The sequence below is a fragment of the Heptranchias perlo genome, chromosome 20 (assembly GCF_035084215.1).
Source record: "Heptranchias perlo isolate sHepPer1 chromosome 20, sHepPer1.hap1, whole genome shotgun sequence".
Lineage (NCBI taxonomy): Eukaryota > Metazoa > Chordata > Chondrichthyes > Hexanchiformes > Hexanchidae > Heptranchias > Heptranchias perlo.
Window position 1 is genome coordinate 21,240,387 of NC_090344.1, and position 136,785 is coordinate 21,377,171.

The following is a 136,785-nucleotide window of genomic DNA, read 5'->3' on the forward strand; positions in this document are numbered from 1 at the left end:
CTACTGCCGACTGATACCACACAAACATTTCTGTCCCCGATATTTCTCAGCAGAAGCGCTGTCTGACCCCCGTGTGATACAGAGAATTGAAATAAAATATTTTAAATAGTTTGTTCAACATTAGAGTGTTGGTCAAGGTCTATAATTATTGTTTAATTAATTATTAACTGGAGATGGAACCAATACCTTTTCAATTAATATTAATTATTAGTGTAATTATTGTAAAGTACACTCTCCAGAAAATAATAACAAAGTTTCTAACTCTCTGGGAAATTTGCGGTCTGAGTATTTTTGTTTAGTTAGCGATTATCTTCAAAATTCGAACCTTTTTATATCGAAGTTTACAACATGGAAACAGGCCCTTCGGCCCAACATGTCCATGTCGCTCAGTTTATACCACGAAGCTAGTCCCAGTTGTCTGCACTTGGCCCATATCCCTCTATACCCATCTTACCCATGTAACTGTCCAAATGCTTTTTAAAAGACAAAATTGTACCCGCCTCTACTACTGCCTCTGGCAGCTCGTTCCAGACACTCACCACCCTTTGAGTGAAAAAATTGCCCCTCTGGACCCTTTTGTATCTTTCCCCTCTCACCTTAAATCTATGCCCCCTCGTTATAGACTCCCCTACCTTTGGGAAAAGATTTTGACGATCTAACTTATCGATGCCCCTCATTATTTTATAGACTTCTATAAGATCACCCCTAAACCTCCTACTCTCCAGGGAAAAAATTCTCAGTCTATCCAACCTCTCCCTATAAGTCAAACCATCAAGCCCCGGTAGAATCCTAGTAAATCTTTTCTGCACTCTTTCTAGTTTAATAATATCCTTTCTATAATAAGGTGACCAGAACTTTGCACAGTATTCCAAGTGTGGCCTTAATAATGTCTTGTACAACTTGAACAAGACATCCCAACACCTGTATTCAATGTTCTGACCAATGAAACCAAGCAAGCTGAATGCCTTCTTCACCACCCTATCCACCTGTGACTCCACTTTCAAGGAGTTATGAACCTGTACTCCTAGATCTCTTTGTTCTATAACTCTCCCCAACGCCCTACCATTAACGGAGTAGGTCCTGGCCCGATTTGATCGACCAAAATGCATCACCTCACATTTATCTAAATAAAACTCCATCTGCCATTCATCGGCCCACTGGCCCAATTTATCAAGATCCCGTGGCAATCGTAGATAACCTTCTTCACTGTCCACAATGCCACCAATCTTGGTGTCATCTGCAAACATACTAACCATGCCTCCTAAATTCTCATCCAAATCATTAATATAAATAACAAATAACAGCGGACCCAGCACCAATCCCTGAGGCACACCGCTGGTCACAGGCCTCCAGTTTGAAAAACAACCCTCTACAACCACCCTCTGTCTTCTGTCGTCAATCCAAATTTGTATCCAATTGGCTACATCACCTTGGATCCCGTGAGATCTAAACTTATGTAACAACCTACCATGTGGTACCTTGTCAAAGGCTTTGCTGAAGTCCATGTAGACCACGTCTACTGCACAGCCCTCATCTATCTTCTTGGTTACCCCTTCAAAAAACTCAATCAAATTTGTGAGACATGATTTTCCTCTCACAAAACCGTGCTGACTGTTCCTAATCAGTCCCTGCCTCTCCAAATGCCCGTAGATCCTGTCTCTCAGAATACCCTCTAACAACTTACCCACTACAGATGTCAGGCGCAACGGTCTGTAGTTCCCAGGCTTTTCCTTGCCGCCGTTCTTAAACAAAGGCACAACATTTGCTGCCCTCCAATCTTCAGGCACCTCACCTGTAGCTGTCGATGATTCAAATATCTCTGCTAGGGGACCGGCAATTTCCTCCCTGACCTCCCATAACGTCCTGGGATACATTTCATCAGGTCCCGGAGATTTATCTACCTTGATGCGCGTTAAGACTTCCAGCAATTCCCTCTCTGTAATATGTACACTCCTCAAGACATCACTATTTATTTCCCCAAGTTCCCTAACATCCATGCCTTTCTCAACCTTAAATACCGATGCGAAATATTCATTTAGGATCTCACCCATCTCTTGTGGTTCCGCACATAGATGACCTTGTTGATCCTTAAGAGGCCCTACTCTCTCCCTAGTTTCTCTTTTGTCCTTTATGTATTTGTAGAAGCTCTTTGGATTCACCTTTGCCTTATCTGCCAAAGCAATCTCATGTCCCCTTTTTGCCCTCCTGATTTCTCTCTTAACTCTACTCCGGCAATCTCTATACTCTTCAAGGGATCCACTTGATCCCAGCTGCCTTTGCATGTCATATGCCTCCTTCTTCTTTCTGACTAGAGCCTCAATCTCCCGAGTCATCCAAGGTTCCTTACTTCTACCAGCCTTGCCCTTCACTTTATAAGGAATGTGCTTCCCCTGAACCCTGGTTAACACACTTTTGAAGGCCTCCCACTTACCAGACGTCCCTTTGCCTGCCAACAGACTCTCCCAATCAACTTCTGAAAGTTCCTGTCTAATACCATCAAAATTGGCCTTTCTCCAATTTAGAATTTTAACTTTTGGGCCAGACCTATCATTCTCCATAGCTATCTTAAAACTAATGGAATTATGATCACTGGTCCCAAAGTGATCCCTCACTAACACTTCATTCTTTCTATTTGTGAATTTGGATGGACAGTGTTTGTAATTAATGTTTCTTGATCTCTTTCCACATGCCCCATACTTTTTATTCAGTGCCCTGTAGAGTTTAATGAGACATCAGGACTTGTATCTCAATCACCTCCCACATGCTCGATATTTTTTTCAAGTTTGTCGGTCGTTGATTTAGTTCAGTTTCTCCCTGTTTCCAGCCTGTGTTTGATTATATTCATTCATCTCTATCAATAAGAAATGCTGGTTCACAGACAGGGAAACGTCCTCCCACTGTTATCATATATATTGTGCGTTTAATTTAAGTATTAGGGTAAATCTAATTTGATTTTATAAAACTGATTGAATACGAAAATACTGTTTCTGCAGCTAATTTGAAGAGCGTTGAATGTAAAGCATAAAACAGAGAAAAAGCATGAAATGTACATTAATCCTTGAATCATTTTCACAAATCTCATGCTCATGAAAGCCACTTTAGAAAAAGATTGCATATTTTATTCAAAATTGTCTTTGAATGCGGTCGTGTGATGTGTAAATTAATAAGTATAAATTAATTAGTACAATTTTTGTTCACTGCACATTTTTGGTCTGTTTTTTTCTTCCATCTGCTTCAAATAGACAACAAACCTCCATTTCTGTCGGTGTCAGTGAACATGTTGAGCATATTTTAGATCTGATTAACACCCAGATTAAATTACAGGAGGATATTTGTGTCCAACTTAGATTGAAAACTGACATTGCATAAAAATACCGCGGCAGTTTGTTTTATTTTGTCCCCTGCGGCTCTTGTACAGACAGAGCAGACTGGAGTTGAAATTCTAATCGGACTATTTAAACTGAGCCTGTTAGAAGTAGAGCGCGTTCACTGTTAGAATAGAGAGTATCGGAGTCTGGGGTGTAAGTTAACTCACTGAGTGTAGAACACCAGTCAAAGCTGCACCTACTGCCGACTGATCCCACACAGACATTTCTGTCCCCGATATTTATCAGCAGAAGCGCTGTCTGACCCCCGTGTGACACAGAGAATTGAAACAAACACATTTTAAACATTTTGTTCAACGTTGGAGTGTTGGACAAGGACTATAAATATTTTATAATTAAATATTAATTGGAAGTGGAGCCAACTTTTTTTCAATTAATAATTATTAGTATCATTATTATTAAGTACACTCTCCAAATTAGTAAAAGTTCTAAATCTCCGGGAGCTTTCCTGTATGAGTATTATTCTTTAGTTAATTATAATATTCAAAATTATGACATTTTAAAATTAACTTTCCATTTTATATATTTATATGGACAGTGTGATGTAGCAATTAATGTCTCCCAAGCTCCTTCCAAATGCCCCATATTTTTATACAGTATCATGTCGTGTTTAATGAGATATCGGGGCCTGATTCTCAATCTCCTTCCACATGTTCGATACTCTGGTTCCTTCGTGTAACAAATACTAAACCCATTTGTGTATTTACCTTCGACAGATAGCAACCCAGAGCATTTTTCCCCGGTCTTGTAAATATTCGCTGCATATTTGGTTATATTCTAATCGTGGTATCGTTTATTCAGGGATTAGTTAAGGTTTATAGTATTATTGTGTTGGAAATTATTGTTTGCGCTGTTGACCACAGAGTCTGGATTGTTTGGTGTGATTTCCCTCTGTCCGATGTTTGAATCGAGTTTTTAAACTGTTCTACTCAGACTGAGGCATCTCAAACAAACGCCTTAACAGTTACCTCGCTAATAGCGGATATCTGTCGGCGATAATCTCACATTTCAAGTAAAGTTAAATGTTTCAGTGATAATTATACCACTGATAATTGGTGGATCGCGACGTGTTAACGGTCAAGTTCCATTACTGGAACCAGCTGCAATTAATGTTTTAAATTAATTTGCTTCGTAAATCCAACAGGAACTCCTTTAATTGTGAAAGTTGTCAAATTGAACCTGAAATATTTTAGTATTTAATTATTGATAGATTATTAAGTATGTCAATAATCTTGTCATGGGAGGAATATTTTTATAAACACTCTGCATTTGCTGTATTTTATAATCCATAAATCACCCCTGTAGTTTACTTCAATGAACTGAAAAAGAGCGCGGCTTTGCATCCAATTCAGGAAGTTAAAACCAGAATATCTCCAACTACTGCCCTTTTAGTTCATGTCCTTCCAGTTTCCTTATAATTATATTAATAATTGTATTTTACTGTTTGTTGTGAGACAAGGGCAAACTAACTGAAATATAATGTTTACAATTAAATAAACAATTTCGCACCGAACATCAGGAGGACATTAGTGGGTTTCTCGTGCGACCGTTGAAATTTGAGGCGTTTAGGAACCGGGAGCCAATGTAGGTCAGTGAGGGCAGGGGTGAAGGGTGAGCGGGACTTGGTGCGAGATAGGATACCAGCAGCAGAGTTTCGGATCAGCTGAAGTTCACAGAGAGTGGAGAATGTCAGGCCGATCAGCAGAGCGTTGGGATAGTCGATATACTCTCTGTGTCGATCAATGATTTGGACATGGGTTTGCAGAGAATTAGATTCAACATCTGATTAAAAAAGCAAATGAGAGCGCATAGGAAACTGTGAGGAAGGATACAGGAGATATTGGAGGAATCAGCAGGTTAAGAGAGTTGTGGAGATGAATGGGAAATAGTACCGTCTGAGAAAAGGAAAAGACTGAACATTTATCCGATGTATCTTAGATCATAGAATCACAGTAGGTCCCGCACAGGAGGATGCCATTTGGCCCATCGACCAATGGACGCACTTGGGAGTCTCGGTCTTCCTCCAATTCTCGTTCTCTTGCGCATCCCATGATTTAAATCGCTCCACCTTTGGCGACCGTGCCTTCAGTTACCTAGACCTTAACGTCTGGAATTCCCTCCCTAAACCTCTCCACCTCTCTCTCCTCCTTTGAGGCGCTCCGTAAAACCTACCTCTTTGACCAAGCTTTTGGTCACCTGTCCTTATATCTCCTTGTGTGGCTCGATGTGAAACTTTTTTCGATTGTACTCCCGTGAAGCATTTTGGGACGTTTTAACGTGTTAAAGGCGCTATACACATGCAAGTTGTTGTTGTAGATTGCTTTTATTGATTCTTGGGGTGTGGGCATCACTGCCCGGGAGGGATTTATTGTCCATCTGTCCTGAGAAGGTGGTGACGGGCGTTCTTCTTGTACCCTCCAGTTCCTGTGGTGATGGTGTTCTGGGGTCATTTATTGCCCATTCCGAGCTGCCCTGTGAAGGTGGTGGTGGGAATTCTTCTTGAACCACTGCAATACAAGAAGTATTCAGATGGTGATAGTTTTTAAGAGAATAAATAGCAACAACAAATACTTGCATTTATTTTGCGCCTTTTGCAGTAAAACGTCCCAATGTGCTTCACAGGAGCGTTATCAAACAAAATTTCACATCGAGCCACATAAGGACTGAGTTGGACAGGTGACCAAAAGCTTGGTCAAAGAGGCAAGTTTTAAGGAGCACCTTAAAGGAGGAGAGGGAGTTAGAGAGGTGAAGAGGTTTACGGAGGGAATTCCAGAGCTTAATGTCCAGGTAACTGAAGGTACGGCTGCCATTGGCGGACCGATTAAAATCGGGGGTTGCGCCAGAGGCAAGAATTGGAGGAGCACAGAGATCTCGGAGGGTTGTGGGACTGGAGAAGGTTACAGAGATAGCGAGGGGCGAAGCCATGGAGGAATTTTAAAACAAGGATGAGAATTTTAAATTTGAGGAATTCCCGGATCAGGAGCTAATGTAGGTCGGCGAACACAGGAGTGATGGAAGAACGGGGCTTGGTGCGAGTTAGGATACAGGCAGCAGAAGTTTGGATGAGCTCAAGTTTATGGAGGGTGGAAGATGGGAGGCCGGCCAGGAGAGCATTGGAATAATCCAGTCTGAAGGTAACAACGGCATGGATGAGGGTTTTATCAGTGGATCAGCTGAGGAAGATGTGGGAATACCGAAAGATTATTTTCACTGGTCTGTCAATGGGTAACAATAAAATGGGAATTTGCGGGGCACTGACTATTATCAGGGGACAGTTGGTAAGGACTGCTGAGGCACTACTGGAGTGGTTATATGTGTTTGTGTTGATGTGTGTGTTTGTGTTTGTGTACGTTCATGTGTTTGTATTAATTTTCTGGATAAATAGTTGGCACGTTACAAATGATAGAATGTTGTAGAGACTGTATTTGCGGTTTTTTAAGAAATGAAGAACAGATGAAATCTCAGACCCCGGTATCATTTCTTACACAAAGTGAGGGAAATATTTACTCACAGCTTGTTGTATTTGTAACTTTTCTTTCTGATATTTTCATTCATTTTAAACCCGAGCGAACTATAATTCTCAATGTCTCATTTCAGGCAGACCTGGGAACAGTCAGGCTGACCGGTCAGGTAATCGCCCTTTATTTCAGATTCTCTGTTGAGGCAAATGGAATAGATGTATTTTAAGGGGAAATGCGATAAGCAGATGAGGGAGGAAGGAATAGAAGGATATGCTGAGAGGGTGAGATGAAGGAGGGAGGGAGGAGCTTCGTGTGGAACATAAACACCGGCATAGGCCCGTTGGGCCGAATGGCCTGTGTGTCTGTGCTGGAGTTTCGATGTCACCTTGCCCATGGAGATCACATGACCACCCAGCCGCGCCTCTTTCTCCATTGGCACCGGGGGGCAAAATGTCTTCCAATCCTTACTGGAGCTGGGCTCTCATTATACTTGGCCAATCAGTTCTGAGCATGAAGGACAGCTGACCATTGAAGCCACGCCCTTCTGTTGATCGATTCAGACTGAAATGCATTCTGAGCCGATCGCCCATCCGCGCCGTGGGAGCTGCTCTGGGGCGAGGAATCTCCCTGTGACTGGGGTTTAATAAACTGTGACCGCTTGATGCTTACAGAATTTGGGACTGGTAAATGGGGAGAGTCGGAGCACTGGGAGAGTGGGAGTTTAATACACTGTAACCGCTTGATGTTATTTCTGATATTTTACAGACTGTGAGACTGGTGAATAGGGACAGTCCGTGCACTGGGAGACTGGGGGTTTAATACACTGCAACCGCTTGATGTTATTTCTGATATTTTACAGACTGTGAGACTGGTGAATGGGGACAGTCCGTGCACTGGGAGACTGGGGGTTTAATACACAGCAACCGCTTGATGTTATTTCTGATATTTTACAGAGACTGTGAGACTGAGACTGGTGAATGGGGGCAGTCCGTGCGCTGGGAGAGTGGAGATTCACTACAAAGGACAGTGGGGGACTGTGTGGGACTCTTACTGGGACCTGCTGGATGCCGCTTGTGGTAGAGGTCGCGGGTTCAGGAGGTGCTGTCGATCACATTGCTGTGGGTCTGGAATCACATATAGACCAGGCCGGGTAAGGACGGCAGTTTTCCTTCCCTAAAGGACATTAGTGAACCAGATTGTTTTTTAACACGCATCTGGTAGGTTCATAGCCCCCATTACTGATACTACTTTTTTAATGCTGGATTTTATTTAATTAATGGAATTTAAATTCCCCACCGGCCGTGGCAGGATTTGAACTCATAATTCACGGATTATTAGTCTGGGCTTCTGGATTGCTAGTGCCAGGAACATAACCATTATTTTACCATACCCGGATAGTTGAAGTCCCCAGTTATCGCTACTCTATGGCTTTTGCAGCTTTCTGCCATTTCCCTACAAATTTGCTCCTCTATATCCTTCCCACTTGTTGGTGGCCTGTAGAATACACCCAGTAGTGTAATGGCACCTCTTTTATTTCTTAACTCTAAACAAATAAATTCGGTCTTTGACCCCTACATGACATCCTCTTTCTCTGGTACTGCAATATTCTCCTCTTATTTCCTTTTTCCATTCCGTTCTGAACTTTCGATATTCGGCCTGGTTGTCCAAAAGTCTTCTATAATGTGATACTTCCTATCCACCATATCTAGTCCCTTTATAATTTTGTGCACCACAATTAAATCACTCCTCAGCCTCCTCTGTTCCAATGAAAACAAACCCAGCCTGCCCAATCTTTCCTCATAGTTAAAATTCTCCAGTGCTGGGAGCGTCATCGTAATCCTCCCTGTACCCTCTCTAATGCAATTAGATCTTTCCTGTAATTTGGCGACCAGAACTGTACGCAGTACTCAAGCTGTGGCCTAACTAGTGTTTTATACAGTTCTTGCATAACCTCCCGACTCTTATATTCTATCCCTGGCTAAAAAAAGGAATATGTGAGTGAAGGAGGGAGGGACAGAGAGTGAGAAATTGTGTACGTGTCCATTTCCTTCTCTGTTTCCTTTCATATCTTTCTTAAAATTTTAAATACAGGGATCAGGATAAGTTCCATATTATTTTAGGGAATTTTTTTTCTTATTCGTTCATGGGATATGGGCGTCGCTGGCGAGGCTGGCATGTATTGCCCATCCCTAATTGCCCTTGAGAAGGTGGTGGTGAGCTGCCTTCTTGAACCGCTGCAGTCCGTGTGGTGACGGTTCTCTCACAGTGCTGTTAGGAAGGGAGTTCCAGGTTTTTGACCCAGCGACGATGAAGGAACGGCGATATATTTCCAAGTCGGTATGGTGTATGACTTGGAGTGGAACGCGCAGGTGGTGTTGTTGCCATGTGCCTGCTGCCCTTGTCCTTCTAGGTGGTAGAGGTCGCGGGTTCAGGAGGTGCTGTCGAAGAAGCCTTGGCGAGTTGCTGCAGTGCATCCCGTAGATGGTACACACTGCAGCCACAGTGCGCCGGTGGTGAAGGGAGCGAATGTTTAGCGTGGTGGATGGGGTGCCAATCAAGCGGGCTGCTTTGTCCTGGATAGTGTCGAGCTTCTTGAGTGTTGTTGGAGCTGCACTCATCCAAGCAAGTGGAGAGTATTCCATCACACTCCTGACTTGTGCCTTGTAGATGGTGGAAAGGCTTTGGGGAGTGAGGAGGTGAGTCACTCGCCGCAGAATACCCGGCCTCTGATCTGCCCCTGTAGCCACAGTATTTATATAGCTGGTCCAGTTAAGTTTCTGGTCAATGTTGACCCTCAGGATGTTGATGGTGGGGGATTCAGCGATGGTAATGCCGTTGAATGTCAAGGGGAGGTGGTTAGACTCTCTCTTGTTGGAGATGGTCATTACCTGGCACTTGTCCGGCACGAATGTTACTTGCCATTTATGAGCCCAAGCTTGGATGTTGTCCAGGTCTTGCTGCATGCGGACTCGGATTGCTTCATTACTTGAGGGGTTGCGAATGGAACTGAACACTGTGCAATTATCAACGAACATCCCCATTTCTGACCTTATGATGGAGGGAAGGTCACTGATGTAGCAGCTGAAGATGGTTGGGCCTCGGACACTGCCCTGAGGAACTCCTGCAGCAATGTCCTCGGGCTGAGATGATTGGCCTCCAACAACCACGGCCATCTTCCTTTGCGCTTGGTATGACTCCAGCCACTGGAGAGTTTCCCCCCTGATTCCCATTGACTTTAATTTTACGAGGGCTCCTTGATGCCACACTCGGTCAAATGCTGCCTTGATATCAAGGACAGTCACTCTCACCTCACCTCCGGAATTCAGCTCCTTTGTCCATGTTTGGACCAAGGCTGTCATGAGGTCTGGAGCCGAGTGGTCCTGGAGGAACCCAAACTGAGCATCGGTGAGCAGGTTATTGGTGCGTAATTGCCGCTTGATAGCACAAATATAAACCTAATTGTAAAAAGGTCGAATTGAAGCTGATAAATGCGGATTTCCCACCAGTAAATTCCCGAGCAGACGCGCGAGGTGCTGTTCTGGTTGATAAATCGGAAGAGAGGCTGGCAGTTGGAGCGAACCTCAACCACCACGGACCCCCCATATCCTGTCGATGGGGTTTTTGACCCACGAGGATCTCCTCCGATCTGCTCCATGTACCGGGTGTCCCAGGATCAGGAGTGTTGGGCTGAATTGGAGCCAAGAATGTAGGAGCAGTCCCTTAAAATAACAGAATTGGGGCTGCAAACCTCTCACACTTCAGATATCTGTGATACACGGGTTCCTCCTGGCCGCAGAACTGACCGACGGGACGGTATCAGTGAACTGCCTCCAAACAGACAATGGTCCAAGCAGCGCTCTCTACCTCATTCCTCACTGGGGTAGGGAAGGGTCCCAGGATACAGTACCGGCATAAGCAGATAGGAGGCGCATGTTATGCAGCACTCGGTCGCATTGGGTCTGAGAGGCAATATACGAGCAGCAGAAGAGGGAGATATTTGGGCTGTGGAGGCACTTTTTGTGAGATTGCCGGGTCAAAGTGCCTGTGCACGGTCAGGGTGGGGAATCGTGGGTAAAGGAAGATGTTAGGCATTTGAGGTGAACTTTGTGGTGGAACTCTCTCCCCTTTGAGTCACGAGGCCAAGTGTTCAAGCCGCACTCCAAGGACCGAAGACACAATCCTGGCTGGAACTCTCGTGGCGCGTTCTTCGGGGTGTCGTTTCTTCGGAAGCAAAGTTGTACCGAGCCCAGTGGCACTGTTGCAAGAAGAGTAAGTCAGTTGTCGTTAGCAATGCTGCCATGTGATGCGGTAGCCAAGGGGTAAACCTTCTAAACCGAAAAGCTCGGGTTTGACCCCGTTATGGAACGACTTTACGAGCGCAAATCTTAAATGAAATGATTTTCCCCAAGCAACTTGAGAGCGCGTGTCCTTGTCTCTGGACGTTTCAGCTGCAATATCAAAATTCCCGTACAAACTTAGAATATTTAACAATTCTGCAGGCCGTTTTCCCCGGGGTAGCAATTCCTTCATTTTGTGGTTTTGAAACAAGACAGAGGCACAAATCTATTCAGAACTGTTTAGAAGAATGAGAGGTGATCTCATTGAAACGTATAAAATTCTTAGAGAGCTTAACAGGGTTAATGCTGAGAGGTTGCTTCCCTCTGGCTGAAGAGTCTAGAACCAGTGGTCATAGTCTCAGGATAGGAGATCGGCTATTTAGGACCGAAATGAGGAGGAATTTCTTCACTCAGAGGGTTGTGAATCTTTGGAATTCTTTACTCCAGAGGACTGTGGATGCTGAGTCGTTGAGTATATTCAAAACTGAGATCGATAGATTTTTGGACACTAACGAATGAAGGGATATGGGGATCGGGCAGGAGAGTGGACTTGAGGTTGAAGATCAGCCATGAACTTATTGAATGGCGGAGCAGGCTCGAGGGGCCGTATGGTCTACTCCTGCTCCTTTTTCTTGTGTTCTTATGCTCTTATGACATTCTGATTCGCAAATGTGCTGGTATTGGAGAGATAGAGACAGTGTGTGTCTTAAGTTCACTCGGAGACCACGTGTCTTTTGATCCTCAACCTATAGTCTCATCTCCTGCATCGGCGTCACGTAAAGAGGGGTCAAAGGACCCAGACTTTACAACACACAAAAGAAACTGAGACAGATGGATACAGAGGCAGGCAGAGATAGTGGCAGATACAATGACAGAGGCAGAGTACGTTCAAATCAGCGATTGATTTACCTAAATATTGATAATTTGCAAACCCTTGGCATTGCCAGTTCAATGACATCACTCCATCCTTTTATATATCTCCGTCAATTGACGTTCTCCATCCGTTGCTGTTTCTGAAACTGGTGTTTGCAATCCCTGATTTTCCTAATCCATATATCTGTCCCAGTTAATTGATTTTCCCAATCCATTGATATATCCCAGTCCACTGAGTTTCCCAAACCATTGATATATCCCAGTCCACTGAGTTTCCAAATCCTATAATATGAACTGGTCCATTAGCTTTCCCAAACTACTGCCATGTCCTAATCCACTGACTCTCCCAATGCATTGAACTTTCCAAAGGACTTTGATAAGATACCTCGTAGTAGACTCGTGACTCACGTCATATGGAGTCACAAGGCAAGTAATAGCATGGATAGCAAACTGGCTACAAAACAGAGAGCAGAGTAGGGGTTAAAGGTTGTTACTCAAACTGGCGGAAGATGGAAAATGATGTTCCACAAGGATCCGTACTTGGACCACTGCTGTTCACCATTTACACAAATTATTTGGGCTCGACAATCAGAAGTACAATATCAAAAGTTGTGGCTGACACCAAATTGCAGGATAATTAATACTAAGGAAGACTGCCACAAAACACAAGAAGACTTTAACAAACTTGCAGAATGGTAATGAAAATGGACAATGAATTTCAACATAAATAAGTGCGAGGTGTTGTATTTTGGTCGGAGGAATAAGGAGGCCACCTCCTCCTAAATAGAAATTACGTTAAACGTGTATAGAACATTGGTCAGACCACACTTAGAATACTGCGCACAGTTCTGATCTCCATATTACAAAAAGTATGTAGAGACAATGGATAAGGTGCAAAAAAGATTTAGGTGGATGATACCAGAAATCAGCGGATATAACTATCAGGAAAGACTGAACAGGCTGAGGCGCTTTACTCTGGAAAAGAGAAGGCGGAGGGGTGACCTAATAGAGGTCTTTAAAATCATGAAGGGGTTCGATCGGGTATACAAAGAGCAAATCTTTCCGATTGGGGGGCATCCAAAACTAGGGGCCATAAATATAAGATAGTCACTAATAAATACAACATGGAATTCAGGAGGAACTTCTTCAGAAGTCTGAATATGGAACGTTCCACCACATGGCGTAGTTCAGGCGAATAGCATAGATACATTTGAGGAGAAGCTGGAAAGTAAGGTCAATTCAGATATTAACATTGAAGAATGATGGACAGCTGGTGTGTGACATCTGGAGAATCATGTCCAGTGTCACGAAGGGTGCATGGAAGCAGCGCAGTAGCCAAGCAGGGAAGCCGAAGTTTTATGAAACAAAGAGCGCGGGTTCAACTCCTCGTAGTCCCTCTGTTAGCCTTGAATATTTAAGGCGATGATCACGCTTCACCCCCTCTGAGGCCAATGTATCCTTTCTGAGTGCAATGCCCAAAACCAAATGAAGTACTCCTGATGGGGTCTGACCCAGGCTTTGTATAACTGAAGCATAACTGCTTCCCATTGTATTCCAGACCGCTTGAGATAAAGGCCAACTTTCCATTAGCTTATTTGAATAGGCCACAAGCAAGTTACTCAACAAACATTAAATCGAATGGGATCCTGCAGCATTGCATTTATTTTTATTGACTTGTAGTGAAGTAGAGTGGGTTAGTGAGTGAGATTTCCATGTTGAGATTTCACCAACAGGACAAGTCTGTTTTTTATTATATACAGGTCTAAGATAGTGACTGAAAGTTTATGAATTAAAATGTTATCCAAAACACTGAAACTATTGAATTGTAGCTGGCCTTAGCACCAGCAGTTTAATTCCGCTTTTCGTGTTAACATTCCTCTGACCAACATACAGAGACCCCACGAACAGCCAGGACCTGAGTGTGTGCGAGACAGTACGGTTACTGCAACAGAAAATGTAAAAAATGACAAGCTGTTTCATCTTATCTAGAACAGTGGAACCAGGGGACACGGTCTGGGCTTGAAGGGGTTAAATTCAAAACTAATCTGCAGAAATACTATTTCAGTGAACGAGTGATCGATCTATGGAACAGGCTCCTTTCCCAATCAGTACAATTAAAATTAGAGGATATGGGAATTTAGAAAGGCACAGTAACTGCTTAATTAGAAATCGAGGACGGAGTAAATTAGGAGAACATGAGCTGCTTAATTAGAAATAAAATAAAGGTGAATTCAGGCGGTTAGGGTAACGTTAAGTATGAATGGAAAAGGGGCAATTTAGGGGAACACAGTAACTGATTAATTATAAATAACATTCATGGGAATTTAGAGGAATAGAATAACTGTTAAATTAGTAATGGACAGCAATGGAAATTAGGGGACTACAGTGACCATTTAATTCGATGTGGAGATGCCGGTGATGGACTGGGGTGGACAAATGTAAGGAATTTTACAACACCAGGTTTTTGTCCAACAATTGAAGAAGGGGATAATCTCCGAAAGCTTGTGATTTTAAAATAAAATTGTTGAACTATAACCTGGTGTTGTAAGATTCCTTACATTTAATTAGAAATAGAGGACTGTGGAATTTCAGTGATTAGCAACTGTTTAATTAGAATTGGAGGAAAGAGGAATTTAGGGGAAGACAGTAACTGTTCAATTAGAAACAGAGCAAAGTGGAATATAGGAGGAAATGAGTAACTGTTTAATTAAAGGTTGAGAACTGGGAAAATTAGGTGAATGCAGTAAATATTTAATTAACGATTGAGAATACAGCAACTCTTCCATTAGCAATGGGGGCCAGCGGAACACAACCACCACTTAGATAGAAATAGGCGACACGGGAAAACTGAAGCTTTTGAATTAGATATAAAGGATACAAGAATGTCGGTGATACACAGTCTCTGTTCAATTAGAAATAGGGGAACTCAAGGGAAAAGAAGTTTCTAAGTAAACAACAGTTCGTGATTCATTGCCATAAGGTTGTGATTCTCCGCTCCCCGCCCCGGCGAATCGCAGCCATGTGGGATTGAATTTGACACTGTAATGCAATGGTTTACTTGATCATGACTTTGCTTTCTATTTAACCTGTTGATTTTGGATGATGTGGTTGATTACACATCGGCCTCTCCCGATTGTAGCTGGGTGCAGATACATCGCTGACCGATTAAGTTAAAACACCTGCCTGCTGCTGGACTCGTGCCTTAAATACAGTTGGTCGTCTGAATGCAGTTAAATGGGAATGTGCGTATTATACGAAACTGCCCATAACCCACCATCATTTCCCCAGAAGTTCGATGCCAGCCGGATAGGCACAGCCTGTGATCCACGGAGACCTGCACCCATTTGGAGTTTGATTTTTTAGAGAACGTCATGATTAAGTGGAACGTTAAAGACGGGCAAAGGGGCCACTTAATCACAATTAATACATGAAGGCCATTCACAATTAAAGTACGAAGGGTATTGTTAGCGAAAGGTTTTCAATAAGGTTCTTGAACATTGAAGTGAGTTGTCATAAGTTTATTAAGCAGTCAATACATACAATAGTACTTAAACATAAACTGAAAAGGTTGTACTTACAACCACACCTGATGAAATGTATCCCAGGACGTTATGGGAGGTTAGGGAGGAAATTGCGGGTCCCCTAGCAGAGATATTTGAATCATCCACCGCTACAGGTGAGGTGCCTGAAGATTGGAGGGTAGCAAATGTTGTGCCTTTGTTTAAGAAGGGCGGCAGGGAAAAGCCTGGCAACTACAGACCAGTGAGCCTGACATCTGTAGTGGGTAAGTTGTTAGAGGGTATTCTGAGGGACAGAATCTACAGGCATTTGGAGAGGCAGGGACTAATTAGGAACAGTCAGCATGGTTTTGTGAGAGGAAAATCATGTCTCACGAATTTGATTGAGTTTTTTGAAGGGGTAACCAAGAAGATAGATGAGGGCTGTGCAGTAGACGTGGTCTACATGGACTTCAGCAAAGCATTTGACAAGGTACCGCATGGTAGGTTGTTACATAAGGTTAAATCTCATGGGATCCAAGGTGAGGTAGCCAATTGGATACAAAATTGGCTTGACGACAGAAGACAGAGGGTGGTTGTCGAGGGTTGTTTTTCAAACTGGATGCCTGTGTCCAGCGGTGTGCCTCAGGGATCGGTGCTGGGTCCGCTGTTATTTGTTATTTATATTAATGATTTGGATGAGAATTTAGGAGGCATGGTTAGTAAGTTTGCAGATGACACCAAGATTGGTGGCATTGTGGACAGTGAAGAAGGTTATCTAGGATTGCAACGGGATCTTATTAAATTGGGCCAGTGGGCCGATGAATGGCAGATGGAGTTTAATTTAGATAAATGTGAGGTGATGCATTTTGGTAGATCGAATCGGGCCAGGACCTACTCCGTTAATGGTAGGGCGTTGGGGAGAGTTATAGAACAAAGAGATCTAGGAGTACAGATTCATAGCTCCTTGAAAGTGGAGTCACAGGTGGATAGGGTGGTGAAGAAGGCATTCAGCATGCTTGGTTTCATTGGTCAGAACATTGAATGCAGGAGTTGGGATGTCTTGTTGAAGTTGTACAGGGCATTGGTGAGGCCACACTTGGAGTACTGTGTACAGTTCTGGTCACCCTATTATAGAAAGGATATTATTAAACTAGAAAGAGTGCAGAAAAGATTTACTAGGATGCTACCGGGACTTGATGGTTTGACTTACAGGGAGAGGTTAGACAGACTGGGACTTTATTCCCTGGAGAGTAGGAGGTTAAGGGGTGATCTTATAGAAGTCGATAAAATAATGAGGGGCATAGATAAGGTCGATAGTCAAAATCTTTTCCCAAAGGTAGGGGAGTCTATAACGAGGGGGCACAGATTTAAGGTGAGAGGGGAGAGATACAAAAGGATCCAGAGGGGCAATTTTTTCACTCAAAGGGTGGTGAGTGTCTGGAACGAGCTGCCAGAGGCAGTAGGAGAGGCGGGTACAATTTTGTCTTTTAAAAAGCATTTGGACAGTTACATGGGGAAGATGGGTATCGAGGGATATGTGCCAAGTGCAGGCAATTGGGACTAGCTTAGTGGTATAAACTGGGCGACATGGACATGTTGGGCCGAAGGGCCTGTTTCCATGTTGTAACTTCTATGATTCTATGATTCTATGATGGTCAGTTGGGTAATGAACCGTTTAACAGTTCTGAGCTCAGTATCTTAGCACTTTACGAATCAGAATACTTATTTCAAATAGACAGTTTTTATTCATTTTTCTCACTTTCTGTCCCTGGAAATAAACACAATTATAGATCACATAATTATATGGAAGTTAAAATAAAACTCCACATAAGGAGAATGGAATTGAATTATCCTTTATCAATATGATAGGTTTCTTTACAAACCGAGCTCTTTTTCTATTGGGATATGACGGTTAATTCCCTTGCTTCGTTATTTAAACGAAAGTTTCACCCTTGATCCATACACTTGCAATTCTACCTCGAACAATAAGTCCATTCTTGTTTCTGTATCACTCGTAACAATTAAATTGGTTATATAAGCTCAAATGTTTTCCTTTGAAGAACTACCTGTTTTCCCACACTGTTAACAAATCATTAAAGTTCTCTGAAATGTTTGAATCAGCATATAATGGTCCGTCTTTAATTAAGTTTCTTATTACTTCATCCTGAAACTGATCATTGATGAAAGGTCAGCCCTTGCCCAACAGCCCAGTGGAACTTCAAATTGACGTATACTTCCCTGTTAAATAGGAAAAGGCTAAATGTTATCATTACTACAATATAAGGAGAAACCAATGCAGTATCATATCATCACTCTTCAGGACAGTATGATTTACCATTTCCTTACAGTGCCCGCTTTGTTGGCGTTTGAATATTTAAGGCCAACACTGAACAATGTCTCATCAGCATTATATATCTGTCTCGGTCTATTCTAATGTAGAGATCTCTACCCATTGGTTTTACATACTGTCCAGTGCCAGATTAACCATTTCAGGTAGTGGTGTTGTCAGCGTGACTGACTTTGTCTTGGACCGGTTGTTCAGTGCAGCTTAATCGCAGAATTATATAGAATTATATAGAATATACAGCACAGAAACAGGCCATTCGACCCAAATGGCACATGCCGCTCTTTATGTTTCGCAAGACCCTCCATTCACCCTCTTCATCTACCACTATCAGCATTACTTTCTATTCTTTCTCCCTCACGTGTTTAACTAGCGTCGCCTGAAATGCATCCATGCATATCGCATGCTGGTTGCTTCAAGGGCAAAACGTCACTTCTGCAAACTCAGCGATATCCCAAGATCATGCAGCACGAGACATTCGATGCAAGCCATTTGAGATCCCTCTCAAATGATCGTGAGCTCGGGAGGTGTGTGATTACAATCTACCCCTGCACGGTCCCATGTTTCGGGTAGTGGCCAAGCATCAAATACATTCTTCCCATTGCTCAGTATAAGCAAAGGACTCAAACATCTACAAGAGAAAGATATCAATTAACTATCTTAACTACACTTTCCTGACTTTCACTAGATTGTGTACTGATACCAGATTGATATCTTTTAGTTAGTCGTGTCCGGGTGATTTAGGAAAACAAGGGACGGGACAGGATAGATAGAAGCAGACTGCTTCATTTATTTGATGGATCAAGAAATAACGGCCATTGATTATAGAATAAATGTAAGAGGTTTAGAATGGAGAGTAGGAGAAACATCTTTACATGGAGAGTTGTGAACATATAGAGGCAGAAATCATGTCAATATTCAAGATGAAATTGTACAGGTGTGTGAATAAAAATAGTTTGAAGGGATTTTGAGACTGCTCGGGTTAAGTGATTGGAGCTATTTTCTCGGGTGGAGGGAAAACGCCGAATGGTCTGTTATAACATACCGACATTTTGATGATCACTTGATATTTTAATAAATATTTGATAACAGGGATACCTAACATCACATCGACGGTCAAGTTCCTACCGTCTCCATCATTAGTCACTTATCAGGAGACAGAGCCTCGTTCTATTAGGCCAAGAGACAATGGGGAGTGGTGTCTGATGGGGAGACCAGCGCCTGCAACATTCACACCAAGGTTACAGAATAATTACAAATAACCATGATTGTAACACACTTCATTGTTTTTACACTAAAGAAAACTTTATCCATTAATTCAACTAGCGCGTCTCATTCCAGTAACTATGGTGTAAAACAGTTAACGCTGAAGCCACATGTTCTACTCCACTGCTGAATCTCAATCATGACTGTTCGCTTTGAATTTTGAGCGGGAAGTGCGCTGTTTTAGCAGGAAACGATTCTGTTCACCTGGGAAAGCAACAGACATCAAACACAGGGCAAGCAATGGAAGAAATATTTTCTGATCCCTGTTGATTTCCATAATAACAAACCATTTTCGTCGTAACAGAAAGACGGCCATTTTAAAATGGAACACGGACTGTAATTGAGCTCTGGTTAGGACAGGAAGCTTTGGTTTGATTTTTCATTTCTTTAAAGAAATCAGAATAAATGTGCAAGGAGATTTCACCACCTTCTTCAGCTCGTTCCTGAATTTCGTTTGGGTAACTGCATAAATACACGTGTTTGTACAGGAACTCAAATACATAAGCATATTTCCAACTTCATAGGCGATAAATGCAGGAGCTGTATAATTGGGTCGGTAATACACGGTCAGACTGCTAGCTAAAGAATTCACGGCAGCTGGCAGCCACAAGGTTATAAAACAGCCCGATACAGTGAACAGTAAAATAATAGATTTCCTTCGGTTCGCTATCTCTGGATCGATCTGATTCTCACTACTGTGACTCCGGAGACCCCTGCGGGCTCTGCTGGCCATTAAAATGCGTCTGATCGTCAAACAATTAAACAGTAATATTAAAACAAAAGGAATCCATGTAATTAAAATACTTTCTAACCATGTGTACAGTATACCTGCAGGCGATGAATAAAAGGCCAATCTGGGGCGGAAACCCCACTGAACATTGTTAATTATTTGTTTATGTTCAAATGCAAACCAATAGGGGATGTTTTCCAAATAGATCAGCACAGAGACCGTCATTATAACCGCGGCCGCAGTTCTCGATGTGCAATATCTTGTTTTAAACTTCTGACAACATATCGATACAAATCGGTCAAATGTGAAGGAGACTGTAAACCACACCGACATATCTAGGTTGGTACAATTAATGTACATCATGAACTTACAAACGGCAGTGTAGGACAAGAATGAAAGTGGAAAGAGTTTACTGAAAATTTCATACTCCATTACATTGAAGATGATGACAAGCAGATCTGCTGTCGCCATGGCCACCATATAGATAGAGATACATTTGGAAAGGCCGCAATTTCCTCTGAAGAGAATCACAATTGTCACCAAGTTCGCTGTAAGAAAGAGGGACAAGAGGTAAGTAACAGGCATACTCAGATAAATCTCACAGCATATTGTGGGGACATGTTCAATTGTTTTCCGACTTAGGGTTCTTATTTAATATAGGCAAGCGATGACGACGCTTCATTTAAAAGAAACCAAACATTAAACACTCACTATAGAGGGACTGAAAATCCGCCGTCCTTCCTGCTTACTTCAGTCAGACGGGTCAAGGCAGCGGGGGTAGGGTCGCTCGGAATCAGTCTTGGGAATGATAACGGAGAGCGACCCCATGACTACCGACACCCCAGGTACTTATGAGTCAACGGGGGATTTTGACTTTGGGCGATAATGTGAAACAGGCGACATCGGACCATCCGTCCGTCATACATCTGTCCCGAATTTCATTTCCAACTCTATCGCCACTAACACTAGATTGAGGTTCCACTCACACTATTACTGTGCGGTCCAGGCTAAGCTGGAGCACCTCGCAGGGACGGTACAGATGCAGATAAAAGCGCCTAAAAGGGAAACATTGAATGGTTCTATAAACGGATTTCCTTACATACGTCCAAACATATATTTCAATGCAGTGTTGAGCGCTAAAACCATCCGGCCATGAGGTTTGTACCCATGTGATGCACCGACTAAATTTTATACTTTACTGCTGCGGCCCCATGTGACAATTGATCGAAATTTATATTTCGTTCCTTCAGTTTCTTTGGCGAGCGGGGTCTCGGGAGCTGCATCAGATGTCAGCAGTACTAAAGTTAATTTCACAACAATTACTGGAAAGATATGAATTCAAATAAAATATTCAGCTGAGACAGAAGCTTCAATTTAGGTGGAAACTCTGGGCTTTTTCTATTTATAATCGCCCCGAGGGAGCTGCTCGGTAAGAAAGAGGCAATTGGTAGAAACGCGAAAGTTATTTGCAGCTGAGGGGAGGGGAGCACTTCGCTGAACGGCAATTGATTCTCAAATTATCGTTCAAAGCCTTCTGTTGGGTGGAGGTGGCTGCAGACCGAGGAATTATCAACTGAAAGTAGACAGCGAACATCGGTACAATTAAAAGGATTACCAGGGACACTGGGCAATACATCCTTTAGTGATCTATGTACTATTAATTGGGTTGGGGAATTAGTCTCGCCCTCCCTCAGTATAGGGAGGAAAGTTGATCGCCCGGTGCCCACGATCTACCGATCAGAGCAGCGCCTCACCGGCGGCTCAGACTGCTAGGATTCCCGCTGATATTAACCCAATTATCCCGCTGGATAAGTTACTCGGTAATGAGGACATTCTCGGAATCTGTTACATAATCATTAACAATGAGATCGTGAACAGCTATTAAATAACAGGATTAACTGACTTACCAGGAAAACCAAATGATGCGAGGACAGGGTAGTAAATGTCCTTTATCTGTTGAATTGTTGGCCGTTCCATTTGTTAGAAGAATGTGTGAATTCTGTCCGGCCTCAGGGTTCCGACTGGAGAACATCTGAGATCCGTAAATACTCCCCCTTCATAAAACAATCGGTGCCCCGCTGAGAAAATAATTGGTGTTAGTTACAGTCGCTTAACAAACAAGGAGATTTTCCGCTTGAGTGCGCCCGGGACGTCAATGGGGAAATTCTACAGCTCAGTCCATGAAACTCCGTCCATTAACATCAATGAACGGAAAGTAATCCCCGAGTGAATGTGCTCTGTGCACGCCCCGTGAATTGTGAAGGGAACATCCCTCCTGGACACCGCGTTATGTTATTGATGGCTCATATTAATTCAGTAAAATCTTCACCCATCTATTACATAATTGAAATGTGTTTTGTATTGAGATGATCACTGATGATGACTCGGCTCTAACAATAGGTGACCTTACTACAACATTACAATTGGCAATTATAATCAAACATTACAGGTGGTGACCCTACACTAACATTATTGGTGGTGACCTTACTCTAACATTATTGGTGGTGACCCTACTCTAACATTATTGGTGGTGACCCTACACTAACATTATTGGTGGTGACCTTACTCTAACATTATTGGTGGTGACCCTACTCTAACATTACTGGTGATGAAAAAACTCTGACATTACTGGTAGTGACTCCGATCTAACATTACGGGTGATGATCCTAATCGAACATTACAGGTGGTGACCCTACTCTAACATTAATGATAGTGACCCTGCTCGAACCTTAATGGTGGTGACTCTACTGTTTCGTTACAGGAGGTGAATCTGCTCTAACATTACTGGTGGTGACCTTACTCTAACATTACTGGGGGTGACACTGATCGAACATTACTGGTGGTGAAACTGATCTAATCTTCCGTGTGTTGACTCTACATTATTGGTGGTGAATCCACGCTAACATTACTCGTGGTGCTCCTATTATAACATTAATGGTGCTGACCCTACACTAATATTACTGGTGTTGACCGTACTCTATCATTACTGGCGCTGACCCTACTCTAATATTACTGGTGGTGACCCTACTCTAACATTACTGGCGTTGACCGTACTCTAATATTACTGGTGTTGACCGTACTCAAACATTATTGGCGATGACCGTACTCTAATACTACTGGTGTTGACCGTACTCTAACATTATTGCGATGACCCTACTCTAATATTACTGGTGTTGACCGTGCTCTAACATTATTGGTGTTGACCCTACTCTAATACTACTGGTGTTGACCGTACTCTAACATTATTGCGATGACCCTACTCTAATATTACTGGTGTTGACCGTACTCTAACATCACTGGTGGTGACCCTGTTCTAACATTACTGGTGGTGATCCTACTCTAACATTACTGGTGGTTACCCTACTCTAACATTGCTTTTGGTGATACTACTCTAAAATCACTGGTGGTGAACCTAATCTAATATTACTGCTGGTGACAATATTCTAACATTAGTGGTGGTGATCTACTCTAAAATTACTTGTGCAGATTCCACACTGACATTACTGGTGGTGATCCTACTCCAACATTAATGGTGGTGATCCCACTCTAACATGACTGGCGGTGACCCTACTCTAACATTACTTGTGGTAACCTTACTCTAACATTTCTGGTGATGACCCGACTCCAACATTATTGGTGGTGATCCTAGTCTAAAATTTCTCACGGTGAACCTAATCTAACATTACTGATGGTGACCGCGATGATAGGAGTAAATACAGTGTCAGTCCTGGCTCAGTGTAGCCCTTTCACACCGTGATGATTGGAGTAAGTACAGTGTCAGTCCTGGCTCAGTGTAGCCCTTTCACACCGTGATGATTGGAATAAGTACTGTGCCAGCCCTGGCTCAGTGTAGCCCTTTCACACCGTGATGATAGGAGTAAATACAGTGTCAGGCTTGGCTCAGTGTAGCCCTTTCACACTGTGATGATTGGAGTAAATGCAGTGTCAGGCTTGGCTCAGTGTAGCCCTTTCACACTGTGATGATTGGAGTAAATGCAGTGTCAGGCTTGGCTCAGTGTAGCCCTTTCGCCTCTAACTCAGAAAGTTGTGGATTCAAGTCCCACTCCAGAGACTTGAGCACAGAATCTAGGCTGTTGGAGGTGCCGTATCTTGGAAAGCTCTTAAACCGACGTTAAGACGTCTGACCTCCCGGAAGGATGTAAAAGATCCCATAGCACTATGTGGAAGAAGGCAAAGGGTGTTCTCACCTACATCCCGGCCAATATTTATCCCTCAACGAACATCATTAAAACAGATTATCTGGTCATTATCACATTGCAGTTTGTGGGAGCTTACTGTGTGAAAATTGGTAGCCACGTTTCCCACATTATAACAGTGACCACACTTCAAAAGTAATAAATGGCTGTAAAACGCTTTGGACGTCTGGAGGTCGTAAAAGGCGCTATAATGGAAGTTTTTTTAGATATGCATAAAATACAGAACTGCTGTAGAAATGTGCAGGACGGTCACCCCTTACAGTGAGCATTTAATGAATGGTGATGTGAATGAGGAGACCTGGTACACTGAGCACTGTGGAGGAGCAACCAAACAAACAGAGGACTGATCTACATCACCCAATCAATATGATGTTTCAGGCTCTCATACTGCAGCTGTGAAGTGCTCCAGTCAGAACTGACCCTGGGTACTGACCTTACTTCTGGTCACGCTTGTACAAGGGTAGAGTCCACCGTTGAGAGCGGGGTGGAAAGGAACCACTAGACCGAGGTCCAGTGCAAGAGATCTCGTCCACCAGGGAAGTGAAGGGAAATGTCACATTTGTTCAACCGTGAGAGGCGGCGCAAGAACATATAAGTACAGGAAAATTCTGACAGGATAAGTCCAGCTGGTTCATCAAGCCTGCTCCACATTCATGTTATCAGGAGCATCGCGACTAAACACTTTCTACCTCTCCGCAGATTTGTCATTTCCTGGGACAGCTAAATACCAGAAAAAATATAGGGCCACTAAGGGGAAAACGCTGCAAAATTCCTCCCATACCCCCTCAAGCAATGGAAAACAGTCCAATAGATGACATGGACCAAGCGTACATCAACTCTTCATCTACTTACCTTCTAAATGATGCAATCTCTGTCCAGGTCAAGAACCAGTCCAGCTCCCTATTGAAGGCGTGCAGAGAATCAGCACACACCGCACAAGCTGGCAACACATTCCACAGGCTCACTACCCTCCGGGAAAAGTAGAGCTCCCTAACATCTAGCCTATTCCTACTTAAGCATAATTTCAATCCAAGTCCGCTGATCCACCCCAATCTGTCAAACTGAAATAATCTCTCAACAGACACACTCTTCATTGTTTTATATACCTCATTAAGGTGGCCTCTAAGAGCGTGGAACCTGTGGACCTAGGCAAGGCACTGCGGGGGGGGGGGGGGGGGGGGGGGAGTAAACAAGGTTGATCGGAAGTAGGATAAAGGGTAAAGAGGAGTAAAGGGCCAGATTTTGGACCAGGAGGCAATTCATACTTGGTTGACTGAAACTACAAGTTCTATTTTGGTCGGGGGTAGGGGGAGACTGTTCAATCTTTGAAGGAACAGTTACAGACGGTGATGGAATTGTGGATCCAAGTGAATTTATACGCTCGATGGACCGAATGTCCTGCCTCATCTTTACTTACCTGAGTGAACTCGGGCATCACCAGAGCTCGGAGCACACAATGAAGAGTTGGAATATTAAACAGAGGATCACTAGTTATTGCACTGAACATAGCATTAAGTGGCCAACAAGGGGCTTGATTAAAACTAGTAAATGAATAAACCAGCACATCTAAGGATTATCCATAATTTTGATTGTAGTTTGATCATAACTAGTTACTGTTTTAGACAGAGGACTGAGCTACATTAAGGGATTAGTAAGATATTTGTTATAGTTACTGTGAGACTGGGAAATTAAGGGTTAATCCTGGAATTTATTTTAGCTATTTCATTAGACACCGAGAAATTAACAAAGCCTTCAAATGTACCTAATTACCGAATTCTACATGAAAGTAAGGGGTTAATAAATGTTTGGTTACAACAAGTATTAAACAGAACATTGAGAGCTCAGCCACAGCTTTCGTTTTACCAAATTCAATTAAACAGAACACCAACGCTGTTGACCCCAGTCAGCTGCTGGATTGGAGCGCGGGGGTTAATGATCCTGTTGGACAGATGCCCTGAGCGATTAAACAGATGATGTGAGCAGGCTCGCACACATGCTCTGTCACTCACACATGGACTTAAAGCTCCTCCTGCTTCACCAAACGTGTCAGTATTTTGGTCTGGTCAGCTCTGAGCTTGCCCGTCTCAGGTCAGGCTGAAGGAATCTGTGGTGCCCCCAGCAATGTCAGGAAGCCTGAAGGTACGATCCTCTACGAATCCCTTGGAAAGTCTGAGCCTCTCCATTAATGAGAAGATCCTCAGGGAATGTCACTTGCTCTACACGGACTCGAAGCACGGTAAGCGTTTTAGGGATGGTATTGAGCTGTATTTTCTACACATGTTTACAGCACACAGCCCAGTCCCTCCCCGCGTATGTGAAAGGCAGCAACTGACAAGTTTATTTCGGTGCTTCTGAGTCATTTGACTCTCGGGTTTCACTCAGCCTGAGTTGGCACTGATTCCACTTTGTGATATTACTTTCAGCGTGACTTTGTCAGAACCATCTCTCAGAGATCTGTTTGGGTGAAACATTTTTCTTTCAAACATATTTAAAATATCTATAATGCTTTAGTTTTATATATATTTATATCTATAGATGTGTGTATATATATATATATATATATACATCAAGTTTTAAATATATCCATAATATATATTGGAAACGCAAGCTCAGTGGTTTACTCCAGCTTTAAGGATTATTTTTGCTTACAATGCGCTGGCTCCTATGGTACAGGTACTGCAGGGCAGTAGAAAGAGGAAGGATCGGAGTGAAATTTATATTGCGAGGGAATGAGAGTGAGATTTACAAGGTGAGGGAATTGGAGTGAGATTTGCAGAGTGAGGAAATGGGGGTGTGATTGACAGAGTGAGAGAATGGGAGTGAGATTTGCAGAGTGAGATTTTCAGAGTGAGAGAAAGGGAATGCGATTTACAGTGTGACAGAATGGGAGCGAGATTTGCAGAGTGAGATTTACAGAGTGATGGAATGGGATTGAGATTTACAGAGTGAGAGAATGGGAGTGCGATTTACAGTGTGAGTGAATGGGAGTGAGATTTGCAGAGTGAGAGAATGGGAGTGAGATTGACAGAGTGAGGGAATGGGAGTGCGATTTTGACTAAGCAGGAATAGAAGTGAGATTTGCAGACCGTGAGAATGGGAGTGAGGTTTGCAGAGCAAGAGAATGGGTATGAGATTTGCATAGTGAGATTTGAAAAGTGAGGGAGTGGGAGTGAGATTTCCAGAGTGAGAAAATAGGAGTGAGATTTACAGAGTGAGAGAATGGGAATGAGATTTACAGTGTGCAGGAATGGGAATGAAATTTGCAGAGTGAGATAATAAGAGTGAGATTTACATAATGCGGGAATAGGAGCGAGATTTACAGAGTGTGGGAATGGGAGTGAGTTTACATAGTGCAGGAATGGGAGAGCGATTTACAGAGTGCGGGAATGGGAGTGAGACTTACAGAGTGAGGAGATGGGAGTGAGATTTACAGAGTTAGATAATATAAGTGAGATTTATTGTGTGCGGGAATTGGAGTGTGATTTGCAGACTGAGAGAATTGGGAGTGAGATTTATGGAAAGCGGCAATGGTAGTGAGATTTACAGAGTGAGGGAATGGGACTGAGATTTACAGAGTGAGGGAAGGGAGTAAGATTTAGAGAGTGAGGGAATGGGAGTGAGATTTACGGAGTGAGGGAATTGGAGTGAGATTTGCAGAGTGAAATTTGCAGAGTGAGAGAATGGTAGTGAGATTTAGAGAGTGAGAGAATGGGAGTGAGATTTAGAGAGTGAGAGAATAGGAGTGAAATTTATAGAGTGCGGAATGGGAGTGAGATTTAGAGAGTGAGAGAATAGGAGTGAAATTTATAGAGTGCGGAATGGGAGTGAGATTTAGAGAGTGAGATTTATAGAGTGCGGAATGGGAGTGAGTTTTACGGTGCGCAGGAATGGGAGTGAGATTTAGAGAGTGAGAGAATGGGAGTGAGATTTAGAGAGTGAGAGAATGGGAGTGAGATTTAGAGAGTGAGAGAATGGGAGTGAGATTTATAGAGTGCGGAATGGGAGTGAGATTTACAGACCGAGGGAAAGGGAGAAAGATTTGGAGAGTGAGAGAATGGGAGTGAGATTTATAGAGTGCGGGAATGGGAGAGAGATTTAAAGATTGCGATTTGCAGAGTGTGAGTTGCAGAATGAGGGAATAGGAGTGAGATTTACAGAGTGCGGGAATGGGAGTGAGATTTACATTGTGCTGGAATGGGAGTGAGAATTGGAGAGTGAGATAATGGGAGTGTGATTTACAGTGCGCAGGATTGGGAGTGACATTTGCAGAATGAGATAATTGGAGTGAAATTAGCATTGTGCGGGAATGGGAGTGAGATTTACAGAGTGAGGAAATGGGAGTGAGAATTACATTGTGATGGATTGGGAGTGAGAATTGCAGAGTGAGATAATTCGAGTGAGACTTATAGTGTGCAGGATTTAAGGAGTGGGAGAATGGAATTGAGATTTGCAGAGTGAGATTTGCAGACTAAGGGAATTGGAGTGAGATTTGCAGAGTGATTGAATAGGAGTGAGATTTACATTGTGCTGGAATGGGAGTGGGAATTGCAGAGTGAGATAATGGGAGTGAGATTTACAGTGTGCCGGAATGGGAGTGAGATTTACAGAGTGAGGAAATGGGAGTGAGAATATAGAGAGAGAGAATGGGAGTGAGATTTAAATTGTGCCGGAATGGGAGTGTGATTTGCAGTGCGCAGGATTGGGAGTGACATTTGCAGAATGAGATAATTGGAGTGAAATTAGCATTGTGCGGGAATGGGAGTGAGATTTACAGTGTGAGATAATGGGAGTGAGGTTTACAGAGGGCGGGAATGGGAGTGAGAATTGCAGATTGCGGGAATGGGAGCGTAATTTACAGAATGTTGGGATGGGAGTGAGATTCACAGAGTGAGATAATGGGAGGGAGATTTACAGTGTGTGGGAATGGGAGTGTGATTTGCAGACTGATATAATGGGTGTGAGATTGATAGATTGCGGGAATGGGAGTGAGATTTACAGAGTTCAGGAATTGGAGTGAGATTTACAGATTGCAAGAATGCCAGTGAGATGTGCAGATTCAGATAATGGGAGCGAGATTGAAAGCTTGCAGGAATGGGAATAACATTAAAAAATTGAGATAATGAGAGCGACATTTACAAAATGTGGGAATGGGAGTGAGGTTTGCAGTGTGCAGGAATGGGAGTGAGATTTACAGTGTGCAGGAATGGGAGTGAGATTTACAGAGTGCGGGAATGTGCGTGAGATTTACAGAGTGAGATAATGGAAGTGAGGTTTACAGAGTGAGGGAATGGGAGTGAGATTTACAGAGTGTAGGAATGGGAGTGAGATTTGCATTGTGGAGGAATTAGACTGAGATTTAAAGAGTGAGAGGATGGGAGTGAGATTTGCCGAATAATATATGTCGAGTGTGGGAATGGGAGAGCGATTTAAAGTGTGGGGAATGGGAATGCGATTTACAGTGTGAGATATTGGGAGTGAGGTGTACAGAATGCAGGAAAGGGAATGAAATTTACAGAGTGAGATAATGGGAGTGAGATTTACAGAGTGCGGGAATAGGAGTGAGATTTGCAGATTGCAGGAATGGGTGTGAGATTGATAGAGAGCGGCAATAGGAGTGAGGTTTGCAGAGTGCGGGAATGGGAGTGAGTTTACAGAGTGCGGGAATGGGAGTGAGATTTACAGGCTGCGAGAATGGGAGTGAGATTTACAGAGTGAGGGGATGGGAGTGAGATTTACAGAGTGAGGGAATGGGAATGTGATTTACAGAATGATGGAATGGGTGTGAGATTGACAGAGTGAGGGAAAGGGAGTGAGATTTCGAATGTGCAGGAATTGGAGTGAGATTGACAGACCGTCAGAATGGGAGTGAGGTTTGCATAGTAAGATTTGCACAGTGAGGGAATGGGAGTGGGATTTTCACAGTGTGAGAATAGGAGTGAGATTTAGAGAGTGAGAGAAGGGGAGTGAGATTTACAGTGTGCAGGAATGGGATTGAGATTTACAGAGTGAGGGAATGTGAGTGAGATTTACAGAGTCAGGGAATGGGAGTGAGATTTGCAGAGTGAGGGAATGGGAGCGAGTTTTACAGAGTGCAGGAATGGGAGTGAGATTTACAGAGTGCTGAAATGTGAGTGAGATTTACAGTGTGTGGGAATGGGAGTGTGATTTGCAGACTGATATAATGGGTGTGAGATTGATAGATTGCGGGAATGGGAGTGAGATTTACAGAGTTCAGGAATTGGAGTGAGATTTACAGACTGCAAGAATGTCAGTGAGATGTGCAGATTCAGATAATGGGAGCGAGATTGAAAGCTTGCAGGAATGGGAATAACATTTAAAATTTGAGATAATGAGAGCGACATTTACAGAATGTGGGAATGGGAGTGAGGTTTGCAGTGTGCAGGAATGGGAGTGAGATTTACAGTGTGCAGGAATGGGAGTGAGATTTACCGAGTGCGGGAATGGGCGTGAGATTTACAGAGTGAGATAATGGAAGTGAGATTTACAGAGTCAGGGAATGGGAGTAAGATTTACAGAATGTAGGAATGGGAGTGAGATTTGCATTGTGGAGGAATTAGACTGAGATTTAAAGAGTGAGAGAATGGGAGTGAGATTTGCCGAATAAGATATGTAGAGTGTGGGAGTGGGAGAGCGATTTAAAGTGTGGGGAATGGGAATGCGATTTACAGTGTGAGATATTGGGAGTGAGGTGTACAGAATGCAGGAAAGGGAATGAAATTTACAGAGTGAGATAATGGGAGTGAGCTTTATAGAGTGCGGGAATAGGAGTGAGATTTACAGATTGCAGGAATGGGTGTGAAGTTGATAGAGAGCGGCAATAGGAGTGAGCTTTACAGAGTGCGGGAATGGGAGTGAGTTTACAGAGTGCGGGAATGGGAGTGAGATTTATAGAGAGCGGGAATGGGAGTGAGATTTACAGGCTGCGAGAATGGGAGTGAGATTTACAGAGTGAGGGGATGGGAGTGAGATTTACAGAGTGAGGGAATGGGAATGTGATTTACAGAATGATGGAATGGGTGTGAGATTGACAGAGTGAGGGAAAGGGAGTGAGATTTCGAATGTGCAGGAATTGGAGTGAGATTGACAGACCGTCAGAATGGGAGTGAGGTTTGCATAGTGAGATTTGCTAAGTTAGGGAATGGGAGTGGGATTTTCACAGTGAGAGAATATGAGTGAGATTTACAGAGTGAGAGAAGGGGACTGAGATTTACAGTGTGCAGGAATGGGATTGAGATTTACAGAGTGAGGGAATGTGAGTGAGATTTACAGAGTCAGGGAATGGGAGTGAGATTTGCAGAGTGAGGGAATGGGAGCGAGTTTTACAGAGTGCAGGAATGGGAGTGAGATTTACATCTGCGGGAATGGGAGTGAGATTTACAGAGTGAGGGAATGGGATTGAGATTTCCAGAACGAGGGTGTGCGAGTGAGTTTTGGAGAGTAAGAGAATAGTTGTGAGATTTGCATAGTGTGATTTGCAGAGTGAGGGAATGTGAGTGAGATTTACAGAGTGAGCGAATGTGAGTGAAATTTACAGAGTGAGAGAATGTGAGTGTGATTTGCAGAGTGCGGGAATGGCAGCGAGGTTTACAGAGTGCAGGAATGGTAGTGAGATTTACAGAGTGAGCGAATGTGAGTGTGATTTACAGAGTGTGGAATGGGAGTGTAATTTACAGAGTGAGGGGATAGGAGTGAGATTTGCAGAGTTAGATTAGGTGAATGAGATTTACAGTGTGCGGGAATTGGAATGTGATTTGCAGACTGAGAGAATTGGGAGTGAGATATACAGAGTGGGAGAATGGAAATGAGATTTGCAGAGTGAGAGAATGGGTGTGAGAATTGCGGAGTGAGATTTGAAGATTGATGGAATGGGAGTGACATTGACAGAGTGAGGAAATGGGAGTGAGATTCACAGTGTGCAGGAATAGGAGTGAGATTCAGAGAGTCGGAGAATGGAAATGAGATTTGCAGAGTGAGAGAATGGGTGTGAGATTTGCAGAGTGAGGGAATGGGAGTGAGATTTCCAGAGTGAGGGGATGGGAGTGAGATTAACAGACTGTGAGAAAGGGATTGAGGCTTGCAGATTAAGAGAATGGTTGTTAGATTTCCATAGTGAGATTTGCAGAGTGAGAGAATGGGAGAGTGATTTACAGTGAACAGAAATGGGAATGACATTTTCAGAGTGAGATAATGGGAGTGAGATTTACAGAGTGCGGGAATGGAAGTGAGATTTACAGACTGCAGGAATGGGAGTGAGATTTCCAGAGTGAGGGGATGGGAGTGAGATTAACAGACTGTGAGAAAGGGATTGAGGCTTGCAGATTAAGAGAATGGTTGTTAGATTTCCATAGTGAGATTTGCAGAGTGAGGGAAAGGGAGTGAGATTTGCAGAGTGAGAGAATAGGAATGAGATTTACAAATTCAAGGAATGGGAGTGAGCTTTACAGAGTGAGGGAATGGGAGCGAGTTTTACAGAGTGCAGGAATGAGAGTGAGATTGACAGACTGCGGGAATGGTAGTGAGATTTAGAGTGTGCGGGAATAGGAATGAGATTGACGGACTGTGAGAATGGGAGTGAGTTTTGCAGAGTAATAGAATGGGTGATAGATTTGCATTGTGAGATTTGCAGAGTGAGGGAATGGGAGTAAGAATTGCAAAGTGAGAGAATAGGAGTGAGATTTACAGAGTGAGGGAATGGGAGTGAGATTTACAGTGTGCAGGAATGGGAATGACATTTACAGAGTGAGATAATGGGAGTGAGATTTACAGAGTGCAGGAATGGGAGTGAGATTTACAGAGCGTGGGAAAGTGAGTGAGATTTCCAGAATGAGGGAATGTTAGTGAGGTTTGCAGAGGAAGAGCATGGGTGTGAGATTTGCACAGTGAGATTTGCAGAGTGAGGGACTGGGAGTGAGATTTGCACAGTGAGAGACTACGAGTGAGATTTAGATAGTGTGGGAATGGGACTGAGATTTACTGTGTGCAGGAATGGGAATGACATTTACAGAGTGAAATAATGTGAGTGAGATTTACAGAGTGCGGGAATGGGAGCGAGATTTACAGAGTGAGCGAATGTAAGTGAGATTTATAGTGTGCGTGAATTGGAATGTGATTTGCAGACTGAGAGAATGGGTGTGAGATTTGCAGAGTGAGATTTGCAGATTGAGGGAATGGGAGTGAGATTCACATTGTGCCTGAATGGGAGTGAGATTTAAAGCGCGCAGGAATGGGAGTGACATTTTCAACGTGAGATCATTGGAGTGAGATGTCCAGAGAGCGGGAATGGGAGTGAGATTTGCATTGTGCAGGAACGGGCGTGAGATTTACAATGTGACATAATGGGAGTGAGATTTGCAGATTCAGTTAATGGGAGTTAGATTTACAGCGTGATGGAATGGGAGTGAGATTTATAGAGTGCGGGAATGGGAGTGAGATTTACAGAGTTCAGGAATGGGAGTGAGATTTACAGATTGCTTTTTGCCGACTGTGAGTTGCAGAGTGAGGAAATGGGAGTGAGATTTACAGAGTGTGTGAATGGGAGTTAGATTTACAGTGTGCAGGAATGTGAGTGATATTTACAATGTGCAGGAATGTGAGTGAGATTGACAGTGTGGAGGAATAGAAATTGGATTTAAAGAGTGAGAACACGGGTGTGAGATTTGCAGAGTGAGATTTGCAGACTGAGGGAATTGGCGTGAGAATTGCAGAGTGAGATAATGGGAGTGAGATTTACAGAGTGAGAGAATGGGAGTGAGATTTACATTGTGCTGGAATAGGAGTGAGAATTGCAGAATGAGATAATGGGAGTGAGATTTACAGTGTGCCGGAATGGGATTGAGATTTACAGGGTGAGGGAAGGGGAGTGAGATTTATAGAGCGAGAGAATAGGAGTGAGATTTGAATTGTGCCGGATTTACAGTGCGCAGGAATGAGAGTAACATTTGCAGAGTGAGATAATTGGAGTGGAATTAGCATTGTGCAGGAATGGGAGTGAGATTTACAGTGTGTGATAATGGGAGTGAGATTTGCAGAGTGCGGGAATGGGAGTGAGAATTGCAGATTGCGGAAATGGGAGCGTATTTTACAGAATGTGGGGATGGGAGTGAGATTTACAGAGTGAGATAATAATGAGGGAGATTTACAGTGTGTGGGAATGGGAGTGTGATTTCCAGACTGAGAGAATGGGTTTGAGATTGTTAGATTGCGGGAATGGGAGTGAGATTTATAAAGTTCAGGAATGGGAGTGAGATTTACATATTGCAAGATTGTCAGTGAGATGTGCAGCTTCAGATAGTGGGAGTGAGATTGAAAGCTTGTAGGAATGGGAATGACATTTCAAGAATGAGATAATGGGAGCGACATTTACAGAGTGAGATAACGGGAGTGATATTTACAGAGTGAGGGGATGGGAGTGAGATTTTTTTCACGACGGAATGGCTATGAGATTAACAGACTGCGAGAATGGGAGTGAGATTTACAGTGAGGGAGAAAGGAGTGAGATTCACGGACTGTGAGAATGGGAGTGAGGTTTGCAGAGTAAGTGAATGGGTGTGAGATTAGCATAGTGAGAATTTCAGAGTGAGGGAATGGGAGTAAGATTTACAGTGTGCAGGAATGGGAATGACATTTACAGAGTGAGATAATGAGAGCGAGATTTACAGAGTGCAGGAATGGGATTGAGACTTATAGAATGCGGACACGTAAGCGATATTTACAGAGACAGGGAATGGGAGTGAGGTTTGCAGAGTGAGGGAATGGGAGCGAGATTTACAGAGTGCAGGAATGGGAGTGAGCTTTAGAGAGTGTGGGAATGTGAGTGAGATTTACCGACTGCGGCAATGGGAGTGAGATTTACAGAGTTGAGCAATGGAAGTGTGATTTATAGAGTGCGCGAATGGGAGTAAGTTTTACAGATTGCAAGAATGTCAGTGAGATGTGCAGATTCAGATAATGGGAGTGAGATTGAAAGTGTGCAGGAATGGGAATGACATTTCAAGAATGAGATAATGGGAGTGAGATTTGCAGAGTGCAGGAATGTGAGTGAGATTTACAGATTGCGGGAATGGGCGTGAGATTTACAGAGTTCAGGATTGGGAGTGAGAATGGGAGTGAGATTTACATTGTGCCGGAATGGGAGTGTGATTCACAGTGTGCATGAATGGAAGTGATATTTGCAGAGTGAGAATAATTGGAGTGAAATTTGCATTGTGCAGGAATGGGTGTGAGATTTACAGAGTGAGATAATGAGTGAGATTTTCAGTGTGCAGGAATGGGAGTGAGATTTACAGAGTGAGGGAATGGGAATGAGATTTACAGATTGCAAGAATGTCAGTGAGATGTGCAGTTTGAGATAATGGTAGTGAGATTGAAAGTTTGCAGGAATGGGAATGACATTTACAGAATGAGATAATGGGAGTGACATTTACTGAGTGTGGGAATGGCAGTGAGATTTGTAGTGTGCAGGAGTGGGAGTGAGGTTTACAGAGTGCAGGAATGGGCGTGAGATTTCCAGAATGAGATGATGGGAGTGTCATTTACAGAGTGAGGGAATGGGAGTGAGGTTTACAGAGTGCGGGAATTGGAGTGAAATTTACAGAGTGCGGGAATTGGAGTGAGATTTCCGGAGTGAGATAATGGGAAAGAGATTTACAGAGTGCTGGAACCGGAGTGAGATTTACAGAATGAGTGAATGGGAGTGCGATTTACAGTGTGCAGGAATAGTAGTGAGTTTGAGAGAGCAGGAAAGGGGGAATGAGATTTGCAGAGTGAGAGAATAGGAGTGAGATTTACAGAGTGACAGAATGGGAGTGAGATTTACAGTGTGCAGGAATGGGAGCGTAATTTCAATTGTGCACGAATGGGAGTGAGATTTACGGAGTGAGATAATGGGAGTTAGAGTAACAGTGTGCAGGAATGTGAGTGAGATTTACATAGATGGGAATGGGATTTTGATTTCCAGAATGAGAGAATGGGAGGGAGATTTATAGATTGCTGGAGTATGAGTGAGATTTGCAGATTCGGATATTTTGAGTGAGATTTACAGAGTGCAGGGATGGGAGTGAGATTGAAAGTGTGCAGGAATGGGAATGACATTTACAGAATGAGATAATGGGAGTGAGATTTGCAGTGTGCAGGAATGTGAGTGAGAGTTACAGAGATGGGAATGGGATTTTGATTTCCAGACTGAGAGAATGGGAGTGAGATCTTTAGAGTGCGGGAATGGGAGTGACATTAATAGGGTGGCGGAATGGCAGTGATATTTACAAATTGCAGGAATGTGAGTGAGATTTGCAGATTCAGATAATGGGAGTGAGAATTACAGAGTGCAGGGATGGGAGTGAGGTTGAAAGTATGCAGGAAAGGGAATGACATTTGCAGAATGAGATAATGTGTGTGAGATTTACTGAGCGTGAGAATAGGAGTGAGATTTGCAGTGTGCAGGAATGGGAGTGAGATTTATAGTGCGGGAATGGGAGTGAGATTTACAGAGTGAGGGAATGGGAGTGAGATTTACAGAGTGCAGGAATGGGAGTGAGATTTAGAGATTGAGAGAATGGGAATGAGATTTACAGTTTGCGGGAATGGGAATGTGACTTGCAGACTGAGAGAATGGGAGTGAGATTTATAGATTGCAGGAATGTGAGTTAGATTTGCAGATTCAGATAACGGGACTGAGATTTACAGAGCGCTGGTATGGGAGTGAGATTGAAAGTGTGCAGGAAAGGAATGACATTTACAGAATGAGTGAATGGGAGTGTGATTTACAGTGTGTGAATGGGAGTGAGATTTGCATTGCGCAGGAATGGGATTGAGATTTAAAGAGTGAGATAATGGGAGTAAGATGTACAGAGTGGTAATAGTAGGGGACTTTAACTTTCCCAACATTGACTGGGACAGCCATAGCATTAGGGGCTTGGATGGAGAGAAATTTGTTGAGTGTATTCAGTAGGAATTTCTCATTTAGTTTGTGGATGGCGGACTAGAGAGGGGGCAAAACTTGACCTCCTCTTGGGAAATAAGGAAGGGCAGGTGACAGAAGTGTTAGTGAGGGATCACTTTGGGATCAGTGATCATAATTCCATTAGTTTTAAGATAGCTATGGAGAATGATAGGTCTGGCCCAAAAGTTAAAATTCTAAATTGGGGAAAGGCCAATTTTGATGGTATTAGACAGGAACTTTCAGAAGTTGATTGGGAGAGTCTGTTGGCAGGCAAAGGGACGTCTGGTAAGTGGGAGGCTTTCAAAAGTGTGTTAACCAGGGTTCAGGGTAAGCACATTCCTTATAAAGTGAAGGGCAAGGCTGGTAGAAGTAGGGAACCTTGGATGACTCGGGAGATTGAGGCACTAGTCAAAACGAAGAAGGAGGCATATGACATGCATCGGCAGCTGGGATCAAGTGGATCCCTTGAAGAGTATAGAGATTGCCGGAATAGAGTTAAGAGAGAAATCAAGAGGGCAAAAAAGGGACATGAGATTGCTTTGCAGAGAAGGCAAAGGAGAATCCAAAGAGCTTCTACAAATACATAAAGGGCAAAAGAGTAACTAGGGAGAGAGTAGGGCCTCTTAAGGATCAATAAGGTCATCTATGTGCGGAACCACAAGAGATGGGTGAGATCCTAAATGAATATTTCACATCGGTATTTACGGTTGAGAAAGGCATGGATGTTAGGGAACTTGGGGAAATAAATAGTGATGTCTTGAGGAGTGTACATATTACAGAGGGGGAGGTGCTGGAAGTCTTAACGCGTATCAAGGTAGATAAATCTCCGGGACCTGATGAAATGTATCCCAGGACGTTATGGGAGGTTAGGGAGGAAATTGCGGGTCCCCTAGCAGAGACATTTGAATCATCGACAGCTACAGGTGAGGTGCCTGAAGATTGGAGGGTAGCAAATGTTGTGCATTTGTTTAAGACGGGCGGCAGGGAAAAGCCTGGGAACTACAGACCGGTGAGCCTGACATCTGTAGTGGGTAAGTTGTTAGAGGCTATTCTGAGAGACAGGTTCTACAGGCATTTGGAGAGGCAGGGACTGATTAGGAACAGTCAGCATGGTTTTGTGAGTGGAAAATCATGTCTCACGAATTTGATTGAGTTTTTTGAAGGGGTTACCAAGAAGATAGATGTGGGCTGTGCAGTAGACGTGGTCTACATGGACTTTAGCAAAGCCTTTGACAAGGTACCACATGGTAGGTTGTTACATAAGGTGAAATCTCACGGGATCCAAGGTAAGGTAACCAATTGGATACAAAATTGGATTGACGACAGAAGACAGAGCGTGGTTGTAGAGGGTTGTTTTTCAAACTGGAGGCCTGTGACCAGCGGTGTGCCTCAGGGATCGGTGGTGGGTCCGCTGTTATTTGTTATTTATATTAATGATTTGGATGAGAATTTAGGAGGCATGGTTAGTAAGTTTGCAGATGACACCAAGATTGGTGGCATTGTGGACAGTGAAGAAGGTTATCTTGGATTGCAACGGGATCTTGATAAATTGGGCCAGTGGGCCGATGAATGGCAGATGGAGTTTAAATTAGATAAATGTGAGGTGATGCATTTTGGGAGATCGAATCGGGCCAGGACCTACTCCGTTAATGGTAGGGCGTTGGGGAGAGTTATAGAACAAAGAGATCGAGGAGTACAGGTTCGTAGCTCCTTGAAAGTGGAGTCACAGGTGGATAGGGTAGTGAAGAAGGCATTCAGCATGCTTGGTTTCATTGGTCAGAACATTGAATACAGGAGTTGGGATGTCTTGTTGAAGTTGTACAAGACATTAGTAAGGCCACACTTGGAATACTGTGTACAGTTCTGGTCACCCTATTATAGAAAGGATATTATTAAACTAGAAAGAGTGCAGAAAAGGTTTACTCGGATGCTACCGGGACTTGATGGTTTGACTTATAGGGAGAGGTTGGATAGACTGAGACTTTTTTCCCTGGAGAGTAGGAGGTTAAGGGGTGATCTTATAGAAGTCTATAAAATAATGAGGGGCATAGATAAGGTAGATAGTCAAAATCTTTTCCAAAAGGTAGGGGAGTCTATAACGAGGGGACATAGATTTAAGTTGAGAGGGGAGAGATAAAAAAGGGTCCAGAGGGGCATTTTTTTTCACTCAAAGGGTGGTGAGTGTCTGGAACGAGCTGCCAGAGGCAGTAGTAGAGGCGGGTACAATTTTGTCTTTTAAAAAGCATTTGGACAGTTACATGGGTAAGATGGGTATAGAGGGATATGGGCCAAGTGCAGGCAATTGGGACTAGCTTAGTGGTATAAACTGGGCGACATGGACATGTTGGGCCGAAGGGCCTGTTTCCATGTTGTAAACTTCTATGATTCTATGATTCTAGAGTGCGGGAATGGGAGTGAGATTTACAGAGTGCAGAAATGGGAATGAGATTTAAAGAGTGCGGGAATGTAAGTGAAATTTGTAGAGTGCGGGAATGGGAGTGAGATTTACAGAGTGCGGGAATGGGAGTGAGATTTAAAGAGTGCAGAAATGTTAGTGAAATTTACAGAGTGCGGGAATGGGATTAAGATTTACAGAATGAGTGAATGGGAATGAGATTTACGGAGTGCGGGAATTGGAGTGAGATTTACAGAGTGCAGGATTGTGAATGAAATTTAGAGAGTCCCGGAATGGGAGTGAGATTTACAGAGTGCGGAAATGAGGGTGAGATTTACAGAGTGCGGGAATGGGAGTGAGATTTTCAGAGTGAGATAATGGGAGTGAGAATTACAGTGTCCGGGAATGGGAGGGTGATTTGCAGACTGGGAGATTGGGAGTGAGATTGATAGATTGCGGGAATGGGAGTGAGATTTACGGAGTGAGGGAATGGGAGTGAGATTTACAGATTGCAGGAATGTGAGTGAGATTTGCAGATTCAGTCAATGGTAATGAGATTTACACAGTGCGGGGATGGGAGTGAACTTGAAAGTGTGCAGGAATGGGAATGACATTTACTGAATGAGATAATGGGAGTGAGATTTACAGAGTGTGGGAATAGGAGTGAGATTTGCAGTGTGCAGGAATGGGAGTGAGATTTACAGAGTGCGGGAATGTGAGTGAAATTTACAGGGTGAGATCATGGGAGTGAGATTTGCAGAGTGAGCGAATGGGAGTGTGATTTACAGAGTCTGGGAATAGGAGTGCGATGGACAGAGTGAGCGAATGGGAGTGAGATTTACAGAGTGAGGGAATGGGAGTGAGATTTACAGAGTGAAGGGTTGGGAGTGACATTTACAGAGAGAGGGAATGAGAGTGAGATTTACACAGTGAGGGAATGGGAATGAGATTTACGTGGTGAATTAACGGGAGTGAGATTTACAGAGTGATAGGATGGGAGTGTGATTTACAGAGTGATAGGATGGGTATCGGACTGAGATGGACAGAATTTGAGAATGGAAATTACATTTATAAGTTTGTGGGCCTGAAGGGTAGCCTTTGTGCAAGAAGTGTGAGAGGGATAAACCATTTAACAATAGACCAGTCCACCTATCGTCTCCTTAGTTCAAAATTAACTTGAATGGAACGGTAAATCGGATGGAGAGCGAAGCGGGCTGTCAATTCACTATCGCTGCCGAAGATAAATCCATATAACCCCACTTCCGCCCCCCTTCTCTCTCTGGGAGTAATTATAATTTTGGGCGATGGTGTAGAACGAGTGATATTGAATTAGACGCCCATTATGCAATACGCCCGAATTTCCTTTGTACTGAAGTCAATAGACAGGGAAATCGGTGGGTGTACTTTGGGCGGTCAATGATACATCGTCCATTTTACACCATTGCCCAGAGTTAAAATTACCGCCTCTGTGTTTTTCTTACAAACAATTTGCATGTACATTAAACAGGCATTAACTTCCTCTATTTAACGTAGTTACTTTCTCCATCCGGCTATCGTTCTCTGGGGGGGGGGGAGCTTTAACTTCTGTTAATAATGTAAAATTGAGAATATATAATTGGCCTTCCATTGACTTCAGTCGAAAGGAAAATGAGGTCACGTATAAAATAGGCGGCTAATTCGATCTCGCCCGTTTTACACCATCGCCCACAGTTAAATTCGCCCCTCTGTGTGATTTCTACACACACCGAACCGACAACTTTGCTGTTTTGAATGAGATGACGAGAGACCATTTTGTTGTTGACAGGCCTGTTGGGCATTGCCAACCGGTTGGGTCTCGGCCTCTTGGCTCCAAGGAAGAAGGTCACGGTGATGCTAATGGGTAACCATTCGGCTGGCAAGAGCTCCTTTATCAACTGGTGAGTATGTCGTTTTGTTCTTTTCTCCCGGGACGTTAACAAAGCTAGAAAGGCCACACTTATTCCCATCTCTGGTTGTCCAGCTGGCATTAACACTCACGGGGTGTGGGACTGGAGTCAAGTTTAGGCCAAAACAGGTATCGGTTAATCAAAGACAAGCAGCACGGATTTGTTAAAGGAAAGTTATATTTAAAAATGTAGCCTTTTTTATCAAAAAAGAAGTGAACAATTCGATTGATAAAAGGTCATTCTTATGAAACATATAAGATTGTGAAGGGGCTTGATCGGGTGGATGCGGTAAGGTTGTTCCCAAGGATGGGTGAAACTAGAACTAGGGGGCATAATGTTTGAATAAGGGGCTGCTCTTTCAAAACTGAGATGAGGAGAAACTTCTTCATTCAGAGGGTAGTGGGTCTGTGGAATTTGCTGCCCCAGGAAGCTGTGGAAGCTACATCATTAAATAAATTTTAAAAAGAAATCGACAGTTTCCTAGAAGTAAAGGGAATTTGGGGTTACGGTGAGCGGGCAGGAAATTGGACATGAATTTAGATTTGAGGTTAGGATCAGTTCAGCCATGATCTTATTGAATGGCGAAGCAGGCTCGAGGGGCCGATTGGCCTACTCCTGCTCCTACTTCTTATGTCCTTATGTTCTTATTCTGTAAATGTAATATATATGAATTTTCCGAAGGCGTTTGATAAGTTGTCTGACAGGAAGCTTGTTAGAAAATAAAGGAAAACGATATTCGAGGAAATATCGCACAACATTGAGACAGTTGGTTGCCGCAGGGGAAACAAGGAGTTAAGGCAAATGGGGATAGCTTGGCTTGGAGAAGGGGTATAAATGTTATACTCCAGACGCCAGCACTGGGTGCGTTTTTGCTTTCGGTGCATAGAAATGATTTTGAATTGAGCATAGGGAGCATAGTCTCAAAATTTGCTCATGAGACAAAGCAGCGATTTGGGAAACAGAGAGGGCGTGGAGTACAGGAACGAAATTTTGGGCACCCCATCAGAGAAATGCATTAAAGCATAGATTCACCAGGGTGATGCCTTCACCCCGAAGTAATTATGTTTTGCTGTTTCAGAGAGCGTTCAGAGTTAACCACTGAGGCAGAAGTCATGTGTGGGCCAGATCAGGTAGAGGTGATAGATTCCCTGCCCTGAAGGCCTTCTGTGAACTAATTGAGTTTTTGAACTGTACTGTAACTTTTATTATTGTTATTTTTTCCTGCTGCATTCCTATACTTTACCAGAGAAAATGAATTCAACAATTTCCCAATATGCTACAGTGGGATTTGAATTCGTGGAGCATCCTCAGTTACAAGTCCAACACCGTATTTAACTTTGCAATAACGGAAACAGAACCAGGTGCTTTAATACATTAGGAAATGCCTAGCTGCAGGTGTTAGCTGTGGCTCAGTGGGTAGCACTTTCGCCTCTGATTCAGATGGTTGTGGGATTAAATTTCAATCCAGAAACATGAGCACACAATCCAGGCTGACACTTCAGTGCAGTACTGAGGGAGAGCTGCACAGTCGGAGGTGCCGCTTTTCGGGTGAGAAGTTAAACGGAGGCTTCTTCTGAGCTCTCAGGTGGACGTAAAACATCCCTTGGCGCTATTTAGAAAACAAGCACTGGAATTCTCCCGGTTGTCCTGGACAATATTCATCCCTCAACCAACATCACTAAAACAGGTTATCTGGCCACATACTGTTTGTGGGACATTACTGTGCGCGACAATTCAAAATTGCTTCATTGGCTCTGAAGTGCTATGGAACGCAGTAAAAGGTGCTCTATCAATGCAAGTCTTTCTTTCTTTTACCAAATGAGCTGGTGACAGAATGTATTAGTGCCATATTAGTACAATAATGGTGTAGTTCAATTAGAGTCATAGAACCAGAGATTCATGCAAGCACAGAATTATTGAGTCACTTAGTAACGGAATTGAAGAATCACAGAACCACCTTATAATAAAATTGGAGAAACACAGACCTCGATTATAACTTCCCACCCACTGGCGGAAACCAGACAGTGGGCAGTTCAGTAGAATGGGGGACTTACCGAATCCTTTCCTGCCCCGATCTGACTGCCTGAAATTTTAAATTGCAGGCCGCAATGACAACCATTCCAAAATGGTGGGGTCCACTTAAACATGCGGACAAGGCTCCGATGACGCCATCGGAGCCCGGTCTGCTATTTTAACCAATGGCCTAAGCGGAGGAGTAGTGGTAGATTCTCTGCAAGGCCAAACGTACTGGGAGCTGGATCAAGGGCCAGAAGAGGCCCAATGTAAGTTTTTTGATGTTTGTTTTGGTTTCTTTGTGGGCCAAGAGGAGCAGAAGTGCTCCTCCGTGCTTGACAAGGAAATCTTGGACCTCCCTTGAATCGGGCTTCCTATCCCCCGATTGCCAAAATTTTGCATTTTGCTACATTAGGCTTTATCTGGCACCTCCCTACCCATCCGATCTGACTATCTATTTCTGCCTGCAGCTTTTCACAGTTCTCAGAACAATTTTACTTACAGCCAATTTGTCGCCATCAGCAAATTGTAATATTGTTCCCTTGATTCAGACAGCCAGGTCATTTTGCATATGGGCAATACGAACAGTCCCACCACATAGAACTGTATAGCGCCTCCCAACGTGCATTTCTATATATGGACAATACGAGCAGTCCCAGCACACAGCCCTGTGGAGCAATACTCACTGTGCATTACAATTTGTTTTGCCAATACCCTCGTCTTTCCCTGTGGTCACAGTGCCCCAGTGTGGAAACTGTTCAAATGCCCTTTCAATAATGGCACGATTATCAACATGGATTGAATAACAAAGGGAATGAATAAAAGATGAACGTTTGGGACAGTCATATTTCTGTTTTGTTTAACCATGTTATCCACCAGAAATGACTTGGAAAATAAGTTACGTCTTGGGCTTGGGGGCTTTAAAAGCATTGCATATTCTCACTAGATTTTTGTTAAGAAGAGAAAGGGTTGACGAAAGATGGATAATGTGCTCATTGGAACTTAATTTCAATGTGGAAAATTGCCCCGGTATGTCCTCTCCACAAAAAGCAGGACAAATCCAATCCGGCCAATTACCGCCCCATCAGACTACTCTCATTCATCAGCAAAGTAATGGAACGTGTCGTTGACAGTGCTATCAAGCGGCACTTACTCACCAATAACCTGTTACCGATGCTCAGTTTGGGTTCCGCCTGGACCACTCGGCTCCAGACCTCATCACAGCCTTGGTCCAAACATGCACAAAAGAGCTAAATTCCAGAGGTGAGGTGAGAGTGACTGCCCATGACATCAAGGCAACATTTGACCGAGCGTGGCACCAAGGAGCCCTAATAAAATTGAAGTCAATGGGAATCAGGGGGAAAACCCTCCAGTGGCTGGAGTCAAACCTTGCACAAAGGAAGATGGTAGTGTTGTTGGAGACCAATCATCTCAGCCTCAGGACATTGCTGCAGGAGTTCTTCAGGGCAGTGTCCGAGGCCCAACCATCTTCAGCTGCTTCATCAATGAGCTTCCCTCCATCTTAAGTTCAGAAATGGGGATGTTCGCTGATGATTGCACAATGTTCAGTTCCATTCGCAACCCCTCAAATAATGAAGCAGTCCGAGCCCGCATGCAGCAAGACCTGGACAACCTCCAGGCTTGGGCTCATAAGTGGCAAGTAACATTCGCACCAGACAATTGCCAGGCAATGACCATCTCCAACAAGAGAGTGTCGAACCACCTCCCCTTGACATTCAACGGCATTACCATCGCCGAATCCCCCACCATCAACATCCTGGGGGTCACCATTGACCAGAATCTTAACTGGACCAGCCATATAAATACTGTGGCTACAAAAGCAGGTCAGAGTCTTGGTATTCCGCGATGAGTGACTCACTTCCTGACTCCCAAAGCATTTCTACCATCTACAAGGCACAATTCAGGAGTATGATGGAATATTCTCCACTTGCCTTCATGAGTGCAGCTCCAACAACACCCAAGAAGCTCGACACCATCCAGGACAAAGCAGCCCGCTTGATTGGCACCCGAAACATTCACTCCCTTCATCACCGGCGCACTGTGGCTGCAGTGTGTACCATCCATCGGATGCACTGCAGCAACTCGCCAAGGCTTCTTCGACAGCATCTCCCAAACCCACAACCTCTACCAACCAGAAGGACAAGAGCAGCAGGTACATGGGAACAAAACCACCTGCACGTTCCCCTCCAAGTCACACACCATCCCGACTTGGAAATATGTTGCGGTTCCTTCATCGTCGCTGGGTCAAAATCCTGGAACTCCCTTCCTAACAGCACTGTGGGAGAACCTTCACCACACGGACTGCAGCGGTTCAAGAAGGCGGCTCACCACCACCTTCTCGAGGGCAATTAGGGATGGGCAATAAATGCCGGCCACGCCTGTGAGGCCACATCCCATGAACGAATAAAAAATACTTCTTCCATAAACCAAACAATAAGCACATCTCTAGTTTGTCTGGGTATTTGGAAAGCGGCCTCTCACCCAATGTGTTAGAAAACCCTTTGATCACCATCAGAAACGGGCGGGCTTTTTACACAATGAGATTGGCTTTTAAAAATCAGAATACAGAGAACAAAATGGCAGTCTGTTTTTTGGAAAGAAGACGTGAGTGGATAGTAAAGCAAGAGAAGGCTGGGAATGGAGACAGGCGGAATGGAGAGGGCTTATTCTGTACATTATGTAAGACAACCCACCAAAGTGGGATAGTTTGGTCTATTCTTTATTTTGCATTGTTCCATGAAGTTGTATCGATTGAGCTAAAGGGCTCTGAACATCCTCGTTGCTCTGTATGCTTCACCTTGCTTTGGAGTAAAACAGTTTACAATTCGAACCAACCAAATCACACGATTACTCAGCTCATATCGTGGTTGGGTTCTATTGTTACTCCCATGGGTTCTGGTATCGTACAAGTAGATATCGAACAGTGTGAGTCAACACCCATCAAAGTGAAACATTCGGCCCACTGATGGCACTGAGCCTGGGAAGGATCTACCAATGGCCCGAATCTGCTGCATGGATTGAAAAAACCAAATGACACCGGCATTACAAGTTTGAAGCATTCCATGACTAAATTATCAGAGAGCTTCTATTTTCAATAAATTACCAATCCTGATATATCTGATTTATGCGGCATCACAGCGCACATAACTCAGCATTCCTGCATTGCGGCTCTTCCACGGCTCACATTTCAGAATGAGTTGTGAGATTCCTATTTGTGTTGCTATGGGAATTCATTCAAACACTGAGTCAATCAAACCAAAATGGTCTCAGTTTGGATTCATCGGCTGTTTGTGCTCACGTACATGATCTCAGCTCGGTCCATAACCAGTAGGTCCGCGTCGACTAGACAAGGGAAAATGAGCCGGGTCTCTGTTCCTGGTCCAGAGACTCCTGATCTAAAAGTGCGCTTACATACATGTTGCATGGAGATAGGATGGGGATTCATTATGATGCCCCCCATGACTGAATGGCTTGCCGTCAGTTCCTGTGATCAGACATGAAGCAGTAATGAGACACTAGGAAGTTGAATAATCCCACAGTGTGTGGCAAAACTGAACCATAGTGAATCAGGATCCAGTTTATACACCGCCCGATTTACCTTTCCGAAACTGACCCATAGTGAATCAGGATCCAATTAATACACCGCCCGATTTACCTTTCCGAAACTGACCCATAGTGAATCATGAGCCCAATTGATACACCGCCCGATTTCCTTTTCCAAAACTGACCCATAGTGAATCAGGATCCAATAAATACACCGCCCGATTTACCTTTCCGAAACTGACCCATAGTGAATCAGGATCCAATTTATACACCGCCCGATTTCCTTTTCCAAAACTGACCCATAGTGAATCAGGATCCAATTCATACACCGCCCAATTTAGCTTTCGGAAACTGACTCATAGTGAATCACGAGCCCAATTTTTCAAAGCCCAATTTTCCTTTCTGAAACTGACCCATAGTGAGTCAGGCGCCCAATATATACACTGCCCGATTTGCCATTCCAACTGAATTTAATGGAAAAGAGAGCCAAAGCAAGATACAAGGGCTTGGAATGTTGTTGTGGGATAATAGGTACAAATGCTTTCAGCCTTCCTCTTCATTTCACCTCCCTGTTATTTTAGGAGAAGCATTTCTTACTCGTTTCTCTGTCCTTAAGAAGCAATCTGTCTCTTTATCTGTCCACTCAGACGCCTTGTCGCCCATCCGGCTATCTGTTGGGAGTTTTTGAGAGCATCAAGTCAGACAGAACCTCTAAGTTTTATTCCACTGTTCATTGCGTTTTGTAGGTACGTTGAAGAACATATACAGAAAACAGGAGTTGCAACAGAAACACAAGGATTTACCTTCGTCACCAGTGGCAAGAGAAGGGAATGCCTCACGGTGAGTAATTCCACAAATTAACCCCGAACTCCGACTCATTCTGTGCTTCTGATTGACTCTCTGAGAAGGAACTTCAGTAAACACGACAGCACCCTCGGTACAACACAGTGGGACTCTCAGCAAACACTAGAGTAGAGGATATCAACTCCCGCGCCAAAGTGTGAGGGCTCGGACATCCTCCCGCTCCCCAAACGCTCCGAATCGCTGGAAATCCCATGGGAATTCCAAAAGGGTGTGTAAACCCGGTGCGATGGGAACCTAAACCTTTATCGCAGTTTTATAACTAGGAGAGGAAACCATCCCTCAGAGAGCATTGCAGAGGGTTAGAAGTGATGCGTCAGTTGGCGAATCGGTAACGTGAAGGCAGACACAGAGCATTGTCACTAGATGGGGGAGTTAGACGCTTTTGTTTTCACAGAGAGGAATCACTCCGGTAGAGTTTCCTCCGTAACTTCGGAGAATACCCAGCAACAACAATTTGCATTTATATATCACCTCTCTCAACCCCTCCACTGCCTCTGATTTGTCACGCTGCTTCTCCGGATTGAGGATGGGAGGAAACAATCTGTCCTGGGATCTTTTAGTTGAATAAACTGTAACATCTTATAAAAGGGAATTGGGTTCGTATTTGAAATGGAAGAACATAAAAGCACGCAGGGCGGAAGTGGACCAATGGAATTACATTAAGCACCTCCAGTTGAAGTGACACCGGTGTGATGGCTGAAAGACCTCGTACGTCGCTGCGTTTCCTATGCCTTTTTTCCAATCCAACACTGCAAGATAATTCATTCTATTGTGGTGACCTCTGAATAAGTAACCGCATTAAATGAATTAACTCTTATTTAATAAATATGTCAGCTCTTATCGACCTGTCATTTATGACCAATTGATTCATTTAATGACTAAGAAAGGGGAAGATATTTTCGCCTTGACAGCCTAGGCTTTAAGGATCAATTGAAAGGAAACTCAGGCGGGATCTGTTTGACGTGTGATCCTTCGCGCCCGATTTTCCTCTCTGCGCTACGTCCAGGCGAGGCTTAACGCTCAGGCAGTGCAGAGGAACATCTACTCCATGAGGCTCCTCACCCACGAACTGGCGCTTAAAATACCCAATCAGCTACTGCGCCATACAGACCAGGGAGCTCCATGGGTCAATCCCTACTCCGGACTGAGTTGGCTCCACAAAACCAGCAAGAATTCGGGATGCTACCAGGTGACCTTGGCACTCATTGAGCAGGAAAAACTAATAAATAGAACAGTGTTCTGGAGACACGTAGCATTATTCTGCATTTAATTGCTATTATCCTACCGTCGAATTTTATATGGAATCAGCGTGAGTCCATTTCATCTTTTACTTTATCCAAGCACGTTTGATGTTGACTCTTGGTCCAAAAGTAGTTTCCACTCTGCAGCAATGTACATTCAATGACTCATTTGACCTGTCAAACCCAGGACATCCACAGTGCCCTCTCTACCGCCACCTGCTGACCTCTCCTTCAAGGAACATTAAGTTAGTGCACTCCCTCCCCTCGAAAAGAAAGTGACGCTAATATCTATTTAATCACCACTTATGCTTTACAGTGGGTTTCACTCCAGTCCCCAACACTTGTGTTCTGTAGTAAACTGTATTTCAAATACTTTTATTCACGTCTATGTTTTTGGGAAGATTATCCAAAAGAGGGATGTCACCCGCTTAGTGCCAATGTGCTATTATACCTTGTGAGGCATCACCTTTATGGTGCCCCATCCAACGTCCGCAATCATGGATTTTCCAGCATAGCTGAATTGATAGGAAACCTGGACAGTGTATACCTGTCTAGCGCAAATGGATTTGGTTAGTCTGCTGTGATCACTGGTTGAGATGAGCAAACGTCGCACGGACCAGTGAGAGAAACTGGCGCGTTACTTGTATATCTCGTTATCACACTGTGAAATACTCGTCTAATAGGTGCTCTAAAATGAAAAAAATAAACAAGTTACGAGGATTGAGCGTTTTTTGCCTCTAATCTTTTTTTAAATTTTCACAGGGCTATGCGACACTCGACCTTTACCCGCACTTCCAAGCCCTCGAACAGATCGAAGGTAAATACACAGTGACTCTCAGAGTTAGAGACAACAGGAAGGGAAATGCTCACTTTGTCAGTCACCGTAATCCAATAAAGTTTCAACTGTTGAACTGTGAGCCTTCCACAAGCAGCATGCCTCCGAGAATAATCGATGATTCCTATATGTTACGAGGAGGGATTGGGAATTGAAAATAGGAGGTGACGTGTTAAAGCAACGCAGCATTAAACAGTGAGAACGTGCTCCATTTGCCGGGAAACCGTTCGAATACATCCTCGGGAGTTGATCGGCATTTTGTGTGGGCTGCGTCATGTTGGAAATTGTAGGTTGATAGGCAGGTTATCCAATTGCGCTTCCCAGAGTAAGTTTTGATATTGGTCCTTTGGCAGTGATGAAGAGATAAGAGAGTGAGAAAGAGAGATAGAGAGGAAGCAAGAGAGAAAGCGAGAAGTGAGAGAGAGAAAGATAGAGGCAGACATATGAGACATCTTTTCCATTAGAACAAAGAAGGTTAAGAGACGATCTGATAGCGGCTCAGAATTATAAGGGGTTTTGAGAAGGAGAATCGAGAAAATTGCCACTGGTCGGTGAATCGATAATTAAAGGGAATAAGTTTCAAATTATCACCTAAATGGAGAGGTGAGGAGAGTTTTTTTCATGCGGTTGGTTGTTGGAATATGGAAAGTCCTGCTGGTGGGGGACACAGATCCAGAATAGCTTTTAAAAGGGACGGGGATAAATAATTAACAAAGGAACAAAGAAAATAAAAATCTATGGGGAAAAGGAAGAAATGGGATAATTCTATCAGGGAGCGAGCACAAGTGCAATGAGCCGAATGGCCTCCTTCTGCTTTGTAAAATTCTGCAATTCTCTTTGTTTGTTGTCACGATGTATCTATTTCCACGTACATGGAATGCTGAGGATTTTGTTTGCAGTTTAACCTTTATTAAATTAGTGTTCATGAGACAAGTAATACAAAGGCATTGGAAGGCTTGGAGCACGCATCAAAAAGGTGGGTTTGAATAAAACAGTCAGCCGTAGCTCAGTGGTAGCATTCTCACTTGATTCAGAATACAGTGGGTTAAAGGTTTCCAGAACTCGAGCACATATTCCAGGCTGACACTTCAGTACAGTACTCACGGAGGTGCTATATTTTGAATGGTTAAAGCGAGGGAGAGAAAAAACAGGGAATTACAGGCCAGTTAGCCTAACATCAGTAGTGAGGAAAATGCCAGAGTCTATTATAAAAGATGTGATAACAGAACAGTTGGAGAGCATTAACGGGATTGGACAAATTCAGCATGGGTTTATTAAAGGGAAATCAAGCTTAACAAATCTACTGGAGTTTTTTGAGGAGGTAACTAGTAGAATAGATAGGGGAGAAAAATTGGATGTGTGTATTTGGATTTTCAGAAGGCTTTTGATAAGGTCCCACACAAGAGGTTAGTGTGCAAAATTAAAGCACATGGGATTGGGGGGAATATACTGGCATGGATTGAGAATTGGTTGACAGACAGGAAACAGAAAGTAGGAATAAACGGGTCTGTTTCCGGGTGGCAGGCAGTGACTAGTGGGGTACCGCAGGGATCAGTGCTTGGGCCCCAGCTATTCACAATATATATCAATCATTTGGATGAGGGAACTAAATGTAACATTTCCAAGTTTGCAGACGACACAAAACTGGGATGGAATGTGAGATGTGAGGAGGATGCAAAGAGGCTCGAATTTGATTCAGACAAGTTGGGTGAGTGGGCAAGAACATGGCAGATGCAGTATAACGTGGAAAAATGTGAGGTTATCCAATTTGGTTGTAAAAACAGAAAGGCATCTGAATGATGATAGATTCGGAAAAGGGGAGGTGCAACGAGACCTGGGTGTCCTTGTACACCAGTCGCTGAAAGCGAGCATTCAGGTGCAGCAAACAGTTAGGAAGGCGAATTGCATGTTGGCCTTCATTGCAAGCGGATTTGAGTACAGGAGCAGGGATGTCTTACTGCAGTTATACAGGGCCTTGGTGAGACCACATCTGGAGTATTGTGTGCAGTTTTTTTTCTCCTTATCTGAGGAAGGATGTCCTTGCCATGGAGGGAATGCAACGAAGGTTTACCAGGCTGATTCCTGGGATGGCAGGGCTGACGTATGAGGAGAGATTGGGTCGACGAGGCCTATATTCACTCGAGTTTAGAAGAATGAGAGGTGATCTCATCGAAACATATAAAATTCGAACAGGACTGGACATGGAGGACGTTTCCGATGGCTGGAGAGTCCAGAACCAGGGGTCACAGTCTCAGGATACAGGGTATGTCATTTATAACCGAGATGAGGAGACATTTCTTCACTCAGAGGGTGGTGAACCTATGGAATTCTATACCACAGAAGGCAGTGGAGGCCAAGTCATTAGATGTATTCAAGAAGGAGATAGATATATTTCTTAATGCTAAAGGGATCTAGGGTTATGGGGAAAAAGCAGGAACGGGGTACTGAGCTAAACGATCAGCCATGATCATTTTGAATGGAGGAGCAGGCCCGAAGGGCCGAATGGCCTACTCTTGCTCCTATTTTCTATGTTTCTATATTGCTCCCTCAACCAACACCAATAAAGCAGATTATCTGGTCATTTATCTCAGTGCTACTCGTGGGACATTGCTGTGCATAATGACTGATCCTTCTTGGCCGTGAAACACTTTGGGACACTGTGGGGAAGTGAAATGCTTTCTATCAATGGGAGTTATTTCTATTTATGAACTATTAAACCTACTACTAGCTGTCTCTTCCACAAGGTGTTTCTGTTCTCCCCATCTATACACGTGGATCTCCTCGTTCTGATGAAGTATCCCAGCTGAAACCTTAACCTCCCTTTTCTATTCTAAACGGTGACTGACCTGCTCGGTATTTCCGCTGTTTTCTGTTTTCATTTAACCACCCAATCTGTTGATGTTTCTCTTTTATTCTCTGGTGATGCGAATTTCGCCGTCTCTAAGAATTTCACAGTAGAATATCGTTTTCAAGGATACATGTTTTGAGATAAGTGATTGGATTTTTTTACTTGCAATTATTTTGATTTGAACCAGGATTGTGATCCTATAACACACAAGAGATTATTCCATAAGACATGAAGGGATTGAAATAGAAGGGAGGTTTCTGTAGGAGATTGAAAACTGGCCGCACTAAAGTAAGCAAAGCACGGTTATGATGGGATATTTGTGGACAAGGTGAGAGTTCACTAGCGGGTGTCACATAGATCAGTGCCAGTGCAATTGCTGTTTACGGGCCATGGAATAATTATGAATGGGAGTCAGATAGGTCTGAGTTTAACGATGATGCCAAATCTGATGGAGTGGTGTGAAATAGCAGAGACAAGACAAACCAAATAAAATGGGTCTGTGTAGGTTGGGAAGGTGGGCTGAAGAACGACAAATGGCATTTAATGTGGGCAGTTGCAAAGTATTGAAAGTGGAAAAGTGAAATGAACAGTGGGGATAGGGACTAAATTGTGAATAAAGAACGTGGATTGAAATTAAATGGGAAATCAGCAAGTGGAATATAAAATAAATGGGGAATAAAACGGGAATAGAAATTAAATTGGGAATAAACAGGGGGAATAGAAGTTAAATTGGAAATTAGCAGGGAGAATAGGAACTAAGTGGGGAATACACGGGGAATAGAAACTAAATGGGGAATAAACAATGGAATAGAAACTAAATGGATAATACACTGGGAACAGAAACTAAATGGGGAACAAGCAGGGGAATAGAAAGTAAATGGGGAATAAACGGGGAATAGAAATTAAATGGGGTATAAACAGGAGGAATAGAAATTAAATGGGGAATATACAGGGAGAATAGAAAATAAATGGGGAATATACGGGGAGAATAGAAATTAAATGGGGAATATACAGGGAGAATAGAAATTAAATGGATAAGATACAGGGAGAATAGAAACTAAATGGGGAATATACAGGAGGAATGGAAACTAAACGGGGAATATACAAGGAGAATAGAAATTAAATGGGGAATATACACGGAGAACAGAAACTAAACGGGGAATACACATGGAGAATAGAAACTAAATGGGGAATATACAGGGAGAATAGAAACTAAATGGGCAATATACAGGGAAAATGGAAACTAAATAGGGGATAAACGGGGAATAAAAATTAAATGGAGAATAAAGAGGGAATTAGAAAGCAAATGGGAAATACACAAGGGAATAGAAACTAGATGGGGAATAAACAAGGGGAATAGAAACCAAATGGAAAATAAATAGCGAGAATAGAAACTAGTAGAATCGAAACTTAGAGCAATTTTCGAAGCAGAGAATTAGAGTTGGGTGGAGTATAGACGTTTCTGAGATGAAGGTTGAGGAGCTGGGTGATAGGAAACTGAGGTACTACAGCACCGCCACTGACAGAAGATACAATTACAGTGCGATGTTTACATAGACAGTTTCTGTTATGAAAATGAATATCGGAATTTATAATGCAGAAAAAGTTGACACAAATGTGTGACAGAAACCTGACTTGGGGGAAAAATTCAGGCAGGAACTGTGTACAGACATAAGAATTATTTTACCTATATTTATATAATATAGCTAGCCCTTATTTTCTATGCAGGATATTATAGTGGGATCTATTTTGATTTAAAACATTCTAATATAAAAGGAGTCTGATCGACAACGAAAGTATTTCGCAATTTAAACGACAAGACATGAAATGAAAGTCCCATTCCGGCAGCTGAACCTTTACTTCTGCTTCTGCTCACTGCTCGTTCTGTGCTCCCACAGGAATAGCAGACTACTTGGCTACCGAGATCAGCAGCTCCAAACAGAAGAAGTTTAGCCTGGTGACCTTTATCGATACACCAGGGCTTGTGGATGGAGATATGACCTATGAATTTGATGTGGATAAAGCGCTGATCTGGATGGGTAAGAGATCAACCCGCACCGTGAGACACACACCAGTGCTCCACCATCACTTGGAAATAGCCGTCAGCACATTTTAACATTCAGATGTGGCAGATTGCTATAATTTTGTTTTATATTCATTCTTGGGATCTGGGCGTCGCTGGCAACCTTGGCATTTATCGCCAATCCCTCGTTGCCCTGAGAAGGTGATAGGGGATGTTGTTCTTGAACTGCTGCTTCCTTTCCTTTGACACAACTGAGTGGCTTGCTAGCTTGCTAGGCTACTTCAGAGGGGAGTTGTTAACCATGTTGTTGTGGGACTGGAGTCACATATATGCTAGACAGAGTAAGGATGGCAGTTTCCCTTCCCGAAAAGACCATTAATAAACCAATTATTTTTTTAAATGAAAATCCGACAGCTTCATGGTCATGCTTACTGATAACAACGTTTTATTTCCAGATTTTTTAAAAAGCTGAAACAAATTCTCAACTGCTCAAGTCGGCTTTGAATATACTTTATCTCGCGTATTAGCATAGGCCTCTGGATTACTAGTTCAGTCACAGACTCAACATTAGCGTACCGTCGATTACTAGTCCAGTAACATAACCACTGCATTTCTGTGTCCTGGATTACTAGCTCGATAACATAACCAGTACATGATCGTACCCTGGATTACTAGTCTTGCAACATAACCACTACACTATCGTGTACTGGATTAATAGCCCAGTAACATATCCACTACACTACCGTATCTAATCCAATATATCGGGAAATCAGGTGCCAAAGGAAACAGAGAGACCTGAGGGAGAACTGGGAGCTGTTCAAAAATGAGCAAGGGATTCTCTTGCTCTAAATTATTACCTTGCATCAGTTTTTAGAAATTAATCTAAGTTCAGATCTAAGTACAGCCTTCGGAGCCATGGTTTTAGGGTTCAGAAACTGAATGAAGGCTTGGTGGAAAAACTGAATTAAATTCGCTGTTTAAATGTGGAAAGAAAAGTGATAGGTTTAAGGAAAGAGTTTGAGCGAGTGAGAATGAAGTTGGTGATAGGACTGAGGAAGTGGAATGCACAGATAGTCAAAGTCAGAGGGCAGAAGTGTGTGGAGTAAAAGTGAATGGTATGGGAGGATAAGTGAACGGTATGGGAGGGGAAGTGAAGGATATGGGAGGGGAAGTGAAGGATATGGGAGGGGTAGTGAAGGATATGGGAGGATAAGTGAACGGTATGGGAGGGGAAGTGAAGGATATGGGAGGGGAAGTGAAGGATATGGGAGGGGAAGTGAAGGATATGGGAGGGGTGAAGGATAAGGGAGGGGTTGAAAGTATGGGAGGGGATGAATGATTTGGGAGGATAAATGAACGGTATGGGAGGAAAAGTGAAGGATATGGGAGGGGGTGAACGGTATGGGTGGGGAAGTGAAGAGTATGGCAGGGGGTGGAGCTTTATAGAAGGGGAAGTAAAGGGATTGGGAGTTGAAGTGTGGGTTATGGGAGGGGCTGAAGTGAATGAAAGTGGAAGTGATGGATATGGGAGGGGAATTTATGAGTATGGAAGAAGAAGTGAAGTGTATGGGAGGTGGTGAATGCTATGGAAGGGGATGTGAAGAATATGGGAGGGGTGAAGTGTGTGGAAGGGGAAGGTAAGAGAATGGGAGGGGGTGACGTGTATTGGAGGGGAAGTGAAGAGTGTGGGAGGGGGTGAAGGGAATTGGAGGGGAAGCGAAGAGTATGGGGGAATGTGAAGTGCATGGGAGGGGAAGTGAAGAGCATGGGAGGGGGTGAAGGGAATTGGAGGGGAAGCGAAGAGTATGGGGGAATGTGAAGTGTATGGGAGGGGAAGTGAAGAGTATGGGAGGGGGTGAAGTGTATGGGAGGGGAAGTGAAGAGTATGGGGAATGTGAAGTGTATGGGAGGGGAAGTGAAGAGTATGGGAGGGGGTGAAGTGTATGGGAGGGGAAGTGAAGAGTATGGGGGAATGTGAAGTGTATGGGAGGGGAAGTCAAGAGTATGGGGGAATGTGAAGTGTATGGGAGGGTGTGAAGTGTATGGGAGGGGGTGAAGTGTATGGGAGGGGGTGAAGGGAATTGGAGGGGAAGCGAAGAGTATGGGGGAATGTGAAGTCTATGGGAGGGGAAGTGAAGAGTATGGGAGGGGGTGAAGAGTACGGGGGAATGTGAAGTCTATGGGAGGGGAAGTGAAGAGTATGGGAGGGGGTGAAGAGTATGGGGGAATGTGAAGTGTATGGGAGGGGAAGTGAAGAGTATGGGAGGGGGTGAAGTATACGGAAGGGGAAGTGAATAGTACGTGGTGGAGGTAGAATTTGAGACAGGAGGAGGTTCCCGAAATAGGGTGGGGTAAGAGCTGCAAAGAGAACTGAAGGCTGGATGAGGGTTTTCAATTCAAGGAACCTGGAGAATAAGGATACAACGTAGGGAGTGAGGATGGGATTGATGGGCGACCAGGACTCAGTGTGACGGGATATGGGAGGCTGCGGAAGGAATTTAAAATGAATGTGTTAAACGAGTGTTGGCAGCGTTACATTTCGTCATTTCAGGATTTGAAATTCCACTCAGGTAGAGTTTCAGTTTGCCTGTTGTACAATCAGATTCGCTCTCCATAGTTCACATCCACTAAGAAAGTCTACACATGCTGGGGTAAAACCAACACCAATCACTGGTAAACGTCTCACTGATTGTTCACCCGGTGGTGAGCTTGTGTTGACCTGCAGGGCCCTCTGAAATGAAGTAGGAGAAATACCGCCCACCAGCGACAGTCTACCCCATATCTTCCAATTAAAGAATGAGATGGCTGGTCACTCAGCGTATCCTAGAGTAGAACTGAACCTGCTTGGCTCAGGAATGGGATTTACTCAGTCTGTCGTAGAGTTTGGTTGAGTTCCAATCCAGAATTTCATGTTTAAAATGATCAATTGTTTCAATTATTTTGAGGATGAGGGCCGTACTACATTTGTCGACCATCCGTAGTTGCCCGAAGAAAGTGGATCTCTTTGAAGCAATTGTGCAACTGGGTTTCTTTCTACATCACTGCAGATGGCATTAAGTAACAATCACATAGTACGGGAGTGGAGTCACATATAGGGCAGACCGGGTTGGGCTGGCAGGTTCCTTTCTCCGAAGGGATGTGAGTGAATGTTAGTAGATGTTTTTTATGACAATCCAGCAGTTTTCATAGTCATTTTTCTGGTGCTTCAGTGCGTCACCTTTCAGTGTACTTACCCACCCTGTGTGTTACTTCATTGTACATTATTAAGATACACTTTGGACATATTACATCGAACATGGAGATACCTCTTCGTGTATAATCGAATTTTTCAATTGGTTTCTGTCTGCAGGTGAGCAGGCCGATCTGATCTTTGTTTTCTTTGACCCGATGGGCCAGGCCCTGTGCAAGCGGACACTGAACGTGGTGGAAAAGCTGAACGAAAAACACGGCGATAAACTCAAGTTCTATCTGAGCAAAGCCGATGAAGCTGGTCTTGAGAGTGACAGACAGGTACAGACACAATTCATTTTATTGCATCCGAGAATCCCCTTCCTGGATGGATTTCCAAATTCTGAGATTTTATCACGGTGCTCTATGAAAAGAATGACTAATTACGGACAATAAAAGGTAGATGCAATGTCGAATCCATGTGTACAATGAGATTCTGTATTCACACCGCCTTTAATTTGTCCTCGCACACATATAGTAAGGTACTCCATTTGAATGAGAGCGTTATGCCATTAAAAGTCCCACGCCAACTCATTAATCAAATAAGAGGATGTGTAAGTGGATTCCCATTTAAAAGTCATATATTCTGTCCTTGTTTTTATATGCTACTTTGATTTCATATTGTTACTTATAATTAAGTCGCAAAGCTCACTGCAATTTGGGAAGTCGATTTTGTTGAAGTTTGTTGGCCTTTCTCTGCTCAGGAGTGGGGAGACGTAAACCTGATTACGGTCCAGCGCCACCACACTGGCGGGATATAGTTACAGGATAGTTAAGTAGTTTCCATTATAAACGTGATAAAGGAATTCATAACAGGAAAAAGATTGACATGGAAATGTGACAACAGGATGTTAGGCTTTGTACACACGACGTACGCGCAGACATTAGATTTTAGTATACTGTAGGTAATAAAATGATTAACAGTTGACAATTGCAGTCTGTTGCAATAGCAGACAAAGTGCTCCATATTGCGAACTGTACTCCAATCCTGACTCTGTGTATCGGGTCTAGATTGACGACATCAGCAGCATCTGTCGAGTGGCACAAACACAAAGTAACGTAAAAGAGATCTGGGATCAGATTAACAGCACAGTAAATCCATTTAAAATAATGTTTTGATGGTACTAGATGAATGTCGCGCAAAACAGATACCAGGCTGGACTCCATGTGTGGTCGGGTATTCAAAGGCTAGCACCCCAGATGTCGTGAGTTCAAAACCCACCACAGGAAAGTGTGAAATTTAATTCAATAAAATCTGATAATTTGTGGACTTGCACCAGAAGAAATGACCGAGAATGTTACTGAAGTTCAAGAGGACATATATGATCCCCAGGCAGGGTTCAGGGTTTGAAGAGGATAGCGGAATCGGCTAACATTCATTCCTTAACCAACAGCACCAAAGGAGAGATTAACTCGTCATTTATCTCAATGCGGCGTTTGTCCTGAAATTCCAACATGTTTCCTAATGTCCTTCAGGAAAGGGAGCTTGCCACTACTTCCTGGTGTGTTCCAACACATAACTCCAGTTCCACACGACGAGTTGAACCCTTACTGCTCCCAAGGTAACTAACGATGGGCAATAATTCCAGCTACGTCCCAAGAGCAAATTTAATAAAATGCTTGTAAGGGCAGTACAAAAACGTGAAAAGAGGGTGGGGAATTGATGTGATACAAGCTATTAATGCCACTTCGTTGCATTCGTGCTCCTTCTCCGGCAGTTTGATCATCCATTCATCCCTCCATCTCATCACAATAAAGTAGCAGATACTCTCATTCCCAGCAGGATCTAAAAGAGAAAAGTGAAAGACTATTTTGGATTCAGTGCCTAAATATCTAAAACAGTAAACTGTCTTCCCGAATTCAGGTACGTACTGAGCTGCAGTGAATCTCCAGAGTCCTCTGCTGTGTTTCAGGTTTCAAGTGCAGTCTTTGTAAACCATATTAATTCAGATATAATTGATAATTTGCAGATCAACACTAACGTTACAAGATATATAAGAGGATGCAGCACTGATTGGCTTTCACCAGCTTCACACTGATTGCACAGATGGCTCCCATTTATTCCTAATGTAAATAGTAGCACACTCGCCTCTGAATCAGGAGGTCATAGGCACATGCCCCATTCTATAACTTGGACCCATAATCCAGGCTGACACTGCAGTGCAGTGCTGGGGGAGTGCGGCACTGTCGGAGGTACCGCCTTTTGGATCAGAAGTTAAACTGACGCCTCGCCCGCCTGTTCAGGTGGATGTAACAGATCCCCTGGCACTATTTGAAGAAGAGGGAAATGTTGGCCAACATTAATTCCTTAACCAGAACGACGATATGACAAAATAACTGTCATTTTTCTCAATACTGTTTAAAGGACCTTGCTGTGCGCAAATATTCCACCGCATTAGCCTGTAAAATAAAAGTGACTGTACATTAGATATGTTTCATTGGTTGTGAAGCACATTGGGACATTTTGATGATAGGAAAAGCTCTATAAAAATGGCAATTCTTTATTTCTAATCCAATGTTGTTTCCTAAAGGCCGGACGTGTGCTCAAATTTACAGTGGGATATGTTTGTGTTCTTCTTCAGAGAGTGATGATGCAGATAGTACAAGAGCTGTGCAAGAGACCCGGGCTGAACAAGTGTGGCTTTGATATGCCGACCATCTACATCCCAGATCCAAATAGGGTAGGGCCGTCTTTTCTGAATGTTAATCAGAAATATACTGACCTAACAGACGCAACGGTCTATGAAGGTTAACCGTGTGTTTGCAATGTGCATGTTGGATAAGAAACTGGTTGCAATCTCGTAGGCAGAGGTAGGGGTAGATCCACATAAAGCCAGATCACAATTTCAGTCCTGCATGGCACTATGTTGGTTGACTGCAGTAAACCAAATTCATAAATGATTTGAAAGAGAGACCTGATGGAGTGTTAACAAGGTTCCATATCACACATTTGCGCATGAGAGTTGGGAATTTAAATAATTTTCCTTTAGTTGTTCTCTACATGGAGGTAGTGCTGCCAAGGTCGTATTCATTGTCCCTCCCAAGCTAACCTGAAAGGTGATGGTGGGCCATTTCTTTGATTCTTTGAAGTCTTGTGATACTGGTGCTCCCAAGATGGCTTCAGGTGAGCCATTACGGGATACTGACCCAATAATATGAAGGAATCGTGATATAGGTCCCTGTGAGCCTGATGTGTGACATGAACGGGAACTTGGAGGTGATGGAGTTCCCATGATTTTGCTGTGCTTGTCCTTCTTGGTGGTAGAGTTCGCAGAGGAGAAACGTGTTGATGAAGTTCCTGGTTGAGTTGCTGCAATACATCCTGCAGATCATACAGTAGCCGCATTGTGCCGAAAGTGGAGGGGTGGGTATTAGGTCGAATACAGGCCGATTGAGGGGTTGGGTCCCGTTGTCGCGGATATTCTTGATTTTGGATAAGTGTGGGGTGAGGCATTTGGGCCTGGGAAACTCTAGAGATGTGCATACAATGCAAGATTACGTGAACGGTTAAGAAGTTGGGAGGAAACGTGGGGATCGTAACTAATAAATCATTGAACGTCCAAAAGCAGTGTTGCAAGGCCATTGTGAAGGTAAATAGAGATTTAGGTTATATTGCTACAACAGTGCAATATAGAACTACGGACACTATACCGAGGCATTGATACCTGGAATATTGTGCCCAGTTTTTTTCGCCACACATGGTGAGGGATATCGAGGCTGGGAGAAGTTACAGAGGAGAGCGATAAAAGCAATACCCATTCTTGGGCTTCTTTTTTATTGGGGTAGGCTAGATAAGTTTGAGAGACTTTCATAAGAGGAATGTTAGCTCGGTAGAGATACAACTGAGGGTATTAAAACGATGAAGAGATTCAATTCTGCTCAGTTGTATGGATCGTGAGTATAAAAAACGTCAGCAAAGTGCTTATTTTAGATATTCGGGCTCAGAGTTCTCAATCCCTGGAGTATTTACGGGGTCGCATTGATTGTTGTGGTCTCCTGGAGCTTTCCTCGATTACCTTAGAGGGTCAGAGAAGAATTTCACTGAGTTTTCCGAAATTGATATCAGTTCTTTTTCTGTGTTTTGCCTTTCCCAGGAGACTATGACTCGGAGGAGGTCGATATTGTCCGTTGGCTGCAATGTGTCTGTGGGGTGGGCTTTATCAATCTAAGGACCTTTAAACAACTTTTACGTATATTCGTATGTGTATCCTAATTGAGAATGTCAAATAACTCCGCTTTTATTGAAAAGCCTAGGCGAGGGCACAAGGATTATACGGAGGTTGAAAAGAGCGGTAGAGCAGAATAAGGAATGGTCAAACATCGTCAAATTTGGGTTTGAAAAAACAGTGGATACTGGGACGAAAGGGATGGTCATGTCGGCCGGGAACCTTTGTATTCTGGCGTCCATAGAAAGATTGGGGTAATTTTAAATTTGAGCGTTAGTGTCGAACGGGCGATGTCTGATCGGCAGCTCGTTGCACAACTCTCCTGACTTTCCTTTCCATGGCAGCCATCCAATATCTAACCAATGTCGCCATTTTCACACAATTGCCAAAAGTTCAAATTACCCCCATTCAGTTAGAGTAGAAAACAATGCCATTAATCATCAGTTCAATACAGTCAGGAGGCAGGGAGCTCGCCGAATTATCAGTTCAATCATCAACGTGGATAAGAGAATGCTCAGTGTAGCTTTGGGTATGAGATGCCACTAATGAATCAGTTGATTCTCTTATGTCCATTGGATTGGCAGCCAACACGTTGTGTGAATCAGATCCAAGAGGTGTGCACGACAATAGAAAAGGCGATAAACCAGAGAGTTCAGAACACGCTGAACCAGCTGGAGAACGACTGCGAGCTGATCATCCACTCAAGCAGGTGCAAACTCGAAGAGAGCAGGTGAGGCTTGAGTGTGTGTTGTGTTCAGGACAATTGCAGTAAGACTGGGGAAACACTGATGGGGATAAACAACATTGTCAGGAACAGTTACAGAAAAATGATATTATAATTGAGGACGGCATGGGGTTCTTTATCATGTTCGGAAAGTTGGGTTTGTTTTCTTCAGAAAATATGATACTTCAAGGTGATTTAATCGAAGATTTCAAGTTTATGTGGGGAGGTGACAGAGATTATTGTGAACTGTTCATATACCAAGGCACACGAGGTAGAATCGGGGAATGAGGAGCAAGAAGAGCAATCGGATGACACTTTTAATCCAAAATGTATTGAGAACGTAACTCAGTTACCAAGGAAGAGAATTGAAGCATGGAGGACGTAAAACCTGGAGTCAGGTTTGAGTTATGTGTAAGTGGATGTACAAAGCTTTCAAAACAAAATTGGACTTTGAAGCATTAATAACTATGGAGGGATTGGATGTAAATGTTACGCGAGCATATCTTAGATTTGGACCGGACAGATTGCTGAATATTCCAGGTTTCGCCCCTGACTCACCCATCTACTGCTTAAATCTTCATCCGTGCTTTTCTTACCTCCAGGTTCGACGATTCGAACGCTCTCCTGGCCGGTCTCTGATCTTCCACAGTCTATGCACTTCAGCTCATGCAAAACGCTGCTGCCCATATCCTAACTCGTAACAAGTTCCGTTAACGCATTATACCTGTGCTCGCTCCCGGTCCAGCAATACTTCGATTTTAATATTATCATCCTCATTTTCAAATCCCTCCATGGCCTCGCTCATCCTTATCTCTGTCACCTCGTTCAGCCCTATAACCCCCCGAGATCTCTGTGTTCCTCCTTCTGGCCCCTTTTCTTTATTCGTTCATGGGATGTGGGCGTCGCTGGCGAGGCCGGCATTTATTGCCCATCCCTAATTGCCCTTGAGAAGGTGGTGGTGAGCCGCCTTCTTGAATCGCTGCAGTCCGTGTGGTGAAGGTTCTCCCACAGTGCTGTTAGGAAGGGAGTTCCAGGATTTTGACCCAGCGACGATGAAGGAACGGCGATATATTTCCAAGTCGGGATGGTGTGTGACTTGGAGGGGAACGTCCAGGTGGTGTTGTTCCCATGTGCCTGCTGCTCTTGTCCTTCTAGGTAGTAGAGGTCGTGGGTTTGGGAGGTGCTGTCGAAGAAGCCTTGGCGAGTTGCTGCATCGCATCCTGTGGATGGTACACACTGCAGCCACGGTGCGCAGGTGGTGAAGGAAGTGAATGCTTCGGGTGGTGGATGGGGTGCCAATCAAGCGGGCTGCTTTGTCCTGGGTGGTGTCGAGCTTCTTGAGTGTTGTTGGAGCTGCACTCATCCAGGCAAGTGGAGAGTATTCCATCACACTCCTGACTTGTGCCTTGTTAATGGTGGAAAGGCTTTGGGGAGTGAGGAGGTGAGTCACTCTCCACAGAATACCCAGCCTTTGGCATGCTCTTGTGGTCACAGTGTTTATATGGCTGGTCCAGTTAAGTTTCTGGTCAATGGTGACCCCTGGGATGTTGATGGTGGGGGATTCAGTGATGGTAATGCCGTTGAATGTCAAGGGGACGTGGTTAGACTCTCTCTTGTTGGAGATGGTCATTGCCTGGCACTTTCCTGGCGTGAATGTTACTTGCCACTTTTGCGCATCTCCCACCTCCTTCGCCGCACCATTGTCGGCCGTGTCTTCAGCTGTGAAGATCCTAAGCTCTGGAATTCCCTCCCTAATCCTCGCCGCCTCTCCACCTCTCTCTTCCTTTAAGCCACTCCTTAAAAGCTACCACTTTGGATCAGCTATCCTAATATTTCCTTCTTTGGCTCGTTGCCAATTTTTGTCTGATTACGCTCCTGTGCAGCGCCCTGGGACATTTTACTGGGTTAAAGGCGCTATATGGTTAAAGTTTGAGAAATGGAGGGGGAAAGGTGGTGGTGAGGCAGTGCTAGCGAAGGATTCTGTAATAACGATAGAACGTAGTGATATCCTAGACGATGCAATGAGACAGAATTTAAGTGGATAAATTTAAGGAATATGAAGGCCTATGGTACAATTCTCGATGTGAATTACAAAACATCAAACCTATGAGATAGAGGGGGGGGAACAGCAACCAATTCAGAGCGATAATGTAATAACAACCAGTCATTAATATTGGGACGTTTTAGCAATCCCAAGGTAGACGGGAATAAACGTAATACACCTGGTCAAAGTAGAGAAAACTTCTTGGAACTGCAGCAACAGATCAATAAAAATGGATCTGTCCAAAACTACCTGAGCAAGAAAGTTGGCAAAAGGGTAAATAGGTCAGCAGTGAGAATATTGAAATATGAGGTAGAGAGTTCAAATAAATACATTACTAAAAGGAGAAAGGAGTGCATCAATATAGGGAGTAATTTTACCGTGAGCATTAGTGTAAACTGGTGAGTTTGTTTCGGCCGCCTGTTTTACGCCCCGCCCTATTTCCATTCCTATTGAAATCAATCAGGAGAGATGGAAAACGGGCGGTCGTTTCGTTAGCCCCCATTTTGCACTATTGGCCAAAATTAAAATTATCCCCCATTAAAAGTCAACTGAAACTTAAAACAGAGACATCCGATAAAGTTTGGGCTAACGATATTAAAAATAAGGAATTATAGAAAGGCTAGTGGGGGATTTTAAAGGGAGATTAGAAAGGCGAAAATGGAATATTACAAAAAGGATAGCAGATAATTGGAACGCAAATAGTAAGGGGTTTTATGTACATATAAAGTATAAACAAATAGTTAGAGAGGGTAGGACTGCTAAGGAATTAAGAATTCAGGGTGGGTGTGGCGTTGGATAATTTTAACTCTGGCGATGGCGTAAAATGAACGATATTGAATTAGCCGTCTATTAAACACCAGGAAGTCAATGAAAGGCAAAATCGCGCGGGGAATATAATGGGCGGAAAATTCGTTTCCACCTGTTTTGTATCCCTGCCCATGTCCAATTCCACTTCCATTGAGTGTAAATGAGATGAAAATGTAGTGTGGGCAGATGAACTCAGATATTAAGAAATGCTCCAGTTTCGGATCACTGGTGTTGATTTCTGGTGTCATGCGGTGCTAAGTGACCATTATTACAGTAATTTGGTGGAGGTTAGGAAGCTGTTTGCCGCCAGTTACTTAAGACAGTGATTCCAGCTTTCATTTCAGTGAACAAGCATCTAAGAACAGGTCAGCCTGGATCAAGCGAATGTTCTTCAGCTCCTTGGCATACCTCGTACCGCTCTCACTGCTGACAAGTTTCATCATTTCCAACACATCAAGAGAAAGCCTCAACGATATTATGGGAGAGGACATGGCCAACATTTCGCAGATCTGGGCGGTATGGCTCTCTTTTAATATCCTGAGTATAAACAGTCAGAGTCCGTCAGTGCTAGCGGCCTATCTGTTTGATGGGACAGTGTGGAAGGTGCACTACCCTTTACCTGACCAGTGTTGTACCTGTCCTCTGACTGTTTGATGGGACAATATAGGAGCTTTACTTTATATCTAATATGTGCTGCACCTGTCCTCTCAGTATTTGATGGGACAGTGTAGAGGGAGTTTTACTCTCTATCTAACCCGTGCCTTAGATGCCCTTGGACTGTTTGATGGGACAGTGTGGAGGTCGCTTTACTCTGTACCTAACCCGTACTGTACCTACCCTGGGAGTGTTTGATGGGACAGTGAAGAGGGAGCTTAACTCTGAATTTAACGGTGCTGTACTTGCCCAGGGTGTGCTTGATAGGTCAGTTTAGAGGGAGATTTACTCTGTATCTAACCCGTACTGTACCTGTCCTGGGACTTTTAGATGGCACACTGGAGATGGAGCTTTACTCTGTATGCAACCCGGTCAATATACTTTTTTATCTTCTCTTCTGGCTAGTGGTGCGTATCTACAACCTGGAACTGGCTAACTGGGGACAGCTACCTTCTGGCCCTGATCCTGCTGATTGGATTCACGTTCGTTTCGCTGTTCCTTTCAAAATCCTACTCCAGGTAATATGAACATTATTCTTACTCCTGACTCCTGACAACTGTTACACACTTAGGAATGAGATTTCCACCCTGTGAGAAACATACCGTGTCACTCAAACATAAACTATGTAAGCTAGGAGCGAAAAACAGAAAGAGAAAGACAGGTATAGAATCAGAGACACTCAGAGAGAGATGGGGAGTCAGAGGCAGGGGTAGAAACAGAAAGACAGAAAAGACACAGAGAAAGATAAAGAGATATATTTAAAGAGACCGAAGGAGACAGAGACATCCTTCATGACCTCTCAACATCTGACCAACAAGGTTAAGTCTGAACACTTTCTAGTCTCATTTGCCGTACTCACCCCTGATCTGCTGTCAACATTCCCATTCTCACCATCCATCCATGAGGAAAAAGAAACTCTTGCCTAGTTTCCTCACAAACTTCCTGACAATTTTCCGACTCCCTCGCCTTTAGATTAACATCTCCCCTCTCCAAATTCTGCCTTGCTCCGTACATCAGTTGTTCTCACAAGTCGAACCTTCGCTCCTCATGCCACAGAGGGGCAGATTTCTGTGTATCCTTGCAAACAACTCGGCCACTCATCACTTTTCAGATATGGCCTCTAGATACACTGTACAGTTCATATGTAACTCTATATAAACTGTACAGATTATGGGTAACATTATATACACTTTACAGTTGATGGGTAAATCTATTTACACTCTACAGTTCCTGGGTAACTCTATACACATTGTACACTTTATGGGTAAATCTATAAACACTACTCCTTTGGCTAACTCTGTACATTGTGCACTTAAGGGGTAACTCTATACGTACTGTACAGTTTATGGGTAACTATATACATACTGTAGAGTTTATGGGTAACTATATATACATTGTACTATTGATGGGTTACTCTACATACACGATACAGTTTATGGGTAACTCTATATGTATTGTACAGTTCATGGGTAACTTTATAAACACTGTACCGTTTATGGGTATATCTATATATACTCTGTACAGTTGATGGGCAACTCTACATACACTGTACAGTTTATGGGTAAGCTTATGATATATTCATTGTGAAGTTTAGAGATCACTCCCAGGTATTTATATTTTACAGTTTAAGGTTGCTTCTAAGTAAATATATTGCAGCGTTTGGAGATTATATTATGGCATAACTGTATACAGTTTAATGCTCAGTATAAGAATTTGCATTGTACGCTTTATGGATCACTCTACCATATGTACATTGGACAGGTTAAGATTCACAGTGCGGTAAAACATTCTACATTTTAAGTGTCGTTTTATGTAAATGCAAAACACAGTTTAAGGATCACTCAAAGGTATATATATTTAACGTTTAAGGGTCACTGTAAGTATAAGAGACTATTAGCTAAGATAGAAGCTCATGCAATCGAGGGAAAAGTACGGACTTGGTTAGGAAGTTGGCTGAGCGAAAGGACACAGAGAGTAGGGATAATGGGAAGGTACTCACATTGGCAGGATGTGACTAGTGGAGTCCCGCAGGGATCTATCTTGGGGCCAAAATTATTCACAATATTTATTAACGACTTAGATTAAGGCATAGAAAGTCTCATATCTAAGTTTGCCGATGACACAAAGATTGGTGGCATTGTAAGCAGTGTAGATGAAAACATAAAATTACAAAGCGATATTGATAGATTAGGTGAATGGGCAAAACTGTGGCAAATGGAATTCAGTGTCGACAAATATGAGGTCATCCACTTTGGATCAAAAAAGTATAGAACAGGATACTTTCTAAATGGTAAAAAGTTAAAAACAGTGGATGTCCAAAGGGACTTAGGGGTCGTGTACATAGATCATTGAAGTGTCATGAACAGGTGCAGAAAATAATCAAGAAGGCTAATGGAATGCTGGCCTTTATATCTGGAGGACTAGAGTACAAGGGGGCAGAAGTTATGCTGCAGCTATACAAAACCCTGGTTAGACCGCACCTGGAGTACTGTGAGCAGTTCTGGGCACCGCACCTTCGGAAGGACATAGTGGCCTTGGAGGGAGTGCAGCGTAGGTTTACTAGAATGATCCCCGGACTTCAAGGGTTAAGTTACGAGGAGAGATTACACAAATTGTGGTTGTATTCTCTGGAGTTTCGAATGTTAAGGGGTGATCTGATCGAAATTTATAAGATATTAAGGGGAACAGATAGGGTGGATAGAGAGAAACTATTTCCGCTGGTTGGGGATTCTAGGAGTAGGGGGCACAGTCTAAAAATTAGAGCCAGACCTTGCAGGAGCGAGATTAGAAAACATTTCTACACACATTGATACTAGCTCAATTGCTAAATTTAAATGTGAGATGGATAGCTTTTTGGCAACCAAAGGTATTAAGGGATATGGGCCAAAGGCAGCTATATGGAGTTAGATCACAGATCAGCCATGATCTTATCAAATGGCGGAGCAAGCACGAGGGTTTGAATGGCCTACTCCTGTTCCTATGTTCCTATGTACATTATACATTTTATTGGTCACTCTAAATATACATATTGTTGATTTTTAGAGGAAAGTTATCATAAACCGAACAGTTTTATGGGCCTCACGTGAAATGAAAGCCTTTATACTCAGCCAATGTGGTTCCGTTGGAATAACCTCAGCTCCAAACAAGATGGCCTTTGTTGAAGTCCCATTGCTCTAGCCCATAATCTCAGCTGAGAAATTCGGGCCTTCAGTGAGAACCATCTACCTGTCCCAGTGGATTCAGGTGGACGTTGAAGACCCCATGACCCTATTTTTTTTATTTATTTTTTTATTCGTTCACGGGATGTGGGCGTCGCTGGCAAGGCCGGCATTTATTGCCCGTCCCTAGTTGCCCTCGAGAAGGTGGTGGTGAGCCGCCTTCTTGAACCGCTGCAGTCCGTGTGGTGACGGTTCTCCCACAGTGCTGTTAGGAAGGGAGTTCCAGGATTTTGACCCAGCGACAATGAAGGAACGGCGATATATTTCCAAGTCGGGATGGTGTGTGAATTGGAGGGGAACGTGCAGGTGGTGTTGTTCCCATGCGCCTGCTGCCCTTGTCCTTCTAGGTGGTCGAGGTCGCGGGTTTGGGAGGTGCTGTCGAAGAAGCCTTGGCGAGATGACCAGCGGGTTCTCCCGTCATTGCCAACATTGCACAGTCACCCAACACCACTGCAAACATACCAATTGGTGTTTGTTATTTCTGGGATCTAATCACAAAAAAAATCTCACTTCTAATGTTCTGCCGAGAGATGGGATGTAAATGCAAGTATTTGCTTAAGGTGATTACACAAGATTATGAGACACAATATACCTCTGATGTTTTCTTAGGAAGAATTCTGTAGTTGCAGTTTGCACATGTAAAAAAAAGGTAGTTTACAATTGAGGAGAAATGGAAACTGCTCTTCCACAAATTGCATCTTGGGCTCTGCTGAATTGTTGTCTCTATTTTTCAGCACCAAAACTACCCTATCGAGGAAGGATAAAAAGAAACTAGAGGCAAAACTTGATTACGTCCAACGTGTTGTGGTTCAGAAAAAGGTAAAATTCATTTGTCTCCCCGCCCGTTAACTGATTTTAAAACTCGATCAGCGTTTATTTGTACATCTACATTTGCATTGCATTGGCCTTTGCAGGTCCTGTATTTACCTTCTGTATGTACATCTCTGTATCTCGACAATGATTGCAACTAGGCAGTCCAGTGTTTGATATAAATTCACTACTGGATCTCCTTTATTAAAACGGAGGGCTCTCTTTTCCCTGTTGCAGACACAGCTCTATGAGATGTATATCCATCAGTGCGTCTCCGAACAGGACATGAGCTAAAACTGATCAGCAGTAGAACTTTGGAAAGAGCCTCCCTTGAGATAATAATATGGTGAGATTTCTAACGCTGCGTTCCCGTGACTACCTGTGACTAATTAAGCTTCCAGCAGGACTGAAGCAGCTACTTGCAGCTGCCGAGGACAACCTATGGAGCAAGTTCCCACATATCTACCTATCTGTTGTATGTGTTACACCCAGCCTTCCCTTAGTGTGCTGCTAATGCTCCATCCGACACACTCTTCCTCCTCCCTGTATCCCCATTGCTTTGGACTCATGAATCGTCGTACTGTCTCCAAGTTCTAATTCATTGGTCTCAGAAACTGAAAACTGTGGGACTCTTTACCGCGTTCGCTCAATCCCTGCCTCCAAAAATCTATATATGTAAAATAAAACTTTGGCCTCATCCAATTACTACACCTTGATTCATGGTCTCATTTTCTCACCTTTTGATAGCTATGTAGTGTCTTGCTTTATATCGGTCAGAAATGTCATCTCAGGATCCTCAGCAGATTACTTGGGCCTTGTGTTGCAAAACCCCCGTATCGACAGCTCAGCACATGTTTCAGTCACGTAATCTCAAACCCTGGGAATCATTCATCTCGGATTCCCTGGTCATTGTCCACACATTAATGTGGACCATTTGTTTTGTTGGTTCTGAAAGGAAGATCATTATTCTGATTAATTATAATTTCTCATTCAGTCGCCTAAACTCGCTGAATTAAATCGGGAGTCAAACAGTCTTTCTGAGGAAGTATAATGATGAGATGTGCTTTCAACTGTGGCAAATTGAATTCAATGTACACAAATGTGAGATCATCCACTTTAGATCAAAAAAGAATAGAACAGGGTACTTTCTAAATGGTAAAAAGTTAAAAAAACAGTGGATGTCCAAAGGGACTTGGGGTTCAGGTACATAGATCATTGACGTGTCATGAACAGGTGCAGAAAATAATCAAGAAGGCTAATGGAATGCTGGCCTATATATCTAAAGGACTGGAGTATAAGGGGGCAGAAGTTATGGTGCAGCTATACAAAACCCTGGTTAGACCGCACCTGGAGTACTGTGAGCAGTTCTGGGCACCGCACCTTTGGAAGGACATATTGGCTTTGGAGGGAGTGCACCGTAGGTTTACTAGAATGATACCTGGACTTCAAGGGTTAAGTTACGAGGAGAGATTACACAAATTGTGGTTGTATTCTCTGGAGTTTCGAATGTTAAGGGGTGATCTGATCGAAGTTTATAAGATATTAAGGGGAACGGATGGGGTGGATGGAGAGAAACTATTTCCGCTGGTTGGGGATTCTCGGAGTAGGGGGCACAGTCTAAAAATTAGAGCCAGACCTTTCAGGAGCGAGATTAGAAAACATTTCTACACCCAAAGGGTGGTAGAAGTTTGAACTCTCTTCCGCAAACGGCAATTGATACTAGCTCAATTGCTAAATTTAAATCTGAGATCGATAGCTTTTTGGCAACCAAAGGTATTAAGGGATATGGGCCAAAGGCAGGTATATGGAGTTAGATCACAGATGAGCCATGATCTTCTCAAATGGCGGAGCAGGCACGAGGGGCTGAATGGCCTACTCCTGTTCCTATGTTCCTATGTTACCATGTTCCCAGATAATAACACCTGCACCACATGTATTCAGACATGAAGAGGCGCCTATTTCCAAAAAAATGCATTTTATAACTGCGTGCTGCTAAGTTCTGGTAACAAAGTGTGGTTAGTTCCGGTAACAGTTTGGTTCGGTTCTGATAAGAGTATGACACAGTTCTGGACAAAAGAACTAATGCTATATTCTGGTAACAAAGCGTGGTTAGTACTAGTAACAGAATACAGTTCGATTCTCTTAACAGTGCAGCGTCGTTCTTTAATAGTGGATTGCTCAGGTCTGGTAAGACGGCTGCAACTCGCCGCAGGTAATAGAATATGATTCAATTCTGGTGATAGTGTTTGGTTTACTTCTGGTAATAGCGTGGCTCAATTCTGCAACAAACTACAGTACAGTTCTGTAACAGAGAGCAGTTTTGTTTACAAAATGCAGTTTAGTTTCTATTATTCATGGTGATAACATAGGAACATAGGAATTGCTGGACGAAAAAAAGACCAAAGTCCATCTAGTTCGTCTTCTGCCATCCTGGTCGCCGTATCATACATCGATAATGGAGTTGTTTACGAATCATGGCAATCATTCTCTATCAATGAGTATACAACAGACCCAGACATGAGGCGAGGAAAACCCCAGTGGTGAAAAACATTGGGAACCATCGGTCAAACGTCACCTCTCCCTCCCAAGCATGTTACACTTACCACATGTCCTGTCTCAAAAAATTCATATACTCTATCCTGAAATATTATTTTTCTGTATAACGACTTGCCTTAGGCATGATAAATGGCAGAGGGTTTACTCTCATTTTTCAGAACCAAGGGTCTGCCCAGGCTTACACGTGCAATGCTTCTGCCTCTGGGTGTGGGGATAGAGGATCAGTAATGATTGGTGTCTGGCCACCAGCAGTGCAAATGTACATCCCACTAGAATGGATGCAAACTACAGTGAGCTTACTGAGTTTTACAATGATTCACAGTCATTTCAGAACTCGGTTAGAACAGTTTCCATCTCGAAGGTGATGGGACAATGGGAGCGCCATTTAATTCAATCCTCTCACCGAATGTAGTTCTCCATTTAGCAGTCAATGAAGTTTGATTTTCATTATATTATATGTAAGTGCCTGATTTTTGCAGGAATATATTATTAACAGATCAGATGATGAAGGCGACTGCAAACTCAGCCACGTGAACTCTAAACTCTTGGCTCTGTTCCACCGCTGTGCTGAATTAATTGATCTCAGCCATGGATGGGAGCAGGGACTGATGCTATTGGACTTGGAGCCCAAAACTGTGGAGAATTGCCCAGGAGTTCATGTTGCTCACGGGTATCCGATGATTGCCGCTAGGTGTATTTCGGGTAACGAGAGGATCAGATCAAATGATGTTGACACTAATTGCCTGAAATCTCACCCCGAGAATGGGCAGTTGGGCGCAGTACTGGGAGGGCAACCTGTCAAGAGGGTAGGACAAAACTGGTCACAAACTTCAAGGGAATCTGTTTAATCTCCTATATTTAACTACTTTATACTGCGGTCGGTGAGTGTATGGAATGGAGGGCGGCAGGTGGGCGCTTTATGAACAAATTCAACAGTTGGATAAATCTCTGGGTAGAAATTGAATACAGGAGAATGATGGGTGAGGAGGGAGATGGGATTTTACAGACACAATTTCCCATCAGATGGGACCACATGGGGTTATTTTCTGACCTGTACCATTCAATGCTCCTGCGGGGAATAATCTGTCCACAGCAAAATGAAAAAGGATGCAACAGGTGAGTAGATCACAAAGATATGGAGAAGCGGGAAGCTAACAGAAAGGAGAGTGGCGGGAGCGAAAGGAGAGGAGAGGGGCGGGGAGCTAACAGAGAGGAGAGGGGCAGGGAGATAACGGAGCGAAGAGGGGCAGGGAGATAATAGAGAGGAGTGGGGCGGGGAATAACAGAGAGGAGAGGGGCGGGGAGCTAACAAAGAGGAGAGGGGCGGGGAGCTAACAGAGAGGAGAGGGGCGAGGAGATAACAGAGAGGAGAGGGGCAGGGAGGAGAGGGGCGGGGAGCTAACAGAGAGGAGAGGGGCAGGGAGATAATAGAGAGGAGAGGGGCGAGGAGATAACAGAGAGGAGAGGGGCGAGGAGATAACAGAGAGGAGAGGGGCAGGGAGATAAGAGAGGGGAGAGGGGCGGGGAGCTAACAGGGAGGAGAGGGGCGGGGAGATAACTGAGAGTAGAGGTGCGTGGAGCTGGCAAAGAATGTGGGGTACTCGGGGAGCTAGCAGAGAATGCGAGGACTGGGAGCTGGCAGGAAACGAGAGGGGTCCAGTGAGATCGAAGGGAACCGGGGAGCTGGTAGAGAATGAGCGGAACTCGGGAATGTGGCAGTGAATAAGGGGGTATCAGGGAGCTGGCAAAAAATAAGGGAGACCATGGTAGCTAGTGGAGAATTAGGTGGATTCGGGGAGTTGGAAGAGAATAAGTCGGCGTGGGGGTGGGGTGGAGGGACCTGGCAGAGAATGAGAGGGAGTCGCGGAGCAGGCAAAGTTAATGAGGATTTCGGGAAGAGGACTGGTAAAAATTGATAGCAAGGGTTGGGGGAGGGTTAGAGAGTTTGTAGCAGGAGATTCGAGAACTGACCCCGTGGATTGACATATAGCAAATGTAGCCTTGCTTTCAAGAAAGAGGGGAGAGAGAAAATAGAGAACGATAGGCCAGTTAGCCTGACATCGGTGGTAGGAAAAATACTAGAATCCATTATTAAAGGCGGAGTAACAGGGCACTTAGAAAATCATAATATGATTACGCAGAGTCAACGCGGTTTTATGAAAGGGGAATCGTGTTTGACATATCTATTAGTTTTTTGACGGTGTAACTACTCGGGTTGGTAAGGGGAACCAGTGGATTTGGATTTTCAAAATGCATTTGATCAGGTGCTACACAAGAGGCTGTTACACAAGATTAAGGTTCATGGGATTCAGGGTACTATATTAGCATGGATTGAGGATTGGTTAACGGAGAGAAAACAGAGCGTGCAAACAAACGGGTCATTTTCGGGTTGGCAGGCTGTAACCAATGGGGTGCCGCAAGGAACAATGCTTGGTCCTCAGCTGTTTACAGTCTATATTAATGACTTAGATGAGGGGACCGAGCGTAATGTATCCAGGTTTGCTGACGATACAAATCTAGGTGAGAAAGTAAGCTATGAGGAAGATGCAATGGGGTTGCAGAAGCACATAGACAGGTTAAGTGAGTGGGCAAGGTGGTAGATGGATTATAATGTGGGGAAATGTGAAATTATCCATTTTGGTAGGAAGAATACAAAAACAGAAGATTTGTTAAAAGGCGAGAGATTAAGAAATGTTGGTCGTCAGGGGGATTTGGGTGTTCTTGTCCACGAATCACAGAAAATTAACATGCAGGCACAGCAAGCAATTAGGAAAGCAAATTGTATTTTATTGCAAGGGGTTTGGAGTATAATAATAAGGGGGTCTTGCTGCAATTATATAGGACTCTGGTGAGACGAAACCTGGAGTACTGTGTACAGTTTTGGTATCTTTCCCTAAGGAAGCATGTACTTGCCTTCGAGGGGGTGCAACGAAGGTTCACCAGATTGATTCCTGGTTGTCCTGTGAGGAGAGATTGAGAAGAGTGGTCCAATATTCTCTGGAGTTTAGAAGAATTGGAGGTGATCTCACTGAAACGCATAAAAATCTAAAAGGGCTTGACAGGGTGTATGCTGAGACGCTGTTTCGCCTGGTTGGAGAGTCTAGAACTAGAGGTCCTAGTCTCAGCATAAGATGTCAGGTACTTAGGACCGAGATGAGGAAACATTTCGTCACTCAGAGGGTTGTGAAACTTTGAAATTATCTATTCCAGAGGGCTGTGGATGCTCCGTCATTGAGTATATTCAAGATTGAGATCGATAGATTTTGAGACGCAGGGGATATGAGGATCGGGCGGGAAATTGGAGTCGAGGTAGATCAGCTATGAGGTTATTGAATGGCGGAGCAGGCTCGCGGCGCCGTATGAGCTACTCCTGCTCCGACTTCGTATGCTCTTATGTTTCTACCAAAATCTATCACTTCACACTTCACTGCATTAAATTTCATCTGCCATGTTACTGTTCATTTCACCAGTCTGCCTAGGTCCTCCTGTTACCATCCTCCTCATTTATTACTACATTTCCGAGTTTCGTGTCATCTGCAAACTTTGAAATTATAATCTGTATACCCAAGTCCAGGTCATTAATATATATCAAAAAGAGCAGTGGTCCTAATTCTGGCCCTTGGGGAACACCACTGTATAATTCCCTCCAGTCTGAAAAACAACCGTTCACTACGCTCTGCTTTCTGTTCCTCAGCCAATTTTGTAACCACGCTGCCAGTTTCCCTTTAATACCGTGGCTTTAATTTTGTTAACAAGTCTATTATGTGGCACTTTATCAAATGCCTTTTACGAGTCCATATACACAACATCAGCCGCACCATCCTCATCAACACTCTCCATTTCTTCATAAAAGGGAACTACTTGTACCAGAGAAGGACTGTCACCTCTTGCTTAAGTGGAGAGGATCCTGTTGACCGGAAGTCACCGGTTAACGGTTTTGGCTTAGGACACAGAGGAAGAGTCAATTCTCTCTTAATTCTCAATTCGCTTTATTAACGTTATTAGATCATGTACATACCGCTTATACGTCTAGTTAGATATAGGCATGTAGTTTACAGCAGGTTATACAGGTTTATACTCAAACTAGGATTTAAACGCACACCCACTAAGTTTCCTGAGTAATACTCCCCGAGTATTAGGCTTTAAACGCAAACCCACTAGGTTTCTCTATTAATACTCCCCGAGTATTAGGCTTTAAACGCACACGCACTAGGTTTTCCTGACAACATTCCCAGAGTGGTCCCAGAATAGAAAGGATATTATATTGCCCGGAAAGGAGAGACGCTGCTGGCCAGGCAATTCTCCCTCTTACTCCCGACGTCGTCTCCACGTCCTTGACGCAGTCTTTACGTCCCTGACGTAAGGTATTCACTTCCACGAGGGTTAGCCTCCAGAGTCTCCCAGAGTCTCCTTCACAAACAAAGACACACCAACAAAAACACACACACACACACACACACACTCTCTCTCTCTCTCTTGCTCACAAACAAACAAAGACACACACTGAGCCCAAGCCAGCAACTCTTCAGTTTTTATTCCCCAAGTCTGTCTTTTCGAATGATGCTGTCTTCTCCGGTTGGCTCAAAGTTGCTGGAGTGACCGATGTCATCCCCTGATTGGCTCTGTTCCAAGGGGTCAGGTAGCATCACCGTCCCTTTGTCTCTGTCAGAAGCGGAACGAATTCAAACCGGTTCTGGCCAGTTCAGACCAGTGACTGAACTCCAGGTCACCTCAGTTCAAAAGGTCAGTGTCTTTGTTAGCACTTTGAATCCAGCTCAGCAGTCTTCTGCAGCCTCTGGCCAACATCTCCCCCCTTTTGATCCAAAGATGCCTATCTTAGCATCATTATTCTCCCTTTCTGTGTTCTACTCTTGAGGCCGTCATTGTCCCCCAGTGGGCATGTTACATCCGCGATTTCATATGATTATAGAAAAAACAATATAAATGGTTATATAAACAATACAAAAAGGAAGCGTATAAAATATACTTCACACACTGTCCTTATGTTGATAATCGCTTTTCCTGTTTCATTATAGCACTAACACTCAATTGTTGCAACATTTCATTTTCCACCTTCTAAGCTGATATACATTGAATATGACAAGTATTAATGCACATAAAATCACAATTACAGCAGCATGTGATAAAATCCTGACCCATGGATGTTCAAACATTAGATCCCCAATTCCAAAAATTATTCCAGAACCCAGGGTCCCGTAACAGTTCATCTGCTTTATCAGCATGCGTTTTAATTATTTTAGTGTGTTTAGTCCATTGATGAATTATCTCATTGGCTTCCTCCGCTATTTGCATCCAATCTGCAGTCAGGTGCGGAATGGGTGGTAGTTCGGTAGGAACATATTTCCACAGATCTTGGTCTATATCGGTACGTTGGACTATGAGGTTTTCGTTTATTACCATCCTCATTATTGGCTTAGGCAGAACATGTCCACCGACAACCAAGTCTGAGGTCACATTGTTAATGGCCACATTGTGTCCTTCCAGAGGGCACTGTTTCCATCCTTTGTTATAGCTCATAGCCGCTGTGGCTATGTAATAAGTTTGTCCCACAAGGGCGTATTGTAAAAAGGACTGGTTGTTAACTGGCAAAATGGACAATGAACAATTTTCATAAGTACTGAACCCACAATTAGTAAGTCTCTGTCTCGTTATCTCTTCTGGACAGGCCCAGTGATTCCCTCCTTGGTGACACTTTGACAAATCTACCCCTTTCTCAGCACCGTCCATTACAATAGCATGAGATGGTGGATTGCTCAAAGAGATCCAAGTACCCTCATGATACTTGCCCACGTTATGAACTCTTTTTAACGGATAGGTCAAATTGCTTCCGTGCTGGGGAATATGAAACACCGCCCCAACGTAATATGTCCCTTTATGAGTCACTACTCCAGTCAATATTTACATAAGTGTGGTCACAGTGGACCATAATTTTACCTCGACCGTCGCTCGCCGATGGTCGCTCCATAAATGGACCCACAAATTGATTAATAATATTTCCCTCTGGGATTACCGATAATGTCACCTCGAGAACTGTGTTACATGAAAACCGTACTCCCGCTCCCTCCGGTATACCCAAAGTCTTTCCTACACACGCTAACCCATTCACTCCCGTATAATACAAATTTAAATCCTCCCTTTTCCCTTTGTTGGTTCGGACTGTCTTATTCTGCAGAGCAAAATTGTCCCTGGTCTCGGGATATCCCTCCGTCGTCGACACTGCTTCAGGCACGTTCATTCGTCGTGACGGCTCCGAGGCAGGTTCAACCACAGTTCTGATGACGATCAATCCGATAGCAACAAAATGCATTATCCCCTTCATTCTAGGCTGGACCTGGAATAAACAAGCGTAATTTCTGCTCTTATGTACAGTTTCTTTCAGGTACTATCATAAGTCCAGTCTCTCCATATACTGAGCCAGACCGTCCAAATCCTGTTCCCAATTTGTTTCAGATTCTAACCGTCCGTTTCTTCGAACCCACTTACTCCCCCTTTTTGTTTTGTGTTCCTTTCGTTTTGTTCCTGGATTCGCCTCTGCATGCGAACGGACAGTGTCAAATTTGTGTTCAATCACCTCCTCTTGGACCAGTAGCTGGTCCTGTTCTTGATCTCCCTGACCTTCAGAATTCAGAACATCGTTAGCATCGAGCAGCACATGCCAATGATGATTATCTTGTTTTTCTCCTACCAACTTTAGCTGATTAATGTGGTACCAGCCACTCTTATCTGGTGCCGTTAATATCCTGTATACAGATGGGCTAGCTTTGTCTACTATCTCATAGGGCCCGGCAAACTTTGGACTCAAGAATGAGGTGGGCTGGTATATGTATATCCCACAGCCAGTTCTCCTTTCCCCATCCTGTACTGATGAAGAGCCATCCACAAAAATTTTAAAAGAGGGTTCTTCCTTTCCTGTTTCCTTTGTCTTTCTGCTTTCAGGCCCCGTCTTACCCCCTCCTTTTTGTTTTGATACAAATGGGCCCTTGGGGTCATTTGCTATCATCAATTGGCACTCATGTTTTTCTCCCTGATAAACTAAGTTGTCTGCTAACATAGTGGTGGTTTTTACCCCCTTTACGGTGATATTTCTCCCTTGCAGCAACAATGTCCATCTAGCAATTCTATTTTGGCTAACTGAACCATCCTTAATCCTTCCATCTAACAGTAACTGTACTGGGGTGTGTTCTGTTAATATTGTAAGTAGATTTAGTCTCACTATATAAGTAAAATGCGGCACTGCCCAAAAGACAGCTAGCAAGTGTCTTCAGCATACCGTATACCCCTGCTCTACCGGTGAGAGCATACGTGAGGCGTACGCTACTGGTCGTAATTTCCCGTGTGTCTCCTGTAACAGAACTGCCGAGAGGGTGGTGTCTGTGATAGCCACCTCCAATGCAAATGGTTCCGTTGGATTTGGGGTTTTTAAAGCAGGCGCAACAGCTAGTGCTTGCTTTAAATCAGTCATGGCCTGGCTGTGTTCTGTTTTCCACTCCCAGGCCACATTCTTTTTTAATAATTCCATCAGTGGGGCCGCCTTTGTGGCGAATCCATCAATATGGTCCCTGCAATATCCCACCAACCCTAAGAATGACCTTAACCCTTTCACATCCCCCGGAACAGGGAGTCTGCCGACTGTCTCTACCCTTCGTTTGTCAATGTCCCTTTGTCCCGGCGTCAGAATCATTCCCAAGTAAGTAACTTTTTGTTTCATGGTCTGAGCTTTTTTAGGGTTAATCTTTAATCCCAAGTCATGTAACAACTGCAGTAATTCACTTAGCAATTGATAATGTTCCTTCTTGGTTTCAGTTTGTAGGAGTAAGTCGTCTACATACTGCACTAGACATTCATGCCTTGAGAATCCTTTTAACCCTTCCCTCAGCCGTTGGTGAAATATCGACGGGGAATTGTGAAACCCCTGCGGCAGGGCGGTCCATGTATATTGCTGTCCTTGGAAAGTAAATGCAAATTTATATTGACATTCTTTCTCCAGTGGAATAGACCAAAAACCGTTACTTATGTCCAAAACCGTAAACCACTGCGCATCCTCATTTTGTCGAACTACGGTCTCTGGGCTAGTTGCTACTGTAGGCGCTGTTAACGGGGTGACTTTATTGAATTCTCTGTAGTCTATCGTTAGTCGCCAGCTATCGTCTGGTTTTCTTACTGGCCAAATAGGTGCGTTATTAGTAGAAGCTATTGTTCTTAATATCCCTTGCTGCAGCAGACTCTGTATCACCTTCTCTATCTCTTCTTCTGCTTGTTTTGGGAAACCATACTGCTTCTGTGGTTTGGGGTCTGGACCTTGTATACACAAACTCCCGGTCATTTTCCCACAATCATGTTTATGTCGGACAAATACGATTGAGTTTTGTACAATAATCTGTTGCACTTCACGATCGTTACTCATTTCTCCTGGTTCTATCCACATTTCCCCGATCGTGCATATCCTATCATGATATTCCCCCGCCGGGACGACTGTGTGATTCATACTGCCCATGCCCAAAGGCATTTTCCAAATCATACAATTAACAGGGTCGAAGCAGAATCCCGCTTTGGCCATGGAGTCACTCCCTAATATATGTTCTTGTTCTCTGGGTAATTTAATAAGAACCACTGAATGCTCTATCACTATGTCTCCCACACCGACTTCCAACGGTACACTCACATATCCCACTTGTGAATGCCCTGTGAATCCACTGAGAATAATTTTGTTTTGAATTTTCCAATCTGTGTCATTGGTCTGAGTGGTGTTAACGGTGGTTCGGGATCCCCCTGTGTCCCAAAGGAATGTAAGAGGGCGGCCTCTGACCCTACCATTCACTAGGGGTCTCCCCATGTCATCCAACCGCGCGTCACACACCCATAACGGAGAGGCCTGAGACCGTCGTTGCAGTTCGGGGTACAACCCGGAACTCGGTGATATTTCTATCGTATCACACTGAGAACTTGGTCGATTCGGCTCTTCCACGGGTCGGCTCTGATTTCTTCCCTGACCTGCATTCTCTCGTTTCGTATTCGGGCAGTCCCTTGCGAAGTGTCCCTCTTGGCCACAGTTATAGCATTTGGACACCTCGCCTGGAGTTCTCCCCGTTCCTGAGAAGTTTCCTCTGCCTCTACCTCTATCTCTTCCCACGATCTGATAAGCTGGAGGGGGTTCCCCCTGAGTAGGTCCCCTCCCTTCATTTCTCCATGTAATCGCATGATCTTTAACAGGCATTGCTCTGTCCCCGGATGCCTTGGATCGTTTGGGTATTTCCCTTTCCCATACTCTAACCATCTTCCTAATTATCCAGGGTTCCGTATGTGTGTCATCAGCGGGGTCAAACTGATCTAGTGCCTTCCTCGACTCCTCAGTGCCATGCGACACTAGTGTTCTCAGCCACCGGTTCCTAACCTCCCGCTGTAAATTATCCCTGTCTAATTCTGTACCATAGACCCCCTGAAACACCGCCCAAATGCGGGCCGAAAATACAGTGGGGTGTTCACCTTTCCTTTGATAGCATCTCATCAGCGCCTCCACTGGATCCCCTCTGTTATCGCCCATTACAGATAATACCTGGTCCTTTAAGGCTTCATTTGTGCCTCTACCAAGTTTTTGTTCCTCCGGTAGGGCGGAGTGTATATGTGGGTGGAGGCACATTAGGATTAATTTCCTTTCCTCAGTATCATCTAAGCCGTGTATCGCTCTCTGTTGCCTGACCGCTATGAACAATTCCCTAGGATCATCCCCAGGCGCACACGTTCCAATATCTTTCGCAATAACCCTCAGTTCCTGTACCCCAATTGGGGTGGAATATGTCATATCCTGACCATCTTACCCCATCTGTGCTCTAGTCGTTACCAGGGGGGCCATTGGGGCAGACGGTTTTTTCTGCTCTGGACCATATGCTGGCGGTGGGTCCCCTAGTGGAGGTTCCCTATCACCGCTGCTGTATCGATCCGCCTTGTCTGCTCAATCATCCCAATCTACATCCCCTAAACCACTTTCTTCACCTCTCCCGGGTGCAAAAGCACACAATATGCCCCTCTGTGCGGCTAGCTGATCTTGCAGCCTCCCTATCAGTTTCTGACACGTTGTGTGATCGCCAGTACTACTCCTCTTCTCCTGAGCTGCTCTGTGAATCACATTCATAGCAGTTTTTAAATCACCACATTGTTGTTTCCATCTCTCCACCTCAGCTTTAGCTGCTTGGGCTTCTCCCTCACTCTTACTCTTTTCATTAGTCAATTTTTCGCACTGTAACTGATATTGGTTCATGTGCATCAAATCTGCACTTCTCTGTCCCTGTAGATCAGTTACCTTCTCACTAAGGCGGGCTATCTCCTCAGAGTTTTTTATTCTCTACTTCTAATTCGTCTTGGATTTTCTGATTCGCTTCTCTCTCTCTCCTAGCCTGCTGTCGGCATTCTATCCATTCCTCAAGTAAACATCCGATCGCTACGGACTTTTGTATCTTTTAAAATTTCCTATCTGACATCTTTGTTTGCGCAATTTTCCAAAGGACCTCCCCAACAGGCGTTCCCTTGTCTCCAATGTGACCCGCATACTCCCCGTATTGCGGCCACTTCCCTGTTACGTATTTTTGAAGGAGTCCCTTCCAATCAAAACAGTCCAAGTCCCCAGGGCTTGGTGATTTCCCTTTATTCGTCATCTTACGTTATTAACTATGACTTAACTTAAACTCCTGTTCTCTGTACACTTTGCCAAATTCGGTTCGCCTCGAGGCTCCCACTGACGCAACGGAGAGATTAATCCTCGAGCCCACCCAGGGACGCCAAATATGTTGACCGGAAGTTACCGGTTAACGGTTTTGGCTGAGTACACAGAGGAAGAGTCAATTCTCTCTTAATTCTCAATTCGCTTTATTAACGTTATTAGATCATGTACATACCGCTTATACGTCTAGTTAGATATAGGCATGTAGTTTACAGCAGGTTATACAGGTTTATACTCAAACTAGGATTTAAACGCACATCCACGCAAACTCAGTTTCCTGAGTAATACGCCCAGAGTATTAGGCTTTAAACGCAAACCCACTAGGTTTCTCTATTAATACTCCACGAGTATTAGGCTTTAAACGCACACTCACTAGGTTTTCCTGACAACACTCCCAGAGTGGTCCCAGAATAGAAAGGATATTATATTACCCGGAAAGGAGAGACACTGATGGCCAGGCAATTCTCCCTCTTACTCCCGACGTCGTCTCCACGTCCCTGACGCAGTCTTTACGCCCCTGACGTAAGGTATTCACTTCCACGAGGGTTAGTCACCAGAGTCTCCCAGAGTCTCCCTCACAAACAAACACACACCAACAAAAACACACACACACTCTATCTCTCTCTTGCTCACAAACAAACAAAGACACACACACTTGGACAAAACCAGCAACTCTTCAGTTTTTATTCCCCAAGTCTGTCTTTTCGAACGATGCTGTCTTCTCCGGTTAGCTCAAAATTGCTGGAGTGACCGATGTCATCCCCTGATTGGCTCTGTTCCAAGGGCCCAAGTCGCATCACCGTTCCTTTGTCTCTGTAAGAAACGGAACGAAATCAAACCGGTTCTGGCCAGTTCAGACCAGTGACTGAACTCCAGGTCACCTCAGTTCAAAAGGTCAGTGTCTTTGTTAGCACTTCGAATTCAGCTCAGCAGTCTTCTGCAGCCTCTGGCCAACAGAAGGTTGCAGGCGAGCTCCTTCAGACTGAATCACACTGACATGGATATTTCTGCAGTGAGCGACATCAGACTGTTTCCACAATGAATGTCACTCCCTTTATTTTGGAAAAGTGAAATGGTATTCACATTCCGACTGGTTTCAGTTGATTTGTGAGAGATCGTTAAAGGATCAATCTCCGGTTAAGACGGCCTTTTTCTCTCTCTCTGTTGGCCGAATCCAAAATGAAATTGGAGCTGGACTAAACATGCAAGAAATCAGGAATCACTTTAGCAAACAAAATGCGGCCGATAGCTGGAACTCTCTCATCCCAAAGGATGTGGATTGAGGCTCAATTCAAATTTTCAAATCTGATATTGATAGATCTTTTTCCGGTTCGGTTACCAAGGGATATGAGTCCAAGGCGGGGCAACATTGATGAATTACTGGTCACTTCATGATCTAATTGAATGAGACAGCAGGTTCGAGGGGCTGAATGGTCTTCCCCTGTCCCGAATTTCCTCTCCTGCTCAACGCGGGGCTGGGCGACTGGTAAAAGGCATCAGACTGACTCTGGAATGAAACGCGGGTGTTCAGATTCAGCCACCTTGGGATTGTCGGACAAACTGAACCCCTACAGCAACGTCACCACCTGCCTCTCTGCAATAATAGGATGAGAAGGAGCCCTGCCGCTGGCCCGGCTAGCTCAGTCGGTAAAGCACGAAATTCCTAATCTCAGGGTTGTGGGTTTAAACCACACATTGTGCATTTTGTGTTCTATTTTTCACAATGGCTGATGAAAGGTTCAAAGTGTAAACTCTTATCTCCAGTTGTAGAAATCCAGTTATATAAACAGACACAACACTGAGCTGTGTGAAAGGAAACCGTGAGCGTTGCCAAATATCCAGTCCCTCCCGATGCTATCTTCTCATTCCCTCCACATGGGATACGGCAGATACCGTTTCAATAGGTTTCATTTTTGCTGTTATTAAAAATGTTGATGGTTAGGATGTGTAATATTTAGAAGATGCCAACTTTGGATCCATTCGACTCTCTCATACCTCCTGAGCCCACCTTACCCTCTTTGATTCTCCCTGAGCTCCTTATCTTCTCTGATACCCTAAGAGAGTCCATTATCCTCTTTGAACCTTGTCAGCGCCCTTTACACTCTCTGATACCCGCTGAGTGCCCCTCACCCCCTGATACGCCCTGAGCGTCCTTAAACTCTCTGATACTCTCTGGCAGTGCTTCCCCTATGCGAGATCTCATTATACTCTCTGATACCCTCTGACTGTCCCTTCCCCTCTCTGAGATGCCCTGGCCCCAATGGATCGCCACCAAGAAGCCATTAGACCCCCTGATGCCTTGTCAGTTCCCATTACCGTCCCTGCTATCAAAGTACGGTGTAACTTCACAGGTGAAACTCCCGGTCTGTGTTAAGGATGAGATCCAGAGTTTGTTCGGTCGCTGTTGCTGCCGCCTCTCCCACTCTGATTGCTCTTTTGGCAGTCGGTCCTGATCGACCTCCATTAAACTGGGTTTGGATCTATTCGTGCGCGATCGATTTATAAACTTTGAGAGTTTATGTTTGACAGCGATGCTTGTATATGAACTGTGGGTGAGTATATTTGAGTGCGATATATTCTATGCACTTTGGGTGAGTATATATGAGTGCGATGTTTATATGTGAACTGTGGGTATGTATGTATCAGTGCGATGTTTAAATATGAATTGTGGAATGAACAGGAGGGGCAATTCCTCCTGGGGTTATATTTTCTTCCACGACAATGATACGAAGTAAAGGTTAGATGTGGAGTCGAAATAGCTCAGTTGGGAAAGCGGTCGACTGAAGATCTCAAGGTCCTTGGTTCAATCCCGAGTTTCGGCAGATTTTGGTTGTATAGTTTCTTCTTCCTTGCTTCGATTCTCGCATATATTTACAGTAAAATTTGATGCCCGCCACTGAAGGATTGGGGATTGAATAGAAAAGCATCAAGGATGGGAAATATTTATAACGTCTGTATTTGGTTTTTATTTCTCTGTTACCTTCTGCCTTTTTCTCTTCGTTTTGTCTCTCTCGGTGCCGGGTGACTTTTTGATTTGATGCATTTGTTCTAAATTGATGCCTTTTCAATATCTCGGGGCGGTCAGACCCGCTCTTGCTGCCTGTTGCTGCTGATGATCATTAATGGGAACAGGCCGAGATTAAAGTTTATCTGCAAACCGGAGAAAGGCAAAAAAAATGAAAGCCGTGTTTCTCCAGCCCAGGGGTAAAGTTACATTGGATGTTATTCAAAAAAACTGTCCCCGTGAATTTGCCATTGTTTTTATTTGTAAAGCTTGGATTTCAAAAGTTATAAAAACCCGAAATAAATAAAGTATATTGCAAGAACCGAATCCGTGATCATGACATTACACTATACTCTCTGCAAATGAGCTAACGGGCCCGACGAACCGCACATTCGGCTGTTTAATTAATGTTTTACCTGTACGCTGGCTGGTAGCGGTTTCTGTACATGGGCCCCGAAATCTCTCTGCTCCTCCACAGTTTCTGGATTCTCACGATTTAGAAAATACTCTGATTTATCTTTCTCAGATTTAAAGTGGATGACCTCGCTCTCCCCCACATTGAATTCTATTTGCCGCAGTTTTGCCCACTCACTGAATCTAACAATTCCCACTTTTACAACTTCCTGCTTCTAGCTACATTACTTATTGCGTCACCAGAAGGCTGCGTGTCCAAATTTCGGGTAACCGTTGCTTTTAGAGCTGATAGGATTCTGGATCGTTCCGGAATGAATGTTTTATTTGCTTTTTCACAATAAACAGAACCTTGCTGTAAAGTCTGCTTCCCGAGTTCTCAAATTTCAGGAAGGCGTCTCATTCTGCCCTCGACTTTTGATCTTGACCTGCGGTTGAAACGTTTGTAAAGAGGGAAAAGATGTCCCCAAATCTCTCCACGAGAATCTCAAACGCTTTGGGAAGAAGTTCAGTTCAAACAATCAGGATTTTAAAGGTACCTCAATGACCTGCACTTTCATTGAATGAGTTTTGTTCGCCATTGCATTCGACCGTGAAATCGCTCTCCGCTTTCATCTCACTGAAGTGAAGAGTGTGACCGCCTTGTATCTATCAGCGTGTAAGTGACGAGTTTGAGGTAAGCACGGGTCGCCTTTATTTTTGAAATCTCAGCAAGCACAGTGGAAAAGAAAATTCGAATCAAACTGTCCCTGTAAGTGATGAATTGAAGGGAATATCGCTCCAAGCAGATCTGAACAATGTGCAGTGCAGCCGCACAAGAGTTCCAAACCCACCCTCTCGCCACTCGGCAATCGCATTAACTGAACTTTACTCTGGCCCAGTGTCACCGCGCTGAAATCGAGTCTTTCTCGGCCACATTTTTTCTTAACATAATAATTACTGGTTTAAGAGTGAAAATTGTCGTCCGCTTCACTGTAAGTGCAAGAGACAACTTTTTGGACACCGTGTAGTGTCACAGACCTGCTGGTTTGTCCTGCTCATATAATCTCATCTCATTTTCAGCAAACCTGAATATCACTGGAACAGAGAATGGCGAATCACAGCTCAATAATCAATCCTCTCGACTCCGAGGGGACTGAGTCTTTCAAATTACAGGTGTTTAATGGCAAGCTGACTTTAATTTTCAGAAATAATACAGCACAAATTTTCACTCATGCAAGCTGCACACCCTTTAATTTGGAAAAGTAAACTGATTGGAAGAAAGCTGTTGCATTGTGCGCGGCAACCTGAAGCTTCAGCTCGATGAATTCGTCTTTGAACAACTGCAAGCTCCGGGTCTGTGACGCAATTCGCTCGCGCGTTCGTTTGTGAACTGAAAAGTTGGTCGTTCGAACCCACCCGGAGACGCTGAAGCGACATTTTACCTTCACATTCATTGTTTCGCATTTCTTCGGTTCGAATGTGTGTCTCATCTGCCAGATAATGTACCGGAAACATTGCCAGCTGTCGTGCGTCTGATTTTCCACCATTTATTCTGCGGTTGGATAACAGGCATCGGAAAAATATCCAAAAAAAACGAGATTAGCTTCAACGAAGTCGGAATACTTCTTGACAGAGAAGGTTCGAAGGTTGCAGGCGAGCTCCTTCAGACTGAATCACACTGACATGGATATTTCTGCAGTGAGCGACATCAGACTGTTTCCACAATGAATGTCACTCCCTTTATTTTGGAAAAGTGAAATGGTATTCACATTCCGACTGGTTTCAGTTGATTTGTGAGAGATCGTTAAAGGATCAATCTCCGGTTAAGGCGGCCTTTTTCTCTCTCTCTGTTAGCCGAATCCAAAATGAAATTGGAGCTGGACTAATCATGCAAGAAATCAGGAATCACTTTAGCAAACAAAATACGGCCGGAAGCTGGAACTATCTCATCCCAAAGTATGTGGATTGTGGCTTAAATCAAATTTTCAAATCTGATTTTCATCGATCTTTTTCCGGTTCGGTTACCAAGGAATATGAGTCCGAGGCGGGGAAACAGAGATGAGTAACTGATCACCACATGATCTAATTGAATGGGTCAGCAGGTTCGAGGGGCTGAATGGTCTTCTCCTGTCCCGATGTTCCTCTTCTGCTCAGCGCGAGGCTGGGCGACTGGTAAAAGGCATCAGATTGACTCGAGAATGAAAAGCGGGTGTTTCGAAGCAACCACCGGTCAAACTGAACCCCCACCGCAACGTCACCAACTGCCTCTCTGCTGAGAGGAGCCGAGCCGAGCGGAGGGAGCGTCCGATAAAAGGCGGGATTTCAGAGCGCTGAGAACAGCTGAGAGGAGCCGAGCGGAGCGGAGGGAGCGTCCGATAAAAGGCGGGATTTCAGAGCGCTGAGAACAGCTGAGAGGAGCCGAGCCGAGCAGAGTAGATTTAAGAGAGAAATCAGGAGGGCAAAAAGGGGATATGAGATTGCTTTGGCAGATCAGGCAAAGGTGAATCCAAAGAGCTGCTACAAATACATAAAGGGCAAAAGGGTAACTAGGGAGAGAGTAGGGCCTCTTAAGGATCAACAAGGTCATCTATGTGCGGAACCAGAAGAAATGGGTGAGATCCTGAATGAATATTTCACATCGGTATTTACGGTTGAGAAAGGCATGGATGTTAGGGAACTTGGGGAAATAAACAGTGATGCCTTGAGGAGTGTACATATTACAGAGAGGGAGGTGCTGGAAGTCTTAACGCGCATCAAGGTAGATAAATCTCCGGGACCTGATGAAATGTATCCCAGGACGTTATGGGAGGTTAGGGAGGAAATTGCGGGTCCCCTAGCAGAGATATTTGAATCATCCACCGCTACAGGTGAGGTGCCTGAAGATTGGAGGGTAGCAAATGTTGTGCCTTTGTTTAAGAAGGGCGGCAGGGAAAAGCCTGGGAACTACAGACCAGTGAGCCTGACATCTGTAGTGGGTAATTTGTTAGAGGGTATTCTGAGGGACAGGATCTACAGGCATTTGGAGAGGCAGGGACTAATTAGGAACAGTCAGCATGGTTTTGTGAGAGGAAAATCATGTCTCACGAATTTGATTGAGTTTTTTGAAGGGGTAACCAAGAAGATCGATGAGGGCTGTGCAGTAGACGTGGTCTACATGGACTTTAGCAAAGCATTTGACAAGGTACCGCATGGTAGGTTGTTACATAAGGTTAAATCTCATGGGATCCAAGTTGAGGTAGCCAATTGGATACAAAATTGGCTTGACGACAGAAGACAGAGGGTGGTTGTAGAGGGTTGTTTTTCAAACTGGATGCCTGTGTCCAGCGGTGTGCCTCAGGGATCGGTGCTGGGTCCGTTGTTATTTATATTAATGATTTGGATGAGAATTTAGGAGGCATGGTTAGTAAGTTTGCAGATGAAACCAAGATTAGTGGCATCGTGGACAGTGAAGAAGGTTATCTAGGATTGCAACTGGATCTTGATCAATTGGGCCAGTGGGCCGATGAATGGCAGATGGAGTTTAATTTAGATAAATGTGAGGTGATGCATTTTGGTAGATCGAATCGGGCCAGGACCTACTCCGTTAATGGTAGGGCGTTGGGGAGAGTTACAGAACAAAGAGATCTAGGAGTACAGATTCATAGCTCCTTGAAAGTGGAGTCACAGGTGGATAGGGTGGTGAAGAAGGCATTCGGCATGCTTGGTTTCATTGGTCAGAACATTGAATGCAGGAGTTGGGATGTCTTGTTGAAGTTGTACAGGGCATTGGTGAGGCCACACTTGGAGTACTGTGTACAGTTCTGGTCACCCTATTATAGAAAGGATATTATTAAACTAGAAAGAGTGCAGAAAAGATTTACTAGGATGCTACCGGGACTTGATGGTTTGACTTACAGGGAGAGGTTAGACAGACTGGGACTTTTTTCCCTGGAGAGTAGGAGGTTAAGGGGTGATCTTATAGAAGTCTATAAAATAATGAGGGGCATAGATAAGGTCGATAGTCAAAATCTTTTCCCAAAGGTAGGGGAGTCTATAACAAGGGGGCATAGATTTAAGGTGAGAGGGGAGAGATACAAAAGGGTTCAGAGGGGCAATTTTTTCACTCAAAGGGTGGTAAGTGTCTGGAACGAGCTGCCAGAGGCAGTAGTAGAGGCGGGTACAATTTTGTCTTTTAAAAAGCATTTGGACAGTTACATGGGTAAGATGGGTATAGAGGGATATGGGCCAAGTGCAGGCAATTGGGACTCGCTTAGTGGTATAAACTGGGCGACATGGACATGTTGGGCCGAAGGGCCTGTTTCCACGTTGTAACTTCTATGATTCTATGATTCTATGAGAAGGAGCCCTGCCGCTGGCCCGGCTAGCTCAGTCGGTAAAGCACGAAATTCCTAATCTCAGGGTCTGTGGGTTTAAACCACAGATTGGACGTTTTGTGTTCTATTTTTCACAGTGGGTGATGAAAGGTTCAAAGTGCAATCTCTTATCTCCAGTTCATGAAATCCAGTTATTTAAAAAAAAAACACTGAGCTGTGTGAAAGGAAACCGTGAGCGTTGCCAAATATCCAGTCCCGCCCGATACTATCTTCTCATTCCCTCCACATGGGACACGGCATATACCGTTTCAATCGGCTTCATTTTTGCTGTTATTAAAAATGTTGATGCTTAGAAAGTGTCATATTTAGAAGATGCCAACTCTGGATCCATTCGCCTCTCTGATACCTTCTGAGCCCACCTTACCCTCTTTGATTCTCCCTGAGCTCCTTATCTTCTCTGATACCCTCAGAGATTCCATTGTCCTCTTTCAACCTTTACACTCTCTGATACCCGCTGAGTGCCCTTCACCCACTGATACTCCCTCAGAGTCCTTAATCTCTCTGATACCCTCTGGCAGTCCTTCCCCTCTCTGAGACCTCAATATATTCTCTGATACCTTCTGATTTTCCCTTCCCCTCTCCGAGCCCCCTTCCACTCTAAGATGCCCTCTGAAAGTTCCTTGTTTCTCTGTGAGATCCCCTTGCTGCCAGTGTATCGCCACTAAGTAGCCATTAGAAGCTCTGAACCCTTCTCAGAACCCATTACCCTCCCTGATACCCAAGTGCGGTGTAATTTCACAGGTGGATCTACCGGTCTGTGTTAAGGATGAGATCCAGAGTTTGTTCGGTCGCTGTTGCTTCCGCCTTTCCAACTCCGAAAGCTCCACCGGCGGTCGGTACCGATCTTCCTCCTATAAACTGGGTGTGGATTTGTGAGTGCGCTGTTGTTTTATAAACTGTGTATGTATAATTGTGATGTTTTTACATGAAGTATGGGTTTGATTGGATTAGTGTGATGTTTATGTATTAACTGTCGGTGTGTATATATGCGTGTGATGTTTATGTATGAACTGTGGTGTGTATATATGAGTGCGGTGTTTATATATGAACTGTGGGTGAGTATATATGAGTGCGATGTTTATATATGAACTGTGGGTGTCTATATATGAGTGTGATGTTTATATATGAACTGTGGGAGTGTATATTTGAGTGTGATGTTTATATATGAACTGTGGGTGTGTCTATATGAGTGTGATGTTTGTATATGAACAATAGGAGTGCATATATGAGTGTGATATTTATATATGATCTGCGGGTGTACATATATGAGTGCGATGTTTATATATGAACTATGGGCGTGTATATATGAGCGTGATGTCTAAGTATGAAATATGGGTGTATCTATATGAGTGTGATGTTTATACATGAACTGTGGGTGTGTATATATGAGTGCGATGTTTTTATATGAATTGCGGAATGAACAGGAGGGGCAATTCCGCCTGGGGTTATGTTTTCTTCCAAGACAATGACATAAAGTAAAATTTTGATATGGCGCTGAAATAACTCAGTTGGGAGAGCGTTAGACTGAAGATCTAAAGGTCCTTGGTTCAATCCCGAGTTTCGGCAGTTTTTGGTTTCGTTTTTTCTTCCTTGCTTTTCAGTGAAATTTGATACCCGCCACTGACGGATTGGGGATGGAATAGAGAGACATCAAGGATGAAATTTTCGCAGAGAGGGAGAAGTCCCCAAATCGCTCAACCTGAATCTCAAACGCTTTGGGAAGAAGTTTAGTGCAAACAATCAGGAATTTCAAGGCACCTCAGTGACCTGCACTTTCTTTGAATGAGTTTTGTTCGCCTTTGCATTCGATCGTGAAATCGCTCTCGGTTTTCATCTCAATTAACCAGATTGGAGCCGCGTTGTATCTGTCAGCGTGTAAGTGACGAGTTTGGGGTAAGCACCGGTCACCTTTATTTTTGAAATCTCACCAGGCACCAGAGAAAAGGAACTTAGAATCAAACTGTCCCTGTCAGTGATGAATTGAAGGGAATATCGCAACAAGCAGATCTGGACAACTCGTAGTGCAGCCGGACACGAGTTCCAAATCCACCCTCTCGCCACTCGGCAATCGCATTAACTGAACTTTACTCTGACCCAGTGTCACCGCGCTGAAATCAAGTCTTTCTCGGTTACATTTTTTCTTAATGTCACATTTAATGGTTTAAGAGTGAAAACCGCCGTCCGCTTCACTGTAAGTGGAAGAGACCACTTTGTAGACACCCTGTAGTGTCACAGACCTGCTCGTTGGACCTGCTCATTTCAACACCTCTCATTTTGTGCAAATTTGAATATTACGGAAATCGATTATGGTGAATCACAGCTGGAAAAATCAATCCTCTCTACTACTGGGGGACTGAGTCTTCCAACATACAGGCATTTAGGGGCAAGGGGAGTTTGATTTTCAGAAATAAGACAGCACAAGCTGCACACCCTTTATGATGGAAAAGTAAACTGATAGTAAGACAGCTGTCATATTGATCGCTGCAAGCTGAAGCTTTAGCTCGGTGAATTACCGATTCAGGATCTACAATGTGATCTCTCTGTGGCGCAAATGGATAGTGCGTTCGGCTATTTAACTGAAAAAATGGTGATTCAAACCCACCTGGTGACGACTGGGTAACTTTTACCTTAACATTCATTGCCTCACATTTCCAAGTTTCGAATGTGTCTCTTATCAGCAAGAAAATGTACCGTAAACATTGCCAGCTGAGCGTGGCTGGTATTCCACCATTTGATCTGCGGTCTATAACAGGCATCTGAACAATATCCAAAAAACCGAGATTGGCTTGAAGGAAATCGGTATATTTCTTTACAGACAAGGTTCAAAAGGAGGAATCACTGTTAAAGTAAAATTGTTTTCATATTCCGACAGGTTTCAGTTTATTTTTGAAAGATCATTAAAGGATCCTGCATCGCTGCCTCCGTTAATACCAGCAGCTCGAAGCCGCATTTTTTACGCAGCAACAATCTCATCAGTTTTCCGCTGTTCCCCAGCTCCCCGAGTGAGTGAGGCCGTGACAACAGCAACATTGTCCGGCCCTGCTCTCTCCAATCACCGGTTGCCGACGGAAAGCAGCGAATGCAGTCTCAGACCGAGTTTTGCTGCCTCTCCCTGGGAAAATGAATACCACGGCCCGACCAAACCTCCACATACACAGGAGCACGGGCACAGGAAAATCCGGGGAGATTGCATTCTGGTCACTTGGTCTTCCAGCAGGATTTACCAAGAACCAGAGAGAGTGAAACGGTAATCAGGCCCTCCTGAGAAAATCAGGGTCATTAAACTAAAGCTTTTGGAGTCAGGATGACTGAATGGTTTAAGGCACTGCGTTCAGGTAGTAGTTTCCCTTTGGAGGTGTGGGTTTGAATCGCACTTCTGACGTTCAGTCCTTTACAATTACAAAACTATTTTTGTGCCCTCGGCTGCAGGTGATTTTTCTGCTCAGTTGATTTGTTCCTTCCAGAAAACCAACCCGACATCCGTCCCCGGCAGGTTTGTTTTTATTTGTTGTTAGAATGTGTATTGTTGGGGGTCAGCAGAACACGGCCCGTGGAATCAATCCACTGTGGCATTGAGCAGTATTGGCCAATACCATAGACAATAGCCTCATCTGGCTAAATGGGAATCCAGAAGTAGTTAACTGCAATTGCGATTATTAAATAAAAACATGAGTAATGGGCACAGACTTTGTGCCTGTGATCTCAACACTAAAATTTGCATGACGTATGCATGTGAACTTTAACCCTTTCTTGTGTTGTTGATAAAACTGTAAGATGGAAAGCAGAGTGTGCGAGTGTTTTGATCGTTGTGAGGAATTTACTTCCTCGGGTACTGAATGGTGGGAGATGTGTGTTATGAGGTATAAACATATGAAGTACATCTCACTGTATATTGTGTGTGTGTAAAATGTTTTCTACTTAAATCCCTTCATGTGGCTCAAAGGGTTTCGCCAAAGCCACACCTGCAGCTTGTCAGCAATTTCTATCGGATCACACTGGCATAGAGCATGGCGGAGTTTTATTTATATTCGTTCATGGGATGTGGGCGCCGCTGGCGAGGCCGGCATTTATTGCCCATCCCTAATTGCCCTTGAGAAGGTGGTGGTGAGCCGCCTTCTTGAACCGCTGCAGTCTGTGTGGTGACGGTTCTCCCACTGTGCTGTTCGGAAGGGAGTTCCAGGATTTTGACCCAGCGATGATGAAGGAACGGCGGTATATTTCCAAGTCGGGATGGTGTGTGACTTGGAGGGGAACGTGCAGGTGGTGTTGTTCCCATGTGCCTGCTGCTCTTGTCCTTCTAGGTGGTAGAGGTCGGTGTGCAGTCGCACCCCCAGCTTTGGAAGACAGCGAAACTTTACACTGGCTGCACGAAGCAAGTAACAGCTCTTGGTTGATCCAGATGCATGATTCTCGCTGAGGGGCTTCAGTTGATTAATATCCGAAAGTTCAACGTTCAAATGCCCGATGAGCCTTGATGTCCCACTAATTTGAGTGAAAAGACAGCAATTGGCTTCTGACATCTTTTCAGAATTGCTGTTGGTAGGATTGAATTACATGCAGAGCATGTTTGAGCACCAGAGGACAGAGTGCTGAAGTTCTCAGGGCGCAACACATGTAAAGTAAATAAAATGTCTCAAGATGATGAAGAGATTGATGCTGAATGTGAATTTCCCCCAGGTCAGGCGGTATCATTGATATTAGATGACGGGATAAAGAACGACATATCGAAGTTTGCCGATGGCCCCAAAATGGGGAGCGTTGTAAGCAGTGTAGATGAACGCATAACATTCCAGAGAAACATTAATATAATAAATGAATGGCCAAAACCGTGGCAAATGGATTTCAATTTTGGCAAGTGTGAGGTCATCCACTTTGGACTTCACAAAGATAGATCAGAATACTTTACAAAAGGTGAAAAATTCGAAACTGTGGAGTTCCAAAGGAACTTAAGTTTCCATGTACATAGATCAATAACATGTCATGGACAGGTACAGGAAATAATCAAAAAGGCTAATGGAATGGTGGCCTATATATTTAGAGGACTAGAATAAAAGGGAATAGACGTTATTCTAGAGCTACACAAAGCTCTGGTTGGACCAAACCTGGAGTACTCTGTTCAGTTCTGGACACCGCACCTTAGGAAGGATATACTGTCCTTGGACGGAGTGCAGTGTAGATTTACCAGAATGATACCTGGACTCTAAGCGTTAAATTGCTAGGAGAGATTACACAAACTATGGTTCTATTCCCTGCAATTTAGTCGATTAAAGGCTGATGTGATCGAAATTATCAAGGTATTAAGAGGAACTGATGGGGTAGTTGCAAAGAAACTATTTCCGCTGGTTGAGGTCTCTAGGACTTGGGGGCATTGCCTAAACATTAGAGTCAGGACTTTCAGGAGTGAAGTTATGACACACTTCGACAAGCAAAGGGAGGTAGAAGTCTCTTCCACAAACGGCAGTTGATGCGAGCTAAATTGTTAATTTCAAACTCGTGATTGAGAGATTTTTGTTAACCAAAGGTATTTAGAGATATGGGACTAAGGCGGGTTCAGGGAGTTCGGTCACAACTCAGCCATGATCTCATTGAGTTGCGGAACAGGCTGGAAGGACCAAACACCAAACTCCTGTTCCGAAGTTCCTCCTTGGTGCCGAATGCAAAATGATCGTGCATTGGCTGGGAATCGAACCCGGGTGTCCCGCGTGGTAGTCAAGAATTCTACCCCTGAAGCACCAATGCTGGCTTGTGTCGTGCTTGCATGTTTCTAAATGGAATCCTGTCTGAACGAACATGCCGTTTTGCAGCTGCGATGGCCGAGTGGTCAAAGCTGTTGTCTCAAAACTCCAATGGGGTTTCCCTGCCTCGGTTTGAATTCGGCTCGCAGTGCTTCGGCTTAAAGATCTCTTCAATGCTCAAATACATTAAATGGAATTAATTGACCGCGTTTACCTCTCTCTCAGCATGAGAGACACTTCAAAAGTGGCCGGTGCTTTTAAACGGTCGTCCAGTCTTCTCTTCTAAGATTTCAAGACCCGAGAAGGAATCTTTCCAAATCTCTAACTTAAATTCTGCTAGTTTGCAAAACCTGACATTTATACTCTTTATTTTATTTGCATGCATCTCTCCATCTTTCCCTGTCTCTGTCTCTTGTCTCTCTGTGTGACCCCTGATAGACTTCTCAGACTTCCTTGAACGGCGAAGGCTCATCTCACCTGCTACACCAGCAGAGAAGTGTAAAAAAAGGCACTGAGACGGTTGGAAAAGTAAAGGTGCAACCCAGCTGCTGCAGCTATTGTCTACACACTTCAGTCTCTTCGCTCTCACAGTGAAACAAAGCACCAATTTGATTGAAGTATACTTATGGTAGAGTGTATGTTATCACGATGCCGAGACAGACGGCAATCATAACATAGAATCCTAGAAAGTTAGACGATAGAAGGAAGCCATTCTGCACATCGTGCCAGTGCCGGCCGAAAAAGCTGTACCAAGCCTCATCCCAATTTCCAGCGTTTGGTCCCTAATCCAGTTGGTTACGGGTTTTGACGTGCATATTGAAGTTTTTATTTTTCAATGCGATGAGGGTTTCTGCCTCTCCCACCCTTTCAGGCAGTGATTTCCAGACCCCCACCACCTGCTGGGTGGAAAAAAAATCTACCGCTCCCCTCTAATCCTTCTACCAATTATCCTAGATCTATGTAACCTGATTATTGACATCCGTGCTAAGGTAAATAGGTTCTTACTATCCACTCTATCTAGGCCCTTCTTAATTATATACACCTCAATTAAATCTCCCAACAGCCTCCTCAGTTCCAAAGCAAACAACCCGAGCCTATCCAATCCAATCTCATAGCTAAAATTCTCATGTTCTGTCAACAGTGTCGTAAATCTCCTCTGTACCATCTCGAGTGCAATCACATCTTTCCTGCAATGTGGTGACCACAACTGTATGCAGTATTCTTGCTGTGGCCTAACTGTAGTTTCATAAATTTCTACCATAACCTCTCTGCTCTTACATTCTATGCCTCGGCTAATAAAGGAAAGTATCTTGTATGCCTTTTTAACCACCTTAACTACCTGTCCTCTTACCTTCAGGGATCTGTGGACATGCACTCCAAGGTCCCTCTTTTCATCAACACCTCTCAGTATCCTCCAAAGCAATGTAGTTTCAAAGCAACCAATTCTGAAACGTCTTACTTGATAATACAAGTCGGACAGATGAAACCAATTTCTTAAAGGGAAACAAATATTGGTGACACTAAATAGTTAGTGTACAACTTGATATTACTGCATACCGGAATAGAAAACGAGATTGGATGGATAGAAAATTCTGAAAGGATGGCTGATCTGCTTTGTGAGACATCGAAACTTTACACTGGCTGCACGAAGCAAGCAACAGCGCTTGGTTGATCCAGATGCATGATTCTCGCTTTGGGGCTTTTGTTGATTAATATCCAAGAAGTTCCGGGTTCAAATCCCCGATGAGCCTTGCTGTCCCACTACTTTGAGTGAAATGACACCAATTGGCTTCTGACATCTTCTCAGTATTGCTGTTGGTAGGATTGAATTACATGCAGAGCATGTTTGAGCTCCAGAGGACAGAGTGATGGAGTTCCCAAGACGCAACACATGTAAAGTAAATAAAATGTCTCAAGATGATGAAGAGATTGATGCTGAATGTGAATTTCCCCCAGTTCAGGCGGTCTCATTGATATTAGATGACGGGTTAGAGAACGACATATCGAAGTTTGCCGATGGCCCCAAAATGGGCAGCGTTGTGAGCAGTGTAGATTAAAGCATAACATTCCAGAGATACATTAATATAATAAATGAATGGCCAAAACCGTGGGGAATGGATTTCAATTTTGGCAAGTGTGAGGTCATCCACTTTGGACCTCACAAAGATAGGTTAGAATACCTTACAAAAGGTGAAAAATTCGAAACTGCGGAGTTCCAAAAGAACTTAGGTGTCCATGTACATAGATCATTAACATGTCATGGGCAGGTACAGGAAATTATCAAAAAGGCTAATGGAATGGTGGCCTACATATTTAGAGGACGAGAATACAAGGGAATAGACATTATTCTAGAGCTACACAAAGCTCTGGTTGGACCACACCTGGAGTACTGTGTTTAGTTCTGGGCACCGCTCCTTTGAAAGGATATACTGTCCTTGGAGGGAGTGCAGTGTAGATTTACTAGAATGATAACTGGACACGAAGCGTTAAATTGCTAGGAGAGATTACACAAACTATGGTTGTATTCCCTGCAATATAGTAGATTAAGGGCTGATGTGATCGAAATTATCAAGATATTAAGAGGGACTGATGAGTTATTTATATAGAAACTATTTCCGCTCGTTGGGCTGTCTCGGACTTGGGGGCATAGCCTAAAAATTGGAGTCAGACTTTCAGAAGTGAATTTGGGACAACTGTCCACAAGCAAAGGGAGGTAGAATTGTGGCAGTCTCTTCAACAAACGGCAGTTGACGCGAGCTCAATTGTTAATTTCAAACCCGTGATTGAGAGATTTTTGCTGACCAAAGGTATTTCGAGATCTGGGGCTCAGGCGGGCACAGAGAGTTTGGTCACAACTCAGCCATGATCTCATTCAGTTGCGGAACAGGATGGAAGGACCAAACACCAGACTCCTCTTCCGAAGTTCCTCCTTGGTGCAGAATGCAAAATGATCGTGTATTGGCCGGGAATCGAACCCGGGTCTCCCGCGTGGCAAGCGAGAATTCTACCCCTGAACCACCAATGCTGGCTTATACAACAGCTGCATGTTTCTCTATGGAATCCTGTCTGAACGAACATGCCGTTTACAGCTCCGATGAACGATTGGTTCAAGCGGTGGTCTCAAAACTGCAATGGGGTTTTCCTGCCGAGGTTTCAATTCTGTTCGCAGTGCTACGGTTTAAAGATCTCTTCAATGCTCAAATACATTAAGTGGAATTAATTGACCACATTTACCTCTCTCCCATCATGAGAGATACTTCAACGTGGCCGGTGCTTTTAATTGGGCGTGCAATCTTATCTTCCAAGATTTCAAGACCGAGAAGCAATATCTCCCAATCTGTAACTTGAATTCTGCTAGATTGAAAAACCTGACATTTATACTCTTTATTTTCCTTGCATGCATCCCTCTATCTTTCCCTGTCTCTGTCTCTTGCCTCTCTGTGTGTCCCCTGATAGACTTCTCAGGCTTCCTGAACGGCGAAGGCTGAACGAAACTGCAACACCAGGAGAGAAGGTAATGAAAAGTACTGAGACGGTCGCAAAAGTAAAGGTGCAACCCAGTTGCAGCAGCCAATGTCAACACACTTATGTCTCTTCGCTCTCACAGTGAAACAAAGCACCAATTTGATTAAAGTATACTTATGGGAGTGTGCATATTATCACGATGCCGAGGCAGACGGCATTCATATCATAGAATCCTCGAAAGTTACACCACAGAAGGAAGCCATTCTGCACATCGTGCCTGTGCCGGCCGAAAAATCGGTACCGAGCCTCAAACGCCTTTCCAGCGTTTGGTCCCTGATCTTGTAGGTTACGGATCTTCACGTGCATATTGAAGTTTTTATTTTTCAATGCGATGAGGGTTTCCGCCTCTCCCACCCTTTCAGGCAGTGATTTTCCGACACCCATCACCCTCTGGGTGGAAAAAAATTCTTTCGCTCCCCTCTAATCCTTCCACTAATTACCTTAGATCCATGTATCCTGATTATTGACCTCTCTGTTAAGGGAAATAGGTCCTTACTATTCACTCTATCTCGGCTCGTCATAATTGTATACACCTCAATTAAATCTCCCAACAGCCTCCTCAGTTCCGAAGCAAACAACCCCAGCTTATCCAATCTAATCTCATAGCTAAAATTCTCCAGTTTGGCAACATTGTCGTAAATCTCCTTTGTACCCTTTCTCGTGCAATCACATCTTTCCTGTAATGTGGTGACCACACCTGTATGCAGTATTCTTGCTGTGGCCTAACTATTGTTTTATAAATTTCTACCATAACCTCCCTGCTCCTATATTCTATGCCTCGGCTAATAAAGGAGTTTATACTTGATGGCTTCTTAACCACCTTATCGACCTGTTCTGCTACCTTCTGGGATCTGTGGACATTCACTCCACGGTTCTGCTGTTTCTCTACATCTCTCAGTCTCCTCCCAAGCAATGTAGTTTAAGAGCAACTAATTCTGAAACGTCTTACTTCATAATTCAAGTCGTACAGTCGAAACCAATTTGGTAAAGGGAGACTAATATTGGTGACTGGAAGTAGTTAATGCACAACTTGATCTTGCTGGGTACCGGAATATAAAACGAGATTGAATGGACAGAAGAGGTCTGAAAGAATGGCAGATCGGCTGTGGGAGGCAGCGCACCCTTAAATTGGCTGCACGTTTTTAGTATTAGCGGTTCGTTGGTTTCGGGATATTATTCTCGCTTATGTAGGTTATGCTAGGCGCTATACGCAAGATCTCAGCTTCAAATCCCGCACGATCCATGCTGTTTCACTGCTTTTAGTGAAAAGTCACCAATTAGCTTCCGACATCTTTTCGGTTTTGCTGTTGGTCGAATTGAATTCTGTCCAGAGAATGCTTGAGCTCCAGAGGACAGAGTGCGGAAGATTCCAAGGCGCAACACACGTGAAGTAAATAAAATGGGCCCGATTTTACCAGGGGTGCGGGTACTCCCTGCCTCACTCTCCCACTCAATCACTCACTCATTCACTTCATCAATCACACACTCACTCATTGACTCACACACTCACTCACAAACTCACTCATTCACTCACTTACTCAGTCGTTCATTCGCTCATTCACTAACTCACTCACTCATTCACTCATGCACTCACTCATTTACTAGCACACTCAATCACTCACACTTTCACTGAATCCCTCACTCGCTCATTCACTCATGCACTCATTCAAGCACTCACCCGTTCACTCACACACTCACTCACTCAGTCACTCTCACTCACTCACTCACTCAGTCTCACTCACTCACTCAGTCTCACTCACTCACTCAGGCACTCACTCACTCACTATTTACTCTCACTCACTCACTCACTCACACAATCGTTCCACCCGAAGAGATTGAGAAAGACATAATTAAGACAAGGACCAAAGTGATAAATTGGATCAAAGCTCCTTTTGAGGGGATCAGAATGGAACTACGTCAAAAAAACTGGAAAACATTTTGACAGACAACGAGATAGAACAGCAGAGGTAAATGTTTAAAACGGAGATCAGGAGAAATATATTCCTCAAAATAACATGAACAAACTAGTCAATAATGAAACACCATTTGGTTGCCCATCCCAATATGTACACAATACATAAAATAATAAAATTACATAATATTATAAAAAGGTTATAGGGGCGTTGGAGAAGATGCAAAAAAAAACGATTTACCAGGATGATACCAGAACTGAGAGGATGTAACTGTCAGGAAAGATTGAACAGGCTGGGGCTCTTTTCTCTAGAAAAGAGAAGGCTGTGGGGTGAACAGATAGAGGTCTTTAAGATTATGAAATTGTTAGACATGAAGAAAATGTTTCCACTTATGGGGGAGTACAAAACCATAGGTCATAAATATAAGATCGTCATTAATAAATCCAACAGGGAATCCAGGAGAAACATCTTTACCCAGAGAGTTGATGAAAAGGCGGAATTCGCAACCATAAGGAATAGTTGAGGCCAGTAGCTTAAATGCATTTAAGGGGAAGCTAGATAAAATAACAAAGGATAAAGTAAAGGAATGGAAGGGTTTGCTGATACGCTTAGATGAAGTAGGGAGGAGGTTGACGTGGAGCATCAATGCCGGCATAGACCAGTTGGGCCAAATGGCCTATTTCGCTGCTGCAGACTCAATGTAACTCAACATAAAGAAGAATCCTGCAGCTGCAGGGAAGGCAGACTGAGGGTCTGACTCACAACAGGATGAACTGAAAAAAAAAGGGGGCGTTTGGATTGGAACCATAGACTTCTAGACCTGCAATCAAATGTTCGAATACTGAGCTGCACCCCCAAATCTGCGATGATTTCTTGCACACACAAGGTAACGGAGCTCAGTACCTGTCCGTCACCAATGTTGATATAACCAACCTGAACAGAAGCTTCATCAGTTATTCTGGGAGACAAACAACCACGGCAATCAGAAATGTTTCATGAATGGAGTGATTCACACTATTGCGTACAGATGCGATGCACAACCGCACATGGAAAGTCTTGTCACTGAGCTTCAGTGAACACATCCTTACCTCAGAACGCGGAACTAGAAGCACCAGATAAACGACACCTGAATTTCATCCAAATGTTTCTCCAACTGCAGTCAAATCTCTCTCACTGTGCTCCAACCCCAGCTCTTTAGATCTTTGACGTCAACACAAGAAACACCAGGTTCAATGTGCAGTTTCACAAGATCATGCTATCAGTGCCATATATGGACGTGTACAGCATATCGCATCAATGTAATAAGAACATAAGATAAGAACATAAGAAATAGTAGCAGGAGTAGGCAATAAAGCCCCCCGAGCCTGCTCTGCAATTCAATCAGATCATGGCTGATCTTCGACCACAACTCCACTTTACTGCCCGATCCCCATCTCCCTTGATTTCCCAAGAGTCCAAAAATCTATCCATCTCAGTCTTGAATATAATCAGCGACTTAGCATCCACAGCCCTCTGTGGTAGAGAATTCCAAAGATTCACAATCCTCTGAGCGAAAAAAATCCTCCTCATCTCACTCTTAAATGGCCGACCCCTTATCCTCAGACTATGCCCTCTACTTCGAGACTCTCCAGAAACATCCTCTCAGTAACTACACTGTTAATTCCCCCAATAATCTTGTTTGTTTCAATGAGATCACCCCTCAGTCTTCTAAACTCCAGAGGGTATCGGCCCATTCTACTCAATCTCTTCTCATAGGACAACCCTCTCATCCCAGGAATTAATCCAGTAAATCTTCGTTGCACCGCCACTAAGGCAAGTATATCCTTCCTCAGATAAGGAGACCAGAACTGTACACAATGCTCCAGGTGAGGTCTCACTAAAGCTCTGTACTATTACAGCAAGACTTCCTTACTTTTTTACTCCAACCCACTTGCAATAAAGGCCAACATGTCACTTTCTTTCCTATTTGCCTAATAATAAGCATGCAGCAGGAATTCGGCAAGTGCGGAGAGGAGGAGCTCGTGTGGCAAAGCAATGGTAACACATGTTAAGTTAATACATTCAGTTGCAGGTTACGGAACAGAAATGGGTCTGAACTAAAGTCACCAAACAATGTGCGCAGTCGGAAAAGTAATAAATCAACTTCACCACAAGAGGCGAAAATGACCCTTCAGTAAAGTGCGTCAGATGGATTTGAACCAAGAGCTTATCTGATTTATCGTCAAGTGTTCCACTGCTGAACTAAACCCACACAGGATAATATCCACTGTTACACACTTGTTGAAAAAAGGGTGTATGGATAAACCCGGCACCTAAAGGTCAATGAGTTCAACCGAAGTGGTGAGGAAGCTTTTAGAAAGAATAATCCAGGACAGAATTAAAAGTCACTTGGACAAATGTGGATTAATAAAGGAAAGCCAGCACGGATTTGTTGAAGGCAAATCGTGTTTAACTAACTTGGAATATAATCATAGAAATGTTACATCAGGGAAGGGGGCCATTCAACCCATCAAGTCCGTGCCAGATCTATGCAAGAGGAATCCAGCTAGTCCCACTCCCCCGCCCAATCCCTATAGCCCTGCACATTTTTTCGTTTCAAGTACTTATCCAGTTCCCTTTTGAAGGCCTTGGTTGAATCTGCCTCCATCAGCCCCAAGGGCAGTGCATTCCAGATCCTAACCACTCGCTGTGTAAAAAAGTGTCCTCATGTATTATGTACCGACGAGGATCCACAAACAAGTGTTCTTTTATTATTGGCCCGATTGTTCTTCTGTTTAGAGGAATATATTGCTACTGAACTCTATTGGTCTCCGTTTTAAATATTTGCCTCTCCTGTTCTATCTCTTTGTCCGTCAAAATTTATTGCAGTTTATCTTCCCTAGTTCCATTCTCATACGCTCAAAATGAGCTTTGTTCCAATCTATCACTTTGGTCCTTGTCTTACTTCTGTCTTTCTCAATCTTTTACGGTGGAGGAATTGAGGGAGGGAGTGACTGTGTGAGGATGTGAATGAGTGAGTTACTTAGTGAATGAGTCTGTAAGTGAGAGAGTGTGAATGTGAGTGAGTCTGTGAATGAGTGACTGAGTGATTGAGTGAGTGTGAGATAGGGGCTGGGACGGCTGGCAGGATCAACGAAATCACAAAATGGAGACAGGCAGACAAGAGAGGTATCGTTTCTGGATCTAGTCATGGCAAATAAAACGGATGAGAAAAGAAAAGTAATCGTAGGGGAACATGTCGGCACTAGCGATCATAACATAATAGGGATTAAAAGAATGATGGTGGAAGAGGGCCAGAAGTCTGTCATCAGCACTTGCTGCCTCCATTTTACGGTCAAAGATAGCCTTTCAGCATTTTCCACTTTTATTTCATGGACAATTCACACTTTGAACACTCACAGCTTCTTATTTCATGGCCAGGATATGAATTCTGCAATTTACACGCTTTTCCATTCATTAAGACACACTTCTGTTCCGTAACCTGTAACTGAATATATTGACTTGACACGTGTTACAGTCACTTCACACACTATCTCCTCCTGTTGACACTTGCCTAATGCCTGCTGGATGCGTATTTATTACATTGATGCGATATTCTGTACAGTTACATATATGGCACTGAGAAACGGCCCATTGAACCTAATGTTTCTTGTGTTGACTGCAACGATCTAAAGAGCTTGGGACAGAGAACAGTGAGAGAGCATTTAACCGCAGCTGGAGAAAACTCTGGTTCAAATTCAGGTGTCGTTTGTCTGGTGCTTCTATTTCCACGTTCTGTGGTCAGGATGTGTTCATTGAAGCTTAGTGACAAGGCTTTCCATGTCTGGTTGTGCATCGCATCTGTACACAATAGTGTGACTCTTTTCATTCATGAAACATTTTTGATTGTCGTCGTTATTTGTCTCCCAGAATAACTGATGGCGTTTCATTTCAGCATGGCGATATCAATATTGATGATGACCAGGTACTGAGCTCCATTACCTTGTGTGTGCAAAAAACCGCCTCGGTGTGGGGGTTTAGCTCGGTAGTATAGCATTTGATTGGCGAACAAGCGGTCTTTGATTCAACTTCAGGCGCCCCCTCTATCTTTAAAATGTTTTCTCCAGAGAGTCATACAGTAAGTCTGTTCCTGCAGTTGCAGGTTTGTTATTTACGTTGAGTTGCATTGAGTCTACAGCAGGCCATTTGGCTCAAGTGTTCGATGTCAGCATCCAGACTCGTTCATCTAAAACTCCCCATCCAGCTTCCATTCCTTTCTCCTTCGTGTGCTAATCTAGTTTCCCCTTAAATGCATCGAAGTTATTTAACTCAACTATTCCATTTGATAGCCTTTTCAACATTCTTACAACCTTTTGGGTAAGGAAGTTTCTTCTGAATTCCTTTGTGGATTTATTAGATTATCTGATATTGATAACCTCCAGTAATGGACTCCCCACAAGTGGAAACATTTTCTCTACGTTTACCCTATCTTATGTATCCCCTAGTGGTCCTAATAATCTGGCAAGTATACTTTTGTTATTGATGTGTCTGTCGAATAATTTTCTATTTCATTTTATATTCCTTAAGAATTAATTTCCTTGTTTCTCATCGCTTTCTGAATTGTTTTTTGACATCCTTCCAAACCTCTTCCTGTTCCCTTTTGCCCCAAACCTCTTTCTATTCCCTTTTGCCTGACCAATCCCCCAGAGTCTGACCCCGCCCTCGGCGTCTGACTCCAAAGCCAGAGACTGGACTTCTACCCCAGAGTCGGACCCCGCTCCTCGCGTCTGATCCTGCCCCAGAGTCTAACCCCTCCATAGAGTGTGACTCCACCTACAGAGTCTAACTCCTCCACCAGAGCCTGATAACTCATTCAGAGCCTGAGTCCTCCTCCAGACACTGACTCCTCCCCCAGAGCCTGAATCATCCCCCACAGTCTGACTCCTCCCAATGACTCAGTTTGCTTGACTTTGATCAGTCACTGTGCAGACGTAGAATTATAGAATCAATGATTGGTTACAGCACAGAAGGAAGCCATTTGGCCCATCGAGCCCGTGCCGGCTCTTTGTAAGGGCAATGCAGTTAGTCCCATTCCCCCGCTCTTTCCCCGTAGCCCTGCAATTTTAATCCCTTCAAGTGTTTATCCAATTACCTTTCTGAAAGCTGCAATTGAATCTGCATCCACTGTCCGAATGAGGCAGCGCATTCCAGATCATAAACACTTTCCTTAAAATAAATAATGGCTTTAATAAGGTGGACTGGGGTGGAGGAAATGTTTCCATCATGTGGGGAAGACCAGAACGAGAGGTCATCGCTATAAGATGGTCACCAGTGTGGTGAGAATGTGGAACTCGCCACCAGGAGGAGAAGTCGGAGCAAACAGGACAGATGGGTGAAAGGGAAGATGGATGAGCACAGGTTGGGGGACAGTGACGGAAGGGGAGTGTGATTGGGTGAGATGAAGTGTGGAGGGAGGATGCTCGTGTGGAGCATCAACAGCGGCATTGACCAAAGGAGATGAGTGGCCTGCTTCCCTGCTGTAGACTCGATAAAAACATCAATTCTGTTGTTGCAGGGAAGGACGGACTGAGTGTCTGATTCCCGAGATAAGAATTTAAAAGGAGGAAACTGGATTTGAACCAGAGACCTCTTTATCTGCCGTTAAATGCTCGGTGATGATTTCGTGCACACACAAGGTAACGGAGCTCAGTATCTGGCAGTCACCATTGTTGATATAACCAACCTGAACAGAAGCTTCATAAGTTATTCTGGGAGACAAATAACTATGACAATCAGAATGTTTCCTGAATGCAGTGAGTCACACTATTGTGTATAGGTGCGATGCACAACCCAACATGGAAAGCCTTGTGACTAAGCTTCAGTGAACACATCCTCACCACAGAACGCGGAACAAGAAGCACCAGCCAAACGAAACCTGAATTTCAACCAGAGGTTTCTCCAGCTGCAGTCAAATGCAATCTCACTGTGCTCTGCCCCAGCGGCCAACACAAGAAACAGCAGGTTCAATGTGCAGTTTCACAATATCATGCTCTGTCTGCCATATATGGAAGTGCACTGAATATCGCATCAATGTAATAAATAATCGTCCATCAGGTATTAGGCAAGTGTGGACAGGATGAGACAGTGTGTGAAGTGACTGTAAGTTGTTTGAAGTCAATACATTCGATTGCAGGTTGCGGAACAGAAGTGGGCCTTAATGAATGGAAAAGTGTGTAACATGCAGAATTCACAACCTGGCCATGAAATAGGAGGCTGTGAGAGTCCAAAGTGTGAATCCTCCAGGAAAAGAAAGTGGAAAATTCTGAAAAGTCTCATTGTTTCCGTCAGATGGAGGCAAAAATTGGTGGCGACAGGCTTGTGGCCGTCTTTCTCAATCATTATTCGAAACTTCGTTATGTTATGATCGCTATTGCCTAGATGTTCCCCGAAACTGACATTTCTTATCTCCTCCGTTTCAGTTCCCAATACTAGATGCAGCAGTGATTCCTCTCTTGTCTGCCTGTCTCTGTTTTATCATTTCATCGCTTCAGCCTGCTCTCCCTGCCTCCCTCTCGCATTCAATCACTCAAACACTCACTCATTCACACACTAACTCATTCACTCACTCACTCCCACAATCCCTCTACCCGAAGAGATTGAGAAAGTCATTAGTAAGACAAAGTAATAGATTGGAACAAAGCTAATTTTCAGCGGATGAGATTGGAACTACGTTAAATAAACTGTTAAACATTTTGACAGACAAAGAGATGGAACAGCAGAGGCAAATATTGAAAACGGAGATCAATAGAGTTTAGCAGAAATATATTCCTCAAAAAACAAACTAGTCAATATTGAAACACCATTGGGTTGCCCATCCCCATCTGTAGACAATACATAAAATAATAAAATTACACAATATTATAAAAAGGATATCGAGGCATTGGAGAAGGTGCGTAAAAGATTTACTGGGATGATACCAGAACTGAGATGAGACATCTATCAGGAAAGATTGAACAGGCTGGGGCTCCTTTCTCTAGAAAAGAGAAGGCTTAGGGGTGACCTGATAGAGGTCTTTAAGATTATAAACATTTCAGTCACAGAGAAAATGTTTCCACTTGTTGGGAGTCCAAAACCATAGGTCATCAATATAAGATCGTCACTGATAAATCCAATAGGGAATTCAGGAGAAACTTATTTTCCCAGCGAGCGGTGAGAATGTGGAACTCGCTACCACAAGGAATAGTTGAGGGGAATATTGTCGATGCATTTTAGTGGAAGCTGGATTATCATATGGGAGAGAAATGAATCGAAGGATATGATGATGGGGTCAGATAAAGTAGGGAGGGAGGAGGCTATTGTGGAGCATCAGTGTCAGCATAGACCAGTTGGGCCGAGTGGCCTGTTTCTCTGCTGTCGACTCAATTTTGCTCAACATAAACAACAAACCTGCAGCTGCAGGGAAGGTAGACCGACGAAATGACTCCCAACAGGATGCAGTTAAAAAAGGGAGAGCGGATATCTGGATTTGCACCAACGACATCATGATTTGTAGTTAAATGCTCTGCCACTGAGCTACACCCCCACATCTGTGATGATTTCTTGCTCACAAAACGTAACGGAGCTCAGTACCTGGCAGTCAGCAATGTTAATATAACCAACCTGAAAAGAAGCTTCATCAGTTTGTATGTGCACCAAATCATCACAGATGTCAAGGTGTGGCTCAGTGTTAGAGCATATAACTGCAGATTACAAGATTTTCGGTTCAAATCCAAACGCCTCCTTGCACGTTTAACTTCTTACCTTGGGAATCGTGCCCTCAGCCTGCCTTCACTGCAGCAGTAAAATTGTTGTTTACATCGAGTCGACAGCAGGGAAACAGGCCCACTCGTTTGGTTTCTGCCATCGTTGATGCTCCACACAAGCATCCTCCCACCCGACTTCATCTCACGCGATCTCCCTCCCCTTCCGTTCTTTTCTCCCTCGTCTGCTGCTCCGGCGAAGAAACATAGAAAATAGGAGCATATTCGGCCCTTCGAGCCTGCTCTGCCATTCAATATGACCATGGCTGATCCTCTATCTCAATACCATATTCCCGCTCTCTCCACATACCCCTTGATGCCTTCAGTGTCTTGAAATCGATCTCTCTCATTCTTCAATATATTCAGTGATTTGGCCTCCACAGCCTTCTGTGGTAGAGAATTCCACAGGTTTCCCACCGTCTGAGTGAAGAAATTTCTCCTCATCTCAGTCCTAATTGTCCTACCCCGGACCTGTGACCCCTTGTTCTGGACCACTCGGCCAGCGGAAAAATCCTCCCAGTATCCAATCTGTCTAGTCCTGTCAGAATTTTTTTGTTTCAATGAGATCAGCTCTCATTCTTCTAAATTCGAGTGAATACAGGCCGAGTCAACCCAATCTCTCCTCTTCAGGGTCAGGCCCTGAGGGCGGAGTCAGATACAGGGGCGGGTTCACTTTCTGGGGGAAGAGTCAGATTATCGGGTCGGGGTGGGTGTCTGGCTCTGAGGCAGGATTAAAGCTCTGGGGAAGAGTCAGGCTCTGGGGGAACAGTCAGACTCGGGGGAGGGGACCGAATCTGAGGGAGGAGTAAGGCTCTGGGAAGGAGTTAGACTCTGAGAGAGGAGTAAGGCTCTTAGGGAGGACTCAGACGCTGTGGAGGTGTCCGGCTCTTTGGGCGGAGTCAGTCATTGGGGGAGGAGTCAGTCATTTGGGGAGGAGTCAGGCTCTGGGACAGGCGTCAGACTCGGTGTCGGGTCAGACTCTGGGGGAGGTGACAGATTCTGGGGCAAGGTTCAGACTCTGGGGGAGGAGTCCGACTCTGGAGGTAGGGTCAGACTCTGGGGGAAGGGTCAGACTCTGGGGGCAGAGGTCAAAGGCTGGGGGAGGGGATCCGACACTGAGTGCCGTGTCAGATTCTGAGGGCGGAGGCAGACTCGAAGAGAAGAGTTAGATTCTGAGGGACGGGTCAGGCTCTGGAGGTGGAGTCATATTCTTGCCGATCAGAATAACTCATGAAGGTTCTTTTCAGAATGGTGCGATCAATGTTGATGATGGCCAGGTGCTAGACTCCATTGACTTGTGTGTGCTAACGCTTCATGCAGATGTTGGGGTGTAGCTCAGCGGTAGAGCATTCGACTGCAGATCAAGAGGTCTTTGGTTCAAATCCAAGCGCCCCCTCTGTCTTTTAATTGTTCCCTGTCGGAAGTCATGCAGTCAGTCTGTTCCTGCAGCTGCAGGATTGTTATTGACATTGAGTCCACAGTCGGCCATTTTGCCCACTTGTTCGATGCCAGCGTCCATTCTCCACACAGGCCCACTTCCTCCCTCGTTCATCTCACCCTTCCATTCCCGTCCCCTCTCGACTTTGAGGGAGTGCCAGAGAGAGATTAATCACCTTCTTAAATATTTCCCACTCTTGTTCTATCTCTTTGTCAATTTTTTTCAACTTCCCCAGTTCTATTCCAATCCGTTCAAAATTAGTTTGTTTCAAATCAATTACTTTGTTATTTGTCTCACTTAAGTATTTCTAAATATTTTACTGAGGAGGGATTGAGGGAGGGAGTGAGTGTGTGAGTGAGGGAGGGAGGAAGTGAGCGAGGGAGGGAGGGAGTGAGTGAGTTCGTGAGCGTTTGAGTGAATGAATGAGTGAAAGCGAGAGGGTGACGGATAGAGCAGGCAGGAACGAATGTAATGATAAAAGGGAGACAGCTGGGCAAGAGAGGAATCACTGCTTGATCCAACAATGTAAAATGAAACGGTGCAGATAAGAGAAGTAAGTGTAGGGGAATAGCCAGGCACAAACGGCAAGATTTAAAATAATGATTGAGAAACACAGCCACAAGCCTGTGGCCAGCAATTTCTATTCGAATCCGGAGGGTCAAACAGAGGCTTTTGAGCATTGTCCACTTTGGACATTCACGGTCTCTTATTTCATGGTTAGGATGTGAATTCTGCAATTTAGACACTTTTCCATTTAATAAACCAACTTCTCTTCCGTAACCTGTAACTGAATATTTTGACTTAACACATGTTACAGTCGCTTCACACACTATCTCCTCCTGTCCACACTTGCCTAATACCTGCTGGAAGCTTATTTATTAAACTGATGCGATATTCTGTACACTTACATATATGGCACTGAGAGCATGATCTTGTGAAACTGCACATTGAACCTGTTGTTTCTTGTGTTGACTGCAACGATCGACAGAGCTAGGGGCAGAGCAGAGTGAGAGAGCACTTGACAGCTGCTGGAGAAAAATCTGGTTGAAATTCAGGTGTCGTTTGTCTGGTGCTTCCAGTTCCGCGTTCTGTGGTAAGGATGTGTTCACTGAAGTTTAGTGACAAGGCTTTCCATGTTGGGTTGTGCATCGCATCTGTACACAATATTGTGACTCACTCCGATCATGAATCATTTCTGATTGCTGTAATTATTTGTCTCCCAGAATAACTGATGAAGCTTCTTTTCAGATTGGTTCTCACTTCAGTGATGACTGCCAGGGACTGAACTCCGTTGCATTACTTCATCCGTGGACGATATCAGTGGGTGCATTGCTTAATTGCAGTGTTTCATTGTAAACCAAGCGATCGCTCGTTTAAATCCCGATACTCCCTCTTCTTTCTAAATGATTTTGTGATTCATACAGTAAGTCTGAATTCCCTGTAGCAGCAGGATTGTTGTTTACATTGAAGCTTCAGCAGAGAAACAGGTTAGCTGTCTCGATTGGTCAATTCCGGTATTTATGCACCACATGAGTCTCCTCCTGCCCTATTTCATCTCGTTCTATCAGCCATACATTCATTTCTCTTTCATCTCTTCATCGAGCTTCCCCTTTAAAGCATCTATGCCATTTGCCTCAAGGATTCCTTTTGGTGGCGAGTTCCACATTCTTACCGCCCTTTGGGTAAAGAAGATTCTCCTGAATTCCCTCACAAATGGAAACGTTTTTTCTGCGTCTACCCTATCGAACCCTTTCATAATCTTAAAGACCTCTATCAGGTCACCCCTCAGTCTTCCCTTTTCTAGAGAAAAGAGCTTCAACCTGTTTAGTCCTCCTGAGAAGTATATGCTCCGAGTTCTATTATCATCCTTGTGAATCTTTTTTTCAGCTTTGCCAATTCCTCTTTATTCTTCTTATAATCTGGAGACCAGAATTGTTCACGTTACTCCAAGTGTGGTTTCCTTTTTCACTTCACCTCTGAACTTTCCATTCTCAGCCTGGTTCTCACTTGTATTATCAACCTGACATCTGCCATACGGCCACTTCCTCTGCTTCATTTTATTCTCTATCTCCTTCGTCATCCAGAGAGCTCTGGCTTTAGTTGCCCTACCTTTTCCTCTTGTGGGAATGTGCACAGACTGTACCCGAACAATCTCCTCTTCAAAAGCCGCTCTTTGCTCGATTACAGTTTTGATTCCATTTTACCAGGGCCGGATCAGTTCTCAATCCTCTGTAATTGACCCTCTTACAATTAAGTATTTTTACTCTAGATTAATCCTTCTCCTTTTCCATTGTTATTCTAATCCTTATGATACTCTGTTCGCTGTTCCCTAAATGCTCCCCCAAGGACACTTGCTCCACATTAACTATCTCAATCCCTGGAACCAGGTTCAGCATTGCCTCCTAACTAATAGGTTACAGTTGCTTCACAAACTAGCTCCTCCTGCCACACTTGCCAAATGCCTGCTGGTTGCATCTTTATTATATCCTGTACACTTACATATGTGACACTGATAGCATGAACTTGGAAAACCACGCATTGAACCTGGCACTGCATTTGTTGACTGCAAGTATCTAAAGAGCTGGGGGCGGAGCACAGTGACAGAGGATTTAAAGCAGCTGAAGACCTCTGCTTGAAATTCTGATGTTGTTTGGCTGGTGCTTCGAGTTCCGCGTTCTGTGGTGAGGATGTATTCACTGAAGCCGAGAGACAAGGCGTTCCAAGTTGGGTTGTGCATCGCATCTGTGCACAATAATGTGACTCACTCCATTCATGATTCATTTCTGATTGGTGTATTTATTTGTCTCCCAGAATAACTGATGAATCTTCTTTTCATGTTGGTCATATCAACAATGGTTACTGCCAGCTACTGAGCTCCATTACATTGTGCGTGCAAGCATGGTCAACAGATGTGGGAGTGTCGCTCAGTGGTAGAGCATTTGACTGCAGATCAAGAGGTCTCTGGTTCCAATCCAGGTGCTCCTTTGCACATTCGAAGTGCTTCTTTTGGGGACTCAGTAATCTGTCGCTGTCGTTGTTTGTATTGAGTTTGCAGCACAAATCCAGGCCTTTTGACCCAACGGGTCTGTGCCAGCCTTTATGCTTCACACAAGACACATCCCTCCCGACTTCATTTGCCCCCATCCGCACACTCTTCCATTCCTTTCGCCCCGTGTGTTTATCTAGTTTGCCATTTCGTGTATCGATGTTATTTGCCTCAACTACTCCTTAAAGTAGCGAATTCCACATTCTTGCAACTCTTTGGAATAGAAGTTTCCCATGAATTCTCTATTGGATTTATTAGTGACTATCTTATATTGATAACCGATAGATTTAGAGTCCCCGACGAGTGGAAACATTTTCTCTCCGTCGACCCAATCAAACCCTTTCATTATCCAAAGACCTCCATCATTTCAGCCATCAGCCTGTTAAATCTATCCTGACAGGTATTATCTTTCAGTTCTGGCATCATCATTATTTTCACCTTCGCCAATTCCTCGATATCCTTTTTATAATAGGGAGACCAGAAGTGTTCACAGTGCTCCAAGTGTGGTTTAACCACGGATCTCGGACTACAGGTGCACAAATCACTAAAAGTGGTGACGACATTAAAAAAAACAAGCCAAGCACTGGGGTTCATTTCCAGGGGGATAGAATTGAAAAGCGGAGAAGTTATGTTAAGCATGTATAATCTCCCTGATAAATCCTGAGGCAAAGTAACTATTCAATATTCCAGCCATTTCACTGTTATTACCTCTGAGTATATCTTGTGTATCCCTTGTTGGCCCTTTCCCTATCCTGATGTTACTGACGTTTCAGTGGAATAATTGACTATTTCTTGATAATTTAATTTTGTGTTTCCTTTCTGCTTTCCTGATTGCTTGTTGACATCCTTCCTAACGTCTTCATTTTCCCCTTTATCATCCTTTCCTTTATTGTCCATGTAGTTAGAATATGCATTTGTTCAATTTCAATTTTACCCTTATCTCTTTATTCATCCACAATGTTTCATTATTGACTATTTGTTGTTTTTTTTTTAGAGGAATGTATTTCTCTTGAACTCTATTCATCACCGTTTCAAATATTTCCCAAAACCTGTTCTATATCTTTGTCAAGATTTTTTCCAAGTTCACCTTACAAGGTTCCAATCTCACCCCCTCAAAAATAGTTTGTTTCCAATCTATTAATTTGGCCTTTGTCTTCCTGATGTCTCTCTCAATCTTTACGGTGGAGGGATTGAGGTAGGGAGAGTTGTGTGAGTGAGTGAGGGAGGGAGTGAGGGAAGGAGGGAATGAGGGATGGATAGAGTGAGTGAATTAGCGTGTTCGTGAGTGTGCGAGTGACTGAATGAGTGAGAGCGAGAGGGAGGCAGGGAGAGCAGGCAGGACCGATAAAATTACAAATGAGAGACAGGCAGACAAGAGAGGAATCACTGCTGGATCTAGTAATGGGGAATGAAACGGAGGAGATCGGAGAAGTCAGTGTCGGCGAATATCGAGGCACTAGTGATAAGGTTTAAAATAATAATTGAGAAAGACGGCCACACGCCTATTCCCAGCACTCTCTGCGAGCATCCGAGGGTCAAATAGAGGCTTTCAGCATTTTCCACTTTTATTTCCTGGCGACGTCACAATTTCGACACTCACAGCTTCTTATTTCATGGCCAGGATGCAATTTACACACTTTCCCTTTCGTTAAGTCCCACTTCAGTTCCGTAACCTGTAAATGAATCTATTGACTTAACAAATATTACAGTCACTTCACACACTATCTCCTCCTGTCTGCTCTTGCCAAATGCTTGCTGGATGTTTATTTATTACATTGATTCGATATTCTGTACACTTACATATATGGCACTGAGAGCATGATCTTGTGAAACTGCACATTGAACCTGTTGTTTCTTGTGTTGACTGTAACGATCTACAGAGCTAGGGGCAGAGCACAGTGAGAGAGCACTTGACAGCTGCTGGAGAAACATCTGGTTGAAATTTAGGTGCCGTTTGTCTGGTGCTTCGAGTTCCGCGTTCTGTGGTAAGGATGTGCTCACTGAAGTTTAGTGACAAGGCTTTCCATGTCGGGTTGTTCATCGCATCTGTACACAATAGTGCGACTCACTCCGTTCATGATTCATTTCTGATTGCTGTATTTATTTGTCTCCCACAATATCTGATAAGCTTCTTTTCATGTTGGTAATATCAACATTGGTGACTGCCAGCTACTGAGCTCCATTACATTGTGCGTGCAAGAATGGTCAACAGATGTGGGGGTGTAGCTCAGTGGTAGAGCATTTGACTGCAGATCAAGAGGTCTCTGGTTCGAATCCAGGCGCCCCCTTGCACATTCTAAGTGCTTCTTTGGGGACTCAAAAAATCAGTAATCTGTCGTTGTTTCTATTGAGTTTGCCGCACAGATCCAGGCCTTTTGACACAACGGGTCTGTGCCAGACTTTCTGCTTCACACAAGACACCTCCCTCTCTCCTTCATTTGCCCCCATCCGCACACTCTTCCATTCCTTTCGCCCCCGTGTGTTTATCTAGTTTGCCATTTCATGTATCGATGTTATTTGCCTCAACTGCTCCTTAAGGTAGCGAATTCCACATTCTTGCAACTCTTTGGTAAAGAAGTTTCCCATGAATTCTCTATTGGATTTATCAGTGACTATCTTATATTGATAACCGATAGTTTTCGAGTCCCCTACGAGTGGAAACATTTTCTCTCCGTCGACCCAATCAAACCCTTTCATTATCCAAAGACCTCCATCATGTCAGCCATCAGCCTGTTAAATCTATCCTGACAGGTATTATCTTTCAGTTCTGGCATCATCATTATTTTCACCTTCGCCAATTCCTCGATATCCTTTTGATAATAGGGAGACCAGAAATGTTCACAGTGCTCCAAGTGTGGTTTAACCAAGGATCTCGGACTACAGGTACACAAATCACTAAAAGTGGCGACGACATAAATAAAAACAAGCCAAGCACTGGGGTTCATTTCCAGGGGGATAGAATTGAAAAGCGGAGAAGTTATGTTAAGCATGTATAGCCTCCCTGATAAATACTGAGACAAAGTAACTATTCAATATTCCAGCCATTTCACTGTTATTACCTCTGAGTATATCTTGTGTATCCCTTGTTGGCCCTATCCCTATCCTGATGTTATTGACATTTCAGTGCAATAATTGACTATTTCTTGATAATTTAATTTTGTATTTCCTTTCTGCTTTCCTGATTGCTTGTTGACATCCTTCCTAACGTCTTCATTTTCCCCTTTATCATCCTTTCCTTTATTGTCCATGCAGTTAGAATATGCATATGTTCAATTTCTATTTTACCTTATCTCTATCTCTTTATTCATCCACAATGTTTCATTATTGAATATTTGTTGCTTTTTTTTTTAGAGGAACGAATTTCTCTTGAAATCTATTGATCACCGTTTCAAATATTTCCCAAAACCTGTACTATATCTTTGTCAAGATTTTTCCGAGTTCACCTTCCCAGGTTCCAATCTCACACCCTCAAAAATAGTTTTTTCCAATCTATTAATTTGGTCTTTGTCTTACTGATGTCTCTCTCAATCTTTACGGTGGAGGGATTGAGGTAGGGAGTGATGTGTGAGTGAGTGAGGGAGGGAGTGAGGGAAGGAGGGAATGACGGATGGATAGATTGAGTGAATTAGCGTGTTCGTGAGTGTGCCAGTGACTGAATGAGTGAGAGCGAGAGGGAGGCAGGGAGAGCAGTCATGAGCGATAAAATTACAAATGCGAGACAGGCAGACAAGATAGGAATCACTGCTGGATCTAGTAATGGGAAATAAAACGGAGGAGATAGGAGAAGTAAGTGTCGGCGAATATCGAGGCACTGGTGATAAGGTTTAAAATAATAATTGAGAAAGACGGCCACACGCCTATTGCCAGCACTCTCTGCGAGCATCCGCGGGTCAAATAGAGGCTTTCAGCATTTTCCACTTTTATTTCCTGGCGACGTCACAATTTCGACACTCACAGCTTCTTATTTCATGCCCAGGATGCAATTTACACACTTTCTCTTTCGTTAAGTCCCACTTCTGTTCCGTAACCTGTAAATGAATCTATTGACTTAACAAATATTACAGTACTTCACACACTATCTCCTCATGTCCGGTCTTGCCAAATGCCTGCTGGATGTTTATTTATTACATTGATTCGATATTCTGTACACTTACATTTATGGCACTGAGAGCATGATCTTGTGAAACTGCACATTGAACCTGTTGTTTCTTGTGTTGACTGTAACGATCTAAAGAACTAGGGGCAGAGCACAGTGAGAGAGCGCTTGACAGCTGCTGGAGAAACATCTGGTTGAAATTCAGGTGTCGTTTGTCTGGTGCTTCCAGTTCCGCGTTCTGTGGTAAGGATGTGTTCACTGAAGTTTAGTGACAAGGCTTTCCATGTTGGGTTGTGCATCGCATCTGTACACAATAATGCGACTCACTCCGTTCATGATTCATTTCTGATTGCTGCATTTACCTGTCTCCCAGAATAACTGATGAAGCTTATTTTCATGTTGGTCATATCAACATGGTGACTGCCAGCTACTGAGCTCCATTACATTGTGCGTGCAAGAATGTTCAACAGATGTGGGGGTGTAGCTCAGTGGTAGAGCATTTGACTGCAGATCAAGAGGTCTCTGGTTCGAATCCAGGCGCCCCCTTGCACATTCCCAGTGCTTCTTTTGGGGTGTCAGAAAATCAGTAATCTGTCGCTGTCGTTGTTGAAATTGAGTTTGCCGCACAGATCCAGGTCATTTGACCCAACTGGTCTGTGCCAGCCTTTCGGCTTCAACACAAGACTCCTCTCTTACTCCTTCACTTGCCCACATCCGCACACTCTTCCATTCCTTTCGCCCCCGTGTGTTTGTCTCGTTTGCCATTTCATGTATCGATGTTATTTGCCTCAACGACTCCTTACGGCAGCGAATTCCACATTCTTGCAACTCTTTGGCAAAGAAGTTTCCCATGAATTCTCTATTGGATTTATTAGTGACTATCTTATATTGATAACCAATAGTTTTAGAGTCCCCTACGAGTGGAAACATTTTCTCTACGTCCACCCAATCAAACCCTTTCATTATCCAAAGACCTCCATCATGTCAGCCATCAGCCTGTTAAATCTTTCCTGAAAGGTATTATCTTTCAGTTCTGGCATCATCATTATTTTCACCTTCGCCAATTTCTCGATATCCTTTTTATAATAGGGAGACCAGATATGTTCACAGTGCTCCAAGTGTGGTTTAACCAAGGATCTCGGATGACAGGTACACAAACCACTAAAAGTGGCGACGACATAAATAAAAACAAGCCAAGCACTGGGGTTCATTTCCAGGGGGATAGAATTGAAAAGCGGAGAAGTTATGTTAAGCATGTATAGTCTCCCTGATAAATACTGAGGCAAAGTAACTATTCAATATTCCAGCCATTTCACTGTCATTACCTGTGAGTATATCTTGTGTATCCCTTGTTGGCCCTATCCCTATCCTGATGTTATTGACGTTTCAGTGGAATAATTGACTATTTCTTGATAATTTAATCTTGTATTTCCTTTCTGCTTTCCTGATTGCTTTTTGACATCCTTCCTAACATCTTCATTTCCCCTTTATCATCCTTTCCTTTATTGTCCATGTGATTCGAAGATGCCTTTGTTTAATTTCAATTTTACCCTTATCTCTTTATTCATCCACAATGTTTCATTATTGACTATTTGTTGTTTTCTTTAGAGGAATATTGTTCTCTTGAACTCTATTGATCACCGTTTCAAATATTTCCCAAAACCTGTTCTCCATCTGTGTCAAGATTTTTCCAAGTTCACCTTCCGAGGTTCCAATCTCACCCCATCAAAAATAATTTGTTTCCAATCTATTAATTTGGTCTTTGTCTTACTTATGTCTCTCTCAATCTTTTACGGTGGAGGGATTGAGGTAGGGAGTTAGTTTGTGAGTGAGTGAGGGAGGGATGGAGGGAGTGAGGGAAGGATGGAATGAGGGATGGATAGAGTGAGTGAATTAGCGTGTTCGTGAGTGTGCGAGTGACTGAATGAGTGAGAGCGAGAGGGAGGTATGGAGAGCAGGCAGGAGTGATAAAATTACAAAAGAGAGACAGGCAGACAAGAGAGGAATCACTGCTGGATCTATTAATGGGAAATGAAACGGAGGAGATAGAAGTAAGTGTAGGCGAATATCGAGGCACAATTGATAAGCTTTAAAATAATAATTGAGAAAGACGGCCACAAGCCTATTGACAGCACTCTGCGAGCATCCGCGGGCCAAATAGAAGCTTTCAGCATTTTCCACTTTTATTTCCTGGCGACGTCACACTTTCGACACTCACAGCTTCTTATTTCATGGCCAGGATGCAATTTACACACTTTCCCTTTCGTTAAGTCCCACTTCTGTTCCGTAACCTTTAAATGAATCTATTGACTTAACAAATATTACAGTCACTTCACACACTATCTCCTCCTGTCCGCTCTTGCTAAATGCCTGCTGGATGTTTATTTATTACATTGATTCGATATTCTGTGCACTTCAATATATGGCACTGAGAGCATGATCTTGTGAAACTGCACATTGACCCTGGTGTTTCTTGTGTTGACTGTAACGATGTAAAGAGCTGGGGGCAGAGCAGAGTGAGAGAGCATTTGACTGCAGCTGGCGAAAAGTCTGGTTGAAATTCAGGTGTCGTTTGTCTGGTGCTTCATGTTCCGTGTTCTGTGGTAAGGATGTGTTCACTGAAACTCAGTGACAATGCTTTCCATATTGGGTTGTGCATCGCATCTGTACACAATAGTGTCACTCACTCTATTCATGAAACATTACTGATTGCCCGAGTGATTTGTCTCCCTGAATAACTGATAAAGCTTATTTTCATGTTGGTTTTTCAACATTGATCACTGCCAAGTACTGAGCTCCGTTACCTTGTGTGTGTCAGAAGCGGGGCTGGTTGTGGGGGTGTAGTTCAGCGGCAGAGCATTTGACTTCAGATTAAGAGGTATTTGGTTCAAATCCAGGTACCGCTTTGCATTGTAAATGCTTATCTTGGGATGCGTAGGGTAATTGTACCCTCCCTGCAGAAGCAGGATTGGTGTTTATGTTCTGTTACGTTATGCCGACAGCAGTTGAGAAGCCCACTCATCTCGATTGTTCCATCCTGATGTTTACGCTCCACATGAGCCTCCTCCCTCCCTACTTCATCTCACCCGATCACCCTGCCCTTTACTTCATCTGCTTATCTTGCTTCCCCTTTAAAGCATCTATGCCATTCGCCTGAACTATTCCTTTTGTTGGGAGTTTCACATTCTTCCCAAACTTTCGGTAAAGATGTTTCTCTTCAATTCCGATTGGATTTATTCGTGACTAGCTCATATTTATGACCTCTCGTTTTGGTCTCCCTCACAAATGGAAACATTCTGACGACGTCTACCCTACCAAACCCTTTAATTATCTTAAAGATCTCTATCAGGTCATCCCCCATTCTTCTCTTTTCGAGAGAAAAGAGCTCCAACCTGTTGAGCCTTTCCTGATAAGTATTACCTGATAAGTCCGAGTTCTATTATCATCCTTGTGAATCTTTTTTGCTGCTTTGCCAATTCCTCTCTAATCTTCTTATAATCTGGAGACCAGAACTTTTCACATTACTTCAAGTGTGGTCCAACCAAGGTTCTATTCCTGCTTATCATCTGGTTTTCAATTGTATCCCTTAGTGGTCTCAGCCCGGATCCCTGTGGAATACCACTTCTCATCTTTTGTCAGTCTGAGTAACTACACTTACCCTTACTCTCTGTTTTCTGTTTTGTAGCCAGCTTGCTATCCATTCTGATACTTGTCCACTGACTCCACATCCTCAGACATTAGATATGAGTTTATAATGCTGAACCTTATCGAAGGCTTTTTGAAAATCCAAATTTATTACGACTGCTACATCAGCCATGTCTATTCTTTCTGTTACTTCTTCAAAGAATTCAATAAGATTGCTCAAGCATGACCTTCCTTTCTGAAATCCGTGCTGTCTATTATTTATTACAATTTAGTTTTCTAGATTTTTTTTCTGTTGCATCATAGAGTAATCATTCCATTATCTACACGAACACCGACTATAAACTCACTGTTTTGTCGCTCCCTGGGCTTGTTCTATCTCCCTTGTTTTATTTTAGGAATAAGATTGCTGTCCATCAGACCTCTAACACTGTTCCCTTTTCTAATGAATGTTTACACATATGAAAGAATGTCTCTGCTATCTCTTCCCTAATGTCTATTAACATGCGCGGCTGCAATCGATCCTGACGGGGGGTCCTTTCCTCTCTCAGTTTGATTCGTTTATCAATTATCTTTTATGTTTTGTAGTGAAATTGCAGTTAAGGAGGAGGAGTGTGAAACATTGGATGGAATAAACATGTTGAGAGAAGAAGTATTAAGGAGATTAGCATCTTTGAATGTAGATAAATCCCCAGGGCCGGATGAAATGTATCCCAGGCTGTTAAAAGAAGCAAGGGAGGAAATAACGGAGACTCTGAACATCATCTTCCAATCCTCCCTGGATAAGGCGTGGTGCTGGAGAATTGGAGGACTGCTAGTGTCTTACCGTTATTTAAAAAGGGAGATAAGGATAGACCGAGTTATTATCGGCCAATCAGTTTTACCTCGGTGGTGGGCAAATTTTTGGAATCAATTCTGAGTGACACGTTAATCCATCACGTAGAAAGGAACGGGTTAATGAAGGACAGTCAAGATGGATTTATAAGGGAAGGTCGTGACTGACTGACTTGATTCAATTTTTTGAGGAGGTAACAAGGATTGTCAATGACGGCAGTGCATTTGATGTCGTCCACAAGGATTCTAGCAATGGTCGACGGGAGTTTTTATGACTGGAAGCCTATTTCCAGTCAGGTTCCGCATGGCTCACTATTAGGTCCCTTGCTTTTCCTGGTATATATTAATGATTTTAACTTAAATGTACGGGCATGATAAAGAAGTTTGCTGAGGATACAAAAATTGACGGTCAACTTTTGTATTCTCTGCCAGCTTCTTTATCATGCCCCCTAAATTTAAGTTAAAATCATGAATATATAGTGAGGAGGAAACCTGCAGACTGCAGGAAGATATCAACGGACTGATCAGGTGGGCAGAAAATTGACAAATTGAATTCAATCCGGACAGGTGTGAGGTGATGCATTTGGGGAGGGCAAACAAGGCAATGGAATACAAAATAAATGGAATGATACTGAGAGGTAGAGGACGTGAGGGACCTTGGAGTGCATTTGCTTTCTTCGCCGAGGCATAGAATATAAGAGCAGGGACGATATGCTCGAGCGGTATAAAACACTGGTTATATCACAGCTTAAGTACTGCATACAGTTCTGATCACCACATTACAGGAAACAATGTAATTGTACTGGAGAGGATACAAAGGAGAGTGGACGAATGAGTGAATGAGTGAGTGAATGAGTGAGTGAGTGATTGAGTGAGTGAGCGAATGAGTGCGTGAGTAAGTGAGTGAGTGAGTGAATGAGTGAGTGAGTGATTGAGTGAGTGAGCGAATGAGTGCGTGAGTAAGTGAGTGAGTGAGTGATTGAGTGAGTGAATGGGTGAGTGAGTGAGTGAATAAGTGAGTGAGTGGATGAATGAGTGATTGCGAGAGGGAAGCAGGGAGAGAAGACAGGAGCGATGAAATGACAAAAGGGAGACAGGCAGACAAGAGAGGAATTACTGCTGGATCTCGTAATGGGAAGTGAAATGGAACAGATAAGAGAAGTAAACGTTGGGGAACATCTAGGCACGAGCGATCACAACATAATAAGGTTTATAAATATCATTGCGAAAGACGGTCACAGTTCTGTCGCCTGCACTTTCTGACTGCATTTGACGGCCAAAAGTAGTTTATGGAGAATTTTCCACTTTTGTTTCCCGGAAATTACACACTTTGGGCACTCACAGCCTCTTATTTCATGGCTAGGATGTAAATTCTGTAATTTACAAAGTTTTCCATTCGTAAAGACCCATTTCTGTTCCGTAACCAGCAATTGGATGTATTGACTTAACATATAGAATCATAGAAAGGTTACAGCACAGAAGGAGACCATTCGGCCCATCGGGCGCGGGCCGGCTCCCTGCAAGTGCAACCCAGTGACACTCCCTCATCCTATCCCCGTAGCCCTGCAATTTTTTCCCTTCAAGTACTTATCCAGTTCCCTTTTGAAGGCCATTATTGAATCTGCCTCCACGACCTCCTCGGGCAATGCATTCCAGATTCTAACAACTCAATGCGTAAAACAGTTTCTCTCTATCTACTCTGCAAGAAACCTCATGGTTTTGAAGACCTCCATCAAATTTCGTCTCAACCTTCTCTGCTCTGAGGAGAACAACCTCAGCTTCTCCAGTCTATGCACGTAACTGAAGTCCCACATCCCTGAAATCATTCCAGTAAATATTTTCTGCACCCTCTCTAAGGCCTTCACATCCTTCCCAAAGCGTGGTGCCCAGAATTTGACACAATACTCCAGTTGAGGCCAAACCAGTGTTTTACAAAGGTGAAGCCCTGAGAGGGGGTGCAGAAAAAAATTACTAGCATAATTCTAGGAATGAGGGACTTTAGTTACATGGATCGACTGGAGAATATGGGGTTGCTCTCCTTGGAACAGAGACGGTTTTGTCGAGTTTTGATAGAGGTATTCAAATCATGAAGGATCTCGACATGGAAGAAGGAGAGAAACTGTTCACATTGGCGGAAGTGTTAAGAACCAGAGGACATAGATTTAAGGTGATTGGCAAAATAACCAAAGGTGACATGAGGAAAAACTTTTTCACGCAGTGAGAGGTTCGGATTTGGAATGCACTGCCCGAGGATGTGATGGAGGCAGATTCAATCATGGCCTTGAAAGGAGAGCTGGATAAGTACTTGAAAGGAAAAAAAATGCAGGGCTTCGGCGAAAGGCAAGGGAGTGTTTCTAGCTGGATCGCTCTTGCAGAGAGCCAGCACGGACTCGATGGGCCAAATGGCCTCTTTCCGTGCTGTAACCTTTCGATGATTCAACTTTATGTGTTGGAGGCGATTCAAAGGGAACAGAGCGTGCCGTAAATCGACACACCTCTCAGTATCCTCGCAAGCAATGTAGTTTAAGAGCAATTAATCCTGAAACGTCTTACTTGATAACGCAAGTCGTACACTCGAAACCAATTTGGTAAAGGAAGACTAATATTGGGGACTGGAAATAGTTAGTGTACAACTTGATATTGCTGTACACTGGAATAGAAAATGAGATTGGATGGACAGAAGTGGTCTGAAAGGATGGCCGATCGGCTGTGGGACGCAATGAACTTTTACACTGGCTGCACAATTAAGCGAACAGCGGCTCGTTGGTCCAGGGGTATGATTCCTGCTTCTGGCGTTTCATTGAATAATATGCAAGAGGTCCCGGGTTCAAATCCCGGACGAGCCCTCCTGTGTTGCTCCTTTTAGTGAAAAGTCACCAATTGGCTTCTGACATTTTTTCAGTGTTGCTGTTGGTGGAACTGAATTCTTTCCAGACCATGTTTGAGCTCCAGTGGACTGAATGCCGAAGATTCATCGGCGCAACACACAGAAAGCAAATAAAATGTCTCAAGATGATGAGGAGATTGAAACTGAATTTGCATTTTTCCCAATTCAGGCGGATATTAGATGACGGGATAGAAAGCCACATATCCAAGTTTGCCGATGACGCCAAGATGGGCAGCATTGTTAGCAGTGCAGATGAAAGCATAAAATTACAGAGATGCATTAATACAATGAATGACTGGGTAAAATTGTGTCAAATCGATATCCGTTTAGTCAAGTGTGAGGTCATCCACTTTGGACCTAGAAGGATAAATCAGAGTATTTTCGAAATGGTGAAAAGCTCGAAAAAGTGAAGGTCCAAAAAGACTTCGGGGTCCATGTACATAAATCATTAAAATGTCATGGACAGGTAAAAAAAATAATCAAAAAGGTTAATGGAATGTGGTCTTTATATCTAGACGACTAGAATACAAGGGGATTGGCATTATGATACAGTTATACAAAGCTCTGGTTAGACCACACCTGAAGTATTGTATTCAGTTCTGGGCAACGCACCTTCGGAAGGATATATTGGCTGTGGAGTGAGTGCAGCGTCGATTTACTAGAATGTTACCTGGACACCAAGGGTTAAATTAGGCGGAAAGTTTACACAAACTGGGGTTTACCTCGAATTCAGTCGATTAAGGGCTGATTTGATCGAACTTTTCAAAATATTAAGGGGAACTGATGGAGTAGATCGAGAAAAACTATTTCCGCCGGTTGGGATGTCCAAGACTTGGGGACATAGCCGAAACATTAGGGTCAGGACTTTCAGGAGTGAAGTTGGGAAACACTTCTCCAAAGCAAAGGGAGGGAGAAGTTTCGAACTCTCTTCCGCAAACGGCAGTTGATGCGAACTGAATTGTTAATTTTAAACCTGAGATTGATCGATTTTTGTTAACTGAAGTTATTAAGCGATACGGGGCTAAAGCGATTATATGGAGTTCGGTCACATATCAGCCATGATCTGTTTGAATTGCGGAACAGGCTCGAGGGGTGAAATGGCATACTTATATTCCTCAGCTCCTCATTGGTGAGAATGATTCTGCATTGGCCGGAAATCGAACCAAATTCTCCCGCATAAGAGGTGAGAATTCGACCCCTGCACAACCAATGCGCGCGTTCTTAATAGCGGCAAGTGTCCATTTGGAATCCGATCTGAACGAACATGCCGTTTACAGCTGCGGTGGCCGAGTGTTTAAAGCGTTGGACTCAAAATTCAATTGAGGTTTTCCTGCGCAGGTTTGAATTCTGCTCGCAGAGCTTCTGTTTCAAGATCACTTCAGTGCTGAAATAGATTAATTGACCGCATTTATCTCTCTCCCAGAATGAGAGATTCCACAGCGTGGCCGGTGCTTTTAATTAGTGTCGGATCTTCTCTTGCAAGATTTCAAGACCCGAGAAGGAATCTCTCCCAATCTGTAACTTAAATTCTGCTAGTTTGCAAAACCTGACATTTTTACTCTTTATTTTCTTTGTCTGCATCTCTCTCTCTCTCCCTGTCTCTGTCTCTTGTCTCTCTGTTTTGTCCCGATGGACTTCTCAGGCTTCCTTGAACGGCGACAGCTGATCTCACCAGCAACAATAGCAGAGAATGTGAAAGGAAAAAAAAGACTGAGACAGTAGGAAAAGGAAAGGTGCAACCCAGCTGATAAATTGGTCGCTGATGTATCCACATTCATGGATCTTCGCTGTCATAGTGAATGAAAGCAGCAATTTGAGTAAAGTGTACTTATGGTGGAGTGTAAACTATGACGATGCCGAGACAGACGACAATGTCGTTTCAGAGTAATTCATTCTGTAAAGTGTTACTTGATAATACAAGTCGTACATTCAAAACAAATTTGATATATTTGATGTGATATAATTAGTGCAGAACTTGACATTGTACAAGAAAGCGGGATTCTATCGACAGAGCCTTCTGAAAGGATGGCGGATCGGCTGCGTGGCAGCGAAATTTTACAGTGGTTGCACGGCTCTGTTGCCAGTTGGTCTTTGGGTCTGATTCTCGCTCAGGGAGTTTCATTGGTTCAAATCCAGGATAAGCCCCGTTGTGTCCCCATTTTTAGTCAAAAATCACCAATTGGCTTCTCACATCTTTTCAGCGGTGCAGAAGGCAGGTTTGACTTATTTCCAGCAGAACATGTTTGAGCACCAGAGGACAGAATGCAATGGGTTTGTCCACGTAACACACGGAGACGAAATGAAGATAATCTTTCAAGAAGTTGGACAGATTGAAGCCGTCACATGAATTTATCCCAATTCAGGCGATCTCATGGGTGCAGAATACAAAAGGTAAAGGATGCTGCATTGTCCTGGAAACAAACTCATGGTTTACCGCCGGCAGGCAAGGGTTTCACACTGAGCCACCAATGCACACACCGCTGCAGACTGCACGGTGTGTGCATTGGTGGCTCAGTGTGAAACCCTTGCCTGCCGGCGGTAAACATGAGGTGGATACATGTCTGGAACATGCAGACTGGCAGAGTTCCTGTTTGTCCACCTCAAAAATTTCAAGAATTGCCTTCAAGCTGCACCTTAAAATCTGCTCAATCACAGAATTTGGAGATTTATACTATTTTTCTTTGCATGCATCTCGATATCTCTGTCTGCGTTTCTTCCCTCTCTGCCTTTCCCCCTGATGGACTTATCCAGCTTCTTTGAACGGCCAGACGGGTTTCTGGAACGCCCAGGTTTCCAGACTGTAGAATCTTCAGTCCATTTATTGTATTTCGACAGGATGATCTTTGCTATGTTTCCGTCTCCGTTTTCAGAAAATATAAGCCCAGATGGGATTTCATCTCCACGGGTCCCGTCACCTTCGGGTAATGGGAATGAACCCAATCTATCATTCGGTCTTAATATCTGTATTCTCATTGCTTAAGAATAAAATTAGGGGGTTACAGTTATTTTGAGGACACATTTTAGAAATTAACACATAACAGACTTATTCGAAAACTAGAAGCACGTAATTAGCTAAAGGATAGGAGGCAGAGAGTCGTGGTGAACGGATGTTTTTCTGACTGGAGAGAAATATGCAGTGGGATCACCCAGGGGTCGGTATGAGGACTATTGCTTTTCTTGTTATATATACATGACTTGGATGTAGGAATAGGGAGTACAGTTTCGAAATTTGCGGATGATACAAAACTTGACAACTTAGAGCATAGTGAGGAAGATAGTAGCAGACTTCAGGAGAACATGGACAGAATGGTGAAATGGGCAGTCACGTGACAGATTTAACGCCGATCAGTGTGAAGTCATGCACTTTTGGAAGAAGAACAAGAAGAGGCAGTATAATCTAAATGGGACAATTTATGGGGGTTGCAAGAGCAGAGGGACCTGTGGGAGCATATTCACAAAACAGGGCAAGTTGATAAGGTAGTTAAAAAGCGTATGGGATATTTGGCTTTGGAAATGGGGGCATTGAATTTAAATACAAGGAATTCACACAAAACGTTTACAAATCACTGGTTAGGCCTCAGCTGGAATATATTGTACACTTCTGGGCACCATACTATACGAAGGATGAAAAAGGATTGAAGGGGATTCAGAGCAGGTTGACCTGGATGATAACAGGGATGAGGGACTTCAGTTATTTGGAGAGATAGGAGAATCTGGGATTATTCTCCTGACAGCAGAGATGGTTAACGGGAGACCAAAGAGAGGTATTCAAAATAATGAGGGGTTTTGAAATAGCAAGCAGGGAGAAATTGTTTCCTCTGGCAACTGGGTCGGTAACCAAAGATCATAGATTTAAAATAATTGTCAAAATAACCAGAGAGGAATTTAAGAGATTTTTTTTCAAACAGAGGGTTTGTTAAGATCAGGAACGCACTTCCTGAAAGGGTGGTGGAAGCAGATTCCACAGGATCATTCAAAAGGCAATTGGACATGTACTTGAGGAGGACTAATTTGCAGGGTTATGGGGAAAATCTGGGGTGTGGGACTAATTTGGACAGGACTTCGAAAAATCGCCGGCACAGGTACGATGGCCGAATGGCCTCCTTCTATGCTGTAAGATTCTATGATTCTATGATTACCTTCTGAATCGTTGGAATTGATAATATTCAGTGTTGTGGAGCCAAGAAAATTATAACCGTGATATTCGGCTTCTCCATTCCCTTATGAATATCGCAGATTATACTGTCCAGGCGGGGTGGGACTGAATGGGGGATAGAGTGCGGAGATTGGAATGGAAGCCCAGCAGAATGAACTTGATGTCAACAGCAGGCGGTGAACCTTCTTCTCCAGAGAGGATCTTCATTTCAGTTCAGAAGGAAAAAGGTATCAAGATAATCGGGTGAAATAGACACGGAATGAACCGGGACTGACAGCACATCCCTTTGAAACAGACACAGACACGGAATGATCCAAGACTTACAGCACATCCCTTTTAAACAGACACAGACACGGAAAATTTCCGTGACTGACAGCACATCCCTTTTACACCGATCGAGACACGGAATGATCCGGACATAAATCATAATTATGGTACATACATTTCTCTTACGTTGACTACAAGATTTACTCGTTTTACAACGACACCACTGTCCACTTTTATTATTCGCGACCTTGCAATCTCAATACCTTCTTGGTCGGAACTGTTGCTGATTTCAGCAAACAATGCAAAAACTTCCTTCTGCCGTTTGCCGACCTTCTGGATGGACTGAATCAAAGAAACAAGATTAAACACAACGTCGACGAGGATGAAAGTCGAACCCACGCGTGCAGAGCACAATGGATTAGCAGTCCATCGCCTTAACCACTCGGCCACCTCGTCTCATGCGCAAATTTGCGAAAGCTCCTTTATTCAAAATGAAAATACTGCCGATGTTGCCAAACTGAAATAAAACCGGACATCCTCAGCAGGTCAGGCAGAATCTTTAGATATAGAAACAGAGTTAACATTTCATGTAGATGACCATCACATGATATTCTATTACAATCCTGACTTGCGCCTTGCAGATGGTGGGACGGCTTTGGGGTGTGAGGAGGTGAGTTACTCGGCGCAGAATATCCAGCCTCTGACCTGCTCTTGTTGCCACAGCATTCAGCTGGCTGGTCCAGTTAACTTTCTGGTTCATGGTGACCACCTGGATGTTGATGGTGGGTGATTCCTGGAAAGATTCCAGGAATGAGGGGCTTTAGTTTCATGGATGGACTGGAGAAGCTGGGGTTGTTCTCCTTGGAATAGAGACAGCTGCGAGGAGATTTAATCGAGGTATTCAAAATGATGAAGGATCTGGACAGAGCAGATAGAGAGAAACTGTTCCCATTGGCTGAAGGTTCAAGAACCAGAGGACATAGATTTAAGGTGTTTTGCAAAAGAGCCAAAGGTGACATGAGGAAAAACTTTTTTACACAGCGAGTGTTTAGGATCTGGAATGCACCGCCCGAGGGGGTGGTGGAGGCAGATTCAATCATGGCCTTCAACAGGGAACTGGATAAGTATTTGAAATGAAAAAAAAATACAGGGCGACAGTGAAAGGGCGTGGTGGGGTCTTGCTGGATTGCTCTTGCAGAGACTCGGTCCGGACTCGATGTGCCGAATGGCCTTTTTCCATGCTGTAACCTTTCCATGATTCTATTCTGTGTGTCGGGGGCGATGCAAAGCGACCGGAGCGTGACGTAAATCGACCTGCTCATGTCCATTCCCTGATAATAAATCCTAGTGTGATGCAAAGAAGAAATACATAATTATGGTACATGTCTTTCATCTTATGCTCACCACGAGAGACACTTCGTTTACCAGTGGGCCATTGCACACTTTGATTGAAACTTCACCGAGATCACCCCTTACAATCCCAACACCTCCGTGCAAGAAACATTTTGGGTGGCAATTCAGACTTTGCTGATTTGTGCAAACAGATGGAAGCCAGCAATGCGGAAACGCACTTCTTTGGAAAGAAGATTTTTGGGTGACGCGGCCAAAATGAACAGCTCTACTAATTGTAGCAGCGGGGGGATCCGAACCCACATAATCGAAAGATTGACTCCACCATCTTGGACAACTGCATTGCTCTCCTCCATCCCAGTCTGACCATTTCTGATATAAAAGTTCAGAGGGCTGAAAGCTTACTTCTGGTTCTCTCTCCACAGGTGCTGCCTGACCTGCTGAGTGTTTACAGCATTTTCTGTTTTCATTTTTGTGAATTCACAATGGCTGTTTTCCTGAAAACACCCAGTTTGACCCAAGGACAAAGCTCGCACTTCACTTTCCCCACACGCTTTAAAGTCTGTCGTTTCTGAACAAAATCCCCTCCGCGCCGGACATTCAAAGGACCTTTCGCTCACGGCCAACCTCCTGTCATCGACACTTTTTCACCATTCCCGCGCTTCTCATTTCTCCTCATTCCTTTTCAATCGGACATTTCCACAGACCTATTAAGATTAAGCGGAACATTTCCGGTCTTACTGTACCGCCCAGACTGACAAAAGTGCACCTTTCAGCCGTCATTCGCAGCTATGTCGCGCCGCCCGTCTCTCCCGCACATCAACTGCTCGGGCAAAAGCGCCAACGACCATGAAAACAAAACCCAGTTCTTCAGTTAACATCCCCCGTGTCACAAGATACCCCATGGAAATTTCACGGAAAAGTATGCCGCTGTCCTTCCGAATGCCTGCCCTGCTTTCTTAGTGCTTGTCTCTGGAACAGTCACGCAGATCGAAATGTATCGATTGGTTTCAAGGCACAAATGAACATTGGTGCGAGCGGGACATGTGCCCCCGAGAAACAGCGGTCGATGTGGAGCAAACTTAAAGGCGTAAGAATGTGAAAGTGAATGTTACAGTTGGCAAGGCCGCAGGAAAGTCTCAATGAAATGGACGATGATTGTGGAAGGAAGAAAATGCTGGAAGAAGCGACAGGTCTGAATTTTGGATCATCCAGCAGAGACACATGAGAGAACAAAAACAGGATACAGACAAAGGTGCTGGAGGCAGAAAGAAAAAGCACGAAATAAGAGGAATGAAAAGAGAGTAACTTAGTGGAGCGCGAAGAGATACAGTAGCATAGTGGTTATGTTAAGTGGCTAATAAGCCAGAGACCTGGACTCATAATCCGGGGTCACGAGTTCATAATCCCGCCATGACAGCTGGAGAAATTCAATTCATGAAAAATAAAAGTTGGAATTAAAATACCAGTATCAGTAATGGAGGCCATGAAACAACCGGATTGTTGTAAAAACCCATCTGGTTTACTCATGCCCTTCAGGGAAGGAAACCTGCCTTCTTACCCAGTCTGGCCTCTATGTGACTCCAGACCCACAGCGACCAATGTGGTTCATTCATAATTGCCCTCTAAAATGGCCTGGCAAACCACTCAGTTGTAAAATCTCGATTAACAAAAAAATCTTAATAAAACCGAACGGGCCACCAGGCACCGCACACGACAAAGGCTCAAACCAAGCCCAGTCGAGTCTGCAAAGTCCTCCTCACGAACATCTGGGGACTTGTGCCAAAATTGGGAGAGCTGTCCCACAGACTTGTCAAGCAACAGCCTGACATAGCCATACTCACAGAATCATACCTTTCAGCCAAAATCCGCAGACTCTTCCATCACCATCCCTAGGTATGTCCTGTCCCACTGGCAGGACAGACGGACCAGACAGCGGCGGTACAGTGATATGCAGTCAGGATGGGAGTGCTCAACATTGACTGTGGACCTCATGGCATCAGGTCAAACATGGGCAAGTGAAACCACCTACTGACAGGCCCTCAGCAGCTGATATCAGTCCTCCTCAAGAATCTCCAGTGATCAAGAAAGCCAACGGAATGTTGGCTTTTATTGCTAGGGGGATAGAATATAAAAACAAGGAGGTATTGCTGCAGTTATATAAGGTATTGGTGAGACCGCACCTGGAATACTGCATACAGTTTTGGTCTCCATACTTAAGAAAAGACATACTTGCTCTCGAGGCAGTACAAAGAAGGTTCACTCGGTTAATCCCGGGGATGAGGGGGCGGACATATGAGGAGAGGTTGAGTAGATTGGGACTCTACTCATTGGAGTTCAGAAGAATGAGAGGCGATCTCATTGAAACATATAAGATTGTGAAGGGTCTTGATCGGGTGGATGCAGTAAGGATGTTCCCAAAGATGGGTGAAACTAGAACTAGGGGGCATAATCTTAGAATAAGGGGCTGCTCTTTCAAAACTGAGATGAGGAGAAACTTCTTCACTCAGAGGGTGGTAGGTCTGTGGAATTTGCTGCCCCAGGAAGCTGTGGAAGCTACATCATTAGATAAATTTAAAACAGAAATAGACAGTTTCCTAGAAGTAAAGGGAATTAGGGGTTATGGGGAGCGGGCAGGAAATTGGACATGAAGCTGAGTTCGGATCGGTCAATGCCCTGTGGGTGGCGGAGAGGGCCCAGGGGCTATGTGGCCGGGTCCTGCTCCGACTTGTGTTCTTTAGATTTGTGGTTGGGATCAGATCAGCCATGATCTTATTGAATGGCGGAGCAGGCTCGAGGGGCCGATTGGCCTACTCCTGCTCCAATTTCTTATGTTCTTATGTTCTTATGTCCTCCATGTTGAACACCACTTGGAGGAAGCACTGAGGGTAGCTGGAAGACTTCAATGCTCATCACCAAAGGTGGCTCGGTAGCACCACTCCTCGCCGAGGCCTGAAGGGCATTGCTGCAAGATTGGGCCGACTGTAGATGGTGAATGCATCAACACGAGGGAAAAACCAACTTGCCCTCGTCCTCACCAATCGACGTGTCGCAAATGCATCTGTCCATGACAGTATTGGTAGGAGTGACCACTGCACAGTCCTCGTGGAGACGAAGTCCTGTCTTCGCACTGAGGATACCATCCAACGTGTTGTGTGGCGCTACCACCGTGCTAAATGGGATAGATTCAGAACAGATCCAGCAGCTCAAAACTGGGCATTCCATGAGGTGCTGTGTGGCCTTCCTGCAGCAGCATAATTGTATTCCAGCACAATCTGTAACTTCTTCGCCCGGCATATTCCTCACTCTGCCAACAAGCCAGGGAATCAATCCGGGTACAATGAGAAGTGTGGAAGAGCATGCCAGAAGCAGCACCAGGCGTACCTAAAAATGAGGTGCCAACCTGGTGAAGCTACAACCCAGGGCTAAACATGCTGTAGATTAGAGCAAAGCGAATCCACAACCAACGGATCAGATCAAAGCTCTGCAGTCCTGCAACAGCCAATCGTGAATGGTAGTGGACAATTAAACAACTAACGGGAGGAGGAGGCTCTGTGAACTCTGTAGACATCCCCATCCTGAAGTGATGGACGAGTCCAGCACGTGAGTGCAAAAGACAAGGCTGTAAGCGTTTGCAGCCAGAAGTGCCGAGTGGATGAATCCATCACGGCCTCCTCCCAATATTCATCGCAGCCAGTCATCAACCAATTCGATTCACTCCACGTGATATCAAGAAACGGCTAAATGCACTGGATACATCAAAGGCTATGGGCCCCGACAACATTCCGGCGGTAGTACTGAGGTCTTGTGCTCCAGAACTAGCTGTGCCTCTAGCCAATCTGTTTCAGTACAGCTACAACACTGGCACCGACCCGACAATGTGGAAAATTGCCCAGGTATGTCCTGTCAACAAAAAGCAGGACAAATCCAATCTGGCCAATTACTGCCCCATCAGTCGACTCTCAATCATCAGCAAAGTGATGGAAGGTGTCGTTGACAGTGCTATCAATCGGCATTTCCTCACCAATAACCTGTTCAACGATGCTCAGTTTGATTCCGCCAGGACCACTCGGCCCCAGACCTCATTACAGTCTTCGTCCAAACATGGACAAAAGAGCTGAATTCCAGAGGTGAGGTGAGAGTGACTGCCCTTGACATCAAGGCAGCATTTGACCGAGTGTGACACGAAGAAGCCCTAGTAAAATTGAAGTCAATGGGAATCAGGGGAAAACTCTCCAGTGGCTAACACAAAGGAAGATGGCAGTGGTTGTTGGAGGCCAATCATCTCAGCCCCAGGTCATTGCTGCAGGAGTTCCTCATGGCAGTGTCCTCGGCCCAACCATCCTCTGCTGCTTCATCAATCACCTTCCCTCCATCATAAGGTCAGAAATGGGGATGTTCGCTGATGATTGCACAGTGTTCAGTTCCATTCGCAACCCCTCAAATAACGAAGCAGTCCGAGCCCGCATGCAGCAAGACCTGGACAACATCCAGGCTTGGGATGACAAGTGGCAAGTAACATTCGCGCCAGACAAGTGCCTGGCAATGACCATCTCCAACAAGAGAGAGTCCAGCCACCTCCCCTTGACGTTCAACGGCATTACCATCGCCGAATCCCCCACCATT

At 43.9% G+C, this 136,785-nt stretch overlaps 1 protein-coding gene and 7 non-coding genes across 10 annotated transcripts; 6 read left to right on the forward strand and 2 right to left on the reverse strand.

The window, feature by feature from the left end:
- Positions 1–26,141: 26,141 nt before the first annotated feature.
- Positions 26,142–71,130, forward strand: LOC137336082 (uncharacterized). Of its 3 annotated transcripts, none has more exons than XM_068001569.1 (12): positions 26,142–26,350; positions 41,272–41,383; positions 47,716–47,809; positions 49,837–49,891; positions 54,656–54,796; positions 58,130–58,290; positions 60,540–60,689; positions 62,759–62,904; positions 66,082–66,265; positions 66,809–66,921; positions 70,356–70,440; positions 70,669–71,130. In XM_068001569.1, the coding sequence occupies exons 1-12, from the start codon at positions 26,236–26,238 to the stop codon at positions 70,723–70,725; spliced, it is 1,413 nt and encodes a 470-aa protein (XP_067857670.1). In that variant the 5' UTR covers positions 26,142–26,235; the 3' UTR covers positions 70,726–71,130. The 3 variants fall into 3 exon arrangements, with proteins under 3 accessions (XP_067857670.1, XP_067857671.1, XP_067857672.1); XM_068001570.1 differs by having other exon boundaries at positions 66,094–66,265; XM_068001571.1 differs by having other exon boundaries at positions 60,591–60,689.
- Positions 71,131–86,471: 15,341 nt separating this feature from the next.
- trnaf-gaa (transfer RNA phenylalanine (anticodon GAA)) lies at positions 86,472–86,544 on the forward strand. Its single transcript has one exon. It is a non-coding gene; the product is annotated as a tRNA-Phe (tRNA).
- Positions 86,545–92,985: 6,441 nt separating this feature from the next.
- Positions 92,986–93,058, forward strand: trnaf-gaa (transfer RNA phenylalanine (anticodon GAA)). Its single transcript has one exon. It is a non-coding gene; the product is annotated as a tRNA-Phe (tRNA).
- Positions 93,059–100,181: 7,123 nt separating this feature from the next.
- On the reverse strand, positions 100,182–100,252 carry trnag-gcc (transfer RNA glycine (anticodon GCC)). Its single transcript has one exon. It is a non-coding gene; the product is annotated as a tRNA-Gly (tRNA).
- An 11,515-nt stretch (positions 100,253–111,767) lies between these two features.
- Positions 111,768–111,839, forward strand: trnac-gca (transfer RNA cysteine (anticodon GCA)). Its single transcript has one exon. It is a non-coding gene; the product is annotated as a tRNA-Cys (tRNA).
- Positions 111,840–117,143: 5,304 nt separating this feature from the next.
- On the forward strand, positions 117,144–117,215 carry trnac-gca (transfer RNA cysteine (anticodon GCA)). The gene has a single exon. It is a non-coding gene; the product is annotated as a tRNA-Cys (tRNA).
- Positions 117,216–119,497: 2,282 nt separating this feature from the next.
- On the forward strand, positions 119,498–119,569 carry trnac-gca (transfer RNA cysteine (anticodon GCA)). Its single transcript has one exon. It is a non-coding gene; the product is annotated as a tRNA-Cys (tRNA).
- Positions 119,570–131,183: 11,614 nt separating this feature from the next.
- trnas-gcu (transfer RNA serine (anticodon GCU)) lies at positions 131,184–131,265 on the reverse strand. The gene has a single exon. It is a non-coding gene; the product is annotated as a tRNA-Ser (tRNA).
- Positions 131,266–136,785: the final 5,520 nt, after the last annotated feature.

Coding starts and splice junctions, on each gene's coding strand:
- LOC137336082 (XM_068001569.1), top strand. CDS start 26,236: ATGTCAGGAAGCCTGAAGGTACGATCCTCTACGAATCCCTTGGAAAGT. Junction 41,384..47,715: donor AAGAGCTCCTTTATCAACTG/GTGAGTATGTCG, acceptor TGCGTTTTGTAG/GTACGTTGAAGAACATATAC. Junction 47,810..49,836: donor AGAGAAGGGAATGCCTCACG/GTGAGTAATTCC, acceptor AAATTTTCACAG/GGCTATGCGACACTCGACCT.